At 45.0% G+C, this 144,179-nt stretch overlaps 1 protein-coding gene across 3 annotated transcripts; it reads right to left on the reverse strand.

Moving 5' to 3' along the window:
* Positions 1 to 4,091: 4,091 nt before the first annotated feature.
* Positions 4,092 to 70,361, reverse strand: FHL2 (four and a half LIM domains 2). Of its 3 annotated transcripts, none has more exons than XM_028104090.2 (6): positions 70,189 to 70,361; positions 26,011 to 26,190; positions 17,621 to 17,795; positions 10,390 to 10,559; positions 8,170 to 8,356; positions 4,092 to 4,536 (listed from the first exon to the last, which is right to left on the reverse strand). In XM_028104090.2, exons 2-6 carry the CDS (start codon positions 26,164 to 26,166, stop codon positions 4,385 to 4,387), a joined length of 840 nt encoding a protein of 279 aa, XP_027959891.1. In that variant the 5' UTR covers positions 26,167 to 26,190; positions 70,189 to 70,361; the 3' UTR covers positions 4,092 to 4,384. The 3 variants fall into 3 exon arrangements, with proteins under 3 accessions (XP_027959891.1, XP_027959889.1, XP_027959890.1); XM_028104088.2 differs by lacking the exon at positions 70,189 to 70,361 and adding an exon at positions 37,255 to 37,324; XM_028104089.2 differs by lacking the exon at positions 70,189 to 70,361 and adding an exon at positions 37,003 to 37,082.
* Between the last annotated feature and the right edge of the window lie 73,818 nt (positions 70,362 to 144,179).

Here is a 144,179-nt window from a genome sequence, read left to right on the forward strand (position 1 = left end):
CCCCAACAGGTGACTGCCTCATAAGGAAAACTTTTTGCTTTGGATTACTTCAGTGACTGGATTTTTATGGTTTGGGCCGAAGGCAGACTAGTTAATTAAGAGTTTTACAGTATGCAATATGTAAATTTTGTAATACAATAAAGTAATACAATATGAAATATTACTGTGAAGTTTAAGTATATAATTCTAATAAAGATATAATTTGTTCTACAAGGTGGTTATGCATTTTTAAATCAAAGCTCCAAGGTATTAAAATTGGAGGTAAAATCAACATAAGTCTAGATTTTGTAGACTATGTGACAAAGGAGAGGAATTAACAATGTTTATAGTTAGGTTTTTTTTATACTAAACAGTAGAGAAAAAAGCTGGCTCTGCCTTTTTAAAATGTAAGGAACAATTCTGCTGGAAAAACCACATGCTGTATAAATGAATAGGCATGGCTGTGTTCCATTAAAACATTGTTTAAGAAAACAGGCAGTGGGCAGAATTTAGCCATGGACCATAGTTCGCCAATCATAATACAGAACATTTCCAGCATTCCAGAGGCTTCTCTCACGTCCCTTCCCAGTCAGAGGTTACCACTATTCTGACTTCTGTCTCTATAGTTTGGTTTTACCTGCTGACACCTGTATTATGCACCTCTATGAACATTTTATTTCACGATTTAATATCAAGTCTTGCTTAATAAAAAGGATTATAGAGCCAGTCAGAAATACCTGCAGTGTCATGATTCCCAACTGATAGAGAGCTGAGTAGTGTGGGGCTGGGGACAGACCCAGATTTTGTGTGTGGTTGGACTCAAACTTCAAACTCTCTCCTCCAAGTCTGTCCAGGTTCTTGGATGTGTTTTCTTTTTTTTTTCTAAGATTTTATTTATTTATTAGAGAGTGCAAGTGGGCACGAGCGGGGGCTGGGCAAAGGGAGAGGGAAAAGCGGGTTCCGTTGAGCGGGCCTCAATCCCAGGACCCTGGGATCATGACCCGAGCTGAAGGCAGTTACTTAACCGACTGAGCCACCCAAGTGCCCCTTGGATGTGTTTTTAGATTAAAAATTTTTCATCAAATTTGGGGAAGTTTTCAGCCATTCTTAAAGTATTTTTTCTGTCCCTTTTCTCTCTCCTTCTGATGCTCCTATTCATTATACATATGTTGGTTCACTTAAGGCTATCTCATATTGCTCTGAAGTTAATTTTTCCCATTTTTCAAATTTCATAATCTCTGTTGGTCTATATTCAAGTTCACGGATTTTTTTTTTTTTCTTCTCTCAACTCAAATGTATGATCCCCTCCAGTGAATTTTCCATTTTGGTGATTATACTTTTCAATTCCAGAATTTCCATTTGATATTTTTATAGCACTTAACTCTTTATTGGTGTTCTCTGTTTGGTGAACATTGCTGTCATACATGTTTAATTCTTTGAACATGTTTATATGTTTGGCCAGTGTTTGGTTAGAGGGTCTGCTTAAGCACTTTGAGCTAATGAGACTTCTGCTCTCTGCTGATGATCTGTGTGTGGCGTAGAGAATGCTTTCAAATCCACTCCATGTCCCACTCTCTTTGCTCCTGAGTGGGTGTGACCCAGTCCATGCCCACAGTCTCCTGGACCCCCAGTGATAAATGGGATCCCAGGACGGCTCTTCCTAGCTGTCTCTTTCCCTGGCTCTCTGTTAAACTTCTGGCTGGTCTGCCATTTTTGCCTTTTGCTGCCCGTATCACATAGCTAGCAGCCCCCTCTCAACTGCTTGCCACCAAAATCTCCATTGTTTTTGACAATCTCCCTAGGCACAGATTCCTCCATTCTTGGTACCAAATAGTCCCTTCCTGCAGAGCTGCTGAGCTACTAGTTCACGGAGCTGCCACTCCCACCCACACCTTGGGTCTGGACAGCGTCCTGCTTCTCCTGGAGCAACACTCCTCTGCGAGTAAGTGCTCGATAGGGAAGGCTGGTATTCTTAGCAGAATGTGCCAACATCATCCTAATAAATGTCTTCACACAGTCCTATTCGTAGGAGCATGGTAGCCTCTGGTCTTCTCAGATTGCCCCTTTTAATGTGGAACCTCCACCCTATGGGTAGGCTGCAACAGGAGTGATCAGAGCCCCAGGATTTTCAGTCATGCCTGGGGCACAGCCCTGGACCCTAGTAGGAGCCCTTACCTTCTTAGAGTAGAGCTTCTGTCACGTGAAACTGGGGGTGGGCGTGGGGGTGGGGTGGATCAGTCCATGGCTCAAGTGCCATAGACTCTCACTCTTCTTATTAACATGTAGATTTCCCTGAATGTTTCTCCATTTGCCACACACCTTTAGGGTAATTTTCTAAGATTGGAAGGTATTTATTTGGTATGTGTACACACGCACACACACAGTTTTCCCAGTTAAATGGTTGTCACACTGGGAAGACAGTCACTGAGCTCTGCACACCACCATCCTGACGTCCCCCCCCCCCCACTTTGTCCTTTGAGCCTTGGCTGGGCTGCTTGGGGTCTAGCCTCTGCATGTGTGGTTCACTTGTCAGCCAGAGATGGATAGGGTTTTCATACAAAGAACTTGGGGTTCTTTTCCCATACCATTTTCCCTCTTAACTTTCCAGATGTTGTTTGTCCCAAGCTCTGGCCTCTGGTTCTTCAAGCCAGTTAAGACTGCACGTTTTCTAACAGTTTTAGCTCCCCTTTTGGGGCCTGGCCTTGGGTAAAAGCCATAAAAATGGGAAACCTACCCATTGCCGTTTCCTTCTTCAAGTGTCCACTCCCCTCCCAACTATTCCTGCCTTGGATCATGCCCCAGTGTTTTCAAAAGTCTTAAAAATATTTTGTCCAGAAGATTACTAGAGTCCAATAGGAGCTACTTACTAGAAGTGGAACTCCCCCCTTCCATTAATTTAAGGTCAGGTGCCTCCGGTGTATCTGTGGTTCTAATAAGGAACAGGTAAGGTGTTCCACAATGACATTTCCAAAGCTTTTGCCTTTTTGTTTTGAATTTTGTTATTTTCACTTTAAAAAGCACACCTGCAAGAATGCTTTCACTAAAACATGACGTAGGAGAAGGCAAGACAACTACTGAGCCATGGAGTTCTCTGAAGGCCTGTCTCAGACATCGTCAGACAATTCTCACGTGGTCCAGCACTCAGATGAGGAAACTGACTTCACACATGCTCAGCATGGCTGGGACTTGATTTCCACCAGATTTTTCTGTTGCACGGCCTATTGTTTTATGGTACTGCACTGTCTTAGAAAACTAAGGACACAAGTCACTACTGTTAGCATTCTTAAAAGGGAAATATGCAATGCCCTAGCTCATAAATTGGCTCAGTGCTTTCCAATTGTATAGCGTGCTTTCACGGATGGTTTTACAACTGCCAAACCGGGAGTTCAGATCTTTATAGCTGGGAGTCTCTCTCTCTCTCTCCTCTCCTTTCAGAAACACTGGAGGCTTCCAAAGCATGCCCTAAATTGCTAGGGTATCGGGAATACACATATGAGCAAGAGGTCATCTCTGGGCTCGAGGTGCTTGTGTCCTTTTGTGATCCTTCACTTTATGGACGAGAAAGCAGGTCAGGGTAGGTTAGGGACCCGTGGCAATGGGAAAGCACCGAGCTCTGCTAAGAAAAGCGACCCCCAAACTGTTTTCACTGTCATTAGTTCATATTCTGCTGCTCATATTCTAGAGTTTCTGTTACTGCATCCAATGCAGAGCATTAAATTCTGAAAGAGTGTTTGGGAGAGAGGAACACAGAGAAGGGAGCCAGGAAGAGGTTGTGGTGCTGACTGAAGGCTTTCTTTGAAATGAAAGGTGTGATGGATCCCCGTGAATGCTGCCCCAGCCCGTCTGAACTTGCACTTCATACAGTGATCAGTGGAACATAAAGTGCTTTATACCACCATGCTCAGAATCTCGATGTTTAATCATTATTTCACACGCTGTGTGTGGCCAAGGATTTTGTTCTGGATAACTTTATTGTAAGCTATATGATCTTGCTCTAGATCTTACATGACAGGAAGCTACACAGTTGTAAATGCCCACTCTTCATTATCTCCTGTAGTTTGGAAAACTCAATTTCGTGACATGTTAATTGCACTTAAAAATTAAATACGCAGTGAAAGAAAGATACATGTATAAAGATGTCATTCAAAAGGACTTTTACACTTGGATTTGCCTTGCTCGATTACAAAAATTCAAGACCATCTTCCCCCCGAGGGTTTACAGAAGGGTTTCCTCCTTCCCTGGGACTGAGCTAGTACAAAGGATTAAAGGGTTTAAACAAACGTGACTATCACTGAGAAGCACAAGAGGAAAGTCTCAAGGTGGCGGGTGGAGACCAGACACAGTACTGCCTGGTGGAGAAAGAGTGTGTCTAAATCCGTGCGCGTCACAAGCAGCTGTGTGGGCTTCAGATGTCTTTCCCGCAGTCAGGGCACAGGATGTCATCTCTTTCTGTGAGGAAGCCTCGCCCCACCAGCGAGAGGGAGCACTTCTTACAGTTAAAACAGTCGTTATGCCACTGCCGTTCCTCAAAGGAGATGTACTTCGTGCCACCAAGTCCTGTTAACAGAGAAGAAAGAACACCGGGGTGGAGAGAGAAAGGGAACATTGCTGGTAGAACGCCCCCAGGACCAATGAAGGAATTCTGCTTTGAGCCATTTCAAAGCTGGATTGTGTAGTCTGGAGAGTGTGAGTTTCTAATGGCTGGGTGCTGGCGATCCACCTGTAAATCAGACACCCTGCACACCCCTGAGGAGCTTGTAAGGGTCAGCAGGAACAGCCATATAAACTAGCTCCGAAACGACATGATCAGTGCTCTAATTATGGAGGGGTGATGGTGTCTGTTTGTTCCACGAGAATGAAACTCCAGGAGATATGGAGCTGACTTCTCATTCCTGCACTGGCTGCCTCATGTCTGCTGCTCAAGTGTTTTGTGATTTAATCAATGAGGTGCTGAAGGGAGGCAAGAGGAAACTACGAATTTGCTCTGGAATGGCCAGGAAAGGCCTCACAAAAGAAATGGCCCGTGGATGTGGGGGGTGGACATTCTTGCAGAGCGAATATCATGAGATAAGGTATAGAAGCATGGACTTAGGTGTGAGAGGGGGAAGGTGGGCTGCTAAGGTGGGTGGGAGCGCATGGTGGTGTGTGGGAGCGCATGACGGTGTGTGGGAGCGCATGATGGTGTGTGGGCAGTAGAGAAGACCATCTCAGATTTTAAACAAGAAAAGTAGTAACTCAGTTTGGTGCTTGACTCTTGCCTGATGACTAATTCTCATCAAATGTTTAAGGTACACTGGCCTTCTATAACAATATGGTTGCTTGGTCCTGCCACTGAGCCACCAGAAATCAATTGGAATACACAGGGTTATTCAGAGTTGTGATCGATTCTGGTGAAATCTGGATCAATGAATTCCAGTTACAAAGAGTTCTTTCCAGAAATAATGGTTCAATCTACCACAGTAAAAAGAAAGCAACCATACTGACCGCTCCATTTATAACAGCTTGAAGTCTCAGGCTAGCCTGATTAGTCTGTAACACACCAAATAGCTAGATCCTTCTGTAACAGAATTGGCTAGGCTGACGTGGGGCCTTAAGTCTTTCACCTGGGGGAGACCTGCAAGCTAGTCCCCCTCAGCTAGTTAGAGACTGGAGCAGTGCAAGTTCAGTGCTCCTTCCAGTGCCACCTTAGCCCTGCGGCAGGTGGGGTATGCACTGGCAGAGCTTTTCGGCTCTCTTTTCCTGAATATCCCACAGCTGTAAAAGCAGAGCTACACCGAATGTCCAACGCCACTAAAACACTGTCTTTTACGAATCCGGGGACTCCTAAGGGCTGTGATCACATAGCTCCTGCGCTGGCTGTGAGGCAGCACCAAGCCAATGATTTAAGCCCGTGGGTCTCAAACTTTCCTGCAGACTTGAATCACCTGGGAAGCTTTTCAAGCTTCATCAATCACCCAGGTCGTAGCCCCTACCAATTAAATCGTGACCCAGGCAGCAGTAATTCTTTAAGCTTCCCAGGTGTTTTGAATATGTAGCCAAGTTTGAAAACCAGAGATTTAGGCAACACTTGATTTAGGGGCAGGGACTGCAAAAAGGTAGTTGTTTTTCTTCTCAGCATTGAGAAAACTGAAAAGCCGAGAAGCGGCTGGGATGCCCCAGCATTTTTGCCATTCCATGTTTCTCCTTTCTCTCACCTTTGATAAGTGCTGCTGCTACATTGGAGACCTGGGGCCAGGAGGAGCACTGGCTGGGGGAGGATGAAGGATGTTAGTGGGAGGTGCTGTGTCGGGTGCCGTCCCAGGGGACCGCCTCCTTTTAGAAACTCCACTGTTTCCTTGAAATGCCAACCAACGGGGCAAGTCACAGAAATGAGAGCCAAAAACAACCCAAGGAGGACAAATCCTCCTAAAGGTGAGAGGCATACACAGTCAACTAGTGTTATTTGAGGTTTATAGCCAACAGCCCCAGAACTCCAACCTGAACAGAGCTCATCTAACAGGTGCATTTACTCCGTGAGACACCTCACAGCCTGCCTCTGCTTAGGAACACAGACAGCATGTCCGCACCGCCCCTTGGGAGCCACTTTCAGCAGCAAAACTCCCAACAAAAGGCACAAAAATGCAAACAACATGGCACTAAACAGACCACGAAGAGGACCCTTGGTTATAAGATGAGAACTGAAATGAGGAGGCAGAGGGTTCCCCTGCCTCACCTCTGCTGGGAGCGTATGCATCAGACAACTCAAATGTTGCGCCAATCTGTGAGTGTCTAGGAATGACCATGAAAGCAACTCGAGTGTTGATTTTGGAGTTACAAATAAATGTTAGTGAGTGGGCAGATTTGCAGATCTGGACTCTGAGTACGGAGGACTGACTGTATTTATGTGTGAATTTTGCATCACAGCACACAGAATGCTGGGAAGTAGAACTTCAGATTCATTTACAAAAATCACTTAAATTTTGCTAAAGAGAAAGTGCTAAGTAAGGATCTATTAAAAATCCAATCTAAAGTCACAATCTCATGTAATTGTTTGGGGATTTGGCTACAAGTACATTTTAGCTGCAATTTCAAAATTCCTCTGTAAGTTCCAGAACATTAGTCTCTGTGTTTCAGAGAAGTAACTCTCCTCTTTTGGAGGAAAGTGTCCACTGTTTTCCTCAGGTTGTGTTCTTTTCTTTAGTGCTACCATGGGAATAACAACACATTTCTGATACTTTACATTTAAAAGTGCTTTTATCTAGATTATATTGCTTTATAAAGTTTAACATTATAAACATTTACTTCCATAGACGTTACCGTGAAAACAGCATTCAAGATTGATATGTTAGGGGAGAAGACTGCATTTGTTCCCTCTGAATGATTCCAATCTGGTATATAAATGGCTGGAATCGGGTTAACAGAAAAATTTAAATGCTGTGGTGCTTTTCTTTATATTTTAATTTCATATGGAATTATGAGCTCTGGATTACACATGAAAGGGTGATTTTGGTGACCTGGGGCTTCCTACATCGGGCAAGTTGGCTGAGGTAGGTGCACCCAGTTCTAGACCCGAGGAAAAAGCAAGTCAGGGCCAAGCACACAGAGGTTGTAGAATGCGTGTGCGCTTACACTGCAGTGCTACACGGGGATGCCATTTGGCCTGGCTGCCGTGCTTCTATTACACGTGTCCGCCATCTGCCATTGACAGGGATCAGTCACCTGAATGTGGCAGAGCTGGGAATCCCACATCCCGCTACTTTGCCTGTGTCCTTATGGAACTCTCTTTTCCCTCCAGCCCAGTCACGGATTTGTGTGATGCATGGTGCACGTTTACAGGCCTGGAGTCTGACCAGCCATCTATCTTCCACACTCAGTTTCTTGGCATGTCTAATAGTTTCGTGCAATGCCAGTCTGCAGCCAACCAGACTTTGGGCTCTCGCTCTGCCTGCACCTTTGCGGGATAAGAAAGAACCACCTAGAATGTTGCCCTCTGCCCTTGTGTAGCTATGGCCTTGTGGTCGGCAAGTCCCTCTAAGATGCTAGGGAGCACCTTTATTCTTTTTTTTAAAGATTTATTCATTTTGAGAGAGAGGGACTCTCAAGCTGGCTCCACACTGAGGGTGGCGCCCCACACGGGGCTGGATCTCACAACCATGAGATCCCCAAACCAAAGAGCCAAAAGCAAGAGCCAGGAACCATGGGCACGCTCACCGCTGATGGGGTTGGTGCAGCCAGCACACTTCTTGGCATACAGGTCGCAGAAGCAGCTCAGGCAGTAGGCAAACTCCTCCCGGGACGTGAAGCGCTGGCCCGACAGCGGCTTCTTGCAGGCAGTGCACACGAAGCACTCCCGGTGCCAGGGCTGCTCGCGGTACGTGACGCCCCCGGTGGTGATGGGCTGCAGGAGGCAAGGGGGCCGTGGTCAGCGTCCCAAGGCGCGGCGGGCTCTGCATGGCGCGAGAACCCCCACCCCCCAGCACCCGCTGCTGTGTGTTGGAAAAGGCTCGGAGAAAGGGCCTGGGCGCCTCTGGTCCTCACAGAAGGCACCGTGCCGAGCCACCAGCGGCACGGCTTTGCAGGGCGCGGGTCGGCGTCTGCGCGCACTTCTTCTCATAAACACAGCCTGGTACGGTCAGTGGGTTTTCTCTTAGGATTTCCTGACTCACGTTTTCTTTGCTCTAGCTTACTTTATTGTAAGAAGCCAGCACAGGATACAGAGAACCTACCATGTACGTGCGCATCGATTATTTATGCCATCAGCGAGGCTTCTGCTCCACAGGCGGCTCTTAGTAGGTACGTTTTTGGGGAGTCAAAAGTTCCACGTGGATTTTCAACTGCACAGGGGGGTTAGTACCCTCTAGCCCCCGTGTTTTTCAAGGGTCAACTGTATAAATGCCCTTACATAATATAGACCTTATTTCCATTTTACAGGTGAGTAAACTGAGACCCAGAGAAATGAAGGGACTCGCCTAAGAATTCATAGCTAAAAACAAAGCAGGTGCCGGGGTTCAGGACTCTTTCTATTGTATATTCTTTTCACTAAACCGTAAAGCATTAATGATCATCCTATAAATTTCCGCCTTGGAACAGAATGTATGCGACATATATTTGGTCGCAAGGTATCTGTGTGGATACAGAAGGTGTGTGTAGTAAGAGGTTTGCTCTGCCTGGCATACACGCCTTGTCCTCCCTGCGTCTGGATTCCATGTCCCCCATCCTCACCCCCATCACCCGGCTAGCTCAGACCTGCTCCTGGGTGGTACTTTCTCAGAGCATCCCTCCCTAAACGCCAGCCTGGCTCCCACTCCTCAGATTAGTTCAGATCATCCCCATATACACTCCGCTAAGGCTCTGTTCTCAAAAACACACTTGTCGATAAGCACTTAAAGGTTGCCATTGGAGTGCATTTCCCCCCAGACCCTAGTAGCCCCGAGGGCCTCCTTCACTGAGGGGTGGGGGGTGGGGAATGGATGTTTCTGGCATGGATGCTTTTATGTGCCCAATGAACACACACAAGGGCTTCCCAGAGGATGCACTACCTTCACCCGCAAGCAAACAGAGTGGCGATAAGGTAGGGAGGAACATAGTGGAAGAAAAGCAAATGACGTGTACTTTTCTTGGATCTTGATGAGAAGGAGCAAACCAAACAGAGAGGGAGTGAGCAGAGAAGAGGCTTCCTGATACGAACGTAGGAATGAGCAGTTCATCCAAGGAGGCAGGGATACACAGTAGATAAACAGTATAATCTTACAAGCGGGAATGGGGAGAAGTGGAATTTAAATCCTAGTTAGTACTACTCTGCCTTCTGAAGAGATGCCGGCAGGATGGGCACTGGAGGCCCCGCTGGCCCCCACAGACCCAACAGCAGAGTCCCTAATAGGGCCCGAGCCAAACAGGGTGCACAATCACTCTACAACGGGCTCCTTTTCCCTCTTTAACCCAACGGCCGAGATAGGATGGCACCGGACCCAGTGGGCAAGTGCAAAACTAGTGACCTGGGCCCTGTCCACGGGGCACAACTTGCCTTCGCTTCTCACTGCCTCCCCCCCCCCCCCCCGTCAGGTTTCCTGTTCACTGATGGAGGGCAGTGTAACAGGACCGCTTTGAGGTATAAGGTTTCCTCCTCTTTAACATTACGTCATAAACAGGAGCAAATATTTGGCCATGTTCTAGAAGGAGGGAGGGCCACAGGATTTTATGTCCGGTCACAGGGGCGCTCGTGTTGTGGGAGGAAGGCCTGGAGCAGGGGTCCGTCCCGTGGATAAATGCGCACGTGCACGTGAGAATTTGGGGGTGGAGGGCCAGCCCAGCAGACTCCTGTGCCCTTTAGGTACGGCAGGTGCCGTCCCTTGGGGGAAGGAGGGCTGGAGCCAAGGGCTGTGGAGGCAAATGGGCTGGAACGGACAAAGTCCACGGGAGGATGAGAGCTACCTTTTGACACTGAACACACTGCAGGGCGTACTGTTTCTCATAGCAGGGCACGCAGAAGTTCTGGCTGTCTTTCGGGATGAAGCTCCTGGTGCCGATGGGCTGCCGGCAGCGGCGGCAGACGAAGCAGGTCTCGTGCCAGCTACTGTCCTGGTACTCCATCTTGCGGGTACCTGTCATGAGAGTCAAGAAGCGGCAAAGGGCAGAGCCGGTGACAAGACTGGCCCGGAGGCCCCGCAGTCCACATCGAGAACCTAGCCCCCGCTAGTTTTGTCACTACAGCAAGTCACGTTAGCCCTCAAAGGCTCGCCTCGGAACGGGCCCGTGTTGGAGAGAGCAGGGACTCCGTCTTTTTGGGTTCGCGGCTGCACACCCAGCTCCCAGGACAGTCTCTGTGCGTGCTCAGTATATATTTGTCCGTAGGGTGGTTATGAACATGAAGTGGAAAAAGTATTTGTTTCTGTCTCTCAGTACTGCAAAACAGAAAGAGAATTCTGGCAGAGCTCAGACCAGTCCTGACGGAGTGGGAGTTCCAGAGCACCAATGGCCTGTTAACGAACACCCTTCTGTTTGGCAACGGGATAGAATTCAGTGGGGCGTACATGAACCTAGAGCCTCAAGCCTGAATCTGAGAGGAGCCTCCACAGCCCTCACTTTATGTGACCCGCCGTGGAAACCAAGCTGTGATGTGTCTTAGGCCTATCATTAAAAGTGGTATCTGAGTGCTGTCATTAAAAGCTACAAGTAGGGGCGCCTGGGTGGCTCAGATGGTTAAGTGTCTGCCTTCAGCTCAGGTCCTAATCCCAGGGTCCTGGGGTCGAGCCCCGGGTCGGGCTCCCTGCTCAGCAGACAGTCTGCTTCTCCCTCTCCCTCTGCCCCTCTCCCCCTCTCCCCTGCTCGTGCTCTCTCTCTAATAAGTAAATAAAATCTTAAAAAAAAAATAAAAGCCACATGTTCCTCAAGTAGATCAAGAAGTCCTAGAGAGCGGAAATGCTGTCTGGTTTGCCCCCTACCCCCCACCACCAGGCTGGAGTCACAGTACTCAGTATTTGTTGATGTTTTCCCATACTCTTCCAAGAGAATAAAAGTATGTGTATTTACAGAAAGAGATGGTTCAAGACAGATGGATATGCAAGCCCCCTTTGCATGCAGCCCAAGGTAAGTTTGGGGCAGGGGGGAAGGAGGGTAAGGAGTGAATAAAAGGAAAGTGCTCCCAATACTTGAGCTAGCTCTGGGCCGGGCATACCGCCTGCGACCTGCTTGCGGTCTGCACTACCCCGAGTTACAATCGGGGTTTTCCTGGAGCATAGCCACCCCTGTTCCCTCACTTCAAATGCCTACGGTTGCTTTCACACTACGATGGCAGAAATGAGTCGTTGAGACAGAAACCGTGACCTTTGAGGCCCCAAATATTTGTCTGGTTCTTTCTGGAACCATGTTAGCCAACTGTGGGCTCACTGAAAGTCTGGGGCTGAGGCCTGAAGGACGCAGCGGTGAGATGTCCCAGCGGGATGAGGGCAGGGGGTTAGGCAGTGAGCTGGGGCGGCGGCTTTGAACCAGGGTGGTGGCTGACAGCCAAACACAGGCGTCTAGAAACTCGCCTCTAGCTTAAGTCCAAAAAGATCATAGGGTCAACATGACAGGCTAAGAGCTGCATTTTGGCTGCTTGCAAGGTTGACAAAGAAATGTCCACCTCTCGAGAAATTAGGGTATGTGCAGAGAATCGTTGCAAGATTATTTTATTCACTGTCACTTTAGGGTCACTTTTGAAGCTTCCTGTGTTTCCAAGCCAGGACATTTGGGCACCACCTCCCATAGAGTATGTACAATACTCAGGGTGTGCGTAGGTGCTGGAAGCTGGGGAGGTGATGTGGGGGGGCATTCATGGTGGGGCACATAACGATCTTCAAGGCTGTGGAGTCCAGTCGTGGGGTGATGAACCCCGATACAAGGAGAATTACACTGAGCAACGGAATTTCAGGTAAAAATAGTGGAAGAATTGTGATCTAAATCTGGAATGATTTTCTTTGTCTCCAGGGGTTTATCTTCCCACATGTATTTTTGCCACTTGCTCTTTTAATCTCTGACCTTCCCCTGATGAAGCAGCTCAAAAACCAAAGGATCTTGTCAATGAACAGGGGGCAGCTGTGTTCGCACTAGAGACGGCAAGCAAGACCGCGTGAGTGCATTCCCGGCGTGGTGGGGAATACGGTCTTCTACCAACACCAATCTCAGACAATTGTCTCCTCTCTAGTCGGGAACCCGGCGGCGGGCACTTGCAGCCCAGAGGGGTGGTGGGCGCACATTCTGGGAGGCACCGCACATCTGGGAGGCACGGCTCCCAGCAGCCTCCAGGGCCCGCAGAGTTTAATCCTACAACACTACCAGCAGGTGGCAGCAGAGTGCGCAGCTCCCCCCGCGGCTGGGCATACAGGGTCCTGACCAGGGGTGTCTTTCTGATTCAAACAAGTGAGGAAGCAGCAACAGTGGTGAAGGGTTAGTTCCCATGAGCCTGCTCAGAGGAAGTAGTGCACCTGCAAGAAGCCTCTGCGAACAGAGGCTCAGCGTGTGGTAGCTGAGAAGCCGGGAGCCCTAGCCCTGTGGCTTGTGGAGGGCTCTGGTTTCCTGACTACTTCCGGGGACTTTTGTCAGGTTTGGGACCAGTGGGCGAGTTTGTCAGTTGGCACAAGCCTCCTGTTTTGTATACCTAAGTTCACTGCCACAGCCAAGCTGATGACCCGCACCCCCATTCGTCCATTCATCGTGATTTCGTGGTAGCACTTCTGTGTGTGTGTGTGTGTGTGTGTGTGTGTGTGTGTGTGTGGCAGTTTTAAGTTATTAGTTTTTAAAATCAGTCTTTTTTTTAAATAGAGAATCTGTTTTTCTTTAAAGATTTTATTTATTTATTAGAGAGAGAGAATGAGAGAGAGCACGAGAGGGAAGAGGGTCAGAGGGAGAAGCAGACTCCCTGCTGAGCAGGGAGCCCGATGTGGGACTCGATCCCGGGACTTCAGGATCATGACCTGAGCCGAAGGCAGTCGCTTAACCAACTGAGCCACCCAGGCGCCCCTAAAATCAGTACTTTTTAATGGAAACAACTTGACCAAAAATCTGTCACAGAATTTCGAGACCCATTAAAACAAAAGTTTAATGAGGAAAAAAAAAATCAGACCAAAGAAAGGCAGTACTAGGATTCAGCACTTTTTCTTTTCTTTCCCATCCCTTCCTCCCCCACCACCCCCCCCCGCCCCTCCTCTCTCTCTCTCTCTCAATCTGTCTCACCGGGCTTCTTCTAGACACTCTGCCTTGGGCACGGAGCGCATGTCCTCTGCCAGAAGTGCCCTTTTGGGACTTCTGCATCGGGTGAAACCCAGCTCATCCCTCAAGCCTGCTCAAACGGGACCTCCCCGGGGTCCCTTCCCGACGCTGCTGCCCTGGGCCCGCGCCTCCATCACGGCGGGGATGAGCCAGGCTTCCCTAGTGAGGGCTCGGTGAGGGGCGGTGGCCGGTGACAAGTCAGAGCCAGAAAACAGGAAGGCTGAAACCCCAACCTATCAGTTTCTAGGTTTTCCCTGAGAACTGCTGGTTCAGGGAAGGAGCGCCACTGTGAGGGGGAAGCCTGGACAGACACTACAGTGAAAAAATGACATTTGCAGGGCTGCTTTTGAATTTAAAGTGACTCAGACTGGCAAGGGTGGGGGCGGGGTGGCCAAGGCTCCCCCAGCTCCAAGTGGCTACGCTCACACGGCTACTGCGCAGCAAAGAGGGAGCCCACCCCCGCCAGCCTGCTGGCCCCGCGTCCAATGCACTTGGACTACACCAAGCTGTTGAAATGGACATGATGCCGACGCTGCTGTTTGGTCCTCCTTCTAGGGAGGCTGTAGCACCGCATTCCGTGAAGGTTTGTCTTGTGTGGCCTGTTATCCCACCTTCTGAATTAACCACCATCCATACCCGCCAGCTCCTGGTCCACCTTCTCTCACCTAGTTGAGAAGGCAGATCGAAGCTCTGAGACCAGAGCACTGGACAAGGTCCTAATCCTGGCCAGGCCACTGACTGTAGCCAGGGGCCCGCCACCGAAACTTCTGGTCTCTTTGCTGCTGAGACAAGATAGGTGAACTTCAAGGTCATTTAAGCGTAAAACTGTCAGTGCTCTCAGAATTTCGTGGTGTGTGATTTGGCTGCTTCTCATTACAAGTGCCTGAGCTGGGCGGGGGCGGGGGGGGCGCTCTTCAGCACCCACACGGTGCACTATCCGAACAGTAAACTCCCGCAGCTGTCTGAAGGGCCCGCGGCCAGGCCCGCAGGTGCAGATGCCAGGTATATGCGTGACCTCCCACTGCACCCCAGAGCTCTAGCGTGGCGGGAGCCTGTTCCCACCTGGTCCTCCAGGTCTGCTGAGGAGGGCAGGGGGATGCAGACGGGCCGGCAGGAGTTCCTTGCAAAAGGCCAGAGCACTGCTGAGGGGGAGCAAACGAGCAAACAAGCAAAACCAAACAAAAGGCAGTGAGCAAGAAGAAAGTGGGCCTCAAGAGCCCGCTGTAGGGGAGCAGGGGTCTCTGGCAGCCTGGGACCCAGGGAAGTGTGGAAGGGGATGGAGAGAGTCGGCTATGAGGCAGAACAGAAACTCCCTTGGGCTCTTGTCATGAAAACCCAGTAAAGATTTAATTTGCTTTTAATTAATTTCGTGGTTCTCACTGTGTCGGGACTACTCTGTCTCCGTGGGTGACTCCCTGTGGCACAGGACCAGGGGTCAAGCCTGGCTTTCTGTGGGCTTTGGTTTTAATTTCACGGCCCCCACGCTGGGCCCTTGTCCCCCATCTGCAATGCTGACGCAACTCTGTAAGAGGCCTTGGTCTGCGGGTTTTGTTCCTTGTTATAGTGCGGAGTCAGCTATCTTCAAGATGTATTAAGCAGCGAAATGTAGCAGCAATAAGAAGTCATCTTACTGAAGGCCTTATTATGCCCTTGCCTTTTTAAAACGTATTCTTTCTTATCCAATATAGCTCCCTAAAATAACACTTCCCACATGTCAGTCTCTCGCTCAAAAACTTCAGTATCTCTTCACTGCCAAAAACAAAGCAAACCAAAAATAAAAGGAAAACTCCGGGCTACGGCAAGCAGTCTTCCACTAAAGGGTCTGGCTCTAAATGACCATGGGACCCCTAATTCCCGTCACACTTAAGCGTGAACCCAGCTACTGTGTGAAATACCGTGACCCAGCCGGCTACGGGGGTTTTTAAAAATTGACATTCGATCTGTTGATGCAAGCAGCTCAAAACCCTCAACCCCAGTTCATCTGACACATCTTATCACAGCATTCAGGAATATGGTGAATTTTTAAACATCACTTTTAAGGGAGCTTTGTGTTTGCTTCTATTTATTAAGGTGCAGTCCTCAACTCATTTTTTCCCTGATTTAATTTTTTTAAAGGTTTATTTATTTCAGAGAGAGAGCACACATGTGTGCACAGGAAGGGGCAGAGGGAGAGAGAAAGAGAAACTCCAGCAGATTTCTCGTTGAGTTTGGAGCCTGGCACAGGGCTCAACCCCACGACCCCGAGACCATAACCTGAGCCCAAACCAAGAATCAGACGCTAAACCAACTGCACCACCCAGGTGCCCTTGATTTTATTTTTTTAGAGAGAGAGTGTGCACGTGCACGCGTGGGGGAGGGGCGGAAGGTGAGGGAGACAGAGAATCTCAAGCAGGCTCCATGCCCAGTGTGGAGCCCCACATGGGGCTCGATCTCACCACCCTGAGATCATGACCTGAGCCCAAATCCAGAGTCAGATGCTCAACCGACTGAGCCACTCAGGCTCCCCCAGACCTCAACTCCTTTAAAACTATACTTAAACGCTTAACATACTTCATATCCCTTTTAAAAACCTCAACCAATAAACCAAACTTCAAGTCCTTAAGTGATTGTTGAAACGAATTAAGCTTGTGAATATGACGAAATGTAAGATACCCTGAACATCACAACAGGTGATAAATTAAGGAAATTCTCATTTGAAATCACAAGCCTCAATCACGTGCACTTTAATTTACTCTTTACACCACTTTTTTTAAACCTTCACACCTACTTCGTCAGATTGAACACATTATTACTGTGCATTAGATTTCTTCCTATGTCTGCCCTTAATTCTAAACCTCCCTGGGATGAAGGATGCTTCCACGCTGCATCCTCAGCGGCTGTCTTGAAGGTGGGCACCCTCCTGGGCGATGGGTGCATCGGCCAGCTGGGTCGGAGCTTCTCGGCAGCTGGAAGGCCGGGCCTGACTGGCGCCCCTCCTGCCACCCTGAGCCTGATTCGGAAGAAGCTCTGCCAACGCCTGCCGACGGGGGGCCTCGGGGCCGCTTCTCTCCAAACCCTCCATTTACTCACAGCAGGCTGGGTCCCAGCCATGTGACTGGATTCCAGGGGACTGGCAGCTGCTTCATGCGAGGCTGCCTTCTGTGAGGGCCACCCCCCCGGCAGACGTGCACGGCACAGAGTTCTCCCCTGCGTTCCTAGGACTCTCTGGTAGGGACGCCAACTTTAAGACGTCCCACGTGGCCCAGAGACTAAAAAATTACCTACAACTCAGACTGAACCAGGAGTCCGTATTTTCATTTGCTGACTCCGGCAAATCTACCCTCTGGTACGATTTACTGGCCACGCAGACAACAGGGACCCTGGGTCGTCCGTGGCCTGTGAGCCAGATGCAGCCGAAATGCATACCTTTCACTGGCCCACGGTCCAAATCTCAGGCTCTTCTCCTGGTGATTACTCTCCTTGCCCTCATTTCTGGATGTGCCTAGCAAGACTTTTTTGAATGCCATATTTAAAAATTCTATATACTTTTGTTCACTCAGTGTTTTAAAAATAAGAGCTTCCTCTCTCCCACAAAACAGAACCAACTTTGCCCAAGAAACAAGGGACACCATCCCATCCTCCCCCATACCAGCAAGTCACCTTATTACTCGTCTTAACACTTGACCCAGCTGTGATCAAGTCTGGGTCTGTTGAGAATGAACGTCTGTCTAGGACACGGAGTCCAGGAGGACAAGGGACGGGGTGTGCCTCTCCCCTCACGACTCCTTAACCCCCCGGTTCCCAGCCCAGCGCCGGCCGCGCAGCGGGCACAATGCCCATTGCTGAAATAGCCCATCGAGCACGGATTCAGCAAGTGGAAGGGAAGAAAAGCGCAAGCGTGCTCTGTGGCGCCGCGGGGGGAAGGGCGCATCCTGACCTGGCATGATGGTCTTCTTGCATTCCTGGCACTTGGACGAGTACTCGTGGGAGTAGCAGCCTGTGCACAGCAGCTGGTCCTCCTTGGCAGCGAAGGGCTTGTCCACCAGCGAGCTCTTGCACCGTGAGCAGTGGAAACAGGCCTCATGCCAGTGTCGGTCCTTGTAGGACAAGTCCTGCAGACCCAGAGCATGCGTCACAGTGAGTGGGTCGGGGCGGGGGCCGCAGCTGCTGTGCCTGACCCACAGCCCAGGGGAGTCCTACACATCCCGGGGCAGACAGGGAGCAGAGTGGGGCCGGGGCCTGTGGGCGTGCCTGGACCGTGACCTTGCTGGTGAAATGAGGAGGGCTGGGCTGCTTTCCTCTGGCTGCATTTTGGAGCGACCATTTAGATGGGGGGGGGGGTGTGTGTGTGTGTGTGTCTGTGTGTGAGAAAGAGATGTTTTCCGAAAACACATGGGTTTCCCTTAGGTGTGACCTGTAAGGAAGAGGAACACAGAACATGCAATTCGTTACTGCTTTTCATTGGCAACAGGTGAGAGAGAAACAGAGCACAGGGCTCAGAGCACAGGGCATTTCAGAGAGGACAGGGACAGGGCTCTGGTTTCAGCTGGAGGGAAGGGGTCAGGAGAGACTTCTGGTGTGGACAGTCCCTGGACAGCAGGGAGGTGGGCAGAGGGGCCGGAGAGGGACTTTTCAGGCAGAGACAGAGCATGAGCACAGCAGAGGTGTGAGAGAGAGGGGTCCCTGGCAGAGGTGTGGTCAGGCAGGAGGGACAGCCCAGGGCCTGGCGGGGGAATCCAAGTCCAGGCTGGGGCGGGAGGGAGGAGGTTAAGATGATCCTGAAGGCAGCAGAGAGGGCATGAACTATTGAAATGGGAGGGGAGAAAAAACACCCGTGCCTGACCGGTTATTTTGACAAATGAAACAAAGTAGAAACTGCTATAATTTGAGTTAGTGATTATATAGACAAACTCATCATAAACTGTGAAGCCTGTGGTTTTCAGGAAGAAATCATTATTTTTCTCTTTCTGGGACACCAATCATGATATTCATTGCCAGGTTGTGAGTTCGGGCACCGCGCAGCCCTGCAAGGTAAGCATTATTACGGAAGCTCAGTAGCGTGCCCACAGTCACACGCGGGCACGCACATAGCTGAGCCAAGCAAGGTTCAAGCTCATGTCCCCTCTGATTCAGAAGCTATTTGCAGTGAGCTATTCCAGGTAAACTCCTGGTCGAGCCTGCGTTACTCTTTGCTTTCAAAAACTGTACCCTTGATGAGATCTGTACATATCCACTGAAAACATTCAGAAATAATGCCACATTTTGTACGTAAATGAATGCAGCTCAGCACTGTCTTTGTTGAGACTGAATAAAGTCAAACAAGCCATGAAAGCCCTGTCAGATAAGAAGGGGTGTCAGCCTCATTTAAGAAGAGTTGGGAGTTTTTGATCATGATCAGTGTGATAATGGAATCAGAATAAATGCATTTAACATTTTTTTTTGTTATGGAAAACAGTATTGGCAGTTCCTCAAAAACTTAAAAATCAGATTACCATAGGATCCAGCAATTCCACATCTGGATATATGCAAAAAGAATCGAAGGCAGGAATTTGTATACCTGTGTCCATAGCAGCATTATCCACCAGCACCAAAAAAAGTGGAAGCAACCCAAGTGTCCATCAACGGATGCACGGATAAGAAAAATGTGGTATGGGGCGCCTGGGTGGCTCAGGCACTAAGCGTCTGCCTTCGGCTCAGGTCATGATCCCAGGGTCCTGGAACCGAGTCCCTCATCAGAGTCCCTGCTCAGCAGGAAGCCTGTTTCTCCCTCTCCCACTCCCCCTGCTTGTGTTCCCTCTCTCGCTGTGTCTCTCTGTCAAATAAATAAATAAAATCTTAAAAAAAAAAAGAAAAATCTGGTATGTACACACAAGGGAATATTATGCAGCCTCAAAAAGGAAAGGAAATTCTGACACGTGCTACAATGTGCAGGAGCCCTGAGGACATTACGCTCAGTGAAATAAGCCAGATGCAAAAGGACAAATACTGTATGAGTTCACTTGGACGAGGGTACCTAGTGGTCCAATGCAGAGACAGGAAGTAGAGTGGTGGGAGCCAGAGGCTGGGGGAGGGGGACGGGGAATTAGTATTTCCCGGGGACAGAGTCTCAAATTTTGCAAGATGAAGAGTCCGGGAGGTTGGCCGCCCAACAATGTGAATGCATGTGGCGCTACTGACCTGCACTCTTCGAAAGGGCGAAGATGGTATATTTCAGCTTATGTGTATTTCAGTGCAACTAAAAAACTAGGTTTTGACTATTACACAGCAGGTGGAAAAACCTTTGCAGATGTTAGGTGGGTGCCCTCTGTGCAGACCAGACACCTCGGCAGGACTGCCCCTGTGGAAAAGCTGCAAGCATTTTCCATGCTCCATGACTCGCCCAAAGCCTGGCTGAGAAGAGAAGCCCAGGGAGGGCTTGAGGACCAAGGGGAGGCAGTCCCAGGCCTCGCACTGCATGTGGGCTCTGCCCAGGACATCGGCATCGACAGACGGGCTACACAGCGTGTTAGTGAGACAAGAAGGAAAGGAAATACGGGTTCAAGGAAACTTGACTTCCCGGGCTGATCTTCAAAAAACTGAGGGAGAAACCTCTACGGGTGACATCATGACAGCAAAGCCAAGACGTCACCATGGTCTCCACCCTGCTTAGCGAGGCCCCAGATGGGAGGAAGGAATGGCGGAGTGGTCGGCATGCATGGACAGCCACAGAAAAGCTCGTTTCAATGTTCTCATGGGTCGGAAGCACCACAGACACCCATTCTTCCTCCAGTGAACCTGAGTGCACGGCAGCTACAGGTTAAGCTGGTGTGCTGGCAGTCACGACACCAGAATGTGCTCCTCCCTGCTCGGGGTACCAGCCACGTGGCTTCACTAGACCTCAGGCATCAACGTGAGCCCTCCGGACCTTCCGAAGCCCAGGGCCCAGCCCGTCACACCTCTGCGCCCCAGCCCACATCGGGCCTGGCCCTGGAAGGCCCTGCCCGGCTCTCCGACTGGCAGAACCCTGCTCAGCTGTAAGGCCCAGCCCGCATGCCACCTGCTCTGAGAGCTGCCCCGGCTGGAGGGGGGGGGGGTCATCGCCCGCCCCCAGCGAGCCCACCGCAGCCACGCGCCTGTGTCAACAGCTTTCTCAAAATCCTGCATGGAAAGCCTTATCTAACTCATTCCGCTATCAGGTTTCCCTGTAATTCTTTCTTGGGCTCCCAGCTTGTGCTCTCTTTGGAAGTCGGAGTTAAGCTAATAAATTCATGTCCCAGCTTCCTCTTGGACTCACTTCTTAAGAAAGCCCACAATAGAGAGGAAGTGAGAAAAGACTTTATGGCAAGAGGACGGTAACTAAACCCTGCCAGTTCGGCTTTCTGAGGGCACGCCGAGGCTTCTGGCCAAGATGACATTCTCCTCTGAGTCTCGGCGTGGGGCAGGATTTTAGGCACAGGAGTCCCCGAAGCTGAGAGGTGGGCTGGCAACTACCCACCCAAAGGCCCCGAGGCTATTACAGCAGACCACACCTGCGTGCCTGGCCCCGAGCTTCACGTCACACTGAATCCTTCTCCCAAAATCTTGGTACCTGGAGGCCCTTCTCCTTTCTTGCGTGCACAGCTCCAGAGAGATGGTTAGTTTTCGTTCTTAGGACCAACTAGTGCATCTAGCTTAATTCTGTTATGTATCGAGTACACCGCGCGGTCCCCAAAGGCCACAGTTTCAATGCTGGAGGTACAAGTTTAAGAAGTATAGACTCACTGACATTGAAGAACCTCAAAATGTCCTTGAAACATCGTGGTTTTAAAGTCCTCTAGAGGGAGTGAAGGAGAAGGAAAGAGAAAGAGAGAGAGAAAGAAAGGATAGCTCTTTTACACATCCCAGAAAACATACCAAGGCTAATTTTGTGCTCATGGAAATGTCATAAATTGCAGTAAAATGTTGATAAACAATGTAAGATTAGGCCCGAACACTTCCTTTCAGATCTCATTATTTTTCCACTTCAGAAACATTCCTAATATGGGAAAACCTTGTTGCCTGGCTCCGAACTTGCCCTCACTGAGACTCCAGCTGAGCCAGGGGGACAAGCAGGTGGCTGACGGGACCTTCGAGCCCTCGGCTAGCTGAAGATGGCCCAGGGGCGGCGGCGGGGGTGGGGGGTGGGGGGTGGGCAGCAGGGCTGCTCAGACTGAGGCTGGTGCTGGGGCCACCCCTCCTGGGCTGGGGGAAGTTCAGATGTGAATTTCCCAAACCCACTCCTCCTCAAATCCCCGCGATTTCACTTGATAAATAGATTCTCAGAGCCCTTCACACTCTGCACTTTGAACAGATATCCGATGCTTTGAGACTGCCAGGGTATCATGTTTTCAACCTCATGTTCCTTCAAATACTTAAGAACAAAGGTCCCAAAGAATGGATGGTGGCAGAAAAGACACCGCTCGCTCTGTGGCGCCCCGTCTCAGGTGTCCCAAACGTGGTAACTCACCTTAATTCCCTCGACAGTCGCGAGGCAGGCCACCCCCGTTCCAGACGTGGAAACAGAGACTTATAGGCGACATAAATGTCTCCACGCCTCAGCTGACAGAAGGTGGACCCAGGCATGTGTGGCTCGAGGCCCACCTTGGCAGGGGGAGGTGTCGCTGCTGAGTGTGGCGTGCCCCCCTTTTTTTTCTCAGGGCCTGAGAAGTCCTTCCTGCGTGACCCACTTGGTAGGCCTCGTTCCCAGCTCTGAGGATCCTGCTGCCTTCATTTCCCTCTAGAAACAGATTTTTTCTCTTACGGGAGGATGTGCACATAAATAGACATATTTTCAGTGCTCATTACAAACACTGCAGACAAATTACTTGGAAACTCTAAAAAGACGCTTCACTCACTAAGCACTTAAAAATCACCTCCACAAATAAAAAAGTGCGGGGTGTGGGAGTTGGACTGTGAGGACGGGTCTCGAACGTGTCTGAAATAGTAGCCTTTCCCACAACGGCCCAGAGGTGGGGCGGGGGAGGCCTGAGTCCTGCCCGAGGGCAGGACCCACAGGTGTTTCCAATCGGACCTCATGCCTCCTAAACCGGCCATCGGCCGTGGTCAGGAGGCTTCTAGAAGTATAGCAGAGACAGCTAGATTTCACGTGTTGGGGTAAGAGCCTCTGCCTCCCCTTTCAGTCCCCTGGCTGTTTTCAGTCCAAGGACCCCAGAGATTTTCTGATCCTTGAGAACTTTACAGACGTTTGCTGAGAAACTTACAGTTTGGTGGGTGGGCTTGTGCCAAACTGATTATCATTTCGATGTTTCCCACTTAATTACTCAGAAGCTGGAAAGTATGTTCTAGAAACACACTGAGCTAGCGATATTTCCCACTTAATTACTCAGAAGCTGGAAAGTATGTTCTAGAAACACACTGAGCTAGCCATGCAGCCCAGAGTTTGTTCAAGTCCCTGATTTGTGAAGTGCACAGTAGTAGCAGCTGTCTTGAGTTAGGGGCCCCACCTACATTTTCCTTAGTTTCTTGATTTTTTTGAAGCCCAGAACAGAAGTAGAGCCATCCAAAAATATCTGTCATCGGGCCAAAAATTTTCTTTGCTAGTATCCACAGACGTCCAAGAAAAATTTCAGGAACAGGGTAATGTTAGAGGAGCATGAAAGTTTATTTGCATTACCTGTTCTCACCTATTCCACTGGTCCTAAAATGAATGATTTCTCCCCTTTGAGAGCACATCATCTCCCCAGAGTAACTAAACAGAAATAGCAAATACAACTAAGTACATAGAAACGTTTTCAAACCTATGTGAGCTAACTACCGAAACAGGTCCTGAAGTCCCAACTATATCACATAAAAGTCAATACCCGCAAAATGAGCCTGATTCCCACTGGCGTGCCAAGATTTTAAGTCTATACACACTCATGTGTCCTTCAGAGGAGAAGCTGCGTGGGGCTCCTGGTGCCTCTATTTTAAGCCCAGGGAAGGGCCACCAGATCTGCCAGCTCAAGTGGTTCTATCGAGTGCCCCACCTGCCAGGACTTTGGGCTTTACTTCCTGAAATAACAGGAATGTTTTTCCTATCATTGCTTCCTCCCCAAAGTCAATGACATAATGACTTCTGACAGTCAAGCAAACCATTCCAAATATACAAGAGCCCCAAAGAGCCAAGGCGAACTTCAAGGAAGCATCCCTTTTCCTTCCACAATGCAGAAAGCCACATGGCATAACTCCACGTATAGTAACACGTGAATCGGGGTTGAAAAGTTCAACATGATTAATGCCTAGCTTTGTAGCAGTCTTGTTGATTTTGGCCCCGTTTGGGGGATTCTTGTTTATCTGCTCATCAAGTGTGTGCCAAAGGGTAACTAGTTTTAAGGGTCTTTGCACTAAATCGTATTGTAGAAATGAGAAGGGACTGCTCTTTTGTTTTTACTTTAGCCACCGGTCAAGGATGACTAGCCCCAAATATCCAAAACGTGTCCTCTAAACCAGGGTTATTCTTTGTGCAAATAATATCTGAGCTTTTCACCTACTTAAGCCCATTCCAGGTTAAATTTTTAAAAGAGATCACTTTTTTCCCCTCTGTCTCTTGGTTCTTCTTCAAACCAGACATTTTTATTGATGTTCCCATAATGCAAACTGACCTAGAGGGAGGGCGAAGCTCCCAGGGGGTGTGTGGAGGGAACGTGTTGCAGAAAGAATAGGGAAGTAGTCAAATGGAGTTTATGAGACCACTGGCTGCTATTCGGAATGCTGAGGCTTGGGATCCACCTGCGGTAATAACTTCATCACGTTGGCACCTGTTTTATCTGCATTTCATAAAGGGGAAGATGCGCACAGAGGGGTCAAGTAATCAGCGCAAGCTTACACAGCTAGTGAGACACAGAGCCAGGACTAGAACCGGGCAGTTTGGGGTCAGAGCATTTATGCCTGGCCTCAGAAATAAAGGAACAGGGACGAAGAGCCTTCTAAGAACCCACGAGGGACAGTGAGACCTACATCAGACAGCGCTAGAGACCGGACAGTATCTCGCTTTTTAGACAAGCCAGATCAGCCACTTTTTGCTCAGGGCAGCCCCACCTCCGCACATTCTGAAGTTTACGTAGGACTGCAGCTGCTCGGGTTCTTTTAGGCAGGGCTCTCTGATTCCGTGGCCAAAAGTTATGTGGCTGTGGCCTGGTTTTAAGTGGCCCAGGCTGCAGAGCCTTTGTCTCTGCTTGGGGCCAAGGCTGCCCTCCACACAGGATGGAAGTTATGACCCAACTGTCACCAAATACCCAGCAGCAGAAACTGACGGTGCGGCCCTCCACTTCCGGCCCTTCCTGGGAATGATGTGACAGAGGAAAGAAAACGTCACACCCGCGTGCTGGCTGGGTCACAACTGCCCGATGCAGGCACGGCCTAACCCGGTCGGGCAGCAGCTACGTACAGATGTTCATGACCACGAAGAGAGCGGCAAAGGGATACCAAGATGCCCCGAATCGCCTTGAAGTCCATTCAGCTGGGGATTCCTTTGGAGCTCCCCAAGGGACCCCAGTGTGTACCAATTCTGTGGCTCCAAGGAGGGCAGCCCCTTAAAGTCTTATCAAGTGTGTCTTAGCAACTGGTTAGCAGGTGAAGATATCAGAGATCTTAGCAACATGGGCGCACCTCCAGGTGGACTTCTGGGTGGTCCACGTTGGACTAAGATGTGCTGAGAAGCGCAGGCCAGGGTCCTCAGCACTCAACCCCGGCCAGTCAGCACGAATGGCCCGCAGCCTCCTCTGAATCTGTTGTTGCCATCCACAGAGGGAAAGCTGGTCCCTTAGGCATGAGCCTTTCCCCTTGAAAAAGAAACGCTACCAATCCTGATCTTCTCCCACTGAGAAGACAGCCCCTAATGCTCCAATGAAGTTAGCGCTTTACCTGCCCATTTATCAGGGAATCTGTTCCGGGTCACTCATGTGCACATTCACTCACCCATTATTGACTCAGGGGCACCTGCTGCTCCTGAGTCAGCACGGGGCAAACATGAGTGAGACGGCGTCGCCCTCTAGAAAGCCACAGTACTGGGAGGCGGCGGGCGGTGGTGGGGTGGGGGTGGTGTTCGATCAGGACACCAATAGCCAGAACCTAAGAAGTGTGCTCAGGACACAGCGTGAATGTCCTGCAAATGCACTCTCCAAGTGCTACGGAATTAGGAGTGGAAGGAGGAGGCTCCGAAAAACTTCTTGGCCGGAGGGGAGAAGCCCATCAGAGGGGGCTCAAGAGATGGAATTAAATAGGCACTAAGGGTCAGAGCTTCGGCACAAACCACACAAAAATCCGTGGTTTCTGGGGAGCACTGAGGGATCCCGGAGTAGCGGGCGCTACCTGGGGGAGGCCCAGGGGTACCTTGCAGTCACAGCCGATGGGCTTCCCACACTCCTCGCAAGTGTTGGCAAAGAGGGCCTCAAAGCATGCCACGCAGTAGGGGCTCTCCTCTCTCAGGATATACTTCTTGCCAAAGAGAGATTCTTCGCAATGGTGGCAGTCAAAGCGCTCAGTCATCGTGACGCCCGGCTCTTCAACAGCCTGTCAACAAGAAGAGAAAGAGCAGGTTCCTGTGAGCACACTTGATACGTCGTCCTGCTGTCTGTTGTCACCTTTAGCCAAGGGATGGGATCCCTTCTGGGTGAAGAACTGAAACTCACCTCCCCCTTTTTAAGATTATTTATTTATTTATTTGAGAGAGAGAGAGAGCAGAGTGAGCGAGAACATGAGCTGAGGGGAGAGGCAGAGAGAGAGAGAGGGAGAGAAGCAGACACCCTGCGGAGCAGGGAGCCCGATGCGGGGCTCGATCCCAGGACCCTGGGATCATGACCTGAGCGGAAGGCAGACACTTAACCGACTGGGCCACCCAGGTGCCCCTGAAACTCACCCTTTTAACAGTTGTGATTTTCAGCAATACTTACAAAAAAAAAAAAAAAAAAAGCTTGGGGGCAGTTTTGTTGTTTGAATGCATTTCACTTCCTTCAAAGTCCCCACTGTTGACCCTGTCACAGAAAGGTATGTGGGCTCTGGATCCAGGGTGAGCCAGCATTAGAGCTCTCATCCTGGCAGGGCTGTGTGTCCGCTTCAAACGTGATGCTGCCTTACATCTTCCCTTTCTCGCTGCCCCCAAAATAGACAGGCTGGGATAGAAACAATATGTTCATTTCTATAAAAAGATTTTCCACGATTTTCCCTTTATGATGCATAAATTTGAAGAGTAAGAAACCAGTGTCCAGAAGGAGGGGGTGTCGGAGTTGGTAAACCTGAGAGGCCAAAAGAACATTCCCCTTGACCTTGATGTGACATTGGGAAGCACAATCTGCCCTTGCACTAGAAAAACTGCCCTATGTCCCTGGGGAATTATCCTTCTGCTGCGCAGGTATCCAGATAGCAGGATAAAGGGAAAGCCTGGCTCCCAAAAACAGATTATCACGCGGTGGGAAAGGCAGTGACCACGGTCAATGGCTCTCCAGGCAGCACCTCAAGCCTTTCATAGAGGAACAGGAATGCATCTCCGTGCCAGTCACCCTGCACTTTTTCCAGGGTGCGCATAGAGCGTGCAGGGGTGGGGTGGGGGATGAGGAGGGGGTGGAGGGAGGTGGGTTCTCAGCCTCAAGTGCTGTCCCCATACAAACTTGCTGAAACTGCTGGAAGGAACGAGGTCATGGGCGTACTCGGTGTGCAGATGTGCCCCCGGCGTGTTAAAAACACGGACTCAGTCTTCTTCAGGAATATGTTCTCAAGTGGCAATATTTAATTTGCTAAAAGTAAAAAGTTTTACAAATTGTTCACTAGGGAGACTGACTATGTAACTCTGAGCCATGTTTTGCGAACTCTAATTACACTTGGTTCAATGTTCAGTGCTTTCAAACCAGGTAAGAGTGAAATTCCAGGATAGCCTGTGGTGTAAATAAAATATTGCTGCCTGGTTTATGATAACAGCAAATTTGATAGCGTTTATTAATTTTGTGCTCTTGTGTATACAAGGTCCTGAAAACGGTGAGCAAAGAAAGAAATATCCTTCAAGCCTCTGTACTTGGTGATTTCTGTGTTTATAGAACAATTTTTTCCAAGAGTATTAAACATGCAGCTGGACCCATGTGGCAGGATCTAGCCTTCTAAATTGCTCTTCCTGGAGTTAAAGAAAACATTGTCTGGACAATTCTTGTGATAACATTACAAGATGAGGCTCTTGTGCATTTGAATTATTCTTCTGAAACCCAATGTATAAATATCCTTTGTACTCAGGCCACCTCGGGTTGAGGCAGTTACGTTGGCAGAAGATTCAGTGTTTTCCTGCAATTCCTTAGTTACTGGTCCTTGAAAGTGGCAATTGTTTATGTCATCACAATTGAGAACTCTCTTTCCAACATATACATTTTCCAATAAAGGCTGCCATTTACCTGTGGGGAACTGGACACTGATTGCCTGTTCTCACAAAAATAAGAGAATAATGATTCGAGAATTTGAAATACGAACAACAAAAGGAGACAGAGCTACAAAGTAGAATTTTAAAAGCTGGAAACAATTCCTGAGATTATCTACAACTACCTCGTTTTATGGATGGAGAAACCAGGGCCCAAGAATATTAGTGAAAAAAGAAGATCCACGTGAGCGTTCCCCAAAAAAGCCATCTTTTTTGCAATCTAAGTCAAAAAGTGGTTCCGTGGGGGCTCAAAGTACAGATCCTGCTAGGGGAGGGATACAGACTATGCCAGTCATCTCTTCAGAGATCATTTCTATGTTCTTGAGCCAGTGAAACGGGTGAACTTTTCTCATCAACGTAATGATCACGATGTTGCTCGTGTACCTGGCATATATGTTTTCAACTCCCTAGTTCCACGGGACTGGAACAGAAATAATCTAACGGAGTAAACTCTGAGAACAAGGAAGCCCCTGCATCTAGTCAAAGTATGACGGAGGCTCTCTGGGGACAAATGCCGTCAGCCCTGATGCCTCCTCCCTGCAGGACTAGTGCAGCGGCGGCCACCTGCCCAGAGGGACTGAAGGAGAGATTCTCCTGTCGGTGGAGTTCTCTCCCATCTGGTTCCTTATCTTCTCTAAGAAGTCACTTCAATTCTAAGGGTTAGGAGAGCACTTCTGTCAAACCAATGTGTTAAGGTGTAAAATGAGCACCCGTCACTGAGGAGGAACACGGCCGAATAACACTTGATCAGAGAAGGTCCTCTTCAGGATTCCCAGAGAATTACATGAAGCACAGACCCTGAAAGTCAAAAGAAGTAGACCAAAAGCTAAAATAAAAAACGAAGGGCTTCCCTTCTATCACAAAGTATTTAACACCAAGTCTCTCTTAAGTAGATGCTACCAAATAGAATATTCTTTTTTAAAAAGTGTGTATTTAAACTTATATTATCTTAAGCTTCTTTTTAATGGGAAAAACATATTTATCGTCCTACATTAAAAGGTCCCCATGAATTTGCATTTTTTAATCCTATAGAACACCTGATTATTTATTCATTCCAGAAGCATCAGTTGAGCTGGAACTGTGTATCAGATGGTATGCAAAATGCTAGAGATACAAAGATGAACACAATACAGGCCCTCCCTGAAGGAACTTGTAGTCTAGGAGGAAAACCGATAGCCAGTTGACCCTTGAAAATCCAACACCTGAGCCATCAAAAATCCACATACAACTTTTGGCTCCCCCAAAACCTAACTACGAATAGCCTACCGTTGGCCGGAAGTCTTGCCAATACAAATAGTCGATGAACACATACTTGTATATTATATGTATTATACACTGTATTCTTACAATAAAGTAAGCTAGAGAAAAGAAAATGCCATTTAGAAAATCACAAGGAAAAGAAAATACATTTACTGTAGTGTACTATGTTTACTGGGAAAAAAAAAATCTGTGTGTAAGTGGACCCGCGTGGTTCAAACCCCTGTTGCTCAAGGGTCAATGGTGTATCAAACAGATTATAAAGCTCCACACTCAGGGCACTGACAGAGAGAGACACAGAGGGTCCCATGGGAAGGAAGGGCAGGCTCCCCAGAGATGTCTCCCTGCACTGAACAAGGATAAGCCAGGTGATCCTGCGGGCCGGCGGGCAGATGGCAGAGGCGTGATGAGGAGCAGAGGCCGAACAGCACAGGAAGCTGAGAAGGTAGTCAAAGAAAGGAGGGCCTGCACTCTTGACCGTGAACTTGGCTCTGCCCTGTAGACAATGGGTATCATCATGAGGCCCAGCTGAGAGTTTACTGGGTAAAGTCCCAATTTTGCCACGTGGGGGTGAGAAGGACAAAACTCAAGGGCAGTGACTCTTTAAACGTGTTTCCAGGGTGTCGGGGTCTACTTCTGAGTCATTTCTTTAAATAAAAATAGGACATCTTGGATCTGTAAGGATTCTCATTCAACCTGCTCGAGTACTATCGCCTCCTCCGTCTGAAGCTCCGCATCCTCCTGACAGGTTAGCCCAGGGTCCTGTCCATCATGTGGGACCCAGAAGTGCTCCGAGCAGTGAGCTGCGGCATGCAAGGAGGCACCTGAGCACGAGGCGTGGCTGCTGACTTGCTATTTCCTTGAACTCCATTTGGAGTTGTCCAAATGACTGTGTTCTGGAGTTCTCCTCCCTGAACTCCCTGCCCAGGGCTAACTCAGGCTGATGTCATTCCCCCTTGGGCTCTGAGCAAGTAGGATATTTGACAAAGCTGGCTAGTAGGGGACAGGGGTGGCTCCAGGCTCCGATAACTGCTCTGGGTGAGGTGAGCCCCGGGGCACCGAGGGCTGGGCTGCAGGCGGGGAGGCACCAGACTCTTTCTCAGGGTTGGGGTCTCCCGAGGGCCCGGCTTTGGGGCAGGTAGAGAAAGAAAGGTTCCTGGGGCCCTGGAGCAGTGATGCACAGGCTCACGTACCGACAACGTTATTATTTTACGTCCCCAGGCTTATAAATGAGGGTTAGTTTTATCTGTAGATTTAAAAACCGTGAAACAAAGTTCAAGCAGGGGGGAGGAGGTGGGGAAGAGTCAGAGCTGGGCACACCTAAGAGAAACACAGAGAATGGGAAGGGGAAGGAGAGAGTAAGGAGAAGTAGAGAGATGGAAAGAGGCAGGAGAAAGAAAGGAGGGTAAAGAAGGTAGAAAGACACAAGAATGCTAGGAACCAGAAGCTCATGCACTTTCTTTTCTTTCCTTTTTTTAACCAGAGAGATGTCTTGGGTATACAGGGAGGAGGCTGGCCAGCCCATGAGTGCGAGGTACCTGGCCTGTCCTTCCCAGAGGGAGGCCTGGTGGGCCCCAGGGGCTTGCCTAAAAAGGCCTGAGTTGCAAAAGAGGTCTCCCTTAAGCATTGTTTTCAAAGCTCCATTCAGATACTGACTTTGATCTGACCCCAGAGATGCCATTTTCCTCCACCTCCTCCTCAAGACCCAAGTATTTCTCTGTATCAGCCCTGCTTTACAACCGTTTCTAATGTAGTCAGTTCTTAAAAAGAAATCTGCAAATATTCCCAAATCCTTCCCACAACACGAGCAACAGCGTCAGTAAGTCAGTCTCTGCTGAAACCACATCCACCTTTAAATGACCCCGGTGGGAAATTCCATTGCTTATCAACAGTCAGGACTTTTTGGAGAGAATTCAGAAAATCAGCCCGCTGCATGTGGGCTCTTTTCAAAAAGAATGCATTTAAAAATGCAATGTTTTCATGCCACCATGCGACACCGTGACCACCTGTGTCCCCCTCTGAGCCATAAGCGCCGTGAAGGTAGGGATATTGCTGGGGTCTTGCCATCAGGTGATAAACACAGGGTCAGCCGCTTGATAAATACTTTTGGAATGAATGGACAAATGGATGGGGAGTACAAACATGTGGGCAAAAATCAAGAATGAAAATGAGGAATGTTTTATGTGAACCATCCCCTTTGCATACCAAACCTGAAATGTAATGTGGTTTGGCATCCAACGCTCTTAAAATTTCTAATGTAACAGACCCCGAGCTTCATTCCTTCTCCTGTGTCTCTGGCCTCTTTCCCCCTTCCAGATAAACTGCTGCTTCCACAGCGGGCAGACTCTTTCTTATTGTGTTTGGAGTCTACACCCCTGTGAACACACAGCTGCACCTCCAGGAGAGGCCTGTCAGGTCAAGGAGCAAAAACCAGCCAGATGCTTCCACGCATCTCTGCGAAGAATGTGCTAGATCCCCTGACAGGCTCCAGATATCAAGGAAAGGCCCTGGATGTTCTGCAGGGACACAGCTTGCCTATAATCCAACATCCTCTGTCCAAGGGCTTGGGCTCTCACCCCTGCAACTGTAGCCAGAGAGTAGCACACACACTTTGCTTTCCTGTGCATAGACGTATGGACGCACAAACAGGGTTCACCTCTAACACTCTATTAGTCTAGCTAAACGGTTTCTTTTAAATAAAAATTCCGGTGAACAAAAGAGAGGTGCAAGTTCAAGGGGTTTGCTATTTTAAAGAATATAGGTATGTATTTAGAATCAACTTGAAATTGATTTTATTTTATTTATTTATTTGAGAGAGAGCATGAGAGAGAGCATGAGTGGGGGAAGAAGCAGACGGAGAGGGAGAGGCAGACTCCCCACTGAGTAAGGAGCCCAACATGGGGCTCGGGACTCAATGATCCCAGGACCCTGAGATCATGACCTGAGCCTAAGGCAGACGCTTGACTGACTGAGCCACCTAGGCGCCGTGAAATTGATTTTTAGATGCTTGGTAAAATGTAAGATTGACTAGGCCTACTACTACGTGATAAACGTCTGGATTAATTTAATGAGCCTTTTCAGAGTATATGGGCAGGGGTCAGGGATGTTTTATAATTTGGTATAGAAACAGGTAACTTCCAAAAACTTAAAAAAAAAATCTTGATTTGTCTCTGATGGTTTTATGAAACATTCTGTGTTGAGGGGCGCCTGGGTGGCTCGGTCAGTTGGGCGGCCTGCACTTGATTTCAGCTAGGTCATGATCTCTAGGTCCTGGGATGGAGTCCCAGCATCGTCGGGCTCTGTGCTCAGTGGGGAGTCTGCTCCGGGGTTCTCTCTCTCCCTCTCCTTCTTTCCCCCACCCCCTTGGGCTCCCCCCTTTCTAAAATAAATAAATAAATCTTTGAAAAAAAGGAAACATTTTGTATGAGAGACAATGCGTGACTAAGGTAAACCACTATCTTCCAGATTATCTTTGGAATACTGAATAATGAAAAGAAATGGGAAAATAATAAATGCAAAGTTTCTGACCTTAAGTCCATGAATACAAGAATGATGACACTGGTTTGATGTCCTATAGCTTTTAAAACCAGTCAATAAGAACGTATTGAGTAACCACTATTCTCCACGTACTGTTTTAGATAGTGGGTGGCTGGACAAAAACATAGAATCTCTAAAAGAGTTCCAGAATAGTTCTAGCCCCAAAGAATTTAAATCACCTTTAAGATACCATCTTGTCATTTAATCTCAAAACATGTCAGTTCAGTCAACAAAAGACAAGCATAATTATGCCAGCTAGAATGGCAGGCTGACTCAGGCTCATAAATCACCCCAGTGAGGGGGCTTTGGGGGAGCCCCCCCCATAGCTCTACCACCACCTTCCTGGGAACATGTGAACACATTATTTATGCTTTGTTTCCACAGGAACAAAATGAAATCTGCTCACTCTCTCTCATCAGTCTCCCCCAGTCTCCAAAAGGCAGCTCATTATTTACTTTCTGTCTGCCTGGCCTTCCATCTGCTATGAGCCCCAACCGGCCTCTTCCTATGGCGACGCCCAGTGTGTCCATGATGGGCTGGCTTCTTCCTTCTACCTGTCCTGTTCCTTCATGGTGCTGCTTTAGCATACTGCTTCGGGATCCTGTCAGGACAGGCTTGCATATCTCCGGCTTCCTTCTTCATTGGCTCGCTAATTCTCATTGGTTCCAAAAGTTGTATCATCAAACACGGACAGATCCATTTTCTTTTTGACTGTAAACCTAAATATCTCCAGACTTCAAGGATGCCCTGGGATATTCATTTTCTTTACCCACAAAAACAGGGCAGCTTCTTCTCTTACCGGCCCAGACATCACCTGCCTCACTTAGTACCACGAGCCTAAAGATCCTTAAGCCGCAGACTGACTCAGGGCAGGAAACGTATGGATTACGAAGGCCAAGGACGAGTGTGATGACACGTGATGTCCAAGTGAGAATCACTCACAACAACTGAACTAATGGTTGAGGCCCCAGATGCTGCCCCAGGCCTCTCATTAGATCTCCAGGAGGGGGGCCGTATTTTACAGCAAGAGGAAAGGCAACACCACCAGTGGCCAAGTAGTCATGGAGTCTTTAAAAAGCAAGACAGTTTGCTGGTGGGAGAATTTTTTTTTTTTAAGATTTTATTTGAGAGATGGGCGCCTGGGTGGCTCAGTTGGTTAAGCAACTGCCTTCAGCTCAGGTCATGATCCTGGAGTCCCGGGATCGAGTCCCGGGATCGAGTCCCGCATTGGGCTCCCTGCTCAGCAGGGCGTCTGCTTCTCCCTCGGACCCTCCCCCCTCTCATGCTCTCTCTCTCTGTCTCATTCTCTCTCTCAAATAAATAAATAAATAAAATCTTTAAAAAAAAAGATTTTATTTGAGAGAGAGAGAAAGAGTGAGAGCGAGCAGGGGGAGGGGCAGAGGAGGAGAATCTCAAGCAGACTCCGTGCTGAGTGCGGAGCCTGACACAGGGCTCGAATTCACGACCCTGAGATCATGACCTGAAATGAAACCAAGAGTCAGATGCTTAACTGACTGAGCCACCCAGGTGCCCTGCTGGCAGGAGAATTTTTAAGCAAAGTTACTAGAGAACTGTATTAGGTTCTCCAGAGAAACAGAACCAATAGGATATATACATAGGTATACACACACACACACACACACACACACACACACACACACACACACACAGATTTGTTACAAGGCATTGGTTCACACTATTATGGAAGCTAGTAAGTCCCAAGATCTGCAGAAGGCCTGAGAACCAGAACAGTCAATGGGGTAAGTTACAGTTCAAAAGCCAGCAGTCCCAAGACCCAAGAAGAGCCGAGTTTCAGTTTGAGCCCAAAGGCTGGAAAGGACCAATGTCCCAGCTCTGCAGTCAGGCAGGTGGAGTGCACTCTTAACTTAGTTTTCTCTTCAGTCTGAGTCTGAAGGCTGTAAAAGACTGATATCCCAGGCAAGAGGAATTCCCACTTGCTCAGCCTTTATGGTCACGTCTTCAACAGATTGGATGAGGCTCACCCATATTCAGAAGGGCAATCAGTCTACAGATTCAAATGTTAGTCTCATCCAGAAACACCCTCACAGATACACCCAGAAGTAATGTCTGAACAATTGTCTAGACATCCTGAGGCCCAGTCAAGTTGACATAAAATTAACCATCATAGGGGCCAAGGTCGAAATCCACAATTCAAGACAACAGAGGTACCTGGTGACTCACCCCAAAGTCACAATGCCTGCTTGGTCTCCTGGAAGACTAGGCTCTTGGTCACTAGAGAAGAGCCTGGTCATTTTGCCCAAGGTAGCCATGTTCAGGAAGTGGCTTCTCAGTATAATTCCACATGATAAATGGGCTTTGTTGGAATTCTCATAATAAAACTACACAGGAAGTATCCAATATTTCTTTTTGTTCACTCAAGCTCAAGGAACTTTGTATCTCATGGCATCTGAGGCATCACTCCAGCCACCTTGTTGACAAATGAAGCCACCCTAGCCCCAGAGGCTGGGTAATGCATCCTCAGATGCAGAACAGGGATAGAACCCAGGCCTCCTAGGGCGCCTGGATGGCTCAGACAGTTAAGCATCTGACTCTTGGTTTCGGCTCAGGTCATGATCTCATGGGTCATGAGAGCAGCCCAATGTTGGGCTCCTCACTCAGCAGCGAGTCTGCTTAAGATTCTCTCCCTTTCCTTCTGCCCCTCCCTCCCCTCGTTCTCTCTCTCTCTCAAATAAAAAAATAAATAAATAAATCTTAAAAAAAAAAAAAAGAACCCAGACCTTCTGATGTCCAGCCTAATTATTTTTCAGTATCCTATAGGGCTTTGTTTGTCTGCAACTCAGAATTTTTTTCAGTACTGAAGGTGGTTTAACAAGCAATTTTGAGTCAAAATACGCAGCAGAAGGCCTCCTTGAAATATTCAGGTATGTCCCCAGTACTTGGTGCCAGAGCTGCAAGAAGTATATTGGCCCTGTGTTTCGAACACAGGTCTCCTGATTATAAGCCCCACCTGTGATTTATTACCTCCCAAAATAAGTGCAAGGGAGTGCACACCATAAGTGCACATCATGGAAGGCAGCTGTATACATTTCATTTAAACTGGGTTAGACTATTTCCAATGGAAACCCAAACTGGGATCTGAAAAGAGTCATGATTGATTCTTAATTTAAATAGGAAACCACACTGAACACTTTCTTCCCAAAATTTCAGGTATGCTAAAATATCACCCTGGGACACCACTTAAGAATCAGAATTTTTCTCGTTTAAAATAAGCCCACATTTTTAAACCTGATGGTTCAGTATTTTAAGTTCTACACGAGTCAATGCCTGAGGCCACATCGGGAGCTCCACACCTTTGGACCGCAGGGAAATGCGTGGGTCACCCCCACAGGCGGATGGCAACCATGGGGCTTGCCGACGGGACAACTCGCTCACACTCCCGAGTTCTGGCCCCCTGGCAGGGCAGGGGCTGTCACCTCTCTGCGCTCGGACCTGCGGCCAGCCTTTGCCCAGGGCTCTCCCGTGGGTGTCAGTCACCCCGCTCCCACCCTGCGGCCAGGACTGGCCACTGGCCACTCCTGGCCAGGACTCGGACTTCGGTCTTCCCTCCGGAGACGGACACGGGGCGGTGGGTCCCTCCTGCCTACAGCGCCCCCCCGCCCCCCCCCGACTCTCCCCAACACAGTTCAGCTCGCCTTCCCCCGGGGTCTCCCCCAAGGCTCGGCTCCCTTCTCCCCGAGTGTCCCCAAGGCTCAGCTCCCCTCTCTTGGGCTCCCCCAAGGCTCGCTCCCCTCTCCCAGGTGTCCTCACAGTTCTGCTCCCTTCTACCCTGCCTTTCTCCGGGTCTCCCCTGCAACTCCGTTCTCCTCCCCCCAGGTGTCCCCACGGTTCTGCCCCCCTCTGCCCGGGTCTCCCCCAAGGCTCAGGTCCCCTCTCCTTGATGTCCCCACAGTTCTGCTCCCCTTGCCCGGCTTTTCTCAGGGTCTCCCGCGCGGCTCCGCTCCCCTCTCCCTGGGTAACCCACGGATCTGCTCCCCTCTCCCAGGTGTCCTCACGTTCTGCTCCCCTCTGCCCAGGGTCACCCCGCAGCTACGCTCCCCTCTCCCCGGATCTCTCCAGGGCTCAGCTTCCCAGTCCCCGGTCTCCCCCAGCACCTCGGCTCCTCGGTCTCCGGGTCGCCTCCAAGGCCTGGCTCCCCCTCCCAGGCGTCCGCACGGTTCTGCTCCCCTCCGCCCGGGTCGCCCTCTCGGCTCGGTCCCCCTTTCCCGGGGTCTCCCCCGCATCTCCGCTCGCCTCTCCCGGGTCTCCCCCACGTCTCGGCTCCAGTCTCCCCGGCTCTCCCGCGGCTAGGCCCCTAGTCCCCAAGGCGTCGGCTTCCCGCGGGGGGCGCGGGGGGAGGCACTCACCGCGCGGCGCGGGCGGGCTCTGGGGACCAGGCAGGCGTCCCGGGGCGGTGGCGGCGGCGGCGGCGGCGGCGCGGGGCTGCGGCGGGGCGGCCGGCCGGGTGGAGCGCCGCGGCTCCCGCCCGAGAGAACCCCCGCGTGTCATCTGACCATATAAGGAGACGCACGCCTCTGAGACGCCGGCGGCGCGGGCTCGGCGCGCGGGCAGCGGCGTGGGGGCGCGGGGGGGTGGGCGCCCGTCGGCCTCCCGGTGGCCGGGGGCGCAAGCGGACCCCAACTCTTTGTGTGCTTTGGGCTCCGATCCCCCTGGGGGATCTAACGCGCGGGGGTTACCGGAGCTCCGTGCCTGGCGTGGGCTCATAGGCCCGAGTTGAGGGCAAGGGCCGTGCGCGGGTCGCTGCGGCCACCACCCAGGGTCTCTCCACGCCGGGGCGGAGTGGCAGGGGTCTCCCTACGCCCGCACTCTCCGCCCGGGTCCGGGGAACGCTACGCCAGCCGAAGCCCGAGAACGGGTGGGGGTGGGCTGGGGTGCGGAACGGGGACCACTGATCCGGTCTTGCAGCGTCAGGAGGCCAGGGCCTGGGGTGTATGTGCACCGTGGGCTTTTTCGCCTTACCCCGCAGACCCCTCTCTGTCCCGAAATGAGCCGAGCAGATGGCCAGAGCGAATGAATAAAGCCAGGTTCTTTGTTCCGCTAGACTGGGGCCAGGGGGCTGTTCAGACGTTCTGTTGTTCCCTCGGGGCGAGAAAACAAAGGTGAGCTGCAGAGAGTGCCTCCCACACTGAAAGTCTGGCCCCTGGGCCTGAAGCCCACACTTAGTAGGGACAGATGGCACCCCTCAACCCGCAGGAAAGCGGGCATCAGGATAGAAATATTTGCTCTCGAGTGGGTGGCAGCCTCCCCTGACGACTCCGGGGAAGATGAGCGGAGGAGAGGACAGCAGAGGGAGAGCGGGAGTGCCGTGGGAAGGCATGTTATAATTAACAATCAGTGGGCCTCAGAGAAAGAAGAGCTATTTGATTCTTTTCTCTTGGTTGACGCTCAATGTCTGGGGGTATTTGAGACTCTCTGTGGGTCTCCATCATGGAATCACAGAACTTGCGAGTCCTATTAGCTACACTCATTGAGCTCTAGCTCTCCATGTTCTATCGTTTGAGTCTCACCCCTTGAAGATAAGGATTAATACCCGAGTTTTAAGGTGAGGAAACTTCAGCTCAGAGAGATTTGCTCAAGGCCTCCTGAGAATAATTATGCCAGTTGGGATTTGACCTGGTTGGGATTTGACCTGGAGTCTGTCAGATGGCAAAGCCATGCGAGTAGCGTGCAGGGCAGGAAATGCCCCTCACTCCATTGCCCTCCAGAGCGCTGAGAGTGGCCACAGCAGTGAGCCCAGTCAGAACGGGATGTGGGGAACCCAGCCTTCCGTCCCCCATTCCTCCCTGAACCTGACAGGTTCTCACCAAGGACAGAAGTGTGGGCTCCAGACCTGTACTCCCAATGATAGTCAAAGCAGGCCAGTATCTTGAGCAAAGTGTGCATAGACAAGCCTTTTCCCTCTGACAGTTATCTAGCTTTGTTGTCTGTATAGTTGCAAGTTACAGAATGATCTTCCAGAGACAGAGAGAGAGGGAGAGCTGGGGGTTGGGGGGGGGAACCAGAAGACTTAACTAGCTGCAATGAATAGGGTGGACTTGAATAGATTCTGAAACAAAGAACACACCATTTCAGAAATAAATTTTCATGAGACGGTTTGGGGAAGTGTGACACTAACAAGATAGTGGATGACATTGCTAAGTTATTATGAATTTATTTTAGGTGTGATAATGAAATGGCACACACACACACACATTCTTAAAGCCCTTAGCTTTCAGAAATAATGCCAAAATATTTACCAATGAGATAACATTATGTCTGAAATCGTTGCAAAATAATTTGAGGTGGGGGGAATGAATAGGGCCTATATATATATATATATATATATATGAAATAATATCAGCCATGGATTATTGGCAACTGGAAGCTGTGTGACGGGTGTGTAGGGGTTCATTATATTAGTCTCTTTCCTTTTGTAATGCTTGAAAAACTCTGTAATGGAACATTTTTTAAATTACAAATGCACATACCATTTGACTTTGACCCAGCGCTTCCCCTTACAGGAAATTATCTTACAGATAGACTTGCTCATGTGTAAATTGATAAACATACAAGAGTAGTCCTTGTGGAATTCTTCCTAATAGCAAAATATTGGACATGTTATATGTTCATCAACAGGGGACTAGTTAAATATTATATGGTACATTTTAGAGTTATTTCTACACTCAACTGTTAAAAAGAAGAAGGTAACTATATTTACTGATTTGGCATGATCTCCAAGTTATGTCCATGGAAAGAAAAGTAGATAGTAACCAAATATTTGTGTTAAGAAAGGAAGGGAGGGAGACAATGCATACATATCCTAGTGGTTGTCTCTGGGGAGATCTGGGGAGCTGGGGGCCAGGAGTGGGAGATGAAGTTTTACTCTATACCCTTTTGTTTCTTTTAAATTTTGAGCTATATAAATATATCATTCATTCAAAAAATAAAAATATTTTAAAAATTAAAGCAACACATGCTCCTTTAAGACAAATAGGAAACAAAGTTTGTTAAACTGAATTTATAGAACATCAAGGAAGTTTGCTAGAAATAGAGGCAGAAGGAATACAATTCTGAGCTGAATGGCATGTACTTTTGGGAACAATTTGAATCAAAGGGCAAACTATTTTATTTTATTTATTTTTTATTTTTTTAAAGGATTTTATTTATTCAGTTGAGACACAGAGATACAGAGAGAGAGAAGAGAAAGCATGAGCAGGGAGAGAGGCAGAGGGAGAGGGAGAAGCAGGCTCCCCGCTGAGCCAGGAGCCCGATGTGGGGCTCAATCCCAGGACCCTGGGATCATGACCTGAGCCGAAGGCAGCCGCTTATCCATCTGAGCCACCCAGGTGTCTCAAGGACAAACTCTTTTAAAATTAAAATTTGTGCTGCCTGGGTGGCTCAGTCGGTTAAGCGTTTGCCTTTGGCTCAGGTGATGTACCAGGGTCCTGGGATGGAGCCCATGTGGGCTCCTCGCTTACTGGGGAGTCAGCTGGAGGATTCTTCCTTTCCATCTCCCTCTGCCCCTCCCCCTGCTCATGCTCTCTCTTTTTGTCTCAAATAAATAAATATAATCTTTAAAAAAATAAATTTTTAGGAGCATCTGGGTGGCTCAGTTGGTTGAGCGTCAGACTCTTGATTTCAGCTCAGGTCCTGATCTCTGGGTGGTGGGATCAAGCCCCACTACCGGTTCCTGCTCAGCCAGAAGTCTGCTTGTCCTCCTCCCTCTGCTTCTCTCCCTGTGTGCTCGTGCATGCGTTCTCTGTATCTCAAATAAATAAATACACACATAAAATCTTTAAAATAAAATAAAATACATTTTTATAAGATAGTCTGGTAAAATGTATTTTGAAGAGTTCTATCTTTTATACCATTGTATTCGCAGGGCCTAACTATAGCACATGGCACATAGTATGTACTTGATAAAAACAGATACTGAATGAATGGTGGATCACAGACTTGTTTAATATGTGGCAAATCTTTCATTTTGTAGTTGATTATTTTATAGTATAGCAGATAAATATTATAGAAAATAGAATGCTATGACAATATAACTTGATCTCTGGAATCAGGTCTGGATTTGAATCCTTGTTCCACCTGGGACTTAACTGAGGTGGCCTCGGGCAACCACAAAATCTCCCTAACCCTCAAACTACTCATATGTAAAATGGGTGAATAACATATACTTTGCAAAATTCTTGGGAAGATCCTTTGAGATGGCTCGTGTAAATCACTCAACAGTGTTAATGAAGTCCTCGGCACATAGTAGGACCTCAGTAAACATGAGCTTTTATTCCATGGGTATTTTGTTTGACAATAAAGGGGAGATGAATTCAGAATAAGAGGGAAATGTGAAGGTGGTAAAAAGGTACAATTTTCCAGTTATAAAATAAGTAAATCCTGGGGAGGTCATAGCTAATAATACTGTATTGTATATTTGAAAGTTGCTAAGAGAGTAGATCGTAAAAGCTCTCATCGCAAGAAAAAAATGTAACTGTGATAGACATTAACTAGATTTATTGTGGTGATCATTTAGCAATATCTACGATTATCGAATCATCATGGTGTGCACCTGAAACTAACGTAATATTATATGTTCATTATATCTCAATAAAAAAAGGAAGGAAACGGACTTAATTCTCATCAGAAGGAAGGATTAAAGCTGAGATTGTATTCTAAAGATAGAAGATTGTCTTTTTGACAGAAAAATTATCTGCTTTGGGTAAAAGGTTAATTCGTAAAAGAAAAAAAATTAAGAAATTCTATTTCCTGGGAAAGGCATAGAGGCAACTCCTATAGGTGATTCAAGTAATTCAAGCTTCTCTTGTTAATTTCAATTCTGTAATTCCCCCACCAGCCAGCATCACCCTGACTTCTTCCTCTCTCATGGGGGGCGGTTTCACGGATGGGGTAGCTAAGAAGCAAGAAAAGAAAGGGAAAGCTGTATGGCATAGGTCGTGGTTCTCAAAATGTGGTCCTGGACCAGCCGCATCAGGATCACCCAGAAACTGATTAGAAGTAAAACATTCCCCGTGTTTTAACAAGCCCTGCAGGTAATTCTGATGACTAATTGTGCCTTGAGGTAAAATACTCCCTAGGGATTCCAACTCTGGACTCAGTAATTTACCAGAAACCCAGACCTTAGTTCTGGGGGTGGGGGTGGGGCGTGGAAACAGATACGCTAAATACAGACTGGGATCTGGAACTCTAAAATCCAATTACAAGTATTACTTACTCTGCCAGATACTTCACGGGAGGGAAGCACAGGTAGAAATGAACTCTAAAATCCAATCACAAGTATTACTCTGTCCGGTACTTCATGGGAGGGAAACACAAAGTATAAAACTTACAAGGCAAATCCTTGCAGCCTGTGTGTCAGTGGTACCAAAGCTGAAACCTAATTCTCTCCTCCCAGAGGCCCAGAGAGGAAGACACAGCTTCTAGAAGTGTGGTCAGACCTGGGGGGGAGAGGGGGGGAGAAGGTGGGAGAGGGGGCGGTCAGGCCGGGGTCTCCTCCTGACCTTGGCCACCTGGCAGGTACTAGGAGACCTCACCAGCACCGGGGAGAAAGGGAACCCATGAAAACAGGGGCGGAAGTTCAGATGTCCCTATGTCCCCTACCCTAACTGACCATTTTGATGAGGATTTTTACAGCACTCCTCCCATTTCAGAAGCAGAACTTCTCACGGGCAGCTCTAACCACTCAAACCCGGAGCAGGAAGCTGTTGGAGGATTTGCCCTTGATTCAGAGTTAATCATTCTTAATTGCCTCAGATGGTTGGAGGGTGAGTGTCTAAGATCATAAAAGCTGGCAGTAAGCCCTGAGTTCTTGCTCTGTTCCTGGGAAGGGAGCAGGGTGGGGGGCAGGTCTGTGCACGCCTCCCCATGACACAGCACCACCCCACTATGCTGGCTCAGACATCTGGGCTCACTTTTTCTAAAAGCACGATTTGCCTGGATGGAGAGAGAACATTTCTATCAAAGATGACCGTGCAGACAGGGCGCTCACCTCCTGTGCCCCTGAGCTTGGTGCCGGTGTCCCCTGGAGCAAACCGAAGGAACTTGGTCTGGTTACAGCTTTGTTCTTGTAGGTGCCCAAACGTTGCCCCTGTGCCTGTTAAGACTTTCAGGAAAAGCCCAGCCCTTCGGGAGATGCACCCTCTTTGCCTCCCCACCCCCTTTTGCTCTGGTTAGGGGAGAAAAGCTTGGCTCTTTCTTAAGACGCAGAGTTTCCATATCCCATTTCTTTGTTCTCTCTTTTTTACAAACTGATTTAATGGATGCAAATAGTCACCACGTTCAAAACCTCAAAACATGCCTGACATGGAGCCAAATCCACAAACAACTCCGTGATTTTCTGAGTTTGTCATCATTGGTTAAAGCTGATTTGGAGCGTCTCATACAAGTTTCCATTGTGGCTTTGATAAGTCATTTAAGAAAGGTTCTATCTGGCAGCCTCACGGCCAATAAAATGAAACCATTCACACTGCGGTTCATTTCTGTGAGGCTCGGAGGCCACTTGTGGATCAGGAACTGTTGCTGGACTATTTCGGATGAAAACAATTTCTCAAGTTGGCCCTGGAAACGTTTGCTTCTTCTTTGAGACCTTTTTGTCTCTGATTTCAGCCCTTTTCTGCAATAACCCGGTCACTTCTCTGTTTGCCAACAGTTTTACTCTGTTTTCCCTCTGTCTGCTTTTCCAAAACCCATTGAAAGAAGTGTAAACGCCCGAGGTCTGCGTAAACCTAGCAAAATCCTATTTTGAATGAACCATGTTTGCTTCCCTAAAATCACTGAAGTGCTTTTCCAGGTGGCCTCTGCCAGTTCTTCCTGGAGTCCCTGAAATGGGAGCATCTCATGCCCACTTGGTTCTCAGAATGTGGATTTTGAACCACACTGAAGTCACAAGTGTTCTTTGTGAATTGACTTTATGAGTCAGCACCGTAACTTTAAAATCCCCAGTGCGCCCTCCCTGCCATTCAAGTCCTCTCTGTACTATTTCCACTTGGATCAGGGTCCTTAAGAGGAAATCTAGCTAGGAAGAGCCTGGGCTGCCAGGAGGGGAGGGGAGCACCAAGCTCCAGCCCAGGCACCCCTGCGGAGCTGTGTGCATGCACCACCCAAGTGTATGTCCTCTTTACTTAACCTCTGAAACAAAGAATGGCCTCTCTTCGCACCTTAAAGGGTTATTAGAAATTATTTAGTCCTTCATCAAGTTATTTTTATGGTTAATCAATCCCTGAAAATTTTCCAAAACGTCTCATACCATAGAAACGATCGTGCAGTGTGGTAGGTGAGGTGCATGTGACAAAGAGCTATACCTTCTGTTGCTTTATGTTCTGCTAAGAACACAAGTGAAGGGCTGTCTTCTACCTGTTTCAGAAGGTGCTTTAACATGGGGCCTGAGAGTCACGACAGAGCTTCTGGGACAAGCAGGCTTTGCTGGACAGCATTGCAATGGTCCTTGATGGCTGGGAGACCAGAAAAAGATTTTCTAAAATGTCTGACCTTCGCAGGATGCTGGCAGTACTATTTGCTCCCCAAAGAATCTTTTCAAATTCTGGGCCATCCTAACCGCACACATATTTTTGGAAACTTCTGCGCAGTTAGAGATGCTGAGGAATGACTCTGTAACTGTTCCAGATTAGTCATTGCCTCCTGCAGGGATGGAGGGGCTCCAGGGGCAAATCATTGTCAGATACCCAAATTGTTCATTAGCTGTCCTTAAACTCAGTAAATGCTTCTTCATTTCCCTGCCTTCCTGCCTCTCCCTCCCTCCCTCCCTCCCTCCCTCCTGTTCTCTCTCTCTTTCTTTCTTCCCTCCTGCCCCCCCCCCCCCCCAGCTCTTTCTCTGCTTTCAGTTCAACAGTCTGAAATTACACTTTTCTCTTGCCAATGGCCTTCCACAACCTGGCTCCCTGACCTTGTTACCATTTTAGGGACCCAGTTCTGTCTCCCACCCTGTCTGTGTGGCATGCCTATTTCCCTATATCGTCACCGGTCCCTTGAGTTTCCAGGTCAGGCTGAGAGCAAAGGATGGAAATACTTGGAGGTTTTCTGTTTTGAAGAGTATGTTTGGAAAGTCATCAGGTCAGGAGAACAGGGGCTTACCATGTAAGTCACGAGGTCCTTGAGACCCCTTCCCACCCGGTCTCTTGGCTCCTGCATGCTCCACCTCTGCCCCTGAGCCAAGAGAGTTTTCCACACTCTGTTCGGCACCCTGAACTCCTTCTCCCCTGCGAAGGCTACCTCGAGTACTCATCCCTTGTTTTTGACCATTCCATACTGTCTCATCTTTCCCTTGTTTATAACAACAAACAAAAGAGTGGGAGCCCCTTCTGGGCAGGGTTGGACACATTCATTTCTGTATTCTCTGCATCTTGGTCAGTAGTCTGAATTCAATTCGGGTATCCTGAAAATGCCTAAACCAAGATAGGGCTGCCATACAAGGGCTCATATGGGCCTACTTGAACCAAACAAATTGACCCTATTGCTCATTTGGGCGTTTCCATTATCTGGGCTTTGCATGGAGATCTGACTTGCAAGCACTTGCACTAAAGCTCAGTGGAGAGGCACCTGGGTGGCTCAGTTTGTTTAGCATCTGCCTTCAGGTCAGGTCATGATCCCGGGGTCCTGGGATCGAGCCCCACATTGGGCTCCCTGCTCAGCGGGAAGCCTGCTGCTCCCCCTGCTTGTGCTCTCTCTCTCTCTCTCTCTGACAAATAAATAAAATCATAAAAGAAAAGAAAAGAAAAGTGGAGGGCCTGTCCTCTCTGGCAGGGAGCCAGGAGCTGCTCTTCCTGCATGAGCTGGAGTCCCCCCAGGAGTACCTTCCACAGGTACTGTGAGCAGCTGAGATCAGGTGGCAGGGGCCAAACCATGGACCTTCACACTTCTGCCCCTGAGTGTCTAGCTCTTCCTGAGGAGGGGACTGCCCCAGTTGGGCCCCTGCCCCACCCCTGCCTGGGCCCTAGGTACAGAAGGCAGCTCCCTGAGGGAAGACCTGGAAGTGGTCATGCCAACGAAAGCCACAGCCTCCATTTTTAGCAACCAAATATAATGAATTCATGTCTTAAAATTATGGCTGGGGCATGCCTGAATCGCTATTAAATACTTTAAGACAGTCTGTCTGTCCAAACGGGAGCATACAAAACAAAAATTCTGTCTCCCAGGGAAATTCGTAAAGGTCTGTCCTCTGCAGCTGCATGAGTATGTCTGGTGGGCCGTTTGTCAAAGCAGGTCTAATTGCAGGAGCCTCTTTAGTGATAACAGCTCTGCTGTAGCCTCTGAGAGGGGCATCTTGACCCCCAAAGCGGGCATTAGATCACTAGGCTGCAGAGATGAGCCCATGTAGGAGCACACAGTTCATCCCTTTCGAACCATACTGTTTTATGGTGGAGTCACTCAGAAAGAAAAACTGGTGTCTTTCCCTCATTCACTGATATAGTTAATGGATAATCCTTCCCAAAGGTAGACCAGATTCCTAAGCTTGTACTTGCCTTCACTCTGGCCATCCACACTCCCAGAGACGACTATGCAGCTTTCCAAGTCATGCGGTCCTAATTTTGACTTGCACATCACCAGGCAGTAAGAGGGGACACCCCCCGGCCGAGATGGGGACCAGCACCCTGGTCTTGCAGAATCGTGCTTTCACTTGGGAGAAGTACCCTTTCACGTGGCCAGGTGGGCTTGCCATGAGGACTCCTTTACTTTAGATGGGTCTTTCTTGCTCCCTTGCAAAGCGCATGCACAAGCAGAGGGAGGACAGAGTCCTTGTTTGAGCAGAACTAATCGGCCTGATAGTCAATGAATGTAAACTTGACATCCCAGATTCTGGAATGCAGAGTTCAGAGGAGCTATCGTTCATTATCACTGTTACAACAAATGTTTCCTTTTCTTTCTGTCTTTTGTCTTTGATTGCTGATATGGTGGCATTTTTTGTGTAGGAAAGTGAGGTGGGTGTGGATTTAGACACAGAGTCTTTGGAAGACTCATTTCTTCTTTCTGTCTCAGACTCTAGGAGGAGACGCTGTTTTAGGGGGCTCTGCACCCCGCATGGTACTGGGGCGGAGCAGCGGACTGGTGCAGGGGAGGCCAGGAGAGCCTGCGGTAGCCCCCCACAGTGCGGGGTGCTTCCCTCTGGGCCAAGGAGGCAGAGAGGGGGCTGTGGCTCAAAGGAGGAAAACGTCTCTGCAACGAAGCTTTGGGACAGAGAGAAGGGGCTGCAGAGGCCTGCTGGGAAGAACAGTCCCAGGGAGAAGGAAAGGACACTGTGTGTAAGAAAACAGAGAAGTGAGGGAGCGAAGAAGACAGACATGGTAAAAGTAGGCTTCCTTCCACCTGGGAAATAGGCAAGGCACCAGCACTTAGCTGGTTAATTCATGTGGACAACTAAGGCTCAGGCTACTATTCCCTGGAAGTCAGGAATGGTTTCAGAGGAAGACGCTGAAGTTACTCCCGAACTCTCCATGACCCAGCTGCACACTCAGCTTCGGCCATTCCGAGGGAGGCCACGCACGACATTACAAGCCCAGCGAGGGAGCAAAGCAGGGGAGGGCCGAGGGCAGCTTCTTAGGTCAGCCCCTGAGGTAATGGTAAATTGCACATTTCGTACAAGAGTTGTTCAAGTCACTGTGTGTAGGACTAGCAAAAGTTACCATTTGGTCTGCTACTCTAGAGAGTCCTATTTATGAGGCTCAGTAGATAATGTGATGTTATGGTTTAAATGCCCATCAAGGCTCTTGGTCCCAGGAAGAGGAGGCAGAGGGGGTGATAAGCAGAGTCACCCAGGAGCTGCCTCTGGTCCATCGTGGACTCCGCTGGTGTCCCGGAGCTGCCTGGGGAGGCCGACTGGAATAGCACGTGGCTCACTCTTCCGTGGGAGCAGGTAACCAAGCTAGAGCTCGGCAGGAGCCTTCCCTGGTGTCCCTGCCAGATGAACAAGCCGACTCCTGCCTCATTTCTACCACAAGGCCTTGGGGCCAAGTTAACCAGAATGAAGGGACATTCCAGAGGATGAGGAATGCCAGGATCCCTGGCCTGGTTACCAGGCTGGGGTGGGGATCCCGGAATGACCACGTGTCCCCCCGGCGGGTCTGGAAGCCACATGTGTGATTCGGCGGGGGGAGGCAGAACCCAGAGATGAATGCTCACACCAGGGTCAGGACACAGGAAAGTGGGAGGGCGGCATCAGAGTTTTGTCTCCCAAACAGAAACAGCTTGCCAGCTGGAAGGAGACCTGAGAAGTTTTAAACCCAGGCAACTCCTCCGCCTTCTAGAAGCCCGGCCTGTCTGCCTCCTTCTACGACCCTGACAATAACGGGCATGTGCCCAGACGAGGGAAATAACCCCAACTGGACCTGGGGCCACAAAGCCAAAGTGAGTGTGTCTGGTAGGGCTAGTCCTTCCATAGACAGTGCTCTGAAGGCTGGTAAGCTACCTGCCAGACGATTTCTGATGGCGATGCCTTTTGAAGTCTATTCTAACTGCGCATCTCTGGGAAACGTGTCACCTATTATGACACTGCTAGCTGATGTTGGTGTCTAAACCCAACGCGTTGGATTGTCTTACTCAGACCAGAAGGATTTCTTGGCACAGGCAAGCAGAGGGAGGTTTATGGTATGCGCGTCTCCTTGTATCGGCTTGTGCTTCTGTGATGCTGGCAACCAGAAGGGTCCCCACAGGACGAGGGAAATGCCGAAGCACGCAGGAGAGGAGCAGGGAGGTGAGTCATTCAATGGACTCGAAACCCACCATGCTACACAGCCGAACACAGGAGGCAGCCGTCACAGCTTTGAGCGTTTGAAAAATTTACACAGTAGAAGCATGCCTCGTTCTTTTGGGAAGTGGCACGCTGCACATTAAGTCAACCTCAGGTAAGATGTCTCGGGACCATGCAAAGAAGACTGTTATTCTCAGGTTTCCAAATTCCATTTCCTCATTTACAACATGTCTGCCATTTTGGCCCCGAACCTGTGTCTTGATGATGAGATCCTCATGAAATTGAAGGCGGGGCGGGGGGCAGTAGTGTGAACGTCCATGGAAGAATTACAAATGGACCCCCGTGAGCAGAGGTGTGCATATTGCCATCATCACTTTAGATGTTCAGACTCATTCATTCTCATTTCGCTCACTACAACTGATCCTAAAATTAAAGCAGACTGCCACCCTCTGTGTCCTAAACTCTAGACAAGATTAAAGGCCATCAGCATAATTTCCTAATATTGTCTTTGAGTTAAAGTCTTAAGACATAACTTTAAAAAATAAAAACATATTATAACTTTAGAAAGAGTATTATCAAACACCGATGCTGTCCCACTTAGAGCAACTTTTAAAGAAAACAAAGTGTAACGTGCAGCATTTTTTTCCTCAGTTCTTTTCAAGCACATCTTAATAGCCCCTGTCTCTCCCTCCTGGTTTTAGTTAGAATCCTTTTTCCCAGCTCACCCAGAATCCTAATCTTTGAAATGGAGAATTTGTGAATGATCCTGGAACGTGGGACTCTTCTGACATCGAAAGCTCATGATGTCCTCCTCAGAGAAATCAGGTGGAGGGGGTTGGGCACAAGGAAACTCCTGGGCAGGAAATTATTATTTGCTGGGTGATTCACCCTCACGCTGACAGCATGAATCAAGCTCAGCACCTCCTTTCCAAAGCTTAAAGTCCAGTGTGACCGGAAGGGAGGAAGGCAGCTTGGTCAAGATGAGAGTCCAGTAAGATCTGGTCTGAGTGAAGATATGGAAACTGTATTCCAATTCTGGGTATTGAAACCTGCATCACGAAGGAATGTTTGCTCACGCGTGTTCACAGCAGCATGGCTCACAACAGTCAAAATGTAGAAGCTGCCACGTGTCCACCAATGGACGAAAGGATAAAGAAAATCTGGTGTATGCACACAATGGGCTATTACTCAGCCTTAAAAAGAAAGGACGGCACATCCAAAACATGGATGAACTTTGAAGACATTAAAGACATGAAATTAGCCAGATAAATATTGAATAATTTCACTTACATGAGGTTCTTAGAGTCATTGAATCCATAGAGAGAGAAAAAAAAATAGAATGGTTGTTGCCAGGGCTGGGAGCAGATGGAAAAGGGAATGGGGGTGTTATTGTTCAATGGGTACAGAGTTTCAGTTTTACAAGACAAAAATGTTCTGGAGATCTCTTGCACAACAATGTGAATACACTTAACACTATTGAATTGTACACTTAAAAATGGTGAGGATGGTAAAAAAAAAAAAAAGATGTAGAAATTGTATGTGTAAAAAGTGATGGGAACAACAAGAAATGCCCTTAGGTCTGTGATGGTTAACTTCATGCGTCAAGTTGACCTGGGCCACGGGGTCCCAGAGAGTTGGTCAAACATTATTCTGGGCATTTTTGTAAGGGTGTTTTTGGATGAGATTGACATGCGAGTCAGTTGGCTGAGTAAAGCAGATTGTCATCCCTAATGGGGTGGACACTGTGCAATCATTTGAAGGCCTGCATAGAACAGAAAGCCTGACTCTGCAGAGTAAGAGAGATTTTTCTGCCCCACTACCTTCAAGCTAGACCCTCAGGTTTTTCCCCCCTGCTTTAGGACTCAGACAGAAACATCAGCTCTCCTAAGGGTCTAGCATACCTACTCACCCTGCAGATCTTTGGACGTCTCGGTCTCCATAATCTGATGCAGTTTCTCTCGAGAATCCTGCCTGATATAGGATCTTAGGAAGGCCTCCTGGAAGGGGTGTCAATAGACCTGAGCTTTGACAGAAAGCTCACTTGTACAGCACAAATGGGACACAGAGGCCCCTGTGACACGTCAAGGTGTATGTCAAGGTTGGGACACAGTTCGGCGTTACTAGAGTCAGGGATGAAGCCGAGAGGAGGTGAGGTCAGCCCACGGAGAGACTTCTGTGCTATGCTGAGGAACTTTATCCTTTAGGCCAGCACTTCCCCCCAAGGTCTGCTGACAGAGGTGTGTTAAGAGGTACCTCTCAGAAGACACACACAAACAAGCACTCAAGTTAAGGTCAGATAAGGCTAGTAATTCCCTGGCCGAATAAGTGAATGGGTTTCTTTACTGCAGGACTTTTCAGAGGCTTTAATGAGCTGGTGTGCAGTGTGAATCTTCAGGAGACCATGCTGTATTTTAACACAGATGCCCTCCCCCTATCTGATTCTGATACCCTATTAGGATGGTGAAGAAAGCCAGTTTCCACAGAGTGCTGCTAAGAGGTTGGAAGTCACTGAAAGGGTTTAAGTGGGAGATTGACCTGGCCAAATCTTTGATTTTGGTAGATAAATTTGGCTGAAGTATAGAAATCTACCACATGCTCATTTAAGAGGTGTAAGGAGATGGTGTCAGTGTTCTGCCTAGACCCCGTTGGGTCCCTCTGGATCCCTTTTACTGTTTCTGTGTGGACGGCCCTTGGGCTACTGGGGCTCCTTTACTCCTTCTCCCAGTGTGTCCTTGGCAATGACTGACTGATGTGGGAATGTTGAGAGCCCAGCTCCCTTCCTCAAGTTGGATCAAACCCAAGGCAGAGTCTTCGTTCAAGTGCACCTCTGTGGGATCAGGCTGAGGCTGGCACTTGGCCTGAAACCATGTCCTTTATACCTTCTTCCTCTTCCCTGTCCCATTTTCCCACTTCCTTCCAGACTCTCCTCCTGGGAAACCCAACCTAGGACTGTGGGCTGCTGTGTTGGTCCTGTTAAAAGAGGGCAGGGTGGTAGTAGTAGGAATGGGGAGGTAGTGTCAGTTGCAAGAATATGTTAAAGATGTCAAATCAGTAGGAATTGTTATAGATGATTAGATACAGAGGACAAGCCTAAGATAATTTCAGACTTCCGACTTAGGTAACTGTAAGCTACCACCATCTTCAGGAAAATAGAAAAAGTCCAATTTGATGAATTCCATTTTGACCTACTAAAACTGAGGCACTTTGGGGACAGCCATACAAAGAGCTTTTTAAAACTTGTATGGACATGAGATTCAAGGAAGAAGGTAAGAACTGGAGATATGGACATGGGAACCACAAGCCAAAGGTCATTTAAAACAAATAATAAACAAGCCAAGTAGAATGAGTAAGTCACCCAAGAAGGCTTGTGGATTGTGGGGAATGGGTTAAAAGTCAAGTTCCCACAGCCTCTCAGGTTTAAGGGGCAGGCGGAGGAGGAGGTGCGTAAAGACTGAGAAAGGCTTTCTGGGAGGTGGGCGGGAGATGCGGGGTGAGGGTGGGTATGCTGAGCACTGAAGTACTTCTAGGAGGAATGCCAGTAGTGTTGAATAAGCTAGGGACTGCTGGGGGTCCACTGGACGAAGTGATATGGAGGCTGTTGGTGACTTTGTGATCCATTTCCACGGAGCAACAGGAAAGCCAAACTTTAGTAGGTTGAGTCCATGGCCTTTGAGGATGTGGCAATGTCAGTGTTAGGAAGTCTGATGGGACTAAAGGACACAACATAGGTGGGTTTCACCGGAGAGGAAACTGAGGCCCAGAGGCTAACTAATGTGCCCAAAGTCGGAGGCAATGGTGTGGCCGGCCCATTCAGATGAGGAGCACGTTTGACTGCGGTCCTGCCTCTCCTCTGGCTTCCGTCCCACTGGCTTCCGAGCAAGTCATTTGGCTGTTACCAGTTTCTGAACACTCACTGCCTCTCCTTCGAGTCTCTCCTTTTCAACTAGCACAAGAAATAAACTCTCAAAAGCGAAAAGAAAGGCAAAACCTCTCCATTGTCCCCTTTCTCGCCAGGCTCCCCCTCTTGCTTCATCCTTTGACAAAAATGGGCGGAAAGTTTCCAAGGTCAAGAAGCATAAAATCTGACTTTTTTTGCCTTGTCAGAAGAAGGAAACTTTCCACTCTTTCTAAAAAATTTCCACTTGCTTTTTAAAGAAAAGAAGAACACCATGTCTCCTTGGAGATACTCTAACATTTAGCAACTAAGCTAAATGGAGCTGACCATAGCTTCTCAAGGGCTCAGTAGCCTACGCCTTATAATTTTCTGTGATCCAGCTGTAGTTTAAGGGATGTCATATCACATACTTTGTACCTGAAGCCTGTACTGGCGTGTATTTATTGAACATAAAGCCAAATGCACAAGGATTTTTAAATTCTATTTATTTAAACTAGAAAACCCCCCAAAGCAATTCACCTATTTCTTACTCCCTACCTCTGACAACCACCAGTCTGTTATCTGTATCTATAAGCTTAGTAAATACATATATATTTAGATATATATACAAATATATAAGTAATATAACATATAAAAATATAAATATACATAACAATAAATATATATATTTAGATTCCACATATAAGAGAGATCATATGGTATTTGTCCTTCTCTGTCTGACTTACTTCACTTAGTATAATGCCCTGAAGATCCAGCCATGTTGTTGCAAATGGCAAGGTTTCCTTCTTTTCTATGGCTGAATAATATTCTATTGTGTATATAGACCATAGTTTTTTATCCATTCATCCATCAATGGACCCTTAGGTTGTTGCCATATCTTGGCTATTGTAAATAATCCTGCAATAAGCACAGGTGTGCATCTATCTTTTTGAATTTGTATTTTTGTTTGCTTCAGATAAATACCCAGAAGTAGAATTACTGGATCTTAGGGTAGCTCTATTTTTAATTTTTTGAGGAACCTCCATACTGTTTTCCAGAGTGGCCGCACCAGTCTGCATTCCCCCTAATAGTGTGCAAGCGTTCCTTTTTCTCCACATCCTCGCCAACACTTATTTCTTATCTTTTTGATAATAGCCATTCTCACAGGTATGAGGTGATATCTCCCTGTGAGTTTGATTTGCATTTCCCTGATGATAATTGATGTTGAGCCTCTTCTCACGTATAAAGACTCAATTTTGACCCCAGGTGGGAGAGAACACTTCGCAAGTCTGAGACGCTGTCCTGTGAGTACAATACATGCTCTCTAAACCAGTTTTCAGTATGTGCTGCTTCCTCGCCATTGGCCAAAGTACATAGATTTCAGGGTGAGAATAAGGGTGGCACACCTCATGATTAGACCTAATGTCTGAAGGGTGGCCGAATAAAATCACTCAAAAATGCCACTTCTGGCATAAGGATTATTTTAAGCCAACGGCACTTTAAAAAACAGCAGGTGAAGAAGAATGCGGATCGGTTTCCTTCCTGAAAGCAGGAGATGCGCTCCCGTGTGAACGATGTTCTCCCTATGCCAGGAGGGAAAAAACATTCTCATCACCAGACGGGGAGTCCAGGCCCAGAGAAATCTATTCAAGGAGACCGTGTTAAAATACCTCTTATCTCCCTTTAAGCTCCCCGTATATTTTGTTACTTTTCCACAATTACCTCTCTTTGTTCAGCCTGGTACAGAGACCAGACCCAGCACCCCTTGGAGGCTTCATTTTTCTATGGAGGCTCCCACGGATGTGTAAGAATCTGGGTGCTTTGCTCCTATTAATGTCTTATGTCAATTGAATTCTCAGGCGCAGCTGGAGACCCTACAAAGGTAGAGGTTAGTTTGGTCTCCCCTACAGGATCGGCCACCTCCAATCCTGCTAAGGCACAGGAGATCCCCCACCACTGCTTTTGTGCCCAATATACATGTCCACACAGCAAACAAGTGTGAAGAAAATAGTTTGGACTTTGCAAAACCTTTGAAAGGGACGCAGGGAGGCAGAACCACCCATCGAGAACCACTGAATCAAGCCACTATATGTTGGGCACTTATGTTTTGTCAAAGAGGTGAGGGTGGGATAATTTTAATCATGTAGAGCTTGTGTTGCACATTGGTTCTCATTTTTGACTCTGCGCGTGGCTGTGGAAGGCTGCTCAAGGCTCGTCATGGAGATGGTGTCAAGCTGAACCAGCCGACCTTCCCGAATCCCTGGCCTCCTAGTGTGAAAGGTGAGCTAGCCAGGCAGGTGAGCACCTGTGCGAGCTGCCTGGACCATAGGGATACATTCCCTGAACAGAAGCCACTTAATTTCTTCCGACGGAAAATAAGCCATAGAGACCCATGGGTTAAACACCACCAACAAGAACCAAGAGAGCAGGGCGCCTGGGTGGCGCAGTCGTTAAGCGTCTGCGTTCGGCTCAGGTCATGATCCCAGGGTCCTGGGATCGAGCCCCGCATCAGGCTCCCCGCTCAGCGGGAAGCCTGCTTCTCCCTCTCCCACTCCCCCTGCTTGTGTTCCTTCTCTCGCTATGTCTCTCTCTGTCAAATAAATAAAATCTTTAAAAAAAAAAAAAAAGAACCAAGAGAGTAAGACGATCTGATGATCAGGTAGGTCAGAGCTGCAGGTATCAACAGAATTGGGTCCATAAAACCAGATCCCGTTATCTATTCATTTTAGTTAGGAGGATGCAGGGAGCACGTTGCAGGTGTGCACTTGGCCGTGTTTATGGTTTTCACTGTGGATGAGGTTTGTGTCGATGTACAGAGTTCTGTGTCTCCTTTAAGGACACCTCTCTCTATAAGTGTATTTATACGAGAAGTACCTTGCTGTACATGTCTCTGGGTATTTTGTCCTTTAGTTGAATGCATGTCTATAAAGTAGGTTGTTTTGTACTTGACACGCAGACCTGCAGAAGGACACGTAGTCCAACCTCCCTGGATGCACATGGTCCCCAGGGGAGAGTATCCAGTGGAGGGTGTCGGGGGTGCACTGGCTTGGATTCCCGGAGGAGCATGCCTTACCTTCTGAGAGAGATGCCCCCTGAATTCCCTTTGCTAAGACTGTAGGAACAAATTGTCACATGTCACAGACTGGGGCGGGGGGGGGGGCTTAAACAATGGAAACTTAGTGGCTCACTGTTCTAGAGACTGGAAGCCCAGGATCGAGGTGCTGGCAAGGTGGGGTCCTTCTGAGAGCTCCAAAGGAGAATCCGTCCCTTGTCTCTCCTCTGACTTCTGGTGTTTTGCCGGCAGTCTTTGGTGTTCTGTGATTTGTAGACACGTTGCCTTAATTTCTCTCTTCGTGCTCATATGGCATTCTGTGTGTATGTGTTTGTGTGTCTAAACATGCCTTTTTTTTTTTTTATGAGGACACCAGTCCTATTGGATTAGGGTCCACCCCTAATTTATCTAATCACATCTACAACAAATGTACTTCCAAACAAGGTCACATTCTAAGGTACAGGGGTTGGAACCTCGACATGTGAATTCTGGAGGGACACAATTCAACTGACAACACCTTTGCTAATAATAGAAGCAAACAGCTCATAACGAATAGTAACATGTGGAAGAATCAGAGGGACATGGGCAGAAAGAGGGTTGGCTGAGGAGGAGCTAGAGGGGCAAGGTTTGGGAGAAAAAGGGAAGGGACGTTTCTCCCAGAGCTATGGAGCCATCCCGCTGCAGGGGCTCCATCTGTACCCAAGAATGGGGCCCTTGGGGTGGTGCAGAGCCAGTGGTGGCCCAGTGGCCTGGTGGCCCTGTGTTATATGTAGGTCAGACTCATGGGAGAGTTGTTGATTCTGGTTACAATAATCCATGTGGCTGGGCTCCATTGATCAGCAAGGCCCTCAAGTGAGAATCATGTAGTCCCTGTCCCAGAGTTACTAGCTTGTTACCAGCCTGGAACAATGGCCAGCTTCGCATGGAATGCCTATAGGACAGAGTCCTCATAAATGTGACTTGGCGCTAGTGATCTGGGGCTTTATGGTGTTCTGCTCTCCTTGAGGTTACAGGCGAGGGCTTGAGAAAGAGGAGGCCAGCATGCCTGGTCACTGGATGTGGGGTGTTGGGTGAGAATAGTCACAGTGACTTCACAGAAAGTCAATACTTCTGAGCAGCAGGACAAATGTCTCCATGCCTCATTATGTGGATATGGTACTGTTAAATCAAGGCATATCTACTGTGTGGAAGGCACAGCTCTGTGCTGGCCTCATAAATCACAGTCCCTGCCATCAGGGACTCAAACGTGCTAGGATCTAATTCTCCAGATTTGTTTCTTTGATTTAATGGAAAATACATTTCTATTTCCTCACCGCACTATTTTTAAATTTGGACCAGAGTTAGGTACTCAATCTTCTTGTTCCCATCGGCTTTCTGCTTCTCCTGGAGTCCTATCATTGAGTGAGCGTCAGCCAGAGGACCTGCCCCAGCACGGACCAACAGTGCTGTTCTTCCCAGCACACGAGCAGGCCCCGCAGCCCTATGCCGGCCCGGCAGTGAGCTGGGCCTGTGAAGAGGATCAAGAAGGAGGGGCGATAGCAAGAAATGGCTGTTTTGGCTTAAAGTCGTGTTGGTGTGCTCATGTGTGACTTGTTTGCTTTTTTACTTTGGGTTTTTTAGACACCCATGTCACTGGTGAGAATAACAAAGAGTCCTCTGAACTTTAACTAATTCCTGGCTTCCCCAAGTTGGTAGCCAGAGGGGGGTGGAGATGAATGTTATATATGGCCATGTAGTCGGGGATTGCTGGGGCCCAGTGTAGATGGAGAGTTGGTGCTTCTCTGATAAGAGAAAGCTACTGAGAAAGTAAAATTGTTAATGGGAACAATGGGTCACATACAAGGACAAGCATGATTTTGTTTTGTTTTGTTTTGTTTTTTGATTTGTAGTTTCCTCATGGCTTGATTTACTTTTTTTTATTACAGGATTGTAACTCTAGATTAGACATGAATCTACGAACTGAACCACAAGCCACTGAAAAACATCAGGACTAGTAAAATAAGTTTTTCTGCCAATTTTTTTTTTTTTGTCCTGACAGATGTGACTTATCTTTGACAACCTAATGGCCCAGATGAAAGAAATCTCAATGAAATGAAATACGGACTGCAGTGTGATATTTCCACCAAATTACATCTTTAGGTTGGTGTTTGTGTCCTCTTGGCTTGATTGGCTGATTGATAGGTTGAGAAAACAATTGTCTAGATCAGTTGTCAGGGCCAAGATACCAAAACAATTGCAAAAGGACCCTTTTTCATTCTGATTTTTCTCACTCAATAAATGCCATGCTTTCCAGACAACGAGGAAACAAGATTAAAGGTTTCAGTCAAGAGTGTCAGGGCACTGATCTTTTTGTCTCTCTTCTTGCCTTTTCCTGTAGCTTGGATGACATGGGAAACCACGGAGTCCCCCCTGTAGGCTGACACAAGTTGGGGACAAGGTGAAGTTTTGGCTCTGGGTGTCGGGTGGCCCCAGGACCTCCCTTCCCCTTCTCTCTCTGATCTCTGCCCACAGAGGAAGGATGATTCTTCTGTATTTTACCACAGCATGGAGGTAGCCGGTGGTACCCAGAGGTGGAGAAGGGCCAACGGAGCAACATGGCTCCAGCAAAGACGGGGGGCGGCTTTTGAATGACGGAAATAGCCTAACTTTCAGTTATTTAGAAGCCACCTGAAGATTTCCAAAGCAATTTTCATAACTTCTAACAGTAGGCTTTTTCCAGTATAATTATCTGCATGTTAGAGGAGAAGAGATTGCAGTACAAAGAAAGGAAGTCCTTGCCGTAGACCTCAGACAAATCCACCCCGTTTCTGTAGCAGGAAGACTGGTTATCTGATGTCCTGTTCATCTATACCCACCCGCCTTGGAAGTATAATGGCCACACCATTTATCCTTGGGGCTGCCTTTTCATCGCAGATACAAGGCGCTCTGGGCTCTTGGAAACAGACATTCTCCACTCCCCTAAGGAAGAGGGAACAGAAAACATTTCCAGCTTTCTGAAAGGCAACATGTTTTCTGTCTTGGCCTCTTACCATCATTCCCCAGCCCCGCCCAAAAAAGTCAGTGTTCATTTTGATGTATAAAAGCAACTGCATCTAAGTTACCTTAACCAAGAGACAGAGCCCCATAATTCAAGTCAATAGTAACTGAAAACAGAATGAAAAACACATGGTAAAGAATGGAAACAGCATGTCTATTAAAATACCTTTGCAATTTGCTTTATCTCTCCTTCCAGACATCCTGCCTAGAGTGGTTTCCTTCTGCTCTGCACCAACATCCCCCCTTCCCCCTTTCCTTAGGCAGCAGTCACGAAAAGCAGCCTTTGATGTGGGGCTAACCGCTTAAACAACCCCCAGCCCTTCTGCCAAATTACAGGACTAGCTGGAAGCCCAGTGTCTGCTGCAGAGACCCGGAAACAAGGCAGAAGGGGCCGCCAGGTCCTCAGGCTGTGCTTTGTCTTACATAGGCGGTGGCAGAGAAGTGAGGTGGATTAGACCACACTACGTGAACCATCTACACTTCCTCACTTAGACCCAGATAGGACTTGGGTGGCAGATGTTGCAGGAGAGGGCGTGGAGTTCTTGATAATTAGCCAAGTTGTTTTGTTAGCTTCTCAGAGATTTCTACTCACATGTCCCTTTCAATCTTTGGTGAAGGCACAGGCTTCTGTTTTCATTTTTCCCTTCCTTCCTTCCTTCCTTCCTTCCTTCCTTCCTTCCTTCCTTCCTTCCTTCCTTCCTTCCTTCCTTTTGGGCAGGGGCAGAGGGAGAGGGAGAGGGAGAGAGAATCTTAAGCAAGCTCCACGCTCAGCATGGAGCCCAATGCGGGGCTCAATCTCATGACCCTGAGATCATGACCCGAGCTGAAATCAAGAATAAGATGCTTAACCTACTGAGCCACCCAGGTGCCCCTCGTTTTTCTTTTTTTTTTCCACAAAGACGTACATGTGTACAACTGATCTAGTAGGTAACCGTTTCATTGGTTTTAGCCTAAAGGATCAAGTAGCCGTCTGCAGAGAGAGAAAGACATCTGAGGGGCTGGTAGGAGGAAGTGAGGTGCCCTGGGCACTGTGAGGGTTTAGAAGAAAGGAAATCTGCAAATATGGTTTACAGCAGTGAATCTCTAACACTTTGTTAGCACCCACACTAGGAAGTGCATTTTTAAGTCCTAACCACATCACATAGCCCCACACGTAGTGTTGACAAAATATGCCATGAAATAATTCTTATCCTTATGATGTAAGGTGATTCTTTTTCTTTTTTTTTAAATCTAGTCAATGTTATGTTATTGTTAGGAATATGTAGGTCTCAATCCATTACATAGGTATGATGGCTCACTATAATTATGAAACGGACCCTCATTTGAACAACTTGCATTTAGAGCAGACTCAGGCAAGGGGGAATTTCTTGTGAACTCATGGTTCCCATATGAACCTGGGAAGTGACAACAGAGAAGACAGGCACCCATTTTAGGAAAACGTCGCAAAGGGAAATCAGGCTACGAGGTGGGGCCTGCAGCTCTCAGATACTAATCATCTCTTGGAGAAAGAAACACATGTGAATTTAACTCAGTGGCCGGTGTGGAGGCATCACATCCTAGTGATGTAAGCATCACATCCTTATAAGGAATCCTACTTTGAGGTTTCTTATCTTCCTGGCAAAAGGAATAAGAATGTCTGAGTTTTCAGGAAGCTTATCCGCATTAAATAATCCCTCTACATTGTTGTGTTTCCAGAAAAGGCAGCTCCCCCAGGGACCTTGGTGCACGTGACTGAAGCTTGGGGCTCAGAGGTTATATCTGTTTGTTATACCCGTTGACCTAGCATATTAGCAAAAACACTCTCTTTCCCCTTCAGAGTGCCGCAGTTTGGACCACAAATTCTATGGTCACCTAAGATGGCTAATTAAGGAAAGTACATCTATAGCACACAATCTATATTATTATTATTATTGCTTGGTCACAAAAACAGAGCCCACATGTTTATTTACCTCTAATTTCTTTAGAGGTGTATACTTTAAGGTAAGTGTCAGAATAATGCAAATGGGTACCTCCTTCTAAAATTCAAGGTCATGGTGGTCATGACCTGTCATGCAGAAGTGTGCTTGTGGCCTTGTCCTCAGTCCTGCTCACCTGGAGGCACTGAGCCCTTTCTACCATGGCAGCTCATGAGCTGGCCTCAAGTGGAAAGAAGGAATATGTGTATATTTAAGGATAGCCCTGTGCCCCTTGAGGTGAGGTCTGGACAGAGTTCAACTGCCACAGATTTGGGAGTCTTGCTGAACTGTGGATACCTCATCGTCCCCAAACTGCCATCCGTTCCCAACTGCTGGTCTCCTCCCGCAATGCCGCTTCTTCTGTACCCACGTAAGGCTTCTGCCTTGTGTCCTTGCTGCCCAGGTGGAGTAGGGCTCTGTCCCGAACTGCTTCATTTGCTGGGCCGTGGAACTGCCTTTCAGCTCCTTCCAGACCCTGAGAGGTTGAAACCATCAGAGGCCGCCAGCCCAACTCGGGGGCCTGCCCATCATTCCCTCGTGGGGCTGACACATGGTCTCACTGGCCCCGTCCCTTTGCCTCCTGGTGTTCTGCTGCTTGTTGACATTTCCATAGTCCTTGTTGCTAAGACCCGGGCCACCTCCCTCCCTGTCCCAGGTCATCTGTGTCACTGGGCTGTGTGTGCCTCACTGGAGCACCCTGAGCTAGGAACCCCAGGCTGGCCCAGCACTTGGGGGGCATCAATAGGCTCTTCCTCACCTGCCCTCCTACCGTGGGGCATCCTGGCTCCAGGACCACCCTGGACTGCCTGGGCCTTCACCCCCATGGGAGGTGCAGCCTGTCTCCAAACAAGGCTTTCATTTCCACTTTGCAACCTACTTTTATCAAATGTCTGTGGTTTCTTGAAAGTCAATATGCTTGAGGACGAGGTGAGACTGATTTTTTTTTTTTAAGATTTTATTTATTTATTTGACAGAGAGAGACACAGCGAGAGCAGGAACACAAGCAGGGGGAGTGGGAGAGGGAGAAGCAGGCTTCCCGCTGAGCAGGGAGCCCGATGCAGGGCTCGATCCCAGGACCCTGGGATCATGACCTGAGCTGAAGGCAGACGCTTAACGACTGAACCACCCAGGCGCCCCGAGACTGATTATTTTTAAGAGAAAGTGACTTTTAGAGTGAGCTGTGAATCTTTGGCATCCTATATCACCGGGGAGCAGGGCAGAAGGGGGTGAACCTTTCTGTTTCATGTCCTATCCCAAACCCGAATCTGGGCCCAAAGCTTCCCATTTTCCCTTCATTACAGCAAGGGACAAAGATTTGCTAAATACCAGAGGCCTTGCTGGGTACTACAGAAGTGTACTGGTCAAAAAATCAGCTGGGATTCACCTCCCAGGTCTGCCTCTTCATAACCGGTAGGTGGAATAATGGCTTCCTGAAGCTCTTCACATCCTGACGTCCAGAATTTATGAAGGGATTTTGCAGATGTGATTAAGTTAAGGGTTTTGAGATGGGGAGATTATCCCGGCTTATCCAAGCGGGCCCAGTGCAATCATAAGGGTCCTTATAAGGAAGCAGGAGAGTCAGAATCAAAGAGAGATTGAAGATGTTACATTGTTGGCTTTGAAGGTGGAGTAAAGGGCCCTGAGCCGATGAATACAGGCAGCCTCCAGAGGCTGGAAGAGTCAAAGGAAAAGATTCCTCCCCTCGGGCCTCCAGAAGGAGCAGAGCCCTGCAGAAACCCCGATTTTAGCCCCGTGAGACCCACATTAGACTCCTGACCTCCAGCACCGTGAGATCCTAAATTTGCATTGCTTTCAGACAATACACTTAAGGTAATTTGTTACAGCAGCGAGAAGAAACTCATACATCAACTCATCTCCTCAGCTAAGGCACTCTTCTGGATTTCAATTTGTTTTCTCATTTGTAAACTGGGATAATAATACTGCCCATACCACGTGGTTGTTGCAAAGACAGGACAACGTGAAGCGAGTCAAACACACAGTGGGCTCTCCGGCACATGGTGTGTGCTCAATTAATGATTGCTGTTACTATTATTATTGCCTTGTTCAGTCCTTACAAGTACTTTAAGAAGTTACTGCTATTAGCCCCATTTTACAGATGGGGTTCTGGGAAGTTGCAGTCTTGCCTGAGCTCCTTATAAGGGGCAGGGCTAAAAGCCAAGCAAAGGCAGCCTGACTCCCCAGAACCTGCTGTCCTCCCTTAACAAACTGCAGATGTACTGGGAGTTTTCGCAAGGACATTTAAGCTGTGGACCCGGAGAACTAGACTTAGACCCTAACATGAACGCTTTGTGATGGCTGATGGCATGAATTACAGTGGAAGAGTTTCTAAGAGGGGCGCCTCGGTGGCTCAGTCGTTACGCGTCTGCCTTCGGCTTAGATCATGATCTCAGGGTCCAGGGATCGAGCCCCACATCAGGCTCCCTGCTCTGTAGGAAGCCTGTTTCTTCCTCTCCCACTCTCCCTTGCTTGTGTTCCCTCTCTCACTGTGTCTCTCTCTGTCAAATAAGTAAAATCTTAAAAAAAAAAAAAGTTTCTAAGAATTCAAATGAAATACATCAAATTGGGTTATGGAGCCTCCAGCCTTCAACACATGCTTACATAGCACCTACTATACACCACCTATTGTTGCAGATGCTGGGGATACGTCAGTGAACGAAACAGAGAACCTCTGCTTTCATTGGAGCTCGCATGTTATTAGGGGAGAGACAGACACCAATATACATGGCACTTTGTGGGTGTGTATATGTGTGAGATGATTAAGTACTTTGAAAAGAAAGTAAATCAGGGGCACCTGGGTGGCTCAGTCGGTTATGCATCTGACTTTGGCTCGGGTCATGATCTCAGGGTCCCAGGATTGAGGCCTGCAAGGAGCCCCGCATGGAGCCCCACATTGAGCCCTGGGTCAGGCTCTTCACTCAGCAGGGAGTCTGCTTCTCCCTCTCCCTTTGTCCCTCCCTCACTTCTTCTTTCTCTCAAATAAATAAATAAAATCATTTTAGAAAAAGAAAAAAAGTAAATCCAGGTAAGGAATAAGTCAGGGCAATGAGCTAGAGAGTGTCCTTTTAGATGGGATGTTCGAGGGTGGTGCTAGAATTGGTGGGAAGGAGGTGTGTGATTTTCTTGGAGGATAGCCTGATCGATTGGTGGCACCAGCAGTGCAAAGGCCCTGGGGTGGGTCAGCTGCTTTGCACAGTTGGGGAAAGGAGGTGAGAAAGGGAGGAGATGAGGTCAGATTTCAGGGCCTGGATCTTGTCAGGCTCCGCAGGTTACGTAGCAATAGGATTTTATTGTGATTTGGGAAGCCATTGGAGGGTTCTGAGCGGGCAAGAGACACGGTCTAATTTAAGTTACAAAATGATAGATTTGTGGTTCAAGTGAGCTCATGTTGGCCTCTGGAGCTGTGTTAGCTGCTCCTGCCAGAGGCTGGCGGAGGTTTGCCGACGCTCCCCAGGGAACAGTGGAAGTGCCCTGTAAGAAAGTAGAAACAGCCCTGGGGCGGGGCGCCAGGATCCTGCCGGAGCTAATTCACAGCCAGACTGGAGGATTCACTACCGTGGCTTCTTAATAATAGTGTCTGAAGGGTTTATCGATACTTCTATCCAAATTTGATTCTTTAGCTGATGTTGAACATGCGACTGTGAATTTCCAAACCTTCTGAGTTACTGAGAATTCTGTTTTATTGAGAAGATCCTCAGTCGGACCTCTTTGCTGCCCTCAGAGTTTCTCCATCTGAGAGTATTCTAGACATGGCATTGTGGTTGTGAATACTTCTCCCCTCACTTGGATGATTGCCCATGCTGGCTAATTTGAGTGACAACACATTTGCAACTGTTCATTAGATTTTTGTATTTTCAATTTGCAGGAGTAGAGAGAAGGGCGCCTCAAAGGAGTTTGTCTTAGGCACTTTCAAAAATCTCTTGGCTTTCTTGACATTGAGCGCACATTACTCTTTTTTTCCACAGAACCTAACTGGAAAGTCTCGTTGACCTCTGTCTTGATTTAGGGATTGGAAGGACATAATACCTGGTTTATTCAGTGTCATTAAAGTTGGGGTTGTGAAATAAGGAGACGGTTCTCTCTCACCGGCTTTTTTGTTCACTGAATTATATTTAAAGAGAGCAGAATTGTTGTTGTTTCCTAGTAAATTAATCAAGAGATTCTGAACAAAGTTGGAGAGATTTTGAAGAAGGAACCTCATGTCTAGAATTTATTCAGCATCTCCAATCCTCTTTCCCTTCCCTCAACACACACACCCCACACTTACATGCACGTGCTCTCATGCACATACACACAGACCACACTGAGGTGAATAAGAACTTTCAAGCCAAAGAATTTACTCCTTAAGGATATATTATCATCAAATATTAGTGTTTATTGGCCAAAGAAAATCCCATTTAAAGAGGCATTATTACAATCATTAATTATGTCCTTGTGATTCAAGAATGGAAAAGGAATATCAAACCTGTTTCCAAGCCAGTATCACAGAAGGGAAGAATACTAGCTAAAAAGGAAAACTTCTGGCTCCTTCCTATGCATCTTAACACTTCTTATGCCTGAATTAAACACAACAATTTAGTCCAGCAAATATTTATTAGGCAGCTGCTGTATGTAAGGCACCGTGCTAGCTTTCAGGGGTCTGACCAAGAAGATTAACACCTTTCTCGGGCGCCTGGGTGGCTCAGTTGGTTAAGCGACTGCCTTCGGCTCAGGTCATGATCCTGGAGTCCCGGGATCGAGTCCCGCATCGGGCTCCCTGCTGGGCGGGGCGTCTGCGTCTCCCTCTGACCCTCTTCCCTCTTGTGCTCTCTCTCTCTCATTCTCTCCCTCTCTCAAATAAGTAAATAAAATCTTTAAAAAAGAAGAAGAAGAAGATTAACACCTTCCCCATGCTCTTGAGAAGGTGCTGGGAGTAAAGGAAGAATTTTAAAAAGAAAAATAAAGAGTAAGTGGAAAGCTCTCACTCATTTTTTAAAAAAGATTTTATTGATTTATTTTTGTGAGAGAGAACACGGAAGCATGAGTGGGGTAGGGAAGGGAGGGGGCAGAAGAAGAAACAGACTCTCCGCCGAGCAGGGAGCCTGATGTAGGGACTCGATCCCAGGACCCCGGGCTCATGACCTGAGCTGAAAGCAGATGCTTAACTGACTGAGCCACCCGGGAAACACTTCCCTCACTCATTTTTAAGGTGAGTTTCTTTCTCCATAGTGGAGATTTTCCCAGCAATCTCTGGTCGGATTCCTGTCAATCCTGGGGCCGTACTGCCTGGGTTCCAATCCCAGCATCCCCATCTACTGGTTCTGAGCACTTCATTTCTCCGCGTCGGGCTGTCCTCACCTGTAAGCCAGAAAACTGGAAGCACTCCTCACAGAGTGGTTCTGCAGATCACACGAGCGTGTGCACAAGCATGTACTCCTCACAACAACCCAGCACACGGCAAGCACTCAAAGGTCAGCTACCAGTAACTCTCTAGCCCAGAGCTTCATAATGTTTTAAGTTTGGAATTGAAATTAGTCCCAATTCAGATTCTTGGCAGAGAAGTTTGTTTTTCTTTTTTTTACTTTGGGAGCCAGTACACCTCTTCATTATTTTTTCTTCAAGATTTTATTTATTTATTTGACAGAGAGAGAGAGAGGAGAGAGAGAGAGAGAGAGAGCACAAGCAGGGGGAGCGGCAGGCAGAGGGAGAGGGAGAAGCAGGCTCCCCACTGAGCAGGGAGTCCGATGCGGGGCTCGATCCCAGGACCTTGAGATCAGGACCGGAGCTGAAGGCAGACATTCAACCAAATGAGCCACCCAGGCGCCGCAGGACACCTCTTCGTTTCCTCTTACAAAACGTGGGTTTATAGAAATGTTCAAAGACAACAAAGAGCAGAATTGTCCCTAAATCATTACTGCTACCCCTCCCTGCCCAACACACACTCGTTGAGCTCATCTTGTTCCCGTAGGACACCCCCTTCAGCCTGAGGGCGAATCCCATTTAGTCCCATCTCCATATTGTTCACATTCTTCCCCACCTGTTTCTGCTTTCATAATTCCTTACTTCCTTTCGGCTCCATACCTTTGCTGGTATAATCTTTACCCATATATGTCTTTCCTATAGGAATATCTCCCACCATTCCTACACGGAGCATGCCTGCCTTTCAAACACTGTTCATTGCCTGTGGCCTGAAGATTGCTCTTTTGTTATTCTAATGACAACCAGAGGGTCCTTGAAGCCAGACTCGCTTCAACTTGGTTGCATCTTCTGCAGTGGATAACACTGTTCTAAGCCAGTTTCCTTATCTGAAAATAGGGATAATTATAAGAATAATAATGACTGTAGGGTGGCTGGGAATGTTAAATGAGTTAATACTAGTTCCCAGAGAGAGTGTTCATTCAATAAATTGTAGCTATTGTTTTTTGAAAGGCTGACCCTTCTGGTTGGTTTTTTACAGTTTTTATACTCGTCGGCAATAACTAAAGTGCTTTATTTTTGCCTGGAATTTTGCAATTTAAAAAAACTTCCATGATTAGTCTCTCGGTACGAATTTAGCAAGCTATTTAAAATGTAGAGAAAATACAAGGGATATAAATCAGAGAGAAATAGAATAAACATCACGGATTTTTCTTTTTCGTGTTCATGCTAAACCATGGACTGACGTTTTGAAATTAGTCTAGATTTATCGGACAAAACTGAGCCCAGGCAGAAAGTACTCTGTTGCCTTTTGCTTAACATTAAAATAGTCAGTTCCTCCTGCCTCTTCAGATTCCTCTATACATTTCATGCCATTAGATGGGTCCCGGGCAGGGAAAGAAGGCTCACTTCCTAAAAACCGAAAAGAAATTCTTGCACTTTCCCCTTAAAATCTAATTATACATGCCTTCTTAGTAAAACACATGGACTATATTTTATGAGTGGTTGGCTTGGTATGGTTTCACTTCAATGTAACTTTTCAGTATTACTTTTTAACTGTAACAAAAGTCTTCTGTTAAAAGGAATTTTTATTCCTCTTCTATCTAAAATTTATCCTTTAAATTCAACAAAGCCCCAAATTATAAAAGTGTACTCAAGGTTAAAATTAATTTTTAAAGCACACTTAAGATAATTAATGATATTTATGAAATACATCTTGTCAAATATCAAATTGATTGCTCAGAACTTATGTTAGTTCCTTTCTATTTTTCAACCTTATTTGGGTACATTGGAGACTAAATGATAAAAGGGTGATGAATCAGTGATAATGAAAAAAAATCAGTAAAATAAGTTTTTAGGGGTCATGTAGATCAAAGCATGAGATGATTGTGCATATTTACTATTCAGTAGGTTGCATTAATAGTGTAGAAGTTAGCAGATTGTACTTTAAAACTAGTTATATTCTGATAAAAATTGCTTATCTGAAGCGCAATTTATGTTTTTTTAACTTCCCACTAGTATTATTCCCAACTATTATGGGTATTTTAAAATTCTGGCTAAATGAAAGAAGTCGCAGTGTCATACAAGGATGACTAATTTTCAAAGAATTAAAGTTTGAATACATGGTAAAAGGACATTGATCATAAGTTGAACAAAAAGTAGATTACCAAATAACCTGATTATATACATATTTTTTTCTTTCTTAATTGTAATTTATAGTTCCCCCATGTAATTTTCTGTTTTCGGATGCATCTTAAAATACATCAATCTGGACAACATAGCGAGAATGTTTTTTCCTCTCTTGTAAAGCTAGTATTAAATTAATGGTTGGTCTTAAAATCAAGGACCTCTTAGGATCAAGAAATAGTTAAGATAAACAATAGATGTAGTAAGACTACACATAATTTTTCATCTTCTCTCTGCTGGTCTGTATTTTCTATGGTGAACTTGTATTTGTACAGTAAGAGAAAACAAAAGAAAATATAAACATTATGAATAAATTTCACCTCTTTCTTGCGTGGTGTTAAAAACAAGAGAACAGGCCCCAAATGGAGTCACTTATACTAAACTCCATGTCACCAAACAGACTTAACTTAATTACAGTTTTGGCCTCTTCCAGAAATGGAATTTTAAACCAGTCAACCAGGAATCACCTGATCAGCATTAGTTAGGTCATCTGCCTGATAGACCCCTGCCATTCTCTAAAGTGACCTTGCAGTAAGGAGCCCACTTGTTTGTCTGGTGTAACTTTCTTGTTCCTGCTCCCTTCTGTCTATAAAAGTCTTCCATTTTGTACAGCGCCTCAGAGCTCCTTTCTGTCTGCAGGATGGGATGCTGTCCCATTCATGAATCATTGAATAAAACCAGTAAGATCTTTCCAATTTACTCAGTTGAATTTTGTTTTTTTGACGGTGGGGAGAGGATGATTTAAACTCAGTTTTTTGGCCACCTATTTTAAATATGAAATATTTTAGACACCAGTAGACAGTGTGTAGGTCCCTGTGTTAAGAGCTCTCAGATTACAGAGAGAAGTATGACGTGGCCTAGCCTCAGGGATCTGGAACCAATGGAGAACTCTGGAAGCACTAAATGGGATGATGAATTCTAATATATGCAAAACGTGTTCAAAGACAGGTGAGATTGAGTGAGCAGTCAGGGACTGCTTCGGGGAGACTATGCAACACTTCATGGAGGCTATACATTGAAATATTTTCTTAGTATTAGAAAAGGCCTCCAAAATGTCATCATATGAGTTGAGTAGTTGGCTACTTCGTTAAAAACAAAAACTCTTGTAAGATTGGATGGATCTCAAAATGAAATAGATTTGATTACAGTACGTCCAGTTATAAACCTAGCAATAAAACAAAATTCAAACAACATTCCTCAAGAAACAAATAAAACAAGAACAAACCTATATAGAGCAAGTACGTGATAAAATAACATCAGCTGATAACACAGGTGTTAATAGTATCTTTTGACCTCAGAATTATTTAAAAAAACCTGATCCGATAATATATATGTTTTTTATTAGATTGGACCTATAAGGTGCCTTGCATAGAGTAGAACTAGAGGATATTTATATGCATGACATTTATTATCATAATATGTCATCCTATCGGTATTAACATTATTATGCAATTGGCCCCAGCATTACTCAGTACTGTGCATTTGCTCATATCCTGCTCTAGAAATTAGTAAAATATTAATGCATTTCCTTTAAGCACACAACAGCTATCTGTCGTTTTGAACCATCAGCCGTAACAAGTCATCTTGTATAAACATACTTTTCCAGCATAATCAGACTCGTCAGTAATTTGCCTCCTCACCCCCAGGCCATCCGGAAATTTTGTCAGGCAGCAAAAGCTCCCGAACACTGTGGTTCCCCCCCTTCCAATGTTTATTTTATAATTTTTTTTTCTTTTTCTTTTTCTTCTTAAAAAAAAAAAGCTTTCTGGTGTTCAAAACTCAGTGTAATTCCTGATTCCCACTCAGATGAGCAAAGAGTTCTCTCCATGTTCTTTATATTCCCGGAGGCACCTGCTGTAGATTTGGAGAGGGGGGGTTCTTTTCTTTCCCTGCAGCACAGCCACGGGGGCGGGAGCCCCCTGCCAGGGCTGCCTGGGTCTGCGCTTGGGGTCTGCGGGTCCACAGTGCCAGAGAGCTCCCTCCCAGGGCATGAAGGCTGCACCTCTGGCAGCGAAGCCTGTGCGGACACAGGGAAGGGAGGGTGGCCTGGGAGAGGAGGAAGCTTACCTGTTCTGTCCTTCTCTCCTGTAGCCGGACCAAAAGGGACAGCGGCAGCGCAGGGCCAAGCTCTCTGGGCTGGCCCCAACTGCGTATGCAGCTGCTGGCCGGCTGCCGCCTCTTGTCAGCAGGGCTATAAATAAGGCACCGTCCAGAGTTCGGGAGATAAGAACCCAGCCCCTTGCTCCCGAGAGCCTTTTAAGGTATCCAAATTAAAGGAGCCTCAGCCCCCAGATGGGTAGGGGCTGCCAGCTCCCCATTTGGCCTGCCCTCTTCAAGGACATCCCAGGCCCTGCCCATACTCCAGCAATCCCAAAGAGCAGTGGAAGGAGAAAGCCGCAGTGCTGGGAAGGTATCTCACTTGATCAGACGAATGGCAGAGCCTCTGGGCGGGCTGCCCGTGGCTTCCTCAGATTAGGGGGCTGGCATTGAGGCACAGAAGGGGGAGGAGACTCCCCCCCCAACCCCCAGCCACACCACAGTGTCTCTGTGACCTGGTGTGGATTTTCAGCGCTGCCTCTTGGAAGGAGCACATCAACCCTCTACCCTGGCTTTGGGGTATTTGTTTGGGTGAAAAAGAGTCCAGGGAAGATTCTAAGGGATCGGCTTCATGCTGGGCATCGGGGAAGCTGGGAGTGAAGTGCACTTAGAGAAGCTCTCTCTCCCCATCTCCCCACTCACACATGACTTGGGGGATTCTTGGACTACAAATCACAGAACTCTTATGGAGCTTTTTAAAACCATATGCTAGAAGAGGAGAGAGAAGACTATTTTGGGGGGCAACCATACCTGATTCGCCCCTAAATTTCTTATTTCTGGAAGGCATTGCATCTGTGGCTGGGGGTGGGGGAAGGCCAAGCAGGGTCAGCTGCTTGGCAACTGCTATATGTGTTACCAAAAGTTGTTCCATGTCTGGGAATTTATCCTGAGAAAGAATCGGGGATGTGGGCAGAGATACAGCTCCAGGGACATCTCCTGCAGCTCTTTCAATAATTAGGGAAAGTTGAAAACAACCAAAATGACTAACAACAGAGACTGGTAAAATGAAGAATAGTATTGCCATAAAGGAAACACTGCAATCTTTGGAAATGCCATAGGATATTTAATAACAGAGACCATGTTATGGCATATTGGTAGTAAAAATGCAGGTCAACTTTAAGGGAAACTTGACGTACGCACAGTTCCCTCACACATACATTCTGAAAGGATAAGGGTTCAATGTGGAAAAGTCCTTCTGCCTGGATGATAGGATTATGGCTGATGTTATTTTCTTCTTTGGCTTATATGTCATCTCTAAATTGTTTGCAATGATCTTGCATTGTTTTTATAACAAGAACATTAATTTCATTTAAAACCCAATTTCTGAAAATCAGAAGAGAACTTTCTGTGTTTCTGCATTAATGAACCCAAATTTATTTTAGGATTACAGAGTTCCTTGGGGTCTCCCCAGGCTTTGGAAAGACCCATGTTGGGGTCAGCAGCTTTTTTTTCTCATGCCAATATCAACAGTATGATGTAGAATGCTGAGTCCCTGAGTGCCCCATCAAGGCAAAGGTAAGTCAAGAAGAGAGGGAAAAAAAAAAAGAAAGAAAGAAAAAAAGAAAAAAAAAAGCACAAAGAGAAAGAGGAGTCTGTAAATAAGAAAGTTTAAGTAATAGAAGTGACAGAAAATACCCATTCACCCAGATCACCTTTATCTGACCTAACATGTCCCAGTTTATGGTCTGGCCAGGACATAACAAAGGCTCTATATTTAAAGAATATGTATGTATTTAAAGAATATGTATGTCCTGAAGATGCCTTGCTTTTTTATTATATTTGACTTAAAGAATGGCCTCTAACCCTGAGCGTGCAATAGGGGAGCACATACCACTGACACGTGTAATTGGAAGAGGGGTTCCCCTCCCACTGGACTCCAAGGGTTAGAGGTAGAGAAGGACCCTAATGGTCTAATGACTACCATTCTGCATGTAAACACTAGAGGGGAGTCCCCTCTATGACTAGGACCTCTTTGATAGCTTTTGTGTTGAATTGCTGTTCCAGGAATAGGCTCTATATCAGATACCACCCAAGGACAGAGCTTGGCATCAGAGGCTGCAACCCTCTGGACTGTTCTTTGGAACTTGGGGGGCCAGAGCTTTTCCTGGATGGTCCCCCTAAAGCTCCGTCTGTGTTAGCTCTAACCACCTTCCTCGGATTTCAGCTGGCTTACTCACAGGCCTGAGCCCTGCAGACATCTGGTGAGAAGGGTGACTCTGACCTCAGGTCAGCCCCTGTGTGGGGGTGTAGAGTCTCCCTACACAAGGGAAGAGGTCAGTGCAGGGGAGGCTTGAAGGGGCTCCTCTTGGACAAATCCAGGCCTGAGGCAAGGCACTGAGGCCCTCATAACTGGCGGCCTGTCAAGGCTGGTGTATGGGCCCATCCACCTGTGGGGTTCTTCCTTGACCTCCAGGAAGAGTTGTTGGAAGCATCCCAGTGTGACATTCTCCCTCCTCCATGTTGACTCGCCCCCACCCCTTCAGAGGGTCCTACTGCATGCACACAGTCTTGGGGTGGGGTGGGATGTGACACACCATGCCTGCTGAGAGTCAACCCCGGAGCAGACATGTGTAGGTGGGAACAGCATCTGCCTTTGGGGGCTGTGGCCCAGGATCTGGGCTGTGGTCAGGACTAGGTGTGACTGGGAGAATTGTTGTGGATGTGGCACTTTCTTCTCTTCTTGGTCCTGTTGCCAAAAACTCAGAGACCCAAACCAAAGGACATATGGGTCTGGAACAAACATTTTGATTCAATTCAGCAGATAGGCCTTGAGTCGACCCCTCAGGAATCAGAAACTGGTAGGCACAGGATAGCAAGAAGATGGAGACCCCCAGATGGCCTGAGCATCCCAGGAGCTTATCCCTGGCCCCCAGCCTGGTTGAGGGCCTCCACCAGTGACAGCATCTCAGTTCCCCGGCCCATGCTCACAGGGTTTTTGCCCCTGGGGTCATGAGATCTCATTCATCCATCAGTACTATTCATTTTCTCTCTCTCTCTCTCTCTTTTTTTAAATAAATATTCACTGAGGTTCTTCCATGTTCCAAGCCCCATGGCTAGATCCTAGAGCCTCAGCTCTGAACAAAATAAAAGAGCCTCACCTTGAGGAGCTTACAGTCTATCATATGTAGTATTCACACATCGTGTGAGCCTAAACCCCTCACCTTGAATCTGGAGCATCTTTCCCTCCTGGTCACTGTAGATGCCATTTCTTGTTGCTGCCAACAGTCATCATCACCAATGCTCCTTGCTTCACATTGGACAGGCTTGATCTTTCTGTGAAGCTGGTTCTGTTACTATTGGAACCTACCTGAGCTGAGTTTTGTAAGTGGGATGGGGTCCCTCTCCCCACCACCTGAGCTCAGCGCCAGGCCCTGGCACCATGGAGCTTGGAGCAGGAAGTATGTGCCTCTCATCTGTCTCCAGGGCCAGTGAGGCCCACCTAGCCTGATTGCGGCTCGGACTGCCTTTTCCTCCTCACCCTCCCTGGGGTGGGAAGGCGTGGGGAGTTTATGCACCTGCCCCTAGCTGGAGGGAGCTAGTAGTCTCTTTCACCCCACACAGATTTTTCCCTTGTTGGATTAGTCAGTTCTGTGACAGAGGAAGATGAGCTAATCAGGCAGCCAGAGAAGAATGAGCAGATCAGGAGAGGAAGCTCTTATCAGAGGAGGAAGCAGATCAGGAGAGGTAGAAGTCTGGAAAGAACCATTTCAGGAAAGAGGGCATAGAGCAGCATTAACTCTTGCAGGCCAGGAAGAGCAAGGGGGAAAGAGTCCTGTTTTTCTATACTGAGAAGTCCTCAGATGTGGACCCAGTGTGTGTCAGGGGTGCAAGGGAGAGTGACTTATGAAATGTGTTGCCTCCAAAGTGTTTATCTACAGAAGCTAGGCTGATGAGCCTGATACCTGCTGCCGTGTCCTTGTTTTCAAATGAATACCTTTCGTGATCTAACTACTTCATTTGCTATCACTGAAATCTCTACATAAACATTCTGTCTGCACTTCCCAGAATCGTAAACAGGCGAGAAAGGCTGCAGAAACATCCCATAGTATAAATACGTCTGTGAACAGCTCTGGAAAGTTTCAACCTGAAAAATAGCATCACCATTTGTTGGTGTGATAGAGTCCAGGCCTCTCCTCATTTTGAACTTGGCTTATGCTGAAGGAGTTTGGGTGTTGAAATAAACCCAGTTACCCAGTCAGGAAGCCAACTCAGTAATGACTGGGGTCTTAGGGTCCTGTTGACTAGCACAGGTGCAAGAAGAAAGGACGTGGGGGCTGAGAACCAGCCTAAGCTCTTCTCAGCTAAGATCCCCTGGATCCAGCCCATCGCTCTGCTTCAAGACACGTAACAAAAATACACACAGAATGCTGCACAACAATATGCCAGCAGGTTGGCATTGCCCCCAAAATTTAGATGCTGTGTGCTTTCTTTCTCTCCCTCAAGTTCCTATCAGATCTGCTCTTGGAATCTTTATCCCATGGTTCACATTGTTGATAGCAGCTGGGTAATTCTTTGCCTAAAGTTACTTGTGCTCCAGCAGGGATCCACATTTTCAATCAAAGGGACGAAACTTTAACTGGTGACATGTTGAGCCCTCATTAGAAGCTGAAGGAGAATTGGGGGACCTTCCTAGCCCCCGTATCATACATGAAGCCACACCCAGGAGTACTCCATCTGTTACTGTAGATAATGGGCTGTCATCTGGTCAGCAAGCCTATAATTCTAAAACCATTTACAAGTACCATGTGGTGGAACCATTGGAAACACCTCACCCTCCCTGTCCCCCCAAGAGGTGACGCTAGGACTCCTGGAATAGAAGGGCAGAGGAACGTCTTCTGTTTGGCACCCCTGACCCTCTGCTCTGTGCCCAGGTGACTGATGTGAACAAGTATCAAAGGGCTTCTTTGTTCTCTGGCTTCTGCTTGGGTTTAGCTGATAGAAGGAACCAGCAAGAGATCCGAAGACAGGACAGTGAGGTCAGGTCCTTGGTGCTTGGATCTTCCCTGCAGGGATACTGCGGGTTAGTTGTCTCCTTCTGGGGAAGGCCATAGCACCCGTTGGGGTGACTTTCTGGGCTCTGGTAGCAGTTTCCTCTCCTTGACCTAAGGATAAAGGGCATCATGACTTCCCACAGTTGCCAGCTCCAGGGTTCTGCACCGTCCCTCAGTGGTTTCCCTAAATGCTGCCCATACCTTTGTAAATAGTTCCTTTGTTAAAACTCTCCTCCAATTACCTTTGTTGGGTGTGGCATCTCTTTCTGCCTGGGTCCCCAACTGGTGCAGAGGGGAAAGATCAAAATCTTCGGAAGCCGTTAGAGCCGGAGAATTGGTCCCATGTCCCACCCTTAGCCCTCACCCCACAGAGCTGTGAATGAAAATGGGGGGTGGGTTCTCTGAGGCGGGGGGAAGACAGTGCTGCTGCTGCCGATGTGGCCAAGGGATTGCCCTGGATGATGGAGTTGTCTGGTGCTCCCTGTGTGGGCCACATAAGCCTCCAGATTCTGGTGTCACGAAGGACAGGGGACAACCCAGTAATGCCAAGGAAGGAATGTCCTACCATGCTGGTGATAGTGGGTACCCAGCATCCTAATGAAGTTGTTTTTAAGGAAGATCAAGCAATATTTCCTGTAACCTGCATTTCTAGACTGCGATGCACATGTTTTAATCACCACATACCTGCCATTTATTGAGGTCTTATGACGTGTGAGACACTGTCTAAGGGGGGGGGGCGGGAAGCTGGCATTGTGGTAGAGACTGGGCAGGCAACATGTGGCCTTGAAATTCACATCTCCCAATTGCAAATGCCATGTTGTCTGTCCCCTTCTCTCGGTGGACATGTGGAACACATATAACAATTGTTACGGTAAGCTAATCTTTGGGAAGCATGGGGTTAATGTTCAATGTCAGTATTCCACAATTATTCTACTCTGTTTGTTTATTCTTCTTCCTACAGAGGGGGCTGTGGGGACCTGGAAGCTGCAGGAGTCTGAGAGTAGGAAGGCAGATCCAGCTTGAACCCAAAGACAGGGGTTTCCAAGAGCAGGAGGCTGGCCAGTCGACAGGTACTACCCAGGCTGCCGGGACTGTTCTTTAGGACTGACATCCTAAAGCCTGACTCGTGGGCAGAAAAGGCAGACGGGAGAGACAGCGGACCTTCAGCCAACCTGCCCCTCAGCAGATAGATGCTTTCTTTCCCACAGCTGAGGTAGCCGACCCTTCAGTGCTGCTCACTCATAAAGTGGAAACTAAACAGCAGAAAGGAAGTGAGGAAAAGAATCATTTGTCTCCTGTTTCCTCACTCCTTTCCCAGATGACTAATGTGCTATTAGTGTTATTAATGTGGTGTCTCCTGTCAGCCTAAGTGTGTCCAGCTCTCCTGGTCTAGATCCACCGAAGTGGGCCTGCCTTCCTTAGGATCCAGGGAGGTGTCACCTTATTTCAAAAGGCCAAACTGTCCAGCCAATTGTAAAACAAGATTGTTTTATGAGTTGTTCAAAGCATGATGAACTTCCTGACTTATATTGGACTTCCAAAGGTTATTTTGAAATGTCCCAAATGCCTGGGTTTATGGTTACAAGTTCTGGGGGAAAACTGAGAGGTAAATATGTATTTTCTAGTCTTAATTTTTTTAATGTAGTAAAATATACATAATATGAAATTTACTATTTTAAGTGGTAAGTCTCACCTTGTTGTGCAACCCTCACCACCAGTTACCTCTGGAACTTCTGGCCTTTCCGAATTGGAACTCTGTGCCTGCTGAACAGTGACCCCTCCCCGGCTCCATCCCATATCCCCTCCCCCCCACCACCACCTCCAGCCCTCGAAGCCACTGTTCTTTCTGTCCCTGAGTTAGAAGACACTCGGGGCCTCATGCAAACAGAATCCGACAGGATTTGCCCTCTTGTCACTGTCTGGAGGGAACAAACGAATTTTTTCCTTTATATGCTCACAACACTTCACTTTTGACACCAAATGTGTGCGGTTTCTCCACACCAGCCGGTCCTCCAACACTCTGTGACACCCACTGAGTGTCCCACAACCCAATTCAGTTCTGACACCGTCCACCTAGAGTTAATGTGAGATCCCCCAGGTTAAGGGCTCAGAGCCACCAGACTGTCCTTACTTCAGATGCCAGTCACAGGGCTGGGCTCCCTACTGACATTTGACCAGCAGGCTATAAGTCAGAGGTTCCTATGCCCCTCTCCTTGGGTTCTGCAATTTGCTAGAATAGCTCACAGAACTCAAGGAAACACTTTATGTTTACCCCTTTCTTATAAAGGATTCAACTCAGGAACAGCCAGATGGGAGAGATGCAAGGTGTGTGGGAAGGGGTACAGATCTTTATGCCCTCCCTTTCCAGGGGCACCACCCTCCCAGAACCTCCATGTGTGCATCAATTGAGAAGATGTCTGAACCCCATCCTTTTGGGATTTTTCTGGAGGCTTTGTTATGTAGGCACAATTGATTAAATCATGGCCGTAGGGAATTAAGTCAAGGTCCAACCCCCTTCTCTCATCCTCAGAGGTTGGGGTGTGGGGCTAAAAGTTCTAACCTTCTTATCACCTGGTGGCTTCCCCTGGCAACCAGCTCCCCTCTCCCCCTCAATCCTTAGGGGCTTTCCAAAAGTCACCTCATTAACTTGAACTTACATGTGGTTGAAAGGGGTTGATTATGAATAACAAAAGATGCTCCAAAGGAGCTATTTCAGGAACTGAGGACAAAAACTAAATACTGTAACAAAAGATGCTCCTTTTGCTCGTATCACTTAGAAATTACAAGGGTTTTAGGGAACAAAGAGCTGGGAACAAACACACCAGCTTATTTCACGTAGCATAATGTCCTCAAGGTTCATCTGTGTTGTAGATGTCAGAATTTTTCTGCCTTTTAAGGCTGAATAATATTCCATTGTATGGATATAGCACTTTTTGTAGATCCGCTCATTGGTGGATGGAGACTTGGGTGGCATGAGGTAAATATTTGCTTTCTTCGTTAAGTCATCTCATGCTCTTTATATTTATTTGTTTGTTTTAGAGGGGTGGCAGGGGGAGAGAGAATTTCAAGCAGACTTCCTGCTGAGCGCGGAGCCCGACAGACATGGAGCTCCATCTTATGACCCTGAGATCATGACCTGTGCAGAAACCAAGATTTGGGTGCTTAACTGACCAAGCCACCCAGGCACCCCAATCTCATACTCTTTAGAATAAACATGCATGAATATAATTTAAGAATCAGAAGAGTCCCACCCTTGTGGCTCAGTTAGGACAAATGTCAGAAGAGTAGAAGTTCCACGAATATTTCCCTACCTTAAACACTCCAATACCAGGTAGGGAACAGAAACCAGTTTGTTTAAAGATACAATGTGAGGGTCATTATCTCTAAGACCTTGCCTATGTAAACACTTTGGAAGGGGCAGTGAGACTGTCATTTTTTCAATCCAACAGACATGGAATGCTCTCTGGTCCCCTGCCAGGCCCAGTGGCAGAACCGGGGAGGAGCCCTGGCCCCACGCTCAGGGAGCTTGCCGTGGCCTCAGCGCCCACAGCATGCTGTCCACACTGGTCCAGGCCAAGAGGGGGGGCTGACCTCATTTATCTTTTTTTGTTTAGGTGAGCTCCTCGTCCTCCAAGAGCAGGAGAACGATGCTTCAAGAAGGCCGTTTCCCTACTTAGCCCTAATCAGTGACTAGTATGTTGTAGGTGGAATTAGCTAAATGTACCCCAAATTAGGGAAGAACGGGGAGGTGGGACCGTGTATCTGGAAGGAGCAAGAGTACGTTTAGTTGAAAAAAGCTGCTCAGGTAGTTCTAAGGAATTTTTGCTTCCATATCCAACTTCTCCATCGGAGAACTATTCTCAAAGGCATTTAAAACATCCTCACTTAAGAAAAAACTAGAGAGCAGAATCCCTTGTGTTCCTTTATCTTGAAATGCTGTAGGTACATTATTGAAGTCTTACTCTATCCAACAGTAATGTACTTTGAGAGTTTTGTTCCTTCGGTCATTTGTGCATTTGTGCATTCAACAAATCGTTCAGATTGCTTCGTAAGTGCAAGGTGCTACGTCGTTACACACGACCCTCGGTATTCATTTCACACAGTGGCTTCTCCTTAGCTTATAAAACCTCTGTTTTTGCCATATTAAGGAGAAATTTCCAGATGAAATCCATGTTTAGTGATTCATTCCTGACCCCTCTAATTGACTTTGAATCACCTTGTGTTCTCTCTATTCACTCTTTCGCTTTGGTGGAGTATTAAAAGTTGGGTCCAGTCCCGTTTGGAAACTATTATTTCACGTAGCTGAAACTGTTAACAAAGAAACAAACAGCTTTCAACTAGCAGCTTTCAAATCCCAGGAGGGCTAACCTTTCAGACTGCCGTCCGTCCGGGACATCAGCTTGTGCTCAGCACATGTGTGCCGCTCAAGACATGTGGACCCAAGTGAGAAAGAAGTCTTGGAAGTACAGCTCAACAGCTGTTGCTGTGATGACTGATGTTTATTTTCTGTGACCATGTCGGAGTCACTCTTGGCACCTGTGACCCCAGGCCCTGGCACCGGCCTGGCCAAGTGCTGATGGCGGGCTTCTAGAACTATGGTGAGAAGAATAGGTTTATTTTGATCTGCTTAGCACTATGAAGAGAATTTGCGGACGGGAGTGGAGACTGGTTCAAGAGGCAAGGCAGAGAATGAGTGGTGAGTTACCAAGTAAAACACACGGTCTCTGAATTTGGAAGCTGGACGTCCAACTCATAGTCAGGTGCTGAAACTCATCCAGGGGACTCTGTTCATACTATTGAGGTAAGGGAACACACGAAAATTTGAAACTGTAAAAGAAAACATTGGGTGGCAGAAAATACCACATTCGGAGGTTGAAAGGTAAAAACAAACTGAAGGAAATATTCACAATCGCTATGATGAAGTATTAATATCCTGAAAATAGATGATGTATAGATTCATATGATAAAGGGTAAACGATCCAATAGGAGAGTGGGTCAACTTCGTAAAGCTGGTAAGGGACCACGCAACAACAAAGGAAGAGCCCATGGCATTATTAAAATGTGCACGACCTCACTCATCATAAAAGAAATGCAAATAAAACTAAAACTGATTATGTCATGTTTTTCTACTAGATTGGGAAAAATCAAAAGTTGTCATTAGTTAGGGCACCTGGATGGCTCAGTCGGTGGAGCATGTGACTCTTGATCTCAGGGTTGTGAGTTTGAGCATTCATTCATGCCATCACCAATGTCGATGGCATGAATGAATGAAATGGCAAGACCTGTGCATAGTGGGTGGGAGTATAAATCAGTTCAGAGTTCTGGAAAGCAGTTCAACAATGTTAACATTTAACACGAGCCTGCCATTTGATGCAGGTACTCTTTTTCTAGAGCTCTGTTCTAAGGAGATGCCTGATAATTCTGAAAAGGTTTAGATGCAAGGATTTTCATCACAGACTTACCCACAGTAGGAAAAAATGGGAACAACCTAAAGGCTCATCTAGAGTTTTGTTTAAATGAATTACTATACATTAACAACAATGTAACAACTTGAACACAATTCAGTTCTTAAGATGAAATAGAGCTATATATACTAAGTAAAATATCTGCAACATATATGAAGTTAAAAAAGCAGATTCTCAAATAGCGTGAAAATCAGGATTCTGCTGACGTAAGAGAGTGTCTTCTCTGCTGTGTGTTTACATGTGCTCACTGGAGACAGCTGTCCAGAGATGCCCAGTAGAATGTGAACATTTGTAGAGGATGGAAAATTGGGTAATTTTTATTTCGTGCTTTATACTTTTCTGGATTTTTTTTATAATGGGCACATATAATTTTTGATCAGAAAAAAGGAAAATTATTTTAACAAAATAATAAATCCTCATAGACATTCAATGGCTGGATTGGAATATAACCTCTACTTCCTGGATTCTCTGTCCAGTCTTTTCCCCACATTCTTGCGTTGCTGCTTTACCTTCCATCAACAACCTAAAGCCTTAGGTTCTGCCTCTGAGTGGTTAGTATGGCGGGAGGTAAGGGATGTTATACCAGAAACTTCTGGGGCTCCCATGCTGAAAAATACAATGGTTGCTGGGGTCCCCCTCCATCAGTTTGTGGAAAATTTCCCCATCTTCTGAACACCACCATATCAACAATGACAACAATGGCAAAAGTGTCTGCCATCCAAGTGGACACATCATTCCCAGCTCAACATTCTGCTTTCACAGAAGTACCAAGCTAATAATTGGAGGGTGCAGCCATCTTCCTTGACATCAGCCAAAAAACAATTTAAATCATATTACCCAGCATCTAGTTTTCCCTTAATGATCCATGTTCAGGCTTCCAGACGCCCACATTTAAAAAACTGAATCTTTTTTTTTAAACAATTTTATTTATTTATTTGACAGAGAGAGACACAACGAGAGAGGGAACACAAGCAGAGGGAGTGGGAGAGGGAGAAGCAGGCTTCCTGCTGAGCAAGGAGCCGGATGCGGGGCTCAATCCCAGCACCCTGGAATCATGACCCGAACCGAAGGCAGATGCCCAACGACTGAGCCACCCAGGGGCCCCAAAACTGAATCTTTTTTAAAAAATTACTTTTATCTCTCTTGATGAAAATTCACAATTGTTGTATTCTGCTTCATGTGGCAACCTCATGATTGAGTAGCCTGATTCCAGTTCCACTCAGTCTTTTTTGAATTGTAGTAACCAGGATTCCCAAAGACGGAATTCACCAGGATTTGTGTGGGAACAATGTTCAAAGATTTGCAGCACTAACGGTAATGGCTGCCCAACCAAGATAGAAGTGTGTGTCCGGAGGCTCTTGTTGCGTTACTGCTGGGTGCAGCTGACTGGATGATGTGGCAGTCAGGAGATTCTTGGGGAGCACCTAAGCATCTGAAGGCAGCAGGGGGACATGTGGGGAGCTAGCAAAGTTGCTGTCACCAATGGATAAGGAATTTCAGTACTTTATTTTTTAAAAGATTTTATTTATTTACCAGAGAGAGAGAGAGAGAGAGAGCACAAGCAGGGGGAGTGGGAAAGGGAGAAGCAGGCTTCCCCTTCAGCAAGGATCCGATGAGGGACTCGGTCCCGGAACCCCGGGATCATGACCTGAGCCGAAGGCAGACCCTTAACCCACTGAGCCACCCAGGTGTCCCAAGGAATTTCAATATTTTAAAAACCAGATGGTACGTCTTGATTTTGCGTTTGGATGCTGTTTTCTGTCTTATTGTCATAATTGTACAGTCACCAGGCTTACATTTCAAAAATGAAAACTGAGGTTTTTTAAAAAATTTGTTTATTTATTTGAGAGAGAGAGAGAGAGGGTGAGAGGGATAAGGAGAGAGAGAATCCCAAGCAGAATCTGCACTGAGGGTGGAGCCCGATGCGGGGCTCGGTCTCATGATCCTGAGCTCAGGATTTGAGCTAAAACCAGCTGCGCCACCCACACATCCTGAAAACTGTGTTTTTAGTTCAGATTTCTCACTGAGTACTCAGGGGAGAATCTAGTCAAGTAGAACCAGTATTTGGGTCATTTCAGAGAGTGTGAGTCAAATGGGTCTCAGTAACTTGGATCATTAATTGCAAACTTGAAACCGCTTCCTTTAATTGTAGTCACTAATCTTTAACACTTCAATATATTTGCTTCAAGTTCTAATACACCAAAACCTATAAGCTGATCACATTAGGCCGGGACTGAAAGAAGTCAGGCAGTGGGTAGGCAAGTGTTTTAAAGACAATTGAATCTATGATCCATAACCCTGGCACATCATCTGAACTTCAACAAGCCCAAAGATCATGGATTGAACAAAAGAAGCTTCTATTAAGAAATATCTATCTTGGGGGCACTTGGGTGGCTCAGTCTTTAAGCGTCTGCATTCAGCTCGAGTCATGGTCCTGGAGTCCTGGGATCGAGCCCCAAGTCAAGCCCCAGGTCAGGCTCCCTGTTTGGTGGGGGGGCTGCTTCGCCCTCTCCCTCTCCTTCTGCTCCTCCCCCTGCTTGTGTTCTCTCTCTTTGTCAAGTAAATAAATAAAATCTTAAAAAAAAAAAGGAATGTCTATCTTGATTTGTTCAGCCTATTATTCCATGTCAGTTTCCTGTTTTGCTCATTTCTTTTTAAAATTGTGAATCTTTACTTCATCCCCACCCCCAGCTTTATTGAGATATAATTGACATATATACATTGTACAAGTTTAAAATATACAATGTGATGATTTGATACTCTGCAAAATGATGACCACAGTAAGATCAATTACCCATCCATCACCTCATATAGTTGCCTTTTTTGTGTGTGGTAAGAATGCTTATGATCCATTCTAATAGCAATTTTCAAATATAAAATATAGTGTTATAAACTATAGTTGCCATGTTGGACATTAGATCCCCAGAACTTTTTCACTTTATAACTGGAAGTTTGCACCCTTTGACCAGCATCTCCCCACTGCCCCCACCCCCAGCCCCTGGCAACCATCAATTAATCTACTCTCTTTTTCTATGAGTTTAGCTTTTTTAGATTCCACATATAAGTGAGATCATGCAGTATTTGTCTTTCTCCATCTGACATTTCATTTAGCATAATGCCTTCAAGGGTCATTTGTGTTGACTTTCTTTATCCATTCATTCATTGATGGACACTTAGGTTGTTTCCATGTGTTGGCTGTTATGAATCATGCTGCAATGAACGTGGGGGTGCAGATATTAATTTGAGATAATGATTTAATTTCCTCAAAGCCATTATAAGTTAATTTTTGTAAGTGGTATAAAATAGGGGTTCACTTTTACTCTTCTGCATGCGAATATCCAGTTTTCCCAGCACCATTTATTGAAGAGACTGCCCTTTCCCCCATTGAGTGTTCTTGGCTCCCTTGTCAAATATTAGCTGACTGTATATACATGGGTCTATGTCTGGGCTCTCATTGGTCTATGACTCTATGACTCTGTTTTTATGCCAGTACCATACTGTTTTGATTACTTTCACTTTGTAATATGATTTAAAACCAGGAAGTGTGAGGCCTCTAGCTTTTTTCTCATGATTTCTTTGGTTATTTGGGAGTGTTGTGTGATTTCATACTAATTTTACAATTGTTTTTTTCTACTTCTGTGAAAAATGCCGTATTTTGATAGGGATTGCATTGAATTTATAGATAGCTTTGGGTAGTATGGACATTTTAACAACACCAATTCTTTCCATCCATGACCACAGGATACCTTTCCATTTATTTCTGTCTTCAATTTCTTTCATCAATGTCATGAAGTTTTCTGTATATAGATCTTTCATTTCCTTGTTTGAAATTACTCTGGACTATTTTATTGTTTTTGATGTTATTGTAAATGGGATTGTTTTATTTCTTTCTCAGAGAGTTTGTGTATGGAAACTCAACATAGTTTGGGAAGTCCTAGCCAGACCAATTAGGCAAGAAAAATAATAGGCATCCAAATTGGAGAGGAAGAAATAAAATTGTCTTTGTTTGCAGATGCCACAATCTAGAGAAAGTCCTAAAGACTCCATCAAAAATCTGTTAGAACTAGTAAAGAAATTCAGTCAAGCTGCAGGATACAAAATCAACATACAAAAATGAGTTGCATTTCTTCACTTCATTTTTATTCTCCTATCTTCAGACAACCATCCTAAGGGCCATTCACCCTCTTCCTATATTTCCATTCTTGCCATTTCCAACGAGGGTGTATATCTTCAGGGCGGCATCATGGGCAAGACATACGGGAGGTGGGGAGTTGCCAAGCACTAGGGAAATGCTCTCAGGACTTTTAGGAAACAAAGGCTAATAATGAAGCATTAGTGTGAATGATTTTCCTTGGAACCCGTGAACAAATACCACTCCTCTCCAGCATTTGCCTCTCCCTTCCTTTTTGATAACTGCTTCAGAGGACAAAGATCCAAAGATCCGGCTGTTAGCCATACCAGAAAGGGGAGATAAGAGGACAAGAATTAGATTCTTGGAGGATTGGAGAACAAAATCCTCCCTGGGATTACAAAATTCAAACTACCTGGGGGTAGCCCTGGGCCCCAGGTCACACAGTGACATTCCTCTTTCTTAAGGTTGGAATAATTGTGCTAAAATTTTGAAGTCAGCTTTTGGCCCTTTCGTGGGATGGAATGAAAGGCATGTTGGGTTCATGGACACATAGGAATGGATAGAAAATGTTCTATGTGCTGTATGTGTATGCGTGTACCTTTGTGTGGGTGTGCGTGCATGTGTGCATGTGTGTGTGTGTGTGTGTGTACGCATGTCTAAGCACACACATCTCCAGAGTACAAAGGAATGCTCAGGAATTAAGTGTGAACCTTTTCCTAAGTGTGTTGTTGGCACACATAAAAAGGGAGCATTTTGACCAGAATCACTTTCCACGAACCTGCCAGCCAAGGGATTCGGCCAGGAAATCATAGACTTGCTGGAGGAGCCTCAGAATCTTCCAGCTGGGCTGAATTGAGGACCTGTATCTTGTCCTAGCTCAGAGATGAGCTGTGGAGGAAGGAGCTAGCCAGTCAGCTGGATTGTTAAAGCAGGGCAAAGATTAGATTCAAGCCTTGGAGTACGTGGTAACAACCACATCCACTTGATTAGATGCACAAAGATTTCCGATTAAATCACCATATTTAAGGGAGCAAAGGGTCATTAGGAGACAGGCTTGATGGAATGCTGCAGGGTTTGACTTAAGGTTGTGTATTTGATAATCCATCCGCCTTTTCTTGGTCATGCTTTTTATAGTCTCCAGAGACACCATGAAAGGTGAAAAGAGGGGTGACGGTTTTTGACAAAGATCTGTATATCTATGCAGGAAAATTGTTAATTTGAATTTTTAGGTACATAGGTGTTGAGTAATAGTAACATGTTAACAAAATTGTGGAGTTGTTCTGCAAGGAGAGTATTGAGCCTCCCAGCATGCAAAATCTAAGGGAGTGGTCCCCATCAAGCAATATATATTATGTATAATATATTGATTATTTAATACATTTATGTATATAGAGATGATTATAATGTGCATAATTATGTATACAATTATTTATATGCTATGAATGTGTACATATTATGTATACATAGGATATAATTATATATGTATGCATAATAACCTAGATAAATATAAACTTGTTTGGGAGTTTCACGTATACACACTTTGAACCAGAGCAATCAGAGCACATTTTATCAAACTCAGAAACCTCTTTAATCATGTTGCGTGCTGGCATGAAACCACACTTGAACTTTGGAATGATAAAATTTGTTTACCCTTAGTAAGATACGATTTCCCGTTTGGGGGCCCAAGAGGAAGAAAAACTTTTAAAAGAGGCTTACTAAAATCTCTGAAAGTGTTCTTGGACATTAAACACACACACACACACACACACACACACACACACACACACAGTTGGCTGTATTAAGTGCAAATGTAGTAGAAACACAGAGGTTATAGTTCACCTAAAGTATACATGAATTAGAAAGTCCAGGAAGGGAAAGATTTGGTTTTGCTGAATGAAAATAGTTGAAAAATAATTGGTGACATTTGACAAAATCCAGATGTTACCATATTTGTCAACTTCCCCTTGAACCGAACCTCTTACCTACGTAGAACCAGAGGCCCTAACCTCTAACTCACTTTATGGTGCTGGATCAGTGTAATTTATGAAAACATGGAAGGTTTTAAGGCACCACAAATTCACCAGTGAAACTCTCCAGACACACAGGACGTGACCTCGGCATTGACCAACTCTTTGACATTTCGTTGGTATTGCAGTGAAGGCATTTTAACAGAGCACAGAGAACGGACACCTTACCCAGGTGGTGAGGGGTAGGTGGTGAGGAGAGGTTAGCAGTCATTTTTGGCTAGACCCCCACCACCAGGAGGGGAACTGTGGGCTTAAGGTCTAAGGAGGGGAGGAGAGGAGAGGTGCAGAGGGGGGAGCACAAAGAAAGGATGTGGGGGAGGAAGTGGGAGAGAACAGAGGGAGGGAGCTGAGGGAGTAAGAAAAAGAAATGAAAGGTGCCCAGCCAGGAGGAAATGGGACCAAAGCCATCGCTTCCTGATTTACAAGGTAGCCACAAAATGAAATGTATCAAGAAAATTCTATTAAACTCCCCAACCATTAACTTGGCAAGAAGATGAGGCTGCTTCTCAAAGGGAAAGTCAAAAGATAAAGGAGATAGTGAACCTTTCTAAGGGTTTGGTAAAGAACTAACCCAAGAGGTTCCCCTTTCTCCACACACCCTTGTTTTCTCACATATGGGTTTTATACTGTGTCCAAAAAAAAGGCAGGAATTTAACAAGGGATAGCTATCTATTTGAACACACATACTCTTTTTTTTTTAAAGATTTTTTATTTATTCATTTGAGAGAGAGAAAGAAAGCAAGCAAGAGCATGAGCAGGGGGAAGGGGCAGAGGAAGAAGCAGATTCCCCGCCGAACAGGGAGCCCGGTGCGGGACTTGGTCCCAGGACACTGGGATCATGACCTGAGCCAAAGGCAGACGCTTAACTGACTGAGCCACCCAGGCGCCCCATGACACACATACTCTTAAAATGCACAATATTTTACCCTGTGTTTTCACCATCATCTAGTTTTGTCGTAAAAAATCATGAGGAAAGAGGCATCCCAAATTACTATTCTATTTTGGGCAGGAATCAGGGAGACTTTGAGCAAGGAGTCAACATTTGTCTTCTGTTGTGAAGAAATTCATTGGTTTTAAAACCCTTAAGGTTGGCAGGATGTAGAGGAAGGAGATCAGATAAAAGCCAAATGGCAAGATGAAAACACCTTATTTCTGTCTTTCGAAAACCAGTCTCTGAGGAAAGGGTCCAGCAGCCAGCTGTCGGCGAGTTTGAGCAGTGTGGCTAAGGGTCACTTCTCTGTGCTCTACAAGCCAGGATAGAAAAGACAGCTAATCTGTAGGAAAGTGAGGCTTTACCTGTTAGGTATCAAACCACACACCTTACCATGATAAGCTGGGTGTTCGGTTCAGTTTTTTTGTTTTTTAATTTTTCATTTCATTGTGGTAAGAATGCGTAACGTGAGACCTACCCTCTTAAGAAATTTTTAAGTGTACAATGCAGTTTTGTTGCCTATAGGTACAATGTTGTACAGAAGATTTTAGAGCTTATTCATCTTGCTTGACCGAAATTTTATGCCTGCTGATAAGTAACCCCTCCTCCTGGCCCCTGACAACCACCATTCCACTCACTGGTTCTGTGAAGTTGACTATTTAACTACCTCATATAAGCAGAAGCATGCAGTATTCGTGTTTCTGTGACTGGCTTTTTTCACTTAGCATAGAATCCTCAAGGTTCATCTATATTGTCACATATGGCAGGATTCTCTTCTTTGTTAAGGCTGAATAATATTACACTGTATGTATGTTGCCCAATTTCTTTATCCATCCATCTGTTGATGAACATTTAGGTTGCTTCCACACGTTGGCTATTGTAAATAGTATTGCAGTGGATAGAGGAGTGCTGATATTTCTTCAAGATCCTGATTTCAATTCTTTTGAATAAATACTGAGAAGCGGAATGCTGAATCATATAGTAGTTTTATTTTCTTTTTTAAAAGATTTTATTTATTTATTTGACAGAGAGACACAGCGAGAGAGGGAACACAAGCAGGGGGAATGGGAGAGGGAGAAGCAGGCTTCCTGCGGAGCAGGGAGCTCAATGTGGGGCTCGATCCCAGGACCCTGGGATCATGACCTGAGCCGAAGGCAGGTGCTTAATGACTGAGTCACCCAGGCGCCCCTGGTAGTTCTATTTTTGTTTGAGGATCCTCCATGTTGTTTTCCTTGGTAGCTGTATCTACCAACAATGTACAAGGATTCCAATTTCTTCACATTTCTTGCCAACACTTCTCTCTCTCTTCGTCTCTCTTTTTAAAATGATAGCCATCCTGACAGATGTGGGGTGATATCTCACTGTGGTTTTGATTTGTGTTTCCTTCATGATTACTGATATTGTTTTTTCATATACATATTGGCTATTTGTATACTTCTTTGGAAAATATATCTATTCAAGTCTGTGGCCTTTTTTTTTTTTTTTTTTTAGAGAGACAGAGAGTGTGTGAGAGTGGGGAGGAAGGGCAGAGAGAGAAAGGGAGAGAGAGAATCTTAAGCAGGCTGTGCACTCAGCACAAAGCCTGACACAGAGCTCGATCTCACGACCCTGAGATCATGACATGCAGCAAAACCAAGAGTTGGATGCCTAACAGACTGAGCCACCCGGGGGCCCCTCTGTAGCCTATTTTTTAAAATTGGGTTATTCTGTTTGTTTACTATCGAATTGCAGGAGTTCTTTTATATTTTGGAAATTTATCCCTTATCAGGTATATGGTGTTAAAAAGAAAACCACAGGCCCCAAATGGTGTCACTTAGTTAAGGTTCCGTTGCAGTAAACCAAGACTTACTACCTAACAAAACCACAGTTTCAACCTCCTCTCCTACCCACCCCCACTCCCCCACCCCCAGCCAGGAACATCATAATCTCTAACCAGCCAAACTGGAATTTCCTGGTCAACACTAGAAGGCAATTCCCCAAGAGACCCCTTCCATTCTCCTTAGGAAGGCAACCTTGTCTGAAACAATGCATTCCTTGCTAATAAATTCCTTTTCTCTGACTTCTCTTTTCCTTTAAAAACCTTCCATTGTGTACAGCTCCTGGAGCTCCTCTCTACTTTCTAGATGGGATGCTGCCTGATTCATGAATCTTAATAAAACTGGTAAGATCTTCAAATTTACTTGGTCAAATTTTGTCTTTCTAATCAATGATTTGTAAATATTTCCTCCCATTCCATAGGTTGCCTTTTCATTTTGTTGATGGTTTCCTTCCCTGTGCTGAAGACTTTTAGTTTGATATAGCCCCAAGGAGCTTTTTCTTTATGTTTTCTTCTAAGAGTTTCACAATTTAAAATCTTGCTTTTAAGTCTTCAGCCATCATGAGTTCATTTTTTGTGAATGGTTTAAGACAGGGGTCCAATTTCCTTCTGCATGTGAAGATCCAGTTTTCACAACATCATTCATTGAGGAAACAACCTTTCCCCATTGAGTGCTCTTGGCTCCCTTGTCAAGTATTAGTTGACCATATATGCATGGGTTTATTTCTGGGCTCCAAGTTATGCTCCACTGATCTATGTGTCTGTTTTTATGTCAGTGCCACACTGTTTTGATTACTTTAGCTGTGTAATATAGTTTGAAATCAGGAATTGTGATACCGCTGGCTTTGTTTTCTTTCCCCAGGTTGATTTGGCCATTCATCATCTTTTGTAGTTCCATACAAATTTTTGAATTTTTTTTTCTATTTAAAAAATGCTGTTGTGATTTCAATAGGGGTTGCATTAAATCTGTAGATTGCTTTGAATTGTGTGGACATTTTAATAATATTCAGTCTTCCAATCCTTGAAAATGTGATGTCTTTCCATTTATTTGTGTCTTGCTTAATTTCTTTCATCAGTGTTTTGTAGGTTTTGATATACAAGTCTTTTATTTTCTCAGTTAAGTTTATTCCTAGGTATTTTATTCTTTTTTTGTGCTATTTAAAATGGAATTGTTTTCCTAATTTCCTTTTCAGATAGTTCATTGTTAGTATGCAGATCTTTCTTGACTTACAGTTATGTCCCAATAAGCCAAAATGTAGTCAAGTCATAAGTCAAAATGCATTTCATACACCTACACTATTGAACATCATAGCTTAACCTAGTCTACCTTAAACATGCTCAGAACACTTCCATTAGCCTCCATTGGGCAAAATCATATCATACAAAGTCTATTTTATAATAAAGTGTTGAATATCTCATGTAATTTATTTAATACTGTACTGGAAGTGAAAAAGAGAATGGTTGCCTGGATATGGAATGGTTGTAAGTGTATTGATCATTTACCCTTGTGGTGGTGTGGCCAACTGGGAGCTGCGGCCGGCTGCTGCCCCCCAGCATCATGAGAGAGGATCATACCATATATGAGTCACTCGGCAAAAGATCAAAATTCAAAATTCAAAGTACAGTTTTACTGAATGCGTATCACTTTCACATCATCATAAAGTTGAATTTCATAAATTGAAGCACTGTAAGTTGGGGACCATCTGTATAGCAAAACAACTGATTTTTATATGTTTATTTTGTACCCTGCAACTTTACTGAATTCTTTTTTATTCTAACAGTTTTTTTAGAATGGAGTTTTTAGGGTTTTCTATACATAAAATCATGTTGTCTGCAAACAGGGACACTTTTAATTCTTTTTTTCTGATTTGAATGCCTTTTGATTCTTTTTCTTGTCTAGTTGCTCTGGCTGGGACTTCCAGTACTGTGTCAAATAGACGTGGTGAGAGTGGGTATCCTTGCCTTATTCCTGATTTTAGAGGACAAGCTTTCAGTTTTTCACTAATATAAGTGATGTTAGTAAACTTTTTCTATATGTTCATTTTGTTGAGATAATTCCCTTCTATTTCTAGTTTGTTGAGAGTTTTATCATAAAAATGTACTGAATTTTATCAAGTGGCTTTTTTGCATGTATTAAAATAATCATGTGTTTTTTATCCTTTTTCTCTTAATGTGGTGTATCACATTAATTGATTTTCATATAGTGAACCATTCTTACATGCCAGGGATAAATCCTACTTTGTTGTGGTGTATGATCCTTTTAATGTGTTCTTGAATTAGATTTGCTAGTATTTTGTTGAGGGTTTTTGCATCTGTATTCATCAGAGATACTGGCCTGTAGTTTTCTTGTGGCATCTTTGTCTCTCGCTTTGCTATCTGGGTAATGCTGGCCTCATAAAATGAGTTTGGAAATGTTTCCTTCTCTTCAATTTTTTGGAAGAGTTTGTGAAGGATTGGTGATAAAGAGGATCATAAAAGAACACTATGAACAATTATATGCCAACAAATTGCAAAGCTAGAAGAAATGGATAAATTCCTAGAAACACACAACCTAACAAGACTGAATCATAAAGAAGTACAGAATCAGAGCAGACCTGTAACTAGTGTGGGGGTCGATGGCTGAATTAAATCAGTTATTGGTTGGATCAATAGTCAAAAGCTTCTCAACCGAGAAAAGCCCAGGACCAGATGCCTTCACTGGTGAATTCTATCAATTAGTTCTTTATTCTGGAACTTTCAATCCTCCAGCTGTGGTAGCACATTGTAGATAAGTAGGTGAGGTTTCAAGATAGGTCATTTTTCCTGCTTTAATCTTTTGTTTTGTCATATCTAGGCATAAACAAAAAGAGGAATTTTAATCTTGAGTGTCATCAACTCCATGTTCTTTATGTGAATAATAATTTTTCCTCTTTTCTTTGTCAGTGGGCTCTGGAAGGATTGTGGATTGCAAACTCCTTTGGCCTAAGGAATTGTGCTCAACTCTCTATAACTAATGTGCAGATCAGAAAAGAATGTGTGCATTGGATGATCATGTCCCTGAGAAAGTCAAGCAAACAGAGAAAAACAAATTAGGAATGTCTGCAGCTTTCCGGTTATCATCTTCGCTCGTTTGGAAAGCAGTGTATTTATGGAAAGTAAGCTTTTCTGAGTAAGCTGTTTTCTGTAACATTCCAGACACAAGAAACTCAAGGTCTGTTTTGCTCAAACTGAAAAGAAAAATGTAGGAGGGAGGGGAGAAGGAGAAAAAGTAGAGCAAACAATTGAGCAAAATGTTGATGGATGTAACCTGATTTGGTGGAGCTAGTATTCTGCCCAAGGTTTTGTCTGGAAACCTTGACTAGCACTGCTGGAGCCGATGCTTCCTGTCCTGGCATGATTCTCCAGTGACTTCATGATCTGAATTGATCAGACGGGCCTTGGATTCTCCTCCAGCTAGAGAGCTGAGTCCTGCTGCCCATGGTTTCTATGGTTCTATCGGTCCAGCTCAGGGACTTGCCGCTGTCACGGAGGGCCTCAAGCAGTCTACTTTGCATTTTCATGCATCTGCCTGGCTGCTTGAGGCATATGAGTTTGCAATCCCTGGATGCTCTCTTAAAGACTGTAAACTCAGTAATGAGTTCGGTCTGAGAAGCTTCCAAAGGGACACAAAAGAACAGGGACAGAAAGTTAGCTGCCTCCAGTACATCCCAGAGCGACCTTGGCAGTCAGGGTTTCTAGCTGGCAGGCTTCCTTGCACAAACAGTTTTCATTTTGTCCAGGTGGTCAAACCATGCATGTCCACGCACCAGTGACTCCTAGCCTACTCCACCCTCACAGCACGAGAACTTATAGGGTCCTCTGGAGACTCCTTGGTCAAAAGAGTCTTGAACTAGAGCTTTTCTTGTCAACTAGAACCAACACCTCCTGTCCCACCTGTCACAGCAACACATACACTCTGAATATCAATCTACACACATTGATTTCCCTCCTAGCAGTCATGGAGACCTTCCATGACACCCATCCTTCTAGTCAGGGGTGGTTTCAGACTCTTACGGAGATACAAAGGCCACCGTGGGGACCGTATCGTCTAGGAATTTGGTAGAAAAGGAGTTTATGGGAAAGTAGTCATTCAGAGGTTTGACTTGTCTCTGTCACCAGGGCATGGCCTTCAAGCATGAGCTGGCTCTGCAGATTGAGAGGGGGTATAGAGCGATTTCCCACCACTGCCTGGGTATTGGCGGGTATCCCTGCCTTGGCTCTGTTACTCCCATCCAAGAACTATAGAGAACAAACTGATGGTCACCAGAGAGGAGGTGGGGGGGGGGTGTAAGAGGGGCTGGGGATTAAGAAGGCACTTGTCATAATGAGCACTGAGTCATACATAGAATTGTTGAATCACTATTTTGTACACCTGAAACTAATATGACACTGTATGTGAACTATATTGGAAATAAAATAAAAAATCTAATTTAAAACTCTCATATACTGAAAATTTGTCTCCCTGAGAAAAATTCTGGCACCAGCTCTTAAGATAAAAATCTCTTTCTGCTTCTGAAAATGATAATTTTCTGATTTTACTTTCAGAACTGAAAAATGCCAATGTTCTTCCCGTCCACAATTAGCCATTATTAGCAGTGTGTTTTATAGCTTTCAAATATTTTTTGTAACATGTTATAATTGGATATATGAAGTATACTGGCACCATACTATATAGTACAGTTGATTGCTGAGCGACACAGGACTTTAGGGGTGCTGACACCCCCATGCAGTAAAAAATCCACATATAAATTTTGACTCCTAGGGGCACCTGGGTGGCTCAGTCGGTTGAGCATCTGCCTTGCACTCAGGTCATGATCCCGGGGTCCTGGGATCAAGCTCCGTTGCGCTCCCTGCTCAGGGGGAGTCAGCTTCTCCCTCTGCTGCTCCCCCTGCATATGCTCTCTCTTTCTCTCTCTGTCAAACAAATAAATAAATAAAATCTTTTAAAAAAATAACTTTTGACTCCTAAAACTTACCTACTAACAGCCTACTGCTGACCAGAGGCCTTACTGATAACACAGTCAATTTACACATATTTTGTATATGTATTGTACATTGTATTCTTACAGTAAAGTAGGCTAGAGAAAAGAAAAATTTTAAAGAAAATCATAAGGAAGAGAAAATACATTTACAGTACTGTACTGTATTTATCGGAAAAAAATCTGTGTATACCTGGAGCTTTCACAGTTCAAATCAACACTTGTGCAGTATTGTTCAAAGGCAACTGTGTTCTGTTTTAGATACTGTCCTTTCCACTTAACATTTGGTGAACACTTTCTTCTTAGAAAACAAGACTTTAGTTATAAAAGCAATAAGGGCAAATCATTTAAAAAATCCCATAAAATAGAACGCTAGTAAAGAAAAAGTCAAGGTGTCTTGCTTTGGCTTGAATCCCCACTATACACACAGTAGCCCGCCCCAGGGAGAGATGTGTTTGTTTACCTGTTTGTTGCTCTTCTGAAACAATGAGAAAACACATGTTTATTCTTCTGTTTGGTGATTTATCAGATTTAGCCTGTATCTGTTCACTCTCCATAGTGTGGGTGAGGAATGTGGCTCTCTGTTTCCCCCATCTTTCCCGCCCTTCTCCATTTAAAAAAGACTTAATTTTATTTTTATTTTATTATTTTTTTAAAGATTTTATTTATTTATTTGACAGAGAGAGAGAGCGAGCACAAGCAGGCAGAGCAGAAGGAAGAGGGAGAGGGAGAAGCAGGCTCCCGATGCGGGGCTCGATCCCAGGACCCTGGGATCATGACCTGAGCCGAAGGCAGCCACTTAACCGACTGAGCCACACAGGCGCCCCCCAAAATACTTATTTTTAAGTAAGTATCCATTCTACTTTTATAATTTCAGCAATGTACCTAAGCTTCAAGTTTTTATTCCATTGCATTTCCTCATTTCCTCCTGGTTTCCATGAGGTAAGTGGAAGAAAATAAAAACCACACGCCACCTTCCACCTCTGCCTGCCCTTCACTGCTCGAATTTCAGTGATTCCATTACTCCATTTTGGGGGTTCATAACATTGACATTCTCTTTTTCAACGCTATTGAATTGGTACACTTGGGTTTGGCCTGTAGGTTGAGAGAAAATACTGAACACCCCGCAGTTTTATAGTACTCTGTAGATGAAAAATTATTTGTCAAAAGAATAGAGTAGGAAGGTTTAACACGTGTGAGAAGAAAATGGTCAACCTATCTGGCTACAGCTGTGCCTCTTGAAGGAGAAAGATTGAAGATTTCTGGTCTGAAGGCCTGGTTCCCAAACTCTGGATGACATGCCCAGGTGTGGTGAAGCAGCCTCACAGGGCCCGTGGGCTCTTCCGGTTTCTCCTGGGGAAGACTGTAGGCTTCACATCTGGCCCAAGCCATGCAGACAGCTAGCTCAAGGACATTGGTAGTTTTAGTGCCAGATGGAATTCTGTTCTTAGTGAAAGTTACTGTAATAAAATAAAATTAAAAGAAAGGAAGCGAATGATGGTGTATTAGTTTGCAAAAGCTACTGTAATACAATACCAGAGTCTGGGTGGCTTAACCAGCAGAAATCTATCTTCTCACTTTTCTGGAAGCTGAAAGTCTGAGATCCAGAGGTCAGCAAGATTGACTTTTCCCAAAGCCTCTCTCTTTGGCTTGCAGATGACTGTCGAAGGGGATCAGGATATGTCACCCCCAGATATGCCACTTTGGACATGGACTATTTTAAGCTGAAGGCCCTTGAAAGTGAGCAGATGCAGGAAGAGTTGTCTGCCCTCCTTTATTCCCCAAAAGCAGGGCATGCATTTCCCTTTGTGAAAGTGTCCCCCACAGTGCCCACTAGGAGGGAAGGGCACTCTTAACGCCAGAGATGGGGAGTCACACCAACATGAGTTTTCATAAACAGATCTTGTTAACATAACCCCTATCTTCCATTAGCTCTCCTATATATTTCTTAGTCACTTCCCTGCTATTTATCACTCCTTGAAGCTAAAATACCCCTTCCTTTGCTAAGATGGTATATAACCTCCAAGTCTAATGACTTTTTTGAGTTTTATTTCTTTTCTACAAACTTTTCTCTGAATGTAAATATTAATAAAAATTGTGTAGCTTTTTTCTTGTTAATATCTGTCCTTTGCTCATTTAATTTGCAGGTCCTAGTCACTCAACCAAAAAGAGTAGAGGAAAGGTTTTTCTTCTCTGACACTATATTCTTTCTGTCCTTCCATGACCTTTTCTCTGTGTACACACATCCCTGGTGTGTTTTCTTGTTATCATAAGGACACCAGTCCTAGTGAATTGGGACCTTACTCATATGACCTCATTTAGTTTTACCTCTTTAAAGGTCCTGCCTCCAAATATAGATATAGTGGGGGGTAGGGTTTTAACGTATGAATTTTGGGGACATGGTGCATAACAGATGGTGTCCAATTTGATTCTGATTGAAAAGTTGCTCAGTGCCCGACAGACGTACATCTAAATAATAAGAAATTGTGTTTATTAAAGAATGAAATAAAAAATTACTTTTTCTTTCAATATATAGGTATTATTTTGTTCAAATGGCTGCTGTGTTGTTAGGGCATGAACACTTATGAAGTTTTTTAACCAAACTACTTAAGAAACAGACTGTTGGGTATTTCTTTGGCCTGAGCCACCATGAAGTGGTTTCCGGGACTCTGAAGGTGCTGTGAATGGAAATATTTGGGTGCAGTCTCACAGGCGATCTCTTCTTGCTTGTGTGGATGGTATAATGTAAGGGTTGTCCTGGCACCAAGACTCGGGTCCCCACCTTTGCTTTAGTGAACTTCCTCATTCGTGCCCTAGGGCCTTCACTTCACACAGACAGACTCCCAAACATGAGTCACCATCTCAGAAGAGCAGGCCTGATGGAAGCCTAGGTCAAAGAAAGACAGTTCTTAATTTTCAGTTAAAAAATGAAAACCAAACCAAACCAAACCAAAATGCTCTCCATCCAGGTTTGAGAAAGGAAAATCTGTGCCCAGTGCAATCAGGCAGAACTAGGCTGTCCCCTATCCACACAGCCCCCTCTATTCCCCGGGTCTAGAAGAAGTGAAGGAAGGACCAGAGAGGAGAGGGACAAGGAAGTTAGATGCTGGTGCGGAGTCCTTGTTAAGCACCCGCAGGGGACAGCCTGCCAGTAGGTCTGTGGGTCTGTGGTCAGGGGGCCCTTGCACTCAGTCCTGAGAGATATCCCAGGAGTTCAGACAAGACCCCAGAGACCCTTTGTGTAGAGCCCATTAGGACTGGATGAGAGCAGATGTGGGAGGGATCAGGCTGGGCATGGGAGTTCTAACTCAGAGTATTTCAAGCTAAAATGACTGAAGAAGAGACCTGAACTTACCTGGACATGACCCCCTACATCTTCTCTGTTAGGTGGAAGGGGAGCTCAAGGTCAAAATTTAAAATCATATCTAAGAAAATAAAGGAAGATACATATTTACATGTTTGTGTTTACAGATTGAAAATGTCATTCCACTGTCGGTTCCACCAATTTAGGAACATTGTTTTTCTAAGAAAGACTTGGACTAAAACTCTCTGGGCTCCAACAGCTGAATCTCTAGTAGCTGTTTTGGGTACTCAGACAATCTAAATTTCAAGGGAAATGTAAACTTATTCAATAGTGTCCCCCCCCCCAAATTCATGTCTAGCAGAATATAACCTTGTTTGGAAACATGTAATTAGTTAAGGATTCTGAGATCCTGGATTTAGGGTCAGCTCCAAATCCAATGACTGGTATTTTTATAAGAGGAAGGAGAGACACAGAAGGACCCATAGGAGAAGACAGTGGAGACAAAGATTGGACTTGTGCTTTCCTAAGCCAAGGATGGCCAGGAGCCAGCAGACGCTGGAAGAGCCAAGGTAAGATTCTTCCCTAGAGCCTTGGAAGGAAGTTGATGGCATCTTGATGTTGGACAGATTTCAAAAACCTGTGAGAATATTCTTCTGTCCTTTTAAGCAAATTTATTGTTATTTGCTACAGCAGCCTTGGGAAATGAATGAACTCATTAGGTGCTCACTCGTATGTACACCTGTGCTCTGTGGGGGCACTGTAGGACTGATGACCCATTTACTCATTCTTTTTTCAGTGAAACTTTCTTGAGTGCCAGGCACTCGTCTGAATGCTCAGGAGAGAGAAAAAAATGGCCCAGATCAGTCCCCGTCTCCAGGACTTCGAAGCTTAGTTGAGAGACCAAACCCCAAGAAAACAAATCATAGAACTGAAAGAGTGGTGTGTATGTTGATGGAGTGACGGAGTGAAGAGGGAAAGCAAGAAAGCATGGTACCCATAAAGCCAAGCAAAAGAGGCATTTCCAGTGGAGGGATGGATCGGGGTGTGTAGTGCTACAGAGATGAAGACAAAAGGCAAGGCATGGAATATAGCAAAGTGGAGGGCATCGTGACCTTGACGAAGGGGTCCCAGCAGAAATGTGTTGATGACAGTCTAGTCAAACTCGCAAGTGAGGAAGTGAAGAAATGGGCAGAGTCAACCCTCTCAAGGAGTTCTACTATCAAGGGGAGTAGAAAAATAGAGAAGGGGGACTTTTTTGATGAGTTTATTTATTTTTATATTTAAACCCACAATAGAGTGAGCATGCTGTTGGGAAGAACCAGTAGAAAGGAAAGACAGGATGATTCCAGAGATGCGGAGAATGCAAGGTGAAGTCCTGGGGTAGGACAGAGGGGCTGGGGCTTGGCACACCACATGAGGGGCTGGCTAGGAATAGAGCAGGGTGTCTCTCTAGCAACCAGGGTCAAGAGGCAGGTGATGGGAAGATGTGGTATCTCCCTTCTCAATGGCTTCTGTTTTCTCATTGAAATAAGAACCAGGGCAATCAGCTGAGGACACGGAGGAGAAAGGGAGCTGGAGAACAAAGAGAGGAGGCATCTCACTCCTGCCCCACCGAGCTGGTGAGCTCTGTCAGACCCCCGAGGTGCAATGTGGAACACCGCAGGAAGACAGAGAAATGCCAGATGATAGAAAAGTGGGCCAGTTACCCCATCCATTCCATAGAACTTCCATCAGAGTCTGTCATTCTTCTGTTTAAAACCCTCAGAAAAGGGTGCCTGGGCGGCTCAGTTGGTTGGGCTCCTGACTCTTGGTTTCGGCTTAGGTCATGATCTCAGGGTCCTGAGACTGATTTCCCGCATCAGGCTCTGTGCTCAACGGGGAGTCTGCTTGAGATTCTCAGTCTCCCTCTGCCTCTGTCCCTGCCATTCATGTTCTCTCTCTCTTAAATAAATAAAAATAAATAAAATCTTTTAAAAAATCCTCAAATGGCTCTTGGTTGCCTCCACAGACGGGTCTGGGTTCCTTGGTTTGGGCTAGATGCCCTCCAGCCATGGTTCATCAGTTTCCCTGCCTCTGTTTAAGCAGATTGTCCTCTTGGCAAAGACTTAGAAGCAATTTATGTTTGCTGGGGGGAGAGAGGAAAAGAACCAGAATCAAAATAGAACAGTTAGCACAAATTTTTGTGCGAGTGACCAGCGCTCCTGGCGAGCGGACTGTCCCACCACTGCTCATGTTGCCAAGCAGGCGACTGTAGCAGAAGGAAGAGGCTTTCAGAAACCTCTGGCCATCGACCTCAGGCCTGCACCCCCCTCCCTGGTCAGAAGTGCGCCCACACTATCTAGGTGCAGTACGTAGGACGACTCTGCCAAGACCTCGCTCGGGGCGGGGGGGTGGGGCGGAGGGCAGCAGGGCAGGCATCCTCTCCTCCCTTCCGATTCTTCCTTGTGGACACACGGGCCCCATGTTGCCAGCTCTTCTCAGGTGTCGAGAGAATCCGGACATCTAGGGCGTTATGTGAAAACTCATTTCTAAATAGAGGCCTACATTTTTCAAAAATGTTCTGCCAGCAGAAGCAAAGCCATCCGCAGGCTGGGTTTGGGCTGCGAGCCACAGGTTTACTGCCTCTGGATAGGAGCTGCTGCTGTCCCCCCTTTAGGCCTGGAATGTTCTCCTCTTCATGCCTGGAAGACACTCTAATACCCCATGACTGGGGGGCGGGGGAAGGCCGGGTCAGTGGCCCAGCTCTGCAGGAAGAGGACCTGGGTGCCAATACCAGCTGGGCTTGTTATGAGCAACTAACCCACCCTTACAGATTCCTCACGTAGACGGGGGTGAACAGAGCAGCCAGTTTTTTTGTTTTGTTTTGTTTTGTTTTAAGATTTTATTTATTTATTTGACAGAGAGAGAGAGAGCACACAAGCAGGGGGAGGGGCAGAGGGAGAAGCAGACTCCCCGCTGAGTGGAATGCCTGATGCGGGACTTGATCCCAGGACCCTGGGACCATGACCTGGGCGGAAGGCAGCCGTCCAACCTACTGAGCCACCTAGGAGCCCCGAGCAGCCACTTTATAACCAGCTGAGAGGTGCTCATCTGAATGCAGTGTTAGCAGGACTGGCGGGGGGCATGCTGGGCAGCAGTGAGGGGGATTGGCACCCCCCTCAGGTGCCAACCTTGCCCTTGAGTGAGCTGTGGGGGAGCACCTCCTTCAGCCCGTGCCCTGAGCTCCTAGCTGGCTTCCCAGGACCCTGGCTGGGGTGAGCACAGTGATGGCACCTGCAAGTGCTCAGCTAACAGTCTTTATACTCAACACCATTGTCACTTGCCTTCCAGGACTGGGATGGCAGATCATCTGCGGGGGGGGGGGGGGCTGGCCCATCTGCTGGTAGACATGACCCCTTGCTCCCTCCTTTGGACCCATTCTGAACACCGGACATAACTTTCCGTGGCCTTTCTGATGTGGTGTAGCATGTCTTCGTTTATATAGTGGTGAAGACTCTAGGCCAACCAGACCCCAAGCACCGGAATGCTGGGCCCGAGGCTTATTTGATGGTGAATCACTAAGACTCGCCCAAGTGGCCATATGGCGTTGGCTGAAGGATTTCATGTGACCCCCGGAGCATGTCTATGATGTGCTTTCTGAACTCCACACAGGACCTAGTATTAAGTGTCCCCTTGCTGGCCCTCTGTCATATGGCAGGCAAGTTCTCTTGCCTCGGATCAAACTTGAAAACTTCCCCAATTGAACTCCCACCTCCTGACCCCCTGACATTTTTACAATTCTTTTGGGAGTAGATGGATTCCAGATAACCCAATGTCAGACAACACTCGGTAGGAAAAAATTTTTGTGCTAACTGTTCTATTTTGATTCTGGTTCTTTTCCTCTCTCCCCCCAGCAAACATAAATTGTTTCTAAATCTTTGCCAAGAGGACAACCTGCTTAAACAGAAGCAGGGAGACTGATGAGCTGTGGCTGGAGGGGGAGTCTGTGGGATCATCCCAAAGATGCCCTACACCTTGGGTTTTGGGGGTGCCCACAGTCGCTGGTAATCGTGTGCAGAAGTTGGTCCTGTCCCAGCAGCCTGGCTTTAAGAGTGACAGTGAAGGTCAAGCACAGTGGTGACTAGAAAGGTAGTGCTTGGTCTCCCAGGTCAGTGACCCACTCACCCGTTGCTCTGTGGTGGGTCCACATCTGCTTATTTGTCCTGTGGGGCAGTGGGGACGCGGGCCTTCCAGGGTCACCTCCCCTGCTGTGTGTCAGAGAACCACTGAAGACAGAGATTCTAGGATTCTTGATAGGACACCCATTTTAATCCGCGTGCGAGAATAATGTGGCCACAATCCATGAACGAGCGGCAAATGCTTGTTTGCTTTGTGTACTTTTAAGATGTATTTAAAACCCGTGTCTTTCTCTACTTCGGAGGGTGTGGGCAGCAAGCTTAAGAAGCCAGATTCACGTTTTTCAAAATTGCACGTAGTCTCGTGGTAGTTAACTACAACAGCAAAAAATGGGAGAGAGCTTAAATTGGACATTTAGTGATATCCAATAATAGGAAATGTCTAAGTAAATTACGATACACGCTTAAGATAGGAGCCATGTGGCCAGGAACACAAGAATATGCTTGCCAGTTACATTAAGTGGAAAAAGCTGGAGATGAAAATGGACACAGAGCACAATCCCATGGTTGTTGTATAAAAACACTTGCACATGTGTGCAGAAAAGCGACTGAAAAGATTTGCAGGAAGCTCTTAAAAATGTCATCCTTGGATGATAAGGTTGCAGGTAATTTAATTTGTATCTTAATATTTTTTCTGGTTTCCTTTCTTTAACAATGAGTATTTCTTATTTATATAATAAAAACTTATTTTAGAGACTGCGTATGCATAATCATTGTATACATTTTCATGGAAGACAATGGGAACAATTAAAGGATTTCAGGAACATCTCATCATTTGTTCTTTACTGGATGTGAAGATGGGCCCATTTATATATGGAATTCTATTTCATAATAAATACTACTTGAGGCAAGTTCTTAATCTGAATACATGCACCATGTTCATGCAATGAAGAATGTGTAGAAGCTTCCTGTGCTGAATCTTTTCCCTTTCTCCCTCCAGATCCCCGCCTCCCCTGGTCCCCGGCCGGTTCTTTATCCAGGAGGCCGGCCTTTGTGGACTGACTCAATGGGCTCCATAAACCTGGCTGCCAGTTGGGTTTGGCCAATGGGAAACCCTGGCAGGACAACAGAGAGAGTGAAATTGTGGTGTTTATTTCCCTCTCCCTGCCAGGTTGCTGTTGTTCATTCTGTATTTCTTTACGGAAAACCCCAGCTCCTGCCAGGTGGCTTTCTTTGCCACTAGCAGCTCTCTCTCTGGGTGCTGGCGGCCATTTCCTCCCTCCCCCCCGGCCAAATCCTGGGGGGATCAGCGCTTTCCCTTGTTGCTGGCCCTGAGGAACTTCACTGTCCCTTCGGGACATCCTTCTAAAAAGAGTCCCTTTGTTAAACTCACTGCAAATTACCCTCCTTCAGAGTGCTGTCTTCTTCCTGCCTGCCCCCTGCCTGGCTCAGTTCCTCGTGTGCCCAGTCCCCCGCCTTCTCTGGAGTCTGGATCAGGCCCATCAGTGTACATACTCTGCACAGGGGGAAGGCAACCCCACCGAATGTAAAACTCGATGCTACACAAGGACACATACCTCATAGGAGGCTGGGCATAAGAAGAAAGTAAGTCACCTTTTTGGGTACAAATTTTTATTCAACCTGAATTCGTGGACATATAGAGCAAGCGAACCACAAGGAACAGAAGGAACAAGATCACAGTTCTTGAGCATCATTTCTTTGGCAACAAAGTAACCACTGGACTAGGTTCCCTTCCATGGTTATGCCCCAAGAGTGGCCCAATGTCAAGCCAAGAAATAATTGTTCTCAGGTGCCCCTGTCCTCACCTCCTGATCGGGGATCTTCACCCTAAAGAGGACCCTACTTGTCCTGATGTCAAAGTTGCTCTGCCATGTCTGGATGAGGCCTGTAGGCACGAGGCCAGGAAAGAACAGGCTTGGCAGACCAGTGGGACTTACCCGCCCTCTCAGAGGCTCCCCCCAAAAAGGTGCAGCTCCAAGTCCTCTCTGAATGCTGATGTAATTCATCACAACACACATTTAAATAGATGTCTTCTTTCTTTCTTTGGTCTGTAGAGTCCAGGATCACCTGTCTCCCAGGCATGTACCTCTCAGCACCTCCCAGGGTGCTGGGTGACCAACAGGTACCCCGTAAACACCAGCTGCCTGGCTGACAGGGGGTTCGCCCGTGGCCCATGGCAGCCGAAAGAACACCTGGACCTAATAACCAGCACGCACCTTACTGCACACCAGTTCCTGTGTACTGTGTGTTACCTGTCTTATCTCATTCCATCCCGACCAAGAGCTCGTGAGGTAGGCAGTCCCTGTTTTATAGATCAAGAAACTTGGCCTTGGAGAAGTCCAGGAACTTGTTAATAGTCCCACAATCATACATGGCAGAGACTGAAACCCAGTTTCTTAATGTTTCTGCCATCTGCCCTTTCTCTTGGGTGCCTGTCCCCAGGCCCCAGTATGAATGGTGGCCATTTCAATGAACTGTTCCATTCCCTGGGGTGCTTTAACAGGCCACTTTAGTGCAATCAAGAGAATCTGAGTTCACAAATGTCTACACTGGCGAGGGGAATAACAGCTCTTGTTCAACATTCTTGTCCATGTAGGCCGCCTTCCTTGCCCCCAATGACCTTGCCCTGTTCCACGCTCAGTGCAGCCTGTGTGAAACCAGATGGCCCATTAACTCTTCTCAAGGGGCCCTTCTGAACTCGTCCCAGACTGCAACCGGCCCTCTGCTTTACTTCCCATTAGAAGCGCCTTTGAACTCCCAGTTTTAGAACGTAGCAAAAAGGAGATGATTCTAAAATTCTGTTCACTGTGCATTTTGGCCAAGCAGCCCGAGGACATTTCCGTTGTTCAGAAGCAACCCATATTCTGTGCCTTTCTATCGTCCAGTATTCACATTTGGATCAATAAAATGAGATGAAAATAGCTCTTAGGGCTTGTGAGTAAAATTTGGAGCACAAAATCACATAAAATATTTGGTCACCAAACACTTTTTTTCTGAAGCCCTAGCATGGAAACTCTGACTTCAAGTTCATTGAAGTAGTCCAAGATTTTAACTTTTATGAAAAGAGCATGCTGAAATTGAATCATGGTCAATGTTCTCTGTCACTGCAGGGTGTGAACATAGAAATCCTGACATGGGGCGGGGTGTGAAAGAACCACCAAGCTACACATACATACAATGCCCTTGACGATTTCTGGCTGGTTAAAATTAGTTATGTCCGGGCAACTGGGTGGCTCAGTTGGTTAAGTGTCTGCCTTCGGCTCAGGTCATGATCCCAGGGTCCTGGGATTGAGTCCCACGTCGGGCTTCTTGCTCAGTGGGGAGCCTGCTTCTCCCTCTCCCTCTGCCCATCCCCCTTCTTGTGCTCTCTCTCTGTCATAAATAAATAAGATCTTTAAAATAAAGTAAGTTATGTCTGAGTATCAGACAGAGTCTGAGGAAAAGGACTTTAAGTGATGGGGTTTAGTTTCAAAACATACCTTTCCTAAGGACTTGGCAGTTTCCATCCTCGCCTTCATCAATCACATTCTTCATGCTCCGAAAACATGGAAATGCGTGCAAAACGTTCATTAGTTTCTCCCAGAACAGGAAAGAATTCTTTGAGATGGAAAGTAAACAGAGCTATCAAGAACATTGACCTAGATTCACTTCTCTATTTTTAAGTAACTGAAAGAAAAATATATATTGCCCTTTTTACTTTGCTTGCTTGATGTGAAGAGCGCTCAGAGGAACACACACTTCCCACCAGATCCATCTGTGGTACTAGCTCTCGTCCATGACAGCCACAGAAACATCTGTGTCCCATCTGAACTGAGAGTGTCATTCATCAAACAACAGCCTCAGTTGGCTTCCAACTTGTGCCTTTTCCAAATTATGGTAAAATATACATAACATGAAACTTACCTCTCCAAGTGTACAGTTAGTGGCATTAAGTATCATGCAACCTTCTCCAGAACTTGTTCATCTTACAAAACTGGAAGTCTGTACCCTTTAAACAACAACTCCCCACTTCTCTGCCCTCAACCCCGGCATCCCCCATTCTACCTTCTGTCATTATGAACTTGACAACTTTAGGTACCTCATACAAGAGGAATCATATCAAATGTTTGTCCTTTTCTGACAGGCTTAGTCGCCAAGCATAACGTCTTCAAAGTTCATACATGCTGCAGCTTGCATAAAAACATGCTTTTTAAGACTGAACAATTTTCCATTGAAAGGATAGACCATTTTGTTGGTCCATTCATCTGCAGATGGAGATTTGTGTTGCTTCCATCTTTGGCTATCGTGAATAATGCTGCTATGAACATGGGTATACACATATCTGTTTGAATTCCTGCTTTTGATTCTTTGAAGCATATATCTAAAGCAGAATTACTGGCTTATATGGTAATTCTATGTTTAACTTTTTGAGGACGCACCATATTGTTTTCCATGGAGGCTGTGCCATTTTACACTCACAGCAGCAATACACAAGGGTTCCAGTTACTCCCCACTTTTGTCTTTTAAAAGAAGCACAACTCAGGATGTGCTTTAAATGAGGCGGCCATTTTACTTGGGTTTTGAGGTTCAGTGACTTGAACCTTAGGAACATGTTTTATAAACAAGAAAAATGGAAACAAAACTTACATGATAGATGAAAATAGAATGAAGAGATAAAAACAACTAGGAAAAGAAAATTAAAAAAAAAATGGACACAGTGGTAGCTTAGCTAGCGATTTACACGCCTGGAGAAACTTCACAGTAACCCCAACACCAAGCACATGTTGGTGGACTCTGGATTATCAGTTTCCACTGCCCAAGATCGAGTGGGTGCCCTCCCTCAGGAGTGGCTTTGGAGATAAAACCCTCTCCCTTTCCTGTTCAGGGCACACCTCCAGAGAGGATCATTAATAACACTGCACCCAGAATGCCAGATCAAGGGGAAACTAGTCCTTTGCTATACTGTGAGGAATTGCAGGACACACACACACGAAAGGGCAGGGCATTTATAGGACTGTGCATACTTGTACTCTGTCTACCTCTTGTTCCTCCCAACGTCCTAAGAACAAAGGGCGTTAACCCCGGTGAGAGCTCTCTGTCATATCCCCGGCACTGTCACTGTGGGAGGTGAGGCTCTGAGAGGTAACGTAGCCCAGGAGGTGACCCAGACAACACAATGGAGCTGAGTTTTGTTCTGCTGGCTTGGCCTTGAGTGATGATGAAGTTGGAGGGGTCCCATGCCCATCTTGGGAACCAAGCCACCTCCTGCACTACCTGAGACCTGGAAGGTTCATGCTCCAGTTTGCCTCTGAACTTCTGCATTTGTCCCACTAAACTCACGTGACTGTATCTGGAACACTGCATATGATGACACTGGGGTTTAAAGAATCTGCACTGTTCGTTTACGTCAAATTGGTCTACAGAGCCGGCTCTTTCTGCATCAAATCCACACTTATCTTGTTGCCATTAATTAGGTTTTAAAATTGTTTAAATTAAGCCTTTTAACTTTTAGCTTCCTGAGATAATGGAACATGCCTTCTTTTTAACACACACACACACCATGCTTAGAAGAGGTGATTTATTATGGAAAGGCTAGTTTTAAGTCCTGAGTAGTCTCTGGGGCCCCACTCCCCAAAGCCACATTTTCTTCCTGCCTATACTTTATGGGTGCAGGTCTGTCATTTCCTCTTAAGTCTAGATCAGCAAAGCCCAGAAACTTGATCAGGCAAAAATGCGTCATATTTGGTATGTAATATAATCATACAGCTATCTTTTGATCTCCAGATACTGAGATTTGAATGAATGAATTTTTCATCAACCTGTGAGTCTATATATGGATATAGAATTACAGTAACCATGACATAGCAAAACTTACCCTGAAGTTTGTCTCTAATGGATCACTAGATCTAAATCGGTTGTGCGAATTAGAATAGATCAGTAGGCTTGGGCCATGAAATAGATCCATTGATTTGTATTTCGTTTGCTAGGGTGGCCATAGCAAGGTAGCACAGACTGGGTGGCTTGTTAACAACAGAAACTTATTTCTCCCAGTTGTGGAGGCTGGAAGTCTGAGGTCAGGGTGCTGGCGTGGTTATGCACTGGTGAGAGCCATCTTTCAGGTGAAGAGAGCTAACTTCCCCTTGTGTCTTCACATGGCAGAAAGAGCCGAGAGCAGAAGCCTGATCTCTTGGGACTCTTATAAGGGCACTAATCCCATTCATGATGGCTTCACCCTGATGACCCCATCTATTCCTACTTACTTCCCAAAGGGCCCATCCCCTAACACCATTTCATTGGAGGGTGGGTTTCAACATATGAATTCTGGGGAGACACATTCAGTCCATAACACCTATTTTCTTTTTACACAGATTCTAGTCGTATTGGATTATGGACCCACCTAATAGACCTCATTTAACCTTCATGACCTCTTTAAAGACCCGATCCACAAATACAATCATATTCTGGGGTACTGGGACTGAAGTCAGGAGTTCAACATATGAATCTGGAGTGGGGGGGGGGGACAATTCAGACCATAACACAATTCAAATATAAATACAAGGATGTGGTTGGAGCTAGGGAGTCTTTTTTCTTTTTTAAAGATTTTATTTATTTATTTGAGAGAGAGAGAATGAGAGATAGCACGAGAGGGAAGAGGGTCAGAGGGAGAAGCAGACTCCCTACTGAGCAGGGAGCCCACTGTGGGACTCGATCCTGGGACTCCAGGATCATGACCTGAGCCGAAGGCAGTCGCCTAACCAACTGAGCCACCCAGGCACCCATGGAGCTAGGGAGTCTTATGGTAAGCGAAATAAGTCAGCCAGAGAGAGACAAATACCGTATGATTTCACTCATATGTGGAATTTAAGAAACAAAACAAACGAACATATGGGAAGGAAAAAAAAAAAGAGAGGGAAACAAACCATAAGAGACTCTTAATGATAGAGAACAAACTGAGGGTTGCCAGAGGGAGGTAGGCGCAGGATGGGCTAGATGGGTGATGGGCATTAAGGAGGACACTTGTTGTGTTGAGCACTGGGTGTTGTATGTAAGTGATGAATCACTGAATTCCACTCCAGAAACCAATACTACACTGTATGTGAACTAACTAGAACTTAAATGAAAATTTGAAAAAAAAATTAGATGCAAGGAAACTTTAACAACAGTGTTAACAATCAAAGGATGCTGGACCTCCATGATGTCCGACTCCAGCAGACACCAAGAGTAGAAGGAGCCAGTGGGAAATGTGTCATGGTGACATGTGTCACTTAGGTGTCAGACAGACCTGGGTGCAAGGTCCGGCTCCACTCTTGCTAGCCACAGGCAGATGGATAGCCTGCCAAAGAGAAACACATGAGAAGCTGTTTTTACATCTATTAAATGGAGACAAGAATAGTATTTCCCTCACAGAGTCATTATGAGGGTTGAAACAGTGAGTCTCAGTAGAGCCGAGATGCCCTTCAACAGACGAATGGATAAAGAAGATGTGGTCCATATATACAATGGAATATTACTCAGCCATCAGAAAGGGTGAATACCCAACTTTTGCATCAACATAGATGGGACTGGAGGAGATTATGCTAAGTGAAATAAGTCAAGCAGAAAAAGTCAATTGTCATATGGTTTCACTTATTTGTGGAACATAAGGAATATCATGGAGGACATTAGGAGAAGGAAAGGAAAAATTAAGGGGAGAGAAATCGGAGGGGGAGATGAACCATGAGAGACTATGGACTCCAAAAAACTAACTGAAGGTTCTAGAGGGGAGGGGGGATAGGTTAGCCCGGTGATGGGTATTAAGGAGGGCACACACTGCAATGAGCACTGGATGTTATACGCAAACAATGAATCATGGAACACTACATCAAAAACGAATGATGTACTGTATGGTGACTAACATAACATAAAAAAAAAAAAAACAATGAGTCTCGGTCACCATTTCTCCAACTTTAACTTGTATATGAATCACCTGGGGATCTTGTGCGAAAGCAGGTTCTGACTCACTAGGTGAAACCTGAGATTGTGCTTGTCTGGCCAGCTTCCTGGTGACGCTGGTGAAGCTGACCTGGGGCCTTCCCTTGGAGAAGTGTGGGTCTAAGACCCTTCCCCCAGCACCGGGTTGGTAGTGGGCACACGATCAATGACAGCTACTATATTTACTGCTGTGATGTCTGTGCTTAGTCCCTGTAAAAGCTCACCCTCAGATTCCCTTGGCAGTATCGACAGCTCATTTGTCTCTGATTGGGCTGCTCCTTACTGCGGATTGCTGGGCAAGGCCCAGGCAAGTCCCATCTTCTAGCCCCAGATATTTTCTTAGTGAATTAGAGAATAAATCCTTTGGGCTCTGGATATCTGATGACGTGAGTCATGAGGCAGGAGTTTGGGTCCCAGCGTCTGGTACTTAAAGTTTTGTTAATTTTTTCCAGTGAAGATTGACAAGGACCAGCTACTGAGTCCTGTCCGTTCGCTTTGGAATCAGCATGTGCTTCAAGGGCAAAGTGGCACAGAGCATCAGGCTCACCATCTGGCTTCCCTCCCCTTCACCCGCAGCCCCTGAATTTTGCTGTTTCAAGTCCTCACTCTCAGCAGTTCTCTAATGACACCAGATACATTTTCCTATATTTTTTCCAGCCTTTTTTTTTATCAGAAGTAGTGTGGGCCTGGACCATCCTGGTTCGCCATTGCGGGAGAATGTACCGTTACCCACTAAAGGTACAGATATTAGTAAATCTTGGGATGCAAACTGTGGCTATGCAATTTTTGAGGATTTCCTTAAATTAAATAATTGTCAATTTAAAAACATCAGGAAGGAAAGATCCCATCTTTCCTCTCTTTGTGAATATGCAGCTGAAGTGTCTCAGAAGGAGACAAACAATATTACCGATGACAAATATCTATTTAAATTGAAGTGTTAGGGAGGTTTGGGGTGGGGGAGGGCATATCACCACTTCTGGCCATAAATAGAGTGGCTAGTATGGACTAACCCTCTTGTTGAAAAAATAAAAGCTGGAAAAAATATATAAACTGTTTGAAGGCATTGGAATGCAATCAGTGCAGGCAGGACTAGATGTGCGGCGGTCCCTGAGAGAAGGGAGCACATCAGGGTGAGTTCCACAGTTGTCCTGCTCCTTCCTGATAGCAGCTGCTAGCTCTCTGCGTGGGTGGACAGGGTCACAGCATTCAGTGAGTGTCCCACTGGGTTGAGGAGACAGAGGCTGGAGTTCAGGGCTACAAAAGTGGATGCTTAAGAGGCAAGATTGCATAAAGAAAGGACCTGTAGAGAAAGGAACAGAAAATTCTACACACGTTTTTCCCTGGAAACATTTGCCCTCTCTTAAGGCGAGCATGCACCAGGCAAACCTGAAACCAACCGAAAGTTGCAGCTTGGAATGTAGAGAGATGACTAGGGATTTCAGCAGCCCCATGGCGCCAGGGAGAGAGAGACTGGAGTTTAAGACCCATGAAAGAAGAGAGGCATTGGTCAATAATACAGAATATTGATTGAGCTCCTAGAAAAGCCTAGTCTTAGGAATAAAGGCTATGTCACAGAAGAAAGGGCAAAGCTTAAACAGACCAAGCCTGACAGCATAAAATCAGCCCATGACAGGATCATGGTGATCAGTGCGCATGCTCTCTGTCTGCCAGATGGAACATCAATACAACTTGCAGGAAAACAACATCTTCCAAAGTCTTTCATAGGCCATGTCCAGAACTTGAAATAAACCACAAGCCACACTAAAATTAGGATCAAATGACTGAAAACTAAGAAAAAAGTATCAAAATAAAAAGTCTCACGAGTTACTTAGATATTAAGTTATCAGACAGAGATTTTTTTTAATTTTTTATTGTTACGTTAATCACCATACATTACATCATCAGTTTCTGATGTATTGTTCCATGATTCATTGTTTGTGCATAACACCCAGTGCTCCACGCAGTACGTGCCCTCTTTAATACCCATCACCAGGCTAACCCATCCCCCCACCCCTTCCCCTCTAGAACCCTCAGTTTGTTTTTCAGAGTCCGTCGTCTCTCATGGTTCGATCAGATAGAGATTTTAATATAACTATGATTGTCATCCTCAAGGAAACTGTGGAAAGACAGAAAATTTTACGTGTGTGTGTGTGTGTGTGTGTGTGTGTGTGCATACCATCTCCATATATCTCAAATGATTATTCTAAAACTGAAAAAAGTACTCTAGGTAAAATTAATAGTTAAATGAATGGTTTTAATATAAAGTTAGACTTAACAGAAGAAAGGATTGGTAAGCTAAAGAAAGGACAATACAAATATCCAGATTAAAGTACAGAATGGGAAAAAAGGATGGAAAATAATAAAAGGGGCACAAAAGATAGGACACATGATATAAAGGTTTAATGTATGGATTGGATTCCCCAGAGAAGAGGACAGAGAGAGAGAGAGTGGGACAGAAGCAATATTTTTGAAAGTACTTGTTTTTTAAAATATGGTTTACACAATAAAAGACATCAAACCATAGATTCAAAATGTTAGAGAATGTCAGCAGGTAAATGCAAAGATATCCATGCTGAGTCACATCACAGTGAAAGAATTGAAATTGAAAGATGAGAACATTTTAATAGCAAGCAGAATAAAAAGATGTATTGTGTTCAAAGCGGCAAGAGTAAGACTGATGACTGATCTTTTTAATAGCCAGAGGACAATGGTATGACATCTGTATGGTGTTGAAAGAAATATGTTTACAGGACACTTTGAGACACAGAGAAATTCTCATTAAAAAACTACTGAAAAGAACTACTCAAAAAGAAGGAAAATGATCTCAGATGGAAGTACAGATACGTAAAAACAAATGAACACCCCAAAGGGTAAATATGAAGGTAGATACAAATTAATAATGGATTATGGGGTTTAAAATATAATTAACATAAATGATGGGGCACCTGGCTGGCTCAGTCGGTTGAGCGGCCGACTCTTGATTTCAGCTCATGATTTTAGGGTCATGGAATTGAGACCCTGAGGGGCTCTACACTTGGTAGAGAGTCTGCTTGAGGCTTCTCTCTCTCCTTCTCTCTCTGCCTCTCCCCCTGTTCATACTCTCTCTCTCTAAATAAAATAAATAAATAAATCTTTAAAAAATAAAATATAGTTAACATATATGAGAACAATAGCACCAAATTAAGAAAACAAAACAGAATAGGAGCAGTGTAAATGAAGTTAAACTATTTTAAGGTTTATGCACTGTTCAGGACGTGGCAAATGTACTAAATCAAGATAGATTACACTAATTCAAGGATGTATTTTTAATCTCATGGATTATCACTAAGATAATAATAAAAGAATGAATAAGTAATAGGCTGATAGATTAAAATAGAATAATAAAAATGCTTGATTAATAAGTAAAGCAATAAAGGAAAAATAGAGAGGGAACAAATAGAAAAAATTAACAAGATGATAGATTTAAAACTAAATATAACGTAATTTCATTAATTATCAATGGACTAATACTTAAATGAAAAAACACAGATAGCAGATTGGAATAAAAGCATTATTATATATTGATTATAGAAGACACATTAAAGTATAAAAACAGACAGAATGAAAGTAAGTGGCTATAACAGATACCAAGCAAGCACTAAAATTAAAGCTAGTAAACATACATTGCCAACAGATAAAGTAAAGTTTAAGAAAAAACTATATTATTAGAAATGAAGTTATTTCATAATGATAAAAAGATCAATAGGAAAATATAACAATCTTAAATTTCTATGCACCAAATAATACCTTAAAAATATATAAAAAAAAGGTGCCAGAATTGAAAGGAGAAATAGAGAAACACGTAATCGTAGCTGGAGATTTTAACACACATCTCTCATGGACTGTTAAGAGCAGACAAGAAATCAGTAAGGATGCAAAGGATTAACAATACAAAAAATGATTTCATCTATTTGGTATCTACATATAATAACACAAAGAAGATTGGACAGACTACATATTTTTTCATGGATACAAGGAACATATACGAGCATAGACCATATTCTATGAGTCATCCAGTAAGCCTCCACAAATTTCAAAAGACTGAAATCATACACAATATGTTCTCTGACCACAGTGGAATTAAATTAGAAAAAGAAAAGTTAACTGGAAGATCTACACACATTTGGAGTTAGGAAACATGTTTCTAAATAACCCATGGGCGCAATAAAATCTAGGAAATCTCAACTCAAAAGGGGCAAAATATTTGGAAAGAAAAGAACTAGGAAGCAAATTAGAAACACTTTGAACTGACTCATAAGGAAAATACGACATATCAAAACCTATGAATTTCAGCTAAAGCAGTGTTTAGATGAAAATATGTAGCTACAACTGCATGTATTAGAAAGAACCAAGTCTGAAAATCAAGCATCTAACACTTTCTCTCATGAAGCTTGGACATAAACATCAAACTTAAATCCAAAATACCTGGGATTGAATGTATATATATAGATAGATATTTAAAAAGCAGAAATGTCAAAAAATCAATGCTCTAGGGGCGCCTGGGTGGCTCAGTTGTTAAGCGTCTGCCTTTGGCTCAGGTCATGGTCCCAGAGTCCTGGGATGGAGCCCCACATCAGGCTCCCTGCTCCACAGGAAGCCTGCTTCTCCCTCCCTCTCCAACTCCCCCTGCTTGTGTTCCCTCTCTCTCTGTGTCTCTCTCTGTCAAATAAATAAATAAAATCTTAAAAAAAAAATCAATGCTCTAATTGGAAGAAAATTATAAAGAGCATAAATCAATGAAATGTAAAACAAACATGAATAAAGAAAAGCAACAAGGCCAAGAGCTGATATATAGATATTTTTAAAATTATTTATTTATTTATTTGAGAGAGAGTGAGCATGCACATGAGCTGGGGGGGAGGGGCAGGGGGGAGAGGGAGAAGAAGACCCTCCATTAAACAGGGAGCCTGGTGCTGGGGTTTATTGTGGGGGCTCCATCCCAGGACCCCAAGATCATGACCAGAGCCGAAGGCAGATGCTTAACTGACTGAGCCACCCAGGTGCCCCCCATGAGCTCATATCTTGAAAAGATTTCTAAAATTGATAAACCCATGACCAGATTGCTCTAGAAAAAATTAGGGCTTCTGCTTTCAGTGGGTCCTGCAAATTATGTAGCTGGTCCTGCTCTTGGGCATTTTCACCTTCAAATGGCTCAAAGATTAGGTCAGAGGTTTTCAACCTTGGCTGCACATTAGAACAACCAGGGTGCCGGAGAGTCTGAGTTAACTGGGTGAGGGTGAAGCCTAAGCGCTGGGAGTGCCAGCCTGGGAATGACCGACTAGTTGGACAGGTAGTGCCAAATCACTGGTTTGTAGAATATCTGGAGCACTTAGAGGATGGGGAGATCACTTTCAGCCGGGTGGTCTGAGGGCTTCCCTAGGAAAGGTGGAGCCCAATTGGAGTTCATGGGTAGGGATCAAATGTGCAGTCTAATAGCATTACAGGAAAGGGCATCATGCGGCCTAAGAGCTGGTCCCTCTGGCCAGAAATGGTGCCCACAGCCTCCCAACTTCCTTATCCTCTCAACAGTCAGCGCCATCCCACCATTGCCTTCGTAATGAAGATATAGCGAGTATGAAGGATAGAATGAAGGGCTTAGCCACCAGCTGGTTTTGAGAAGAGAAGGGCAAAGGCTCTCAGGTCTTGGGTACTGGCTGGTGGTTACTGTAGAGGAAGGAGCACTGGACAGAAGATGGAGTTTTTAGTTCTCATCTTGCCCCCAGCTACTCACATGGTGCCTGCTCCATTTGCTGGGGTCTGTGTTGCTCATTCAAAAATTGGATTGATTTGGTAACCTAAGTAATTTTCCATTCCCAAAAAAGCTATAATTGAATCATTTGTGCCTCATTTCTTGGATGTATATGTTGTCTCATAAAGTTATAGGTTGTGGATTATTTTTTTAATTGAGGTATAATTGACATCCAACATTTTACTAGTTTCAGACGTGCAACATAATAATTCAATATTTGTGTCTGTTGCAAATGATCACCACGCTATGTCCAGTTAACATCCATCACCACACACGCCTACAGAATTTTCTTTTTCTTGTAAAGAGAACTTTTAAGATCTACTCTTTTAGCAACTTTCAAATATGTGTTGCATCCCTATGACTTATTTATTTTATAACTGAAACATATTTTATACCTTTTTATTTCCCTTCACCCATTTGACCCACCCCACCCCCCCCCGCCTCTGGCAATCACCATCTGTTTTCTGTCTCTATGCGCTTGGGTGGTTGTTGTTAGGGTTTTTTTTGCTTGTTCTTAGATTTCATGTATAAGTGAGATCATATGGTATTTGCCTTTCTCTGGCTAACTTATTTCACTTAGTGTAGTGCCCTCAAAGTCCATCCATGTTGTTACAAATGGCAAGATTTCATTTCTTTTTATGGTCGAATAATATTTCATTATATGTAAGTATATAAAGATACATAAATATATGTTATTATATGTAATATATGATTTGATAAAGAATATGTGGTATACCTAAATATATAATATATATTACATATTATAATATATTATATATTATATACATATAATATGTAATAGAAAATAAATATATAATATATAAATAAATATATGTATATATTATAGCATATAATATATACATATAATATGTAATGTAATATATAATACAATAAAACATCAGATATATTTATATATTAATATATAATATAGATTATATTATAAATATATTATAATATAAGTATACACACACACACACACACACACCACATTTTCTTTATCCATTCATCTACTGATGGACACTTAGGTTATTTCCATATCTTGGCTATTGTATACAAAGCTTCAGTGAACATACTGGTTCATCTATGTTTTTGAGTGAATGTTTTCATTTCCTTCAGTATATACCCAGGAGTGGAATTGCTGGATCATAGGGTAGTTCTATTTTTAACTTTCTGAGGAACCTCCATACTGCTTTCCAGAGTGGCTGTACCAATTTACTCTCCCACCAACAGTGCCCAAGGGTTCTCCTTTCTCCACGTGCTGGCCAAAGCTTATTTCTTGTCTTTTTGATAATGGCCATTCTAATAGGTGTGAGGTTTTGCTTTGCATTTCCCCGATGATGAGTGATGTTGAGCATTTTTTAAATGTACCTGTTGGCCATTTATATATGTTTTCTTTGGAAAAACATGCAGTTCTCATTTTTTAATTGGATTGTAGATTTTTTACTGTTGAGTTGTATGAGTTCTTTATATATTTTAGATATTAATCCCTTATCAGATAAATGCTTTGCAAATATTTTCTCCCATTCTGTAGGTTGCATTTCAATTTCATTGAAGGTTTCCTTTGCTGTACAGAAGCTTTTCAGTTTGATGTAGTCCCATTTGTTAATTTTTGCTTTTGTTGCCTTTGCTTCTAGTGTCAGAATAAAAAACTCATCACCTAGACTGATGTCAAGGAGCTCACTACCTATATTATCTTCTAGTTGTGTGGTTCCAGGTCTTACATTCAGGTCTTTAATCCACTTGGAGTTAATTTTGTGTATGGTGTAGATAGTGGTCCAGTTTCATTCTTTTGTGTGTGGCTTTGCAGTTTTTCCAACACCATTTATTGAAGAGACTGTCTTTTTCCTGTTGTATATTTTTGCTTCCTTTGCTGTAAAGTAATTGACTACATATGAATGGGTTTGTTTCTGCGTTTTCTGTTTTGTTCCATGAATCTACACATCTGTTTTTATGCCGATACCATACTGCTTTGATGACTACAGCTTTGTAATACAGCTTGAAATCAGTGTGATGCTTCTAGTTTTGCTGTTCTTTCTCTGTAGATTATTTATATAGGTCAGACATTGTAAAGCAGAGGTCCGTGGACAGAATCCAGCCAGGGGATGTGTTTTTAGTCTCAATAATATTATTCTAAAAAATGTTTTGCCAATGTTATGAGATTTTACTTAAAATTGTAGATTCAGTGACTCTTGAAACAACAGGAGATCTGGCAACCGTGGACCTTCTTGGAACATTCCTGCGGCCACTGGTGCTGAGGAGGGCTGCTCTTTGGGCCAGATCGTGTGCTTGCCAGCTCACCTCGGTTCCCCACTACTCCCTATTATACCTGTTTAGCTTCACTGCTATACGCTATGGGTCAGACCTTGCCGTGGTACCTAAGTCTTACTGTGGGGCTGGGTATCTAGTGGGGTCCCTGTGAAGATTCCTTCAGTAGAGTATTCATTGCATTGCCTCTTGTTGCCTTAGAATTAAAATTTGGATAGTCTAAATGATTATTTGATGTTCTTCCATTCCCTTGTTTGTCTTGTCTAACTGGGACCTTCGAGCCCTTTTTTGCTCCCCAGCCTCAGAGAGGATGACCTCTCTTCAGACATGATTGGTTCCAAGAAAACAAATGAAGGCTTGGTAATTGGGTGTTGTGAAGGAATGTGTGTTCCTATCCATCTTCCCGGAATCCACCGCATTCCTCAGGCCCTCTGAGTCTTCTAAACACTCGGGCCAAATGATCCTGAAGCTATTTTTCTAACCACAGTTATCTAAATCCTGTTTACTTTCCCCTTTTCTTTCCAAGTATTCAGTTTGAGTCGCTCAGGTTTTGTGCAGGGCTGGAGAGCCTTTTAGGGTCAGGGACATTGTCCTTGAAGGCCATCCAGTGAGGGAAGATGCTAGTCAACTGCTTTGACATTCAGCACCTATGAGGCCACCTGCTAGGACCACCCTTTACTCATCCCGAGAATCTGCCTGGTGTAGCGTGTAGAGGCCTGGAGAGGGAAACCAGACTGTTCAGTCTCCTGACTGGTCACTCAGGGCAACCGGTCCCGTGGTTCTTCTCCAGTGTGGTCACAAATGCTTCCCTTAACCCTCAACGTCTACCGTGCATCAGACATCATCATTACTGGAGAGACCTTGCATGGGCAGAACACTCAAAAGTCAGCACCTGCCAGAAGGATAGTGAAATGGCACCCTTGTGCTTCATTTGTGCTTTGATAAGCAGTGTACCCTGTTTCCAAGTCTAAAGTGAGCCTGGCAAACTCAGTTTTGTGATTGGATGTGAGAAAGTATTAGTGGATAAGAGGAACATTTTGGCATGTATCCTATTCCAGAAAGAGAATCCAGTGTTCTCTTCATTATGCTGACCAAATCGCCTCCAAGCCCCGTGAATCTTCAGAACTCATCAGCCATCAGCTGAGCAGGGAGCCTGATGCGGGACTTGGTCCCAGGACCCTGGGATCATGACCTGAGCAGAAGGCAGACATTTAACGACTGAGCCACCCAGGCGCCCCAGCACCTTTATTTGTTCTTACAAATACAAAATCTTTGCCTCAAAAGGAGACATACCACTTATTTTAAAAAGCTTAAAAGATAACAGGAAAATAAAAACCAAAGATACTTAAGCCATGTTGGGGAAGGAGTGGAAGGTATAAAATGTATTACAGGACACAATGAACCTTCTCCCTGGGGCCTCTTTCTGATGATTTTCTTGCTAGTTCCCCCTGAAGTCTACATACTTGTAGTGAGGCAGTATTTCTGCTTTTCCAGTTATGAGAGCTGTTGCAGACCCTCTTTCTGGTCAGTCATTTTGCAGAATTTGCATGATGTTGGTATCAGTCGCTGAAGTGAAGTCTCTTAAAATAGGCTTTTGGGACGCTGGGTGCCGATGCCCTCCAAGCTCAGTGACACAGGCAGCTAAGTGTTCATATAAAAATAGACAGGTGTGAGTGGTCTGCACTTGCCCCTGACGCATGCTCACCAACTCCTCTCAGCTGTCAGCACCTCTGGCCTCTGATTTCCCACCCACTCCCTATTATCCACCTCCCTCTTAACTCCACTTGTTCTCCCCCTCATGATAGAACCACTGAATGAGTCCTGGGCAAGGGACAATAAACATGGCCATCAAATTTCTGAGTGTCTAGCATTTGGGAGACTAAGGCACCTCACATTACATATTGACTCAGTAGAAAGTTGTTATCGGTATGTAGTTAGTCTCATCTACATGTAGAGTAAACCTCAAGATTAGGATAGTACGGTATAATTTAGAACAGTCTAGCAAATAGGTTGATTTTAAATCTGATTACATTCAGAGGTAGCTGGTTGTGGTTATTGGTATTGTTTTCCTGAGATTTTGATACCACTCTCACCCTTCTCACTTCTGAGCAGGTATAAAACACCCTCATCTGGCCAGCCTCTGGTCTCACCAGGACCACCAGGACTTGCTGTGCGGACTGAGCACTGCTCAAGACCCAGAGGGCACCATTCCTCATGACTGTGAGGTTCACGGTGGTCCCTTGGGTTGTATAATGTGGCAATCCTCCCACCCATAATTTCCTTCATTTCTTTCCTCCAATTCTTTCTGTCCTTTAGATCTTGATACGGTGATTTGGTAGGTAGGAATGGCAAGGACTTCAAGATATGGGAAGTCTGAACCAGAAGGAACATTCTCACACCTTCCTTCTGCCCTATTTCACATTGTGTTGGTCACACATGCCATTTCCCCACTTCCCTTTGATTGATCTATCAGGTAATTGATCTCCTTCTCCCTTTGATTGATCTATGAGGTAATTGATCTCCTTCTGGGACACTGGAAAACTCACTAAAGGCTATTGGCAAAAGTGTGTTCTCCCCTGCAGTCATACTGTCTTCCCACATCTGGTGCCCTGCTATCCAACTACCTGAGAAAGGTAAGAATATAGAAGCCATTAGCTATCATGAGAGAATCCTGAGTCTAACATTGACAAAGCTGGAACCCACATTAACTGAAAGTTCCTTAAGTTGGAAGAAATCTTAGCGGTCACCCAGGGAAGGACTCTAATTCCTCTTGATTACTCTGGTGACTAAACACTCATCATCTCACCAGACTGTCCAGTCCATTGTTGGCTTTCTCTTACCATTTGATGTTCTTTGAGCCCAAATCTACGCACTCCAGGACTTCCAGGCATGGTGCTGGCCACTGCGGATGTGAAGGTGAGTAAACAATGTATGCTGCCTTGCAGGAGGTCACAGTCAATGATAATAATACGGAGTGATGGAAATGACATAGACGGGCAGAGCACTGGAGGAGCACAGAGCAAAGTCCCTCACTTGGCTTCCAGTTCTGCAGGTGCCTGAACGGCGTTTTGCAATTCTTGTTTTCTGGAAACACTCGTCCCAAGTTATTCTCTGTTGATCTAACAGCTCAATAATTGTTTAATACAATGATTGCATCATACTATCTTCTTATCTCCAAGTTTAACATCCTCATTGCCTTCAACAATGAATTTTCTTATCACAGGAGTTTTCCCATTTATGGTTCTTTGGAAATATTACACTCCAAACCAGCACAGGTTCCCATGTGATCCAATAGGCACCATTATTTCCCATGATCTTGATGTTCTAATAACGTAACCATCGAGTACATTCTTGTACTTTAGAGATCATTATCTGATGGTCAAAACCCAAACCCCTCCTGCCCAACACTGTTTTGGGGATGAACAGTGAACTCTGGGATGTTACTTATTTTTTACATGAGAGCAGTTTAGAATTAACTGATCAGCTCTTCTCTGCTTGGCACTTTCTGTTGCATTACATGGCCTTGTGTTGTTCAGTATTTCCCAGGAAGGAATCTAAGTGCCTTCGGGCTTAGAACTTGGACCCCAATATTCTCATTACTGTGACTCTTTCATAGAGACCTTTGAATCTGAGCTGCAGATCTAATGTCTCCTTGTTATATATCACAGTATATATCACAGCCCCTGATTTAACTCAGTAACACTGTTGGAAAAAGAGTATGTTTGTCCTGATGTGACTTAAAAAATATATTTAAAGACCTTTTCCAGCTAAAGTTCGCATTCCTTATAATTTGCTAGTTATGTTCTTCATTTGTAAAATTAAGTTAACTTTTTCTTTTTCATAAGATAATATATGTCTTAGAAATTATATAATTTTACATGGCTTATAATAAAAAACACAATTCCATGCTTCACTTCCCAGAGACGAAAACTTCTAACTCTTTTACCTGGTTCTTCTGGTACTTAGGTTCATATTATCATATAACTTGTTTCAGTTTCCTTACATTTTTGATTTTTCAAATATTTCTTGATTTTTAAATTTTATTTAGTCTTGCTTACTATCTTGTTCCTCTGGGAGATAAGGTATCAATTAATTTAAACCTCACCACCTCCCCTGCACTCATCCCTTTATTTTGCCTTCCTATCCTTTTAATGTAGTTATATCAAAAAATTTTATTAAATACAGGTGCTTGGGTGGCTCAGTTGGTTAAGATCTGGCTCTTGGTTTCAGCTCAGGTCATGATCTCAGGGTTGTGAGATCGAGCCCCAGATCAGGCTCGGCGCTCAGCACAGAGTCTGCTTGTCCCTCTCCCCGCTGCTCCGCTCCTCTCCCTGCTCACACACTCGCTCTCTCTCTAAAATAAATAAATAAATAAATAAATAAATAAATAAATAAATAAATAAATCTTAACATTTTTTTTGTTGTTGTTAAATAAATATACGGAGGTTATCATAACTCTAAAATTGAACCATTTGGGGGGTGTAGTTATATTTCCTTTGTTTTGCTTTTCATGGATTTAACAATCACCTCATTTTTTTTTTTTTTACCATTTGTTTGTTTCCTGTTACCTATCATGAATTCATTCTTAAATACTTCACCAAAAATGTACATCCCCTTACAAAACTCTATCATGTCTTTTTCCCCTTTACATCCATGCTGTAGCTCTCTGTCATTCTGTCCAATCCGCACTGAGTATATTCTAGCTGCAGAAGGATTTCCCTTCACTTTCATCTTGAGAATTCCTTTTCCTCTCTCCTGGGTTGGATCTCCCGATCCCTGGTTCCCACATCCTCCTCTTTCTTGGCATATTTACCCATTTTGGTGGAACATGGTCTCACATTGCTTTTTGAGAAGGAGTGTATGGGCAGTCAAATCTTCGAGATCTTGAATGCCTGAGTGCTTTCTTCTACTAATATGTACCACTGCCATTTGGCTAAGTATGGAATTCTAAGATGTTTTCTGTTGAGAAATACATTATTCTCATTTGCATCCCTGAAATGTTGCCTGGTTGACTTAGCTTTTTTTTTTCTTTCAGAAACTTTTAGGATTTTTCTTTGTTGCTAGGACTCTGAAAATTTTCACTGATGAGTGGTGTGAATCATTTGGGGTTCTTTTAGTCTTGAAATGTGTCTCCTTCAGTTCTGGGAAATTTTCCTGTGTTGTCTCTTTGATTTACACCTCCATTTTTTCCTTTCACTCTCTCTGGCACACCTATTATTTTGAAATGGATCCATTAATTTTCTTATTTTTTTCCTGTCTTTCCTCCTTTTCCCTTTTTATTCTGTTTTTTTTTTTTTTTAAGGAGATTTCTTAAATTTTTGACTTTCAACCCTTCTAACTGAATTTCATTTTTCCTATCATAAATTTATTTTGGGGGCGCCTGGGTGGCTCAGTCGTTAAGCATCTGCCTTCGGCTCAGGTCATGATCCTGGAGTCCCGGGATCGAGTCCCACATCGGGCTCCCTGCTCAGCAGGGAGTCTGTTTCTCCCTCTGACCCTCTTCCCTCTCGTGCTCTCTGTCTCTCATTCTCTCTCTCTCAAATAAATAAATAAAATCTTTAAAAAAATAAATTTATTTTTTATAGTTCTGTTTTGGTCTTTGCCCTTTTTTATTGAAGTCTGTTCTTGTTTCATGAATATATCTTCCTTATGTTTTGACATATTAATTTTAGTTATTCTTAAAATGTCCTTCTACTTCTGCATTTCCTGTTTCTTATGAGCTTCTTTCCTGTTGTTTATTTTACTTGTTGATTTCTTATTAGAGATTTTCTTAAATCTCAGATCTTTGGCTGTACCTCCATAAATTTTAATATTTCAGAAGCCTTAGGCAAATCCCCTTTATTCCTCATGGTATAAGTAGCTATCACATATTTTATATTAGCAAAAATTACCTTTGGCAAAGAAAATCACGTCCCATTTTTGATCCATTTTAATTCAATTTTAATTGAATATTCAATGTCTGGTACTACATTTAAAAAGCATTTTAAGAATCATAGCTTCCATTTTTAATAGTCTGAGTCTGTATTTCTGGTACCAGACTCTAAACTGTTCTTAATAATAAGTATTCCTGGGGTGCTTGGGTAGCTCAGTCAGTTAAGCCTCCAATTCTTTATCTTGGCTTGGGTCACGATCTCAGGGTCGTGAGATTGAGCCCCATGTTGGGCTTTGTGCTCAGCAGGGAGTCTTCTGGAGATTCTCTCTCCCTCCCCTTGCCCCCGCTTGTGCTCTCTCTCGCTCTCTCTCCAAAATAAATAAATCAATCTTTAAGAAAATATATTCCTGGTTGAACTTTAACATTTTATTTTATTTTTTTAAGATTTCATTTATTTATTTGACAGAAAGACACAGCGAGAGAGGGAACACAAGCAGGGGGAGTGGCAGAGGGAGAAGCAGGCTTCCTGCAGAGGAGGGAGCCCTATGTGGAGCTCGATCCCAGGACCCCAGGATCATGACCTGAGCCAAAGGCAGATGCTTAACGACTGAGCCACCCAGGCACCCCGAACTTTAACATTTTAGTTTTAATTGTCAAACATCATCTTGCAAGAAAGTATGGTGTTGGTCACTGTGGAAAAGAAGTATAGAATGGAAAATGGGAGAGAGGAGAAGGAGGCTGGGTGGGGAGGGGGCTTAAAAATTAGCTCTAGGAACGATGAGAGGGAAGTGGCCTGCCTGGATCGGAATGCTTATCCCCATGTAGAGCTAGGGTATGTGGTGAGCCCAGCATGACGTATGATACACTTCTTACATAGATTATGTTATTTATTCTTTACAATTTCATGATATGTTTTTCTGATTTTGCAGGTGAGAAAAGCTCAGGTTCCAGGAGGTGAAGTACAATACTTATTTTTACCTGAGAAGTAGTAAGACAGAATTGGCTGTCAAACCTAGTTTTGCTCGAGTCCAACACCCATGGTCTGGAACACAGTCTAGAGGGTGGACTGCAACATAAAATGGGTTTCTATATTGCTGACCTCAGAAAGAACTGGAAACAGACCTGTGGTTTTCAATATGATTTCTTACTCAGAAAATAACATTTTCATACTTTTTACTTCTGGGCTTTTGGCCCCAATCAGGCCATCCCAGCTTTTCATCAAATCTCTGAAATACAATACTCTTCTTATTTAAGATGCAGTTTTAATTATAATTATGCTTCAACTCTCTCCTAAGACAGGCAGCAGTGTTTTATTGTCTCTTATCTCGGGTGTTGTTTTCACAAATCCACACTCTGTGGGCCCCGCACTGGCAGTGGGATCCTGGGAGTTCTCAGTCGGACGCTTTCCTGATGGTTCTCCGAGGTGATGACAGGTGCCTGAAGGCCCCCTTCAGACCCTGGTCCAGTGAGGTTATTACCGACTAAGGCATGTGTGCAGAGGTTAGAAACTTCTCAAGGTTCTCATGCTCTACTCAAAGAAGTAAAGTATGGAAATGGAAACCCGTGGTACCCAAAGTGCTTGCAATTTGGAAATACCAGAGGGAGAATGGAAAATGCGCACAGTTTTAAGTTGTTTTGTATTTTTGTAATTGTATTGTGATGACCAGGTTTTGTGGAACTGAGGTCAGCATCCCTGAGCCATAAATGGCAGGTGATCAGCTGGCAAAGGAAAGCATGATATCCCCCTTTTGTGAGTGTTAAAAGTCCCTTCCTTATGCTTGAAGCCTTAAACACACAACTGAAGCCTTAGTTTCAGTTTTTAAATTCCCCTGGAGAATGAGCCTTATTGTCCTTTTGCGTTTCCCCAGCACCTGCAGCAGAAACCAGCCTTGTTCAGGCCCGTGGCCCCTGGCGTGGAGAGCTCAAGAAAGCACAAGGGATGCGAATGGCTGGGCTCCCCCGGAGGGAAGAATTGTTGTCCCTCAGGGGCCCACTGACTATTTCTTCCAAGAAATTCAGTTTTTCTCAAGGACACCGGAACCACCGGGCCCGCACATCCAGGGACGAGTTTGCAGTTAGAATGTGACCTCCTTCTTTGCAGCGAGTGCAGCAAACACCCCTCACCCTGTCTGGACGGGCAAATGAATGGTCTTGACCTTGCTGCAGGGCCAGGCCCCCTGGGGAGATGACTGACGGCCTCCGGCGTTGTTAGTATTATAAATAGTCAGCCTCGCTCTCCAAATAGAGGCATTGTGTGGCTATCTCAAGTTGCATGTTAACAGAGTTCTAGAGAAAGCAAACTTTCCAGTCGCCTTTTTGATAAACACATTCTTGGAAAGGGCGGCCTGCGGCCTGCGGGACCCTGGGGGAGATATTTTGAGCAAGTCCGAGGCCATCTGTCTGTACTCTTGCCCACAGTGTGAGGCCCTCTCAGGTTCAGTTCACAGGAGGGACAAGTGAGGACCCGGCCAGGAGTTTTGATCAATATGTGTATTGCCATCTAACTTTGAATCAGGTGGGGAGCTGGATCCCCCAGGGGTAGAACTTTCTGTGGCCTTTTCTCAGGTAAGCCATTCCCTGCTGCCATCACGCCTATGGCTCCGGGGATGTGAGAAGGGCTTGTAAGGAGATCTCCTTCACAGCCCACAGCCCTGATTTCTGCTCTGTTCCCTTTCACTTGCCTTTTTGTCTGAGCTGTCCCGTCCTTCCACCCTGAGATACACACAGGCGGCCTTTCGCTGGAGCGAGGGAATCTTTTTTTTTTTTTTAAAGGAAAGTTTTTTTTTTTTTTTTTTAAGATTTTATTTATTTGACAGAGAAAGAGACAGCGAGAGAGGGAACACAAGCAGGGGGAGTGGGAGAGGGAGAAGCAGGCTTCCCGCGGAGCAGGGAGCCCGATGCAGGGCTTGATTCCAGGACCCTGGGATCATGACCTGAGCCAGAGGCAGACGCTTAACGACTGAGCCACCCGGGGGGGCCCCGGAGGGAGGGAATCTTGAGACACAGTTTATATAATGGATAAGCTACACAGCCCCAGTTATATGTTATCTGGGACATGGGTGTGTGTGTGTGTGTGTGTGTATGTGTGTGCGCGCGCATGTTTGTGTGTTCAAAGGCCCTGTTTATTTTCATCATCTACTTGACCCTCTTAGGGATAGTATTTTTCCTTCAACACGCACCCACTCTTAAAGTTTAGATATTTCTGTCAACCCCCATAGTCATCATATTCAAAGGATCTTTTCCCACCGGGCCCCAGATCCACCCTTCCAATTTCAGGAGTAAGTGACTCTCCTGAAACTCTTTTATATTTTCATTACCCTTGTGTTTCCTGAGTAAGTTTCCATAAAATTTCTGAACTGACTTTACCATTATCAGGAGTCCACAATCCCAGGCTCTGCCCAAGGGCTGTCTGAGCACAGTGACGATCAACACTTAGAATTTTGCAGCCTGTCTTCCCTTACTCCTCTGCCTCCTCCCTCTGTCCCTTTCCTGCCTACTTCACGTTCAATGCAATTATGTTGAATTATGAAAAGTGTCATTTCTGAAGGTCAAAATGGTACAATATTGGGAATTTCATGTGGATAAGCCTCATGTTTTTGTCAACTGATTGCACTATCTCTAGATTCCTTTCCAATCTCCCATCTAAAAATCTCTCTCGCTCTCTCGCTCACTCTCACACACATACACACATCAAGCTGTCTTTCTGAGGAATAATATTTGAGATCATATCTCAAATAAATGTCAGAAAAATTTTACATCATGGTAATTTAATTGTGGTTCACTCCTGCTTACCCTCTCCCTTGCCAAGTGATAAACACCCTAAAATCCAAACAGGGTATTTTTAATGCCCCAATATGACCTTCAAGATCACAATGTGAATGATTCTGCTGCTTCATGTAGAGGTTTAGATACATAAAAAAGGAAAAAAAGTGGTATGTTGATAAAACCTCAAGCAAAATCAGCAGTGAGATGGTCAAACAAATTAAATAATTCACATCGCTTACATTGTAAATATGTTTTTAATGGAAAATAGTTTTGCAGAGAAACAATATTTACATAGAAAAGAGATGAGAAAGTATCACATGGAGAACACGTAGAAGACAACTGATTTAAGGGGATCATCGAGAACCCAAAGAAAGCATTTCAAAAGCAGTGTGCTCCATTAGTGCTCCAGCACAGGAAGGTGGGAGTGTACGAACACACCTGCCCATGTCACCCGGACTGGCAGAACCACACTGGGAAGACCTATTGGCTGCCATCTCGAGGAGGCACTTTTCTTGTCCATTCTGTCCTCTTGAAGGTCCTGACATGGAAACGGAAGGGAAGTGCATGGTATCTGGGAGCACAGGAAGTCTTTTCTGAATTGTTCAAGTAGATTATTTGGAGGCTAAGAGGAGCCTTGGACTTCCAAGGTGTGCAGGTTTGCACCCCAGCTGGGTGACCTGGAGTGTGCCCATTCACTTTTCAGTTTCCTTTCCTTTCCTTTCTTTTCCTTCCTTTCTTTTTTAGAGAGAGAGCGTGAGTGAGCTCGAGTGGGGGCGGGGAAGGGGCAGAGAGAGAGGGAGAGAGAGAATCTCAAGCAGGCTCCATGCTCAGTGCAGAGCCTGACGTGGGTCTCTATCTCACAACCCTGAGATCATGATCTGAGCTGAAATCAAGAGTCAGAAGTTTAACGGATTGAGCCACCAGGCACCCCCACTTTTCAGTTTCTTCATCTGAGATTCTGGTTGATAATACAGTTGCCACAGGGCTATTATGATATTGAGATAAGATAATATAGGAAGCATTTGACCCAGTACCTGCCACATTGGTCCTTAAAGGCTTGTTGAATCAAGATTCAGTTAGAATAGCACTTGTATCTACTCCTTGATGCAGCTGAAAACTTAGAAACTTCTCAGTCCTCTTTGCTTGGAAGAAAGAGACATTTTCATAGTTTAAGGGATCCTCTGAGACATTTGAAATGTTTCTCATATGTCATGTCCATACTCTTAACAGTTAAAGGGAATTAGGGAAGGCTGAAGAAACTAGGAGGCTTAGAATTAAAAAAAAAGAAAGAAAGAAAAAGACAAGAATGGCAACTGCCTATGAAACAAATGGAAGTAAAACCACAAAACTATTACAGAAAATATGTAAGATAGTCACACCACCACTTAGGTGCCCACGCCAACCAGATAATAAACAACTTGTTTTGCCCTCTGGTTGCTGGGGGATGTATCTTGCACCTGACTGTTGCATGCCTTGTGGGTGCTTATTATTTTGTCCACAGTGGGGTAACCTGTGACCTGTTTCTCAGATAGAACTTGGTGATGTTTCTGGACTACTCAGTATTTTCTCAGCTCCTACTAGAGACTGCAGGACCTGAAGAGCAACAACAGCGGTGAGGTCCTGAATTTTCTTTTGACCCATTATACCCCAAAGCAGGTGCTGGAGAAGCTGACAATCCAGAAACACTGATGAATGAGGACAAAAAAGCCCCAAGAAAAGCCTGTGTTTTCTAGCCCAAGGACCAGTAAAGAGTCAACCTAGCAAAAGAAAAGGATAAAAAAGGTACATAATGCAAGCATCAATTTAAAAAGGCAGGGGTGGCTACATTAATATTAGATAATATAGATGTCAGAGCAAAGAAAATTATAGGGAACAGGGAGGTAAAAAGATCATAATAGAAAGGTTAGTCCACCAAGGACATAGTAATCTTAAGTGTGCATGCACCAAACAGTAGTGCTGCAAAATATATGAAGCAAAAATAGATAAAATTGAAAATAAGAAATGGATAAATCCATAATTAAAGTGGGAGACTTCAACACCTCTCTTTCAACAATTGAAAGAACAACTAGACAGAAACCCAGCCAGAGTATAGAAGAACGGAACAACACCATCAACCAAGAGGATCTATTTGACATTTATGGAACATTCCACCCAACAACAGTCAAATACATTTTTAAAAGAACATTCACAGAAGGTATGCCAAGACAGATCATATCCTGGGCCATAAATAAATCTTAACATGTTTAAAATAATTAAAATCACATAAAGTATGGACTCTGACCTCAGTGGAATCAAACTAGATACCAATTACAGAAATACAACCAAAAAATTTCCCCAAACTTGGGAACTAAATATAATACTTCTTGATAATCCATGGGTCAAAGAATAAGTCTTGAGGGAAATGAAAAATCCGTTGAACTGAATAAAAATGAAAATACAACAATCAATGTTTGTAAGACACCACTAACACAGCAATGAGTGGGACATTTTTAGCACTAAATGCATACATTAAAAAAAAGGAAAGTCTCAAAGGAATAATAAGTATCTACCTCAACAGACTAGAAAAGGAAGAGCCAAATAAACCCAAAGCAAGGAGAATGAAGGAAATAATAAAGATAATGCCAGAAATCAATTAAATTGAAAACAGAAACAATAGAAAAATCAGTGGAACAAATAGTCTTTATAAAGTATATATATATGTATATATATATTTTTTAAAAGATCAATACAATAGAAAAATCTCTAGCAAAACTGAAAAGGACAAAAAAAGAGGATACAAATTACCAATATCAGGAATGAAATTGGGATTATCACTACAGACCCTGCAGACATCAAAAGGATAATAAAGGAACACTACAAATAACTCTACACACATAAATTTAACAATTTAGAAAAAATGGGCAAACTCCTCAGTAAGAACAAATACCTCAAATCACCCAATAAGAAATAGATAATTTGAATAACCTTATAACAACTAAAGAAACTGAGTTTGTAATTTAAACTCCTCCAAAATCTCTAGACCCAGATAGTTTCACTGGAGAATTCTACCAAATGTTAAAAAAAAAAAAAAAAAAAAAGAATTAACACAAATTCTGCACAGTCTCTTCCAGAAAACACAAGGGGGTAAAAACATTTCCCAACTCATTTTGCAAAGCCAGTCTTACTCTGATACTCAAACCAGAAAAAGACATTACAAAAGGGAGAGAGAGAGGGAGGAGGAGGGGGAGGGGGAGAAAAAACATAAAAACTTCAACAAAATATTAGTTTATCGAATTTATAATATATGAAAAGAATTATATACCCTAATCAAGTGGAATATATTCCAAGGATAGAAGGCATTTGCAAATCAGTTAATGTAATTCATCAAATTAACAGGCTAATGAACAAAGCTATTTAATGTTAATTGATACAAAAAAGAATTTGACAAAATCCAACACCTATTCATGATAAAAGTCCTCAGAAAACTAGGAATAAAGGGAAATTTCCTCATCTTGATAAAGAACATCTATAAAAATCCTAGAGCTAATATTTTTCTTAAAGGAGAAAGAGGGTGTTCCCCCTAAAACCAAAAACAAGGCAAGAATGACCTCTCTCACCACAGCTGTTCAACATAATACTGGAAGTTCTAAACAGTGCAATAAGACAAACAAAGGAAATAAAAAGTATACAGATCAAGAAGGAAGAAATAAAATTATTCTTTTTTTAAAAGATTTTTATCTATTTATTTATCAGAGAGAGAGCGAGAGCACACAAGCAGGGGGAGTGACAGAGGGAGTAGCAGACTCCCTGCTGATCAAGGAGCCTGATGTAGGACTCGATCCCAGGACCCTGAGATCATGACGTGAGCTGAAGGCAGATGCTTAACTGACTGAACCACCCAGGCATCCCGAAACAAAATTATTCTTATATGTAGATGACATGATTATCTATATAGGAAATCCTAAGAAATCTACAAAAAACAAACAAAAAAGCTTCTGAAACTAATAACTGAATTTAGCAAGGTTTCAGTTTATAAGATTAATATACAAAAATCAGTTGTATTTCTTTATCCTATCATCGAACCTGTGAAAACGAAAATTAAAAAAAAAAAATGACAATACCAAATACTGGCAAGGATACGAAGAGACTGGACCTTACATACTTTTCCAATGTAATGTAAAATGGTAGAGCCACTCTAGAAGCCCCATCAGGCCAAAGACAGTATTTTTTTTTTAGGTTTTATTTATTTATTTGAGAGTGAGAGAGGAGAGAGAGCACAAATGGGGGGGGAGGGGCAGAGGGAGAGGGAGAGAAAGAATCCTTGAGCAGACTTCCCGGTGAGCGTGGAGCCCAAAGCAGGGCTTGATCCCAGGACCCTGAGATCATAACCTGAGCTGAAACCAAGAGTTGGACACTCATCTGACTGATCCACCCAGGCGCCCCCACAGATGGTATTATATTTAACTTGGATCACGTATATGACAAATTCTTTATGGATATTTTAAGCTTCTTAAAAATAGTTAAGCCAAAGTTTATTGCCTAAATGCCTAGATATGGAAATAAAACTTATTAGATAATTGCATTGCTTTCTTTTGGTGGGAATTTAACAGAAATCATCCAGATATTTGACAAATATTTATTGAATGTGTAGGCACTGTTTAGGTCCCAAAATTAAATGGTGAACAGATATATCCTAAGGCTTTTTCAGAAAAGTGCCATTTGAGTCAGCTGAGCCTAGGCTTGGAATAAGCATTAATCTAGAACCACTCCAGTATCTTGAATTTGTATGCTTTATATCTATTGATATTTAATGTATTTGAAATTTAAAATGAGAAGTGTTTTAAAAATATTAATTCATTTAAAATGATAAACCCATTACATGTTTATATCACATAAATATTTTTTTACAAAAACTAAATATATTTAATTAATTAATTAATTAATTAATTAATTTGATAGAGAGTGTGCAAATGTGTGCTTGAGCTCCCCTGGGGAGGGGCACAGGGAGAGTGGGGGAGAGAGAATCTTAAGCAGGCTCCATGTCCAGCATGGAGTCCAATGTGGGGCTTGATCTCATGACATTGAGATCATGACCTGAGCTAAAATCAAGAATCAGAGGCTTAACTGACCAGGTGTCCCTAAATATCTTTTTCAAAACAAAAATATTTAGTTGAAAGAATGGCATTATTCTCCACTTTTTGCACCGTCAGACTTAAGAGAAGACTGCTAGATTTTCATATCTAATTCTGCATTTAGTCTGTTGTGATCTGTTGTTTAGTTGAAGTAACTAAAGAAAATTTGGGCTCATATGGATATTTAGTTGGAAGGGAGAAGAGTATTTTATCAGTGTTTTCACATAATTGTGAATAATATGCTCTGATTCTACATGAAAACTTGACCAGTGTCAGTTTGTTACAATTAGTTGTGGTGTGGAAGTGAAAACTATATTAATGAGCTTTTTGTACTCTATTACATTAAAATCCATTGGCCTGTCATGTACTTTGAATAGATCTTTTTAGCCATGCATGATTTCTAACTTCATGTGTTGGCCATCTGGGAAGATACTGGCTTATGAGCTATATCAAAAAATGATAATCACACCATATAAAAATTACCATTGCTAATATCACCACTCAACTCATCAGAAAAGTCCTTATTTGGAGCTGTCAAGCTCATAATGGTGGATACAAGTTTTATAAAGTCCAATTTTTGCTTGAAATTTAAAAATTTATCATTGCCAACAAATGTTGTCAATAGTTTTCCTGGAATTGACAGGCAGGATTTTGATAGGCAGCAGGAGTGACTTTTTGTGCAATTCCCATTCAATCACACAGAGTATTAAAAAGAGGCATGTTCAAAAGTGCTTATTTTATGCAATTAATAATTTTTACTGAGTTAATGGGGACACTTTTAAATGAAGTGATTTGTTTTCCTGTGAGAGCAAATAGAATGTGCAAATAGAAGTGAAGAATAGAATGACCTCTGGTGTAGATGAATACTACTGCTTTAATTTGTGCTAAGGTACCAGCAGTTTTAGCTACTTCTTTTGCAATCACATTTTAGTATTATTATAAAAACTGCTTTGACCTTAAGGACTCCTTGAAAGAGTCTCGGGGTTCCTCAGGGACCTGTAGACCATGCTTTGAGAACAGATGTTCTACGGCAAAAGAAGACCAGATGGTTGGATGGATGTTAGAACATTTCCCTCTTCATCTGAATGATCATCATTCTTCATACCTGAATCATTCATTGGAAATATACAGTGAATGCCCATGTGCCCAGTTGAGTGCCAGGGGGACACTGAAGAATAGTGCCTTTATCTTCATAGAACTTACCTGTTTAGTTGGGGAGCCGAGGCAATATAAAGAATTAGCAAATTGTGAAGTTTCCTGCCCTCTCCTTCGAAACTATTTTGCTTACAGACAGCATCAAACAACGTACCAATTTACTTTCTTGCCTTATAATCTTTGCCGAGGCTACATTGTCCTGTTAATGAGATCCTTTCTGATCCTGGCTCAGATTTCAAGGTCTGTTTTGGGATCTTTGAAATTGTAGTGCCATGGTTTGAATCCCTTAGTACCTACTGACCTCAGGAACAGAGTCAATGAGCTCAAGTTCTGACAGTTATAAGCCTTATCCGTGATCTGGAGGAAAACCTATCACGTCCCCATGAGCATTAGCAGCTTGGAATAAGATACCTGAAGTCTCAGCCATCAGTTTTATTTTTACTGACATAAAATAACAGAGTGAGCTTTTTCTTTGACTATGACTCTGTTATAGATATTGATTTATGACTCTGTGACTCTGATTTCTTTTTATTTGAGACTAGAGATTATACCAATCTGTATGTTTTTACCACATTATAAATTGATATAGGGTAAGCTAGTGGGTAAAAATACAGGCGCGTCATCAAACAGGTTTGAGGTCTGATTTCAGTTTCACTTCACATCAGCTGTGAGCACTTGGACAAATTATTTAATCTTTGAGAGCCTCAGTTTTATTAATGGATAAATGGGGATAATAATATTTAATCCCTAAATTTGTTAGATGATTAAATGATATAATTCATGTAAAGCACCCACACCATCCTCATGGGAGAGATTTTTCTGGCCCAGGTAGGAATTATTTTTAATAAATTATTTTGATGGGCATATCTCTTTACTCACCTTCTTCAGGCTTTGGACTTACACATGGACTTCAATAATTAATATGTTCTCAAATCACTATTTGATGAATATCTACTCTGTACCCAGCTCTGTGCTGAGCATTTTGGGGGAATTAAACAAATTAAACACATAGATGTGATCCTAAAGAACAACTAATCTAGCATGAGAGACAGAATGTATAGAGAGATGCCATGAAACCATTTATAGAACATTAAAGGTTGAAGAACTTTAGAGGTCATCTATTACAACCTTCTTGCCAGTGAAGAAGTAATTTGTTATGGAAGATAAATGAATAATAGACCAACAACAAGCTGGATGGATACCACTAGCAGAGTGCCAATAATAGCTAATAATAACACTGATTGAATCCTTATCATATGTCAGGCATTGTCCTTAGTGTTTTATGCATATTATTTACTTAATCCTTGTACTAGTATCACTACTTTTCCAGAAGGAGAAAAAGAAGCCCTGAGAAGTGAATACATGTGGAGATGACAAATCTTAAAACAGAACAGCATCAGAGCACCTGGGTGGCTCAGTTGTTAAGCGTCCGCCTTCAGCTCAGGTCATGATGATCGCTCGAGCCCTGCATCAGGCTCCCTGCTCCGCGGGCAGCCTGCTTCTCCCTCTCCCACTCCCCCTGCTTGTGTTCCCTCTCTCGCTGTGTCTCTCTCTGTCAAATAAATAAATAAAATCTTTAAAAAAAAAAAAGAACAGCATCAAATAATCAAATAATATTTTCTGCTATTCAGCATTATCTTAGTTCATTACATACTGGACTTTAGCCTACCTACTCTTATGAGTTCATGCTATTTTCTATTTATCTTTGCTTCCTTCATTTCTATTTTAAATATAATCAGAGATTTTCTTTGCTGCCACATTGGTTTTTTACATGCCTCCATCTCCCTCTTAATTGACCTTAATTATGATGATAAGCTTTAATGTTGTCGTGGTGTCCTTGGTATTGTATCAATTTCAAGTGCAAAATTTAGGACCACATTTACGAATCACATTCTGACTATGGGTGCACATGTGCAACTCTGAGGATTATGCCCGTTCCTCTTCCCAACATTTGCTCTTGAGGATCACCTCACCTTCATGTAATAGAACATTTGTCACCTCCTTTTTTCCTTAGAATAACATTTTAGAATTTCCTTTAGGTGTTTTCTTAGGCGAAATTCCAGTTTGAATTTCCCTTGAGCAGGTCGGTGGGTCTCTTGACCAAAGCATCGGTACTTGAGAGGTCAACAATGAGGAAAAAGCACTGTTTCATGGATACTTCATATGAAAAATGCATCAACAAAATCCTCGTCAAGTTTTATTGCTTGGGTGTTGGACAAAACCATCTTAAAGCATAGAAACTGAGCAAATGAAAAATTTCAGGTAATGAAAACCTGACATGTGTGCTAACCAAAGCCATGCCCACCAATCTCTTGTCAGTGTCCTGAAGTAGATTCTCCTCTTCTATGAGAGGCTGTTCTCTTGCTGAGTCCATTTTTCCATTTTGTGTTTAATGACTCACTTTGCCACTTAGTCTTTAATAAATATCTTTGAAACAATCTTGATATTAAAAAAACCCACTTTGTTTCTTATCATCAAAGGGAGTAGAACTTCTACAATGTTTTCACTTTCTCATAAAATTGAGAAAGCAAGAGTCTTAAAGGACCAACAAAGAAAAGTGTGCTTTTCTTCTTTTACAACTTATACAGGAACACTTCTATGGTAGTTGTAGTACTTATGTTAGTGTCCAAAATCGTGATGCCAGTTCAGCAATGACTGTAATCTAGCGGGAGTGGTGTGGAGTGTTGACATTGGAGAAGAACCAGAGGCACGGGTAGAAGAAAAGTACATCCAGATCCTTTGTACCTTCCCATGTGAAAGTGGCAATGATGTGGTTTTGGGAACATCAGGATAATTTATTAATATTGATACCGCTATAGATATTAGAGAACAATGTGAGAAAAACCTGAAATTTTTGATATACTTTAATAAAAGTAATGTTAATTTCACTCATATAAACTCTTTACTTCGTGTGTATCTACTTCATGTAGCAGAGTAACAATTCCATAGCACTATACACATGTCAGACTAATGCTTTTGTAATTTCATTTGACAAAATTAGGAGAATGACCACATGTTCTAGGTTTTCCAAGAGTAAATCAGTTCCGAACATTTCATCTATTTGTCTCAAAAAATTATTAAAACCTCTCATTGAAGAAATTCTGTAACTGGAGGAGTTCTTGAAGTAGGCTACAAAATCCAACACTAGCCCCTAATATCACTGAATTACAGGGCTAGTTGTGTCTCAGTCATGTATCAGGAGAGTGAAGACAGATAGTTTTTGTGCAAGATTGACCGTAAGTGACATTGGAAACAGGGACTGTTTGGGCTGTGTTCTTGGTATCCGAAGTCAGGGCTGCAGGTGCCCTGCCCAGGTCCCCTTTACTGGCCAGAGTACCCACCCCACACTGCTGTGAACACTGGCTGCAAAAGGCTCACAACTGTCCCCTTCTGACAATTGCCCTTGGCCAATGGGAGCTGTCTGGCCCTGAAACACCTGGGAGATTTTGTCCTCCCCTGGGGTGGCCCTCAGCCAATGACTGACTGATACTGGGTACAAAGTCTGGGCTCCTTACCACAAGAGGCAACAACTCGGTGATGCCATTCATACTCCAGAGCTCTCCATTGGATCAGGATGAAGGTAGATGTCAGCTGAACCCACACCTTACTGAGCCCTCTCCTGCTTCTTATCTTCTTCTGTACTTTACATCTTTTTTTCTTTTCATGCTTATATCTGGGTAATTTTTTCCTGACCTATCTTCCAGTTTATTATTCTTTCCTCAGCTGTATCTATTTGGCTGTTAAATTCAACCATTAAGTTCTAGTTATTGATTGTGGTTATTGCATTTTTTTTTGTTCTAGGATTTACTTTTTTAAAAGATTTTAATTTATTTATTTGACAGAGAGAGAGAGAGTGAGAGAGAAGGGAGAATGGCAGAGGGAGAGGGAGAAGCAGGCTCCCGGCTGAGCAGGGAGTCTGATGCGGGGCTCGATCCCCAACTGAACCACCCAGGTGCCCCTAGGATTCACTTTCATTCTTTTAAAAATAGTTTCCATTTCTTTTCTGTTGAAATTCTCAATCTTGTTTTCATCCACAAGTGGTAAGTAAGGTTGCTTTTTAATTAACATATTTTTTTGGTAAGTACAATTATTTTAAAGTCCATGTCTGATAATGCCAAAACCTGGAGCCCCTCTAGGCCTATTTCGATTATCTGTTGTTCCTCTTGGTTTCTGTTGTCTTCTTTCCTGTGTACCTGGTAATTTTTACTCGTGTAAAGCAAAAATTATAAAAATAGGTTGAAGCCAAAGATGATGCTTTTTCCAGAGAAGATTTTACATTACCTTCTGTCAGGCATTTAAAAATATGGAACCCGGGGTACCTGGGTGGCTCAGTCAATTAAGCGGCTGCCTTTGGCTTAGGTCATGATCCCAGGGTCCTGGGATCAAGCCCCACATCAGGCTCCCTGCTCAGCGGAAAGCCTGCTTCTCCCTCTCCCTCTGCCTGCCACTCTGCCTACTTGTGCTCTCTCTCTATTTCTCTGTCAAATAAATAAACGAAATCTTTTAAAAATAAATAAATAAATAAATAAATAAATAAATAAAAATAAAAATCTGGGATCCTCAGCCAATTTCAGAGTTTGAGATGGTTTGAAGTTATCTGATAGTCTTCAAGGGCCCATCCACTTCTGTTTCACCTTTATTCTTAGGATATATCCTAGAGTGAGCAGTATTTACTAACAGCAATGGCCCCCTCATTGCCCTGGCAAGCCCCAGACTCCAACAACTATCCTCTTAATTTTGATGAGAGGTTGTTAAAATACTCAAGCAGGTTCTCAGCTACCCCCTGAGGGATGGGTCAATACTATTAGGAAAAAAGCAACTCCCAGACTTACCCTCTTGAGTTTCTGTTATTCCTGGGATCCTGGGCTACAAGTCTTCACTGTCATATTAGCTCTCCAATGAATACAAATAGATGGATTTTAATATTTTGTGCAATTGTTCTAGTTGTCTTCAGAAGGAAGATTTGTCCAGATTGTTTGGCCTGACATTATTGGAAGCAAAAATTACAGAACAAAATGTTTATGTACGGTTGTCAAAGCATGGCATTAATAATAATAATAATAACCATCAACCTCTGATGTTACCTGGAAGACAAAACAGGAAGGAAAACAGTATGTCTCCCATCTCAATTAATATCTTTAGACTTACTTTGAAGCATTCCTGGTCTGTGCCTCCTTGCTTCTTCATCACATCTTTTCTGCATTATTTTCATTGTTTCAAATCTGATGTTAATGGTTTCACCCACAGTACCATTAGTTTTTAATCATCTTTATGACTAATTATCTTTAATCTCAATATTTTGAAATGAGAAATGGAAATAGGCATGTAGTCCCTTTCATATCATTGTACATGTCATTTCCCTCTGTTAGAAGCACCACTTCTCTCAAGACCCAGGGTCCATATATTTCTCCTTGATCAAAGGCACCACCAGCCTAGACCTCCTGCTCTAGAGCCAGATGAGCCTCCTCCCATTATTTCCAGCCAGAACCTTCGGATGAACCACAACGGTGGAGGAGACCATGGAGGTCATTGTGTGGGGTCACTGTACTCAATAATTAGAGAAATATGTCCAGGAAGGTTAAGAATGTCTTAAGAATAAGACATTACTCCTCCCATCTTTGAATTTAGGAGATGTTTCCATGTATTGTAGGACTGGATAGACATTTCAAGTTTCCATGGAAGATGAAGACTTTGAGGTGAGGAGGAAATTTTCCCAGGTTTATAGTGTAAGTACAAGACGTGAAATATCATTCATTATTCTGTTTTAGTAATTTTGCCTCAAGTCATTTGATAGAAGGATAACAGCACTATAATTAGAACACATTTGGTACAAGAAAAAGGAAAATACTGACAGGGAGAGCAAGAAGATGAAGAAGAAAGGAGAAGGGAAGAGAAAGGCAAGGAACAAACGGTCACTGAGACCTCTCTTCCTCCAGGTTCCCTACTGCTCATGTCAAAGGATCTTCTCAACTTCTAGTCATGCAGGCTTCCCAACATTGTCTACTCTTTCTACTGTCCTTAAGTTCTTGCTTCCTGACACAGTCACTCCCTTATCTTCATTTTGTGGCACACGCTCATCTTTCTTCTCTCACAGAACCTCAGTCATGGGGCACTTTACAAGAGCATATACTTTCTAGGATGCATATACATATACTACCTTATCCCATGAAACTCCCCTGTAGGGAAAACAAGGCTATGGTTCTGTTGACATATCCCAGAATCTCGGTGTTGTAATCTCTTTTCCAGAGCCATGTCTGGTTTGACTCAGTCATCTTCCATTGATTTGTTGTGTCTCACTCTGATGTATATGAATGTAACATGCAAAATTAGGTCTACACCCTAGAGAATGTGACTCCGTGGAGACCGTGCCTGAACCAAATGAAAACCTTCGTAAATTTCCCCCATCTCCTTACTTTTTATACACATCTCATTTTATCAGACATGAATACGTACATTAACTTCTTAGGCCAAGTAGTCTGTGTGGAAATCAGTCAGACAAAGATAAATGTCTTTATTTTTAATAAGTCGTTATTAATTTATATAAATATTTTGGGGCCTGACAAAAAGTAAGCCAATTTAACAGGGTAATTTTGTCCAGTATAGACACTGCTAAGTGTAAGAGCTTTAATTCTTAGCATACTTCCCGATTTGCTGATAATGTAAGGGAAAATTGGTTGTTGGCTTTCTACAGGGTGTATCTGCCCACCTACTAAGTCCCATTAAGCCATCAAAACACAAACACTAGAAACCCATTTTCCCACTCTTGTTCTCATAATCCCAGCAACCTATATCTTACATAGATGACTGGCCAAGGACATGTCAGAATTTCTTCAAGATTGGTCTGTCTCCCTGAGATGACAGCTTGAGCTTCCAGAGGCAGCCCTCCGCTCCTACTGCCCCCGTGGGCTGGGCAGACCTCACCAACAGTGCCCAAAGCCTGGCAATAAAATCCAGCTGACTTTTATTGGTTTTGCTTTACAAAGCTGGCTTCCAGCCTACATCTGGCCTCAGAATGAAGCCGCTCCAGGTCTGCCCCACAGTATCAGATCCAGAATCAAATCTTCTCCCAGCTGCATCCATTGAGCCTGCTCTCTGGGCTCTGACTGTTGTCAGGTAGGAAATACACAAACAAATTGCCCTTCAGGGTGTCTTATTTCCAGGGATTATTTTTAGTTGAAATCAGCACCTCCCCCAATTTTTCATGTCCGTAAGACACTGATTTATCTTCTATCGCTCCTTCTGGCCTCTCTTCATTGCCCCTTTTCAGGATTCACTGCCAAAGCAGTTTATGGTCTTCCATTCTCACTCATTGCTCAAGTGCAAGGCAGAGAGTAAATATTGGGTTTCACGTGGTTCCAATGGAGGCCTTCAGAGATGGGATCATAGCAGTGCTTCCTGTCTGTTGAAAGGACCCACCAGCAGTAGAAGCTGTGTTTGCTGGTTTTATCACCACATCACTTCTTGGGCACCAGGCCAGTGTAGGTGTCTTTTCCTGGTGCCATTTGCTTCATCAGACACGTGCTCTGTTAAGAAGACTGGCATCGCCATGCGTCTCTTGATCTCTAATAGACATCTGGGAGGAACATGTGTTTTCTCTCATTTCACCCCCGTCCCTGCCGGTACCAGGGGCCACTCAGCAAATTCAGAGCTTGGTTCATTGGATGTGTGGCTCTTCTTTCTGCTGCAGCTACCTTGGGAATATAGTAGGTGGTGTTTATAGAACGATTTTATATATTTTAGTATATATTACTTTGTATATATTACTTCATTAGACTCTTACAAATTCTGTGAATTATGGAAGTTAATAAAAGCATCTTACAGATATGGAAACAGAACCTTGGGTTTAGTAATATACTAGTAGTTAATGGCACTGGGTTTGAATCTAAGTATTTCAGGGTCTTTCTTCAATTTCCTTCTAACTAACCATGCATTTTCATTGCAAAAACTTTGAGGCTCGTGTCCTTTAGTCACCAGATGCTTTCAGAGGACTCAGTTGTACTTTGTAAGCTGTCACTCAGAGCTAAGCGTACGTGTTGACATATGCATACCCAGGGTGACATCGGCAATCAGCCCGAGCCTGTGCCCAAACTCTTCTGCCCTGTGCCTGGCAGCAGGTGAGAGTTTCCATTCAGCCCCACATGCTCCTGTGTGCCCCAGGGCAGGACGGCTGCTGGGACCGAGGGAGTCCATAGCCCTGAATGCCTTCTTCTGCCTACAGGATAAAAGCCATGCTCCTTAGCAAGGGAACCAAGACTTTCACTAACCACCCCCGGTCTTTGTCTCCAGAATCACCACCTGCCATCTCCTGCCTCCATTTCCCTGCTCCCAAACATGCCTCTGAACACCTGCCATGTTCCTTTGTACCTCTGCTATTGCACGTGTCGCCCCATGGCCCTTTGTATGATCTGCTCACAGTCCTTCCTTCCCTCCCTCGCCACGATCACTGGGGGTGAAGTGGATATCTTGCCTACTGGTGTTGGACCTGGCCATAAGCCTTGCTCCGTCCAAGGGAAAGGGGATAGGTCTTCAGTGTGTTCTGCTCCCTCCTCTTGTGCTTTTCCTGTCTATGATGAGGAGAATGTGCTGAGTAACCACTGGTCCCCAAACCAGGAGATCTGGACAGCACAGCTGAATCTAGTCCACAGCCTGGAGCCAGGTCCTGCTGAGCCCAGCAAAACCCCAGCCAACCTGCAGACTGGGAAGTGAGAAATGAATGCTTGCTATTGTAAGCCACTGAGTTTGGGGTCATTTATTACTAGACTTAGTGCATATTAAATGTTAATTACTTATTTATTACTCTCCCCCCCATAGATGCATGGACACACACACACACACACTCTGAGGATATTGTTTTCCCACCTGAGAAAGTTCCTACTCATTTTTCCAAAACTCAGTTCAAGGGAAGACCCACCTCAGGCAGAGTTGGCGTCTACACCCCGGGGGCCTCCGAACAGGCCTCCACTGGAGCACTTCCTACCATGCCTCAGACTGTTGTCTCCCTGGGAGGAGCAGGCCTGGGCCGAAAGCAGAGTTTGGACCAGAATTTTATGAGGATCGGGTGTTTGTGTGTAATCAGTAGCTGATTTTGTTTAATTGAAAGAGCGGGGTCAGGCTGAGGAAGGGGCCCAGCAGCTCCTCAGGAGGCCTGGAGTCAGTGGCCCTCTGCTGGGGGAGACGGGATAGGACGCTTGCACTCAGAGTATCCTTCTGGCAGAAGAATTGACAACCCCTTTCTTCCTCCACCGAGGTGCCCTGCCGCGAAACTCCCCCAGCCGGCCCTTCCCAGTTTAAGGCATTCAACGTTACCACCATTAAAATTTGAGAAGAGAAAGTAGGACAAATTGGACTCTCTTCGAGAGATTATTAGTCCCACATTAGTGAGTTGTCACCCTAGCATGAACTGATTTATCAAGTGAACAAGCAAAAACACCAGGCCCTGGTGGGACGGAAATAGGAGGATGCATTCGGAGGGGGCGAGATGGGGCCGCAATGGGCCCAGCAGGGCCTTTGGCGAATGTGGGGGCAAATGAGAGCCCTTGGATCAATTGCTCAGCAGACGGGGCACCCCAATAGAAATTGCAGACAAAGAATTCTGTAAAGAAACTTGGCTGTGAGCCAAAGGGCTGGTTTAACCAGACCTTGGGACACAAGCTTGCTTGTTTCCTGACTTCGTGTCGGGGTGTTTTTCTCTCCGAGCTCTTCAGATGTCCTTTGGTGGCACAGGCACTGGCGCCCTGGTCTCTCTGCTGTAGGGTTGGCAGGCGCCCACAGACTTGGCGGGCCAGGGACCGGGAGCGTGTGGGACATGTGCCTGGGGCTCAGAGCCAGGTTTCAGGGCCCTGGCCATGCAGCCTTCTCTAACTGACCCCTGCCCTCTGCGGAATGCTGTGTGGGCTCGATATAGTCCCCAGGGACCTGCTGCTGGCCGCCTGCAGCCGGTGTGGGTAGGCCCAGCGGGGCAGCTCTGCAGGCCAGGGTGCCCGAGCAGACGGGCACGCTGGCTGCGTGCTGGCTCCAGACAGGTCCCTCCTGTCCTTCAGGGGCCCTCTCTCCCACGCAGGCAGGTGGTGGGGGGCGGGATTCAGAATCTGCAATGGTGGGCTCTCAGGAGGCATGACACATGCTTGTGTAGACAGCGCAAATGTGAAGTTAGAATTAACCAGACGGACCTGGTTTTGAACCCTGGCCCCCTGGATGACACCCGTGTGACCTGGTAGGTGACCAGCTCCCCCAGCCTGAGTCCTCAAAGGTGAACG

The sequence above is a fragment of the Eumetopias jubatus genome, unplaced genomic scaffold (genome assembly GCF_037043125.1).
Source record: "Eumetopias jubatus isolate StellerSeaLion01/CBP00866 unplaced genomic scaffold, mEumJub1_p1.0 scaffold_9, whole genome shotgun sequence".
Classification (NCBI taxonomy): domain Eukaryota; kingdom Metazoa; phylum Chordata; class Mammalia; order Carnivora; family Otariidae; genus Eumetopias; species Eumetopias jubatus.

Bases quoted from the DNA above. Each gene is read 5' to 3' on its own strand.
- FHL2 (XM_028104090.2), bottom strand. From the start codon at position 26,166: ATGACTGAGCGCTTTGACTGCCACCATTGCGAAGAATCTCTCTTTGGC. The intron at 17,796-26,010 runs GTACCCCTGGGC...CTGGGTCTGCAG, and splicing joins CCATCGGCTGTGACTGCAAG to GACTTGTCCTACAAGGACCG. The intron at 4,537-8,169 runs GTGAGCGTGCCC...CTCTGTTAACAG, and splicing joins CTGCACCAACCCCATCAGCG to GACTTGGTGGCACGAAGTAC.